The sequence below is a fragment of the Oncorhynchus nerka genome, linkage group LG10 (genome assembly GCF_034236695.1).
Source record: "Oncorhynchus nerka isolate Pitt River linkage group LG10, Oner_Uvic_2.0, whole genome shotgun sequence".
Classification (NCBI taxonomy): domain Eukaryota; kingdom Metazoa; phylum Chordata; class Actinopteri; order Salmoniformes; family Salmonidae; genus Oncorhynchus; species Oncorhynchus nerka.
The window spans coordinates 60826561-60970739 of NC_088405.1; the positions used below are offsets into that span (position 1 = coordinate 60826561).

General features: G+C 41.5%; 1 protein-coding gene across 1 annotated transcript; it reads left to right on the forward strand.

Moving 5' to 3' along the window:
• Positions 1-16334: 16334 nt before the first annotated feature.
• Positions 16335-95006, forward strand: LOC115135740 (ephrin-B1-like). Its single transcript, XM_029670792.2, has 5 exons — positions 16335-17463; positions 55021-55298; positions 84034-84126; positions 87248-87385; positions 90105-95006. The coding sequence occupies exons 1-5, from the start codon at positions 17345-17347 to the stop codon at positions 90485-90487; spliced, it is 1011 nt and encodes a 336-aa protein (XP_029526652.1). The 5' UTR covers positions 16335-17344; the 3' UTR covers positions 90488-95006.
• Positions 95007-144179: the final 49173 nt, after the last annotated feature.

Below are 144179 nucleotides of genomic sequence, written 5' to 3' on the forward strand. Positions count from 1 at the left end.
ATGGCTAGGCTGGCTCGACAACATTCCGCTGAAAGGTAGTGCGCGAAATTCAAAAATATGTTGTAGAAATATGTAACTTTCATACATTCACAAGTGCAATACATCAAATTAAAGCTAAACTTCTTGTTAATCTACCCATCATGTCCGATTTTAAAAAGACTTTACAGCCAAAGCACAACATATGATTATGTTAGGTCAGAGCCTAGTCTCAAAAACACATACATCCATTTTCCAGCTAAAGAGAGGAATCACAAAAAGCAGAAATGGAGATAAAATTAATCACTAACCATTGATGATCTTCATCAGATGACACTCATAGGACTTCATGTTACACAATACATGTATGTTTTGTTCGATAAAGTGCATATTTATATCCAAGAATCTCAGTTTACATTGGCGCGTGACATTCAGTAATGTTTTGCTTCCAAAACATCCAGTGATTTTGCAGAGAGCCACATCAATTTACAGAAATAGTCATCATAAACTTTAATATAAGATACAAGTGTTATGCACAGAATTAGATATATAATTCTCCTTAATGCAACCGCTGTGTCAGATTTCAAAAAACCTTTAAGGAAAAAGCAAACCATGCAATAATCCGAGTACGGCGCTCAGACAACAAATTAAGCCATACAGATATCCGCCATGTTGGAGTCAACAGTAGTCAGAAATAGCGTTATAATTATTCAGTTATCTTTGATGATCTTCATCAGAATGCACTCCCAGGAATCCCTCTAGCCCACTTAGCTCCTGCTTCTTGCTGCTTTTTCACACCACGGTGGAAGAGAGAAAAGAGACTTTTTAGATTTGTTTAGCTGACGTTGCAAGGTAAAACCAATCTAGCACACGCTCGGCACTACGGCCGTGGGTTTTTTTCAGCCTGTGGAGCAACACCACCATAAAGTGCTCTCTTGGTAACAAAGTGCTAACTACAGCTACGCTTTAGCCCACAAGACTGCTACTCGTTAGCTAAGCTGTACAGACCTCACGGTTAGGCTTTGAGTAGCACACATATAACCTGGCTGACAAAACCATCTCTCTCAGAGTTATGGCTACTGCTTTCCCCTTACTAGGCGAACTAAGCCAAGCACTCAAATTCCTGGAATTACTAGCTCCGGCTACTTTGACTGGTTACACCGCATGGTACTAAGGTTAAAAGAGGATCTCAAGAACGAAGAGCACATAATTTACGCTGTTCTCTTCGGCTAACACAGTGCTAGCATTAGCTAGAAAAGTAGCCCACTGGGTGAACACTAGCTAGCTAATGAACACTAGCTAGCCAATTATGAGAAGCTCGCAGCTAAGCGTCATCGCAGCTAAGCGTCATCTAGCATACGCATTACTCGGTTAACATGCTCAGGTAGTCCTGCGAGTATTGTACGGCATTACCGAAAACCAACTGCTAACCTAAGCTAGGCTAAATGGTCCCATGGCTTACCTCAGCTGGCACAAGGCTAGCTTAGCTCTCTTGCATAGTTCACCTGAGCTGAGTTGGTCATCTTGCTTACTTAACAGGTCCCACCTACACGGTACTCCAGTCCAAGAGACTCTAAAAGTCAGCCAGCCATGTCAAGGCTCGTCTTTATAACGAGAAGCTGAAGCTGGGATAAAACACGTTGTGTTCTGTGCACAAGTGCCATCCAAGCTAAAGCTCCCCCTCAGTACTGTTTTTTTTGCCTCCAGAAATAAACCACTCTAACCCCTTGCTGTCTCTGTTCGCTTGCTAACTTAACAGTGAAATGCTTAAAGGCTCTTCCCAACAATGCAGATGGAAAGAAAATAGAGAAATAATAGAAAAGTAAAACGTAAAACTAAACACACAATGAGTAACAATAACCTGGCTATATACAGTTGAAGTCGGAAGTTTACATACACCTTAGCCAAATACATTTAAACTCAGTTTTTCACAATTCCTGACATTTAATCGTTGTAAAAAATTCCCCGTCTTAGGTCAGTTAGGATCACCACTTTGTATTAAGAATGTGAAATGTCAGAATAACAGTAGAGAGAATGATTTATTTCAGCTTTGATTTATTTCATCACATTCCCAGTGGGTCAGAAGTTTACATACACTCAATTAGTATTTGGTAGCATTGCCTTTAAATAGTTTAACTTGGGTCAAACATTTTGGGTAGCCTTCCACAAGCTTCCCACAATAAGTTGGGTGAATTTTGGCCCATTCCTCCTGACAGAGCTGGTGTAACTGAGTCAGGTTTGTAGGCCTCCTTACTCGCACACATTTTATTTCAGTTCTGCCCACAAATGTTCTATAGGTTTGAGGACAGGGCTTTGTGATGGCCACTCCAATACCTTGACTTTGTTGTCCTTAAGCCATTTTGGCACAACTTTGGAAGTATGCTTGGGGTCATTGTCCATTTGGAAGACCCATTTGTGACCAAGCTTTAACTTCCTGACTGATGTCTTGAGCTGTTGCTTCAATATAGCCACGTAATTTTCTTGCCTCATGATGCCATCTATTTTGTGAAGTGCACCAGTCCCTCCTGCAGCAAAGCACCCCCACAACAAGATGCTGCCACCCCTGTGCTTCACGGTTGGGATGGTATTCTTCGGCTTGCAAGCGTCCCCCTTTTTCCACCAAACATAACGATGGTCATTATGGCCAAACAGTTCTATTTTTGTTTCATCAGACCCGAGGACATTTCTCCAAAAAGTACCATCTTTGTCCCCATGTGCAGTTGCAAACCATAGTCTGGCTTTTCTATGGCGGTTTTGGAGCAGTGGCTTCTTCCTTGCTGAGCGGCCTTTCAGGTTATGTCGATATAGGACTTGTTTTACTGTGGATATAGATACTTTTGTACCCGTTTCCTCCAGCATCTTCACAAGGTCCTTTGCTGTTGTTCTGGGATTGACTTGCACTTTTCGCACACCAAAGTACGTTAATCTCTAGGAGACAGAATGCTTCTCCTTCCTGAGCGGTATGACGGCTGCTTGGTCCCATGGCGTTTACACTTGTGTACTATTGTTTGTACAGATGAACGTGGTACCTTCAGGCATTTGGAAATTGCTCCCAATGATGAACCAGACTTGTGGAGGTCTACAATTCTTTAACTGATTTCTTTTGATATTCCTATGATGTCAAGCAAAGAGGCACTGAGTTTGAAGGTGGGCCTTGAAATACATCCACAGGTACACCTCCAATTGACTCAAATGATGTCAATTAGCCCATCAGAAGCTTCTAAAGCCAAGATATAATTTTTCGAAATTTTCCAAACTGCTTCAAGGCCCAGTCAACTTAGTGAATGTAAACTTCTGACCGACTGGAATTGTGACACAGTGAATTATAAGTGAAATAATATGTCTGTAAACAATTGTTGGAAAAATGACTTGTGTCATGCACAAAGTAGATGTCCTAACCGACTTGCCAAAACTATAGTTTGTTAACAAGACATTTGTGGAGTGGTGGAAAAATTAGTTTTAATGACTCCAACCTAAGTGTATGTAAACTTCCGACTTCAACTGTACATGGGTTACCAGTATTGAGTCAATGTGCAGGGATACGATGGAATAGAGGTAGATACAGCGTATTTGGAAAGTATTCAAACCCCTTCACTTTTTAAAACCTTATTCTAAAATAGAGTACACACAAAATGTTCCTCATCAATCTACATGCAATAACCCATAATGATGAAGCGAAAACAGGTTTAAAAAAAACAACAGAAATAACTTATTTACATAAGTATTCAGAACATTTGCTATAACACTCGAAATTGAGCCCAGGTGCATCCTGTTTCCATTGATCATCCTTGAGATGTTCCTACAACTTGATTGAAGTCCAACTGTGGTAAATTCAATTGATTGGACATGGTTAAGAAAAGGCACACACCTGTCTATATAAGGTCTCACAGGTGACAGTGCATGTCAGAGCAAAAACCAAATTCATGAGGTCGAAGGAATTATCCGTAGAGCTCCTAGACAGGATTGTGTAGAGGCACAGATCTGGGGAAGGGTACCAAAACCTTTCTGCAGCATTGAATCTTATAGCTTGGTGTTAGAAGCTGTTCAGGGTCCTGTTGGTTCTAGACTTGGTGCATTGGTATCGCTTGCTGTGCGGTAGCAGAGAGGTCAGTCTATGACTTGGGTGGCTTGAGTCTTTGACCATTTTTAGGGTCTTCCTCTGAAACCGCCTAGTATAGAGGTATTGTATGACATGGAGCTCAGTCACAGTGATGTACTGGGCCATACACATTACCCTCTGTAGTAAAGCCCTGCATGTGTATGAATTTTAAACCCAAGCCCTACCCTTGCTCACGACTCAGGCACTACCCTACCCAGGCCTGATTGATCTCTGCCCGGGCCTGCCAAACCCAAAATCAGAAATAACTTTCTCCGTTAGTATCCATTAGCTGCTCCTCTGTCGGTCCCTTGCTGTCTGCGCTGCTCACGCTGCATGTGCTCTGTGCATGGCTCTGCTTGTGTGAGTATCCATAGCAACGCCTCTGTTTGCTGTTCTGCTCAATAATGACACAGAGAGTAAATAGTTATAAACTAGCTACTTCCGTCACTCTAAACTCAAGGAACATTATTTTCTGCAAAATAATCTCTCCTGTGGTCCCGGATAATGTTCTGGTCTTATATTCGACGATGTTGAAGCACTTTGCTTGTGCTCCGCGCAGCATAGCTTCATAACAGTGATATTATAGGTTCATCCACCAGTAGGCTAGGCTATCAGTTCACATCCGAATGTGGACAACGCAGCAACAGTATTAATCATGACATGTAATTAAGACTTACAATAATCAGTTACTGACACCACCTTCACACAGACGCAGCGTCACACAGAAGGGAAATTAAATGCAACAAAGTACTTACGTGAATTTGAGTGTTGTCTGGTTCAGGTGAGTTTCCATTATGACAGAGTGGTACACAGGGAAAAGGGTCAGTCAGGGGCTTTCGGTCAAAGAAGGCCCTCGTCAGAGCTCAAGCATAGGCTCTCTCAGTTAAGTTCTAATTTTGTTCAGTCCAATGAGAGCTTGTTAAGGCATGTTTAAAGGCTAGGCTGGCTCGACAACATTCCGCTGAAAAGGCAGTGCGCAAAATTCAAAAATATTTTGTAGAAATATGTAACTTTCATACATTCACAAGTGCAATACATCAAATTAAAGCTAAACTTCTTGTTAATCTACCCATCGTGTCCGAATTTTAAAAAGGCTTTACAGCGAAAGCACAACATATGATTATGTTAGGTCAGAGCCTAGTCACAAAAACACATACATCCATTTTCCAGCCAAAGAGAGGAGTCACAAAAAGCAGAAATAGAGATAAAATTAATCACTAACCATTGATGATCTTCATCAGATGACACTCATAGGACTTCATGTTACACAATACATGTATGTTTTGTTCGATAAAGTGCATATTTACATCCAAGAATCTCAGTTTACATTGGCGCGTTACGTTCAGTAATGTTTTGCTTCCAAAACATCCAGTGATTTTGCAGAGAGCCAAATCAATTTACAGAAATAGTCATCATAAACATTAATACAAGATACAAGTGTTATGTACAGAATTAGAGATACACTTCTTCTTAATGCAACCACTGTGTCAGATTTTTTTAAAACTTTACGGAAAAAGCAAACCATGCAATAATCTGAGTACGGCACTCAGACAACAAATCAAGCCATACAGATATCCGCCATATTGGAGTCAACAGAAGTCAGAAATAGCATTATAAATATTCACTTACCTTTGATGATTCTTCATTAGAATGCATTCCCAGTAATCCCCGTTCCACGATAAAGTCCACCATTTATGTCCAATGGCAATGGAACGCAAGCTAATTCTCACGTGAACGCACGTGACCAGCTCATGCCACTCTGGCAGACCACTGACTCATTCAGCTCCCATTCCCCCCTCCTCCATAGTAGAAGCATCAAACAAGGTTCTAAAGACTGTTGACATCTAGTGGAAGCCTTAGGAAATGCAATTTGACCCCATAGACACTGTATATTCAATACATTTCCCACTTCCTGGTTGGCTTTTTCTCAGGTTTTCGCCTGTCATATGAGTTTTGTTATAATCACAGACATCATTCAAACAGTTTTAGAAACTTCAGAGTGTTTTCTATCCACATCTACTAATAATATGCATGAATTAGCAACTGGGCCTGAGTAGCAGGCTGTGAAAATGTGAAAATGCTGCCGCCTATCCCAAACAGGTTAAGGCACTCAGGACTGAATCTTGACCCGGAATGTGGGATCTTGTGAACACCTGTCCTCCATCCCCCACCCTGAGTGACTCCACTCGTGGGCTCACGATACAACAGTGCAGTGTCCATGAATTCTATTTAGCAGCTTTCCATGGGGTAGTGTCTGCGAGGATAGTAGTAAGGACAGACATGTCTCACAGGGTGGAGCGCAGTCCATGAGGGCAGAGCAGTGAACAGCTGTAAATTACCTCGAGTTGCTTACTTTCTGGCCATACGCATTTTTTACCTTTTCTTCAGAATTGTCACATTCTGGTCAGTACTGACAATATGACTGTGGTGGCATACATCAACCGCCAGGGTGGCACCTGATCCGTGTTGGGGAGTAGTGAACTACATTTAGTTCACTACTAGTCATTTACACTACATTTTGCAGTAGCTTGGTGGTAGTTGAACCAAATTCAAATCTAGGTAGTGTTTTCAGTAGTTCATTTGTTTTTTTTGCCATGTAGCTAACTACTGGAACAACACAATACTTTTTGCAAAACAAAACATTTTTTTTATATGAGTGAGGTAGGCAATAATTTATTTTGTTTTTCCACATCAGACCTGCCCAATTTTCACTTTAAACATTTTTTGTATTTAATAGGCTAAATTACACTTACAGTTAACTAACATATGACCCCAATGTGATCTATTCTTGCAATTTGTAGTCAATGGGATTTCAGATTTACATGTGATAATTTTCCACAAAGTAGTTAGGATGGAGGGAACTACTTTTTCATAGTAATTGTTGTTAACTAAACAACTTTTTTCTTAAGGTTAGCGTCAGTGTAGCTTAACTTCTTCCTGTGTGATGTAATTGTTAGCTTGGTAAAACTATATTTTCAGAGTAGCTTCCCCAACACTCCACGTGATCTCTTCAACTGTGCAGACTAGCCCACAAGCTTATTCTCTGGAGCAGCGCACATCTTCTCTCTTTACGTGCAACTCATGTCCCAGACCTAATGAACACAGAAGGAATCCCCTATATAGGGACAGAAGACTCCATCCCCAAGTGGTGGCCAAAGTGTGGGAGAAATACAGACAAGTGTCCATAGATCTCTTCGCATCACGCAAAGACACACACTGTCCACTTTTCTTTGCATTAGCAAGCAGCAATGTGCCACTAGGGGTGGACACGCTGGCACACGTGTGAACGTCATTCTTCATTCTTATAGCACCTCAATGACTAGGACAGCTGTGGCTAGTGGAGATAATTTCATTGCTTTTTATGGCCAGCCCTGTCAGCTGCCGTTGTGCAGGGATCTGTTGACCCAAGCAGACGGAGAGATTTTCCATCCTCATCCGGATATTCTATCTCTTTGGGCCTGGCCCATGAGAGGATGAATCTTAATGCAACAGGCCTACTGCTCAGTTGTTGAGACTATTCAGAGCGAAAAGGCCCTTTCTACATGCTCACTATGACAATAAGTGGCATGTGTTTGAGGGATGGTGTGAGCAGAAAAAGAGAATTCCCTTCCAATGCTCCATTTCAGAGGTGCTATGCTTTTTACATGACCTTTGTAAAGGTGTCCCTGGCTGCCATCTCTGCCTGTCATACAGGCTTCGACAATAATACAGTGTGACCCTCCCCCCATTTCTCTTTGAGGGCTCACATTGCTTACGGCCTGCGTCCAAGCCTTTAGTCCCCTATCTATTTTGCTTGAGGCCATTTCACAGCAGCCGTTCAAGCCACTGGAAAGCGTTGGAATAAAATATCTCTCAATTAAAACTGCTTTACTTATAGCCATTACATCTGCAAAGCGGATGAGTGAGCTGCATGCACTGTCAGTCCACCACATGTGCCTGCAATTTGTCCCTGGGGTTATCCAAGGTTACCTTACAGCCTCACCCTGATTTTGTGCCTAAAGTCAGCAGTGCTCATGTTAGAGCTGTTAGTCTTTCACTCACCGCCCTTTTCCTCTATGATAGAAGAGCATCTCCATCGCTTGTGTCTTGTGTACGCCTTACGTGTCTACATGGACAGGACATAGGGCTCTCGTCTCTTGGACACCTCCCTATACGGACAGGCCCATTTCTCGTCAGTGCCTATCCTACTGGATAGTGGAGGCTATTATAGTGGCTTATAATAGAGAGGGGTTACCACCTCCGGAGGGCTTGAGAGCTCACTCCACCAGAGGTAGGGCTGTGTCATGGGCATTATTCAATGGCATCTCTTTTAGATAGATCTGTAATGCGGTTCTACCGACTGGACTTCGTTGGCGCATACAGTGCTCAGTGTCAAGGCCTTTGGGGGGTGAAGCTCTTGAGACTATTTAGCTTCGGATAGTATATGAGCGCAACGGGAGTTGGCTATATCTCCATAGTGAAATACCAAAATAAGTATTTGAAAACAACTTACGGTTACTTTGAGTACTCTAATATGAGTGAGGTATATAACTATGTTTCCCTTCATGCTATGAATATCAAAGAAAACATATTCTTGATAATGGCTAGAGGGCGTGATCATGGCACCTTATAAGGAGTGGGGTTCCCATGGTGGGAGAAAACAGCATTTTTCAATTCCTCCCCACATCAATTATACAGTGCATTCGAAATCTATTCAGACCCCTTCCTGTTTTCCACATTTTGTTACGTTACAGCCTTACTCTAAAATGTATTACATTAGTTTTTCCTCATCAATCTACACACAATACTGGAAATGGCGCTGGAAGAAATTGCAGCAGTTTTACGGGCGGCCAACCAATTGTGCTATTATGTGATTTTTTTTTGCGTTATTTATAACTTATTTTGTACATAATGTTTCTGCAACCATATCTTACGGCAAAGAAGAGCTTCTGGATATCAGGACAGCGATCACTCACCTCGGATTAGACAAAGATTTTTTTCTATAACAAAGACGACGCACAAGACATTCTCCAAACACCCCACAGGACCGACACCCCTGTTATTTGCAAGAGGAAGCGACGCAGGTACAGAGGACAAAGAGCCGGATGCCTGGTCAGGACCCGGCGAAGGCGACTGGGAAAGCTGCCGTTACCGTCAATACTACTCGCCAACGTGCAATCATTGGACAATAAATTAGACGAGGTACGATCACGAATATCCTACAAACGGGACATCAATAACTGTAATATCCTATGTTTCACCAAATCGTGGCTGAATGATGACATGGATATTCAGCTAGCGGGATATACGCTGCACCGGCAAGAACAGCACACTCCGGTAAGACGAGGGGTGGCGGTCTGTGCATATTTGTAAACAACAGCTGGTGCACGAAATTTAAGGAAGTCCCTAGATTTTGCTCACCTGAAGTAGAGTATATTGTGATAAATTGCAGGCCACACTACTTGCCTAGAGAGTTTTCAGCTATACTTTTCTTGGCTGTTTATTTACCACCACAGACAGATGCTGGCACTAAGACCGCACTCAGTCAGCTGTATAAGGAAATGAGCAAACAGGAAACCACTCACCCAGAGGCGGCGCTCCTAGTGGCCGGAGACTTTAATGCAGGGAAACTTTAATCAGTTCTACCATATTTCAATCAACATGTTAAATGTGCAACTAGAGGGAAAAAATTCTAGATCACCTGTACTCCACACACAGAGACGCGTACAAAGCTCTCCCTCTCCCTCCATTTGGTAAATCCGACCACAACTATATCCTCCTGATTCCTGCTTACAAGCAAAAATTAAAGCAGGAAGCACCAGTGACTCGGTCTATAAAAAGGTGGTCAGATGAAGCAGATGCTAAACTACAGGACTGTTTTGCTAGCAAAGACTGGAACATGTTCTGGGATTCTTCCGATGGCATTGAGGAGTACACCACATCAGTCACTGGCTTTATCAGTAAGTGCATCGAGGACGTCGTCCCCACAGTGACTGTACGTACATACCCCAACTAGAAGCCATGGATTACAGGCAACATTCGCACTGAGCTAAAGGGTAGAGCTGCCGCTTTCAAGGTGCGGGACTCTAACCCGGAAGCTTACAAGAAATCCTGCTATGCCCTGCGACGAACCATCAAACAGGCAAAGCGTCAATACAAGTGCTAAGATTGAATCATACTACACCGGCTCCGACGCTCGTCTTATGTGGCAGGGCTTGCAAACTATTACAGACTACAAAGGGAAGTACAGCTGCGAGCTGCCCAGTGACACGGGCCTACCAGATGAGCTAAATCACTTCTATGCTCGCTTCGAGGCAAAGCAACACTGAGGCATGCATGAGAGCATCAGCTGGTCCGGACGACTGTTTGATCACGCTCTACGTAGCCGACGTGAGTAAGACCTTTAAACAGGTCAACATACACAAGGCTGCGGGGCGAGACAGATTACCAGGACTTGTGCTCCGGGCATGTGCTGACCAACTGGCAGGTGTCTTCACTGACATTTTCAACATGTCCCTGATTGAGTCTGTAATACCAACATGTTTCAAGCAGACCACCATAGACCCTGTGCCCAAGAACAGAAAGGCAACCTGCCTAAATGACTACAGACCCATAGCACTCACGTCCGTAGCCATGAAGTGCTTTGAAAGGTTGGGAATGGCTCACATCAACACCATTATCCCAGAAACCCTAGACCCACTCCAATTAGTATACCGCTCGAACAGATCCACAGATGATGCAATCTCTATTGCACTCCACACTGCCCTTTCCCACTTGGACAAAAGGAACACTTATGTGAGAATGCTATTCATTGACTACAGCTCAGCGTTAAACATCATAGTACCCTCAAAGTTTATCACTAAGCTAAGGATCCTGGGACTAAACACCTCCCTCTGCAACTGGATCCTGGACCTCCTGACGGGCCGCCCACCAGGTGGTGAGGGTAGGTAGCAACACATCTGCCACGCTGATCGTCAACACAGGAGCTCCGCAGGGGTGCGTGCTCAGTCCCCTCCTGTACTCCCTGTTCACCCACGACTGCATGGCCAGGCACGACTCCAACACCATCATTACGTTTGCAGATGACACAACAGTGGTAGGCCTGATCACCGACAAGACAGCCTATAAGGAGGAGGTCAGAGACCTGGCCGTGTGGTGCCAGAATAACAACCTATCCCTCAACATAACCAAGACTAAGGAGATGATTGTGGACTACAGGAAAAGGAGGACCTAGCACACCCCCATTCTCATTGACGGGGCTGTATTGGAGCAGGTTGAGAGCTTCAAGTTCCTTGGTGTCCACATCAACAACAAACTAACATGGTCCAAACACACCAAGACAGTCGTGAAGGGGGCATGACAAAGCCTATTCCCCCTTAGGAAACTAAAATGATTTGACATGGGTCCTGAGATCCTCAAAAGGTTCTACAGCTGCAACATCGAGAGCATCCTGACTGGTTGCATCACTGCCTGGTATGGCAATTGCTCGGCCTCTGACCGCAAGGCACTACAGAGGGTGGTGCGTATGGCCCAGTACATCACTGGGGCTAAGCTGCCTGCAATCCAGGACCTCTACACCAGGCGGTGTCAGAGAAAGGCCCTAAAAATTGTCAAAGACCCCAGCCACCCCAGTCATAGACTGTTCTCTCTACTACCGCATGGCAAGCGGTACCGGAGTGCCAAGTCTAGAATAAAAAGGCCTTCCTCTGGAGGAAACCTGGCACCATCCCTACGGTGAAGCATGGTGGTGCTGTGTTCTCTTCAGTCAAGAGAATGTTGACCAACTGAATAATGAGAGGACTTCGCCAAGCTTCAATGATTGGTTAGGAGGCCAGGGCTATATAATGCTGTGCAATGTTTTTCAGCAGCAGGGAGTGGGAGACTAGTCAGGATCGAGGGAGAGATGAACGGAGCAAAGTACAGAGAGGTCCTTGATGAAAACCTACTCCAGAGCGCTCATGACCTCAGACTGGGGCAAATGTTCACCTTTCAACAGGACAACGACCCTAAGCACACATCCAAGACAACACAGGAGTGGCTTCGGTTCAAGTCTCTGAATGTCCTTGAGTGGCCCAGACAGAGTCTGGACTTGAGCCTAATCAAACATCTCTGGAGAATCATGAAAATAGATGTGTAGCAATGCTCCCCATCGAACCTGACAGCGCTTGAGAGGATCTGCAGAGATAAATGGGAGAAACTCCCCAAATACAGGTGTGCCAAGTTTTTAGCATCATACCCAAGAAGACTCGAAGCTGTAATCGCTGCCAAAGGTGATTCAACAAAGTACTGAGTAAAGGGTCTGAATACTTAAGTAAATTGATATTTCAGTTGGTTTGTTTTTAAAATAAATTTCTGTAGATTGACGAGGGGAAAAAAACAAATAATAAACTAAATGGGTCTGAATACTTTTGGAATGCATTGTATATAGGCAATGAACTTTAGATAGAGAACCCCTTTTAGAGCTAATTAACACACATAATTTCTAACAACAGTAGCACTTCTTTTTCATAGTCTAAATTGGTACAGCGATTCAGCAATGTAAGGGGAATGTAAGAATGTAATTCCGATATCACTGTAATTTTACAGTAAAGGTACAGTATGACATCAGCAGGTACAAGATGGCCAAACAAATGTTAATGTTCAGAAACTATATTTTCTATTAGACCATTTATTATGGTATTGATCTACAGTCGTGGCCAAATGTTTTGAGAATGACACAAATATTAATTTTCACAAAATCTGCTGCCTCAGTTTGTATGATGGCAATTTGCATATACTCCAGAATGTTATGAAGAGTGATCAGATGAATTGCAATTACTTGCAAAGTCCCTCTTTGCCATGTAAATGAACTGAATCCCCAAAAAACATTTTCAATGCATTTCAGCCCTGCCACAAAAGGACCAGCTGACATCATGTCAGTGTTTCTCTCGTTAACACAGGTGTGAGTGTTGACGAGGACAAGGCTGGAGATCACTCTGTCATGCTGATTGAGTTTGAATAACAGACTGGAAGCTTCAAAAGGAGGGTGGTGCTTGGAATCATTGTTCTTCCTCTGTCAACCATGGTTACCTGCAAGTAAACACGTGCTATCATCATTGCTTTGCACAAAAAGGGCTTCACAGCAAGGATATTGCTGCCAGTAAGATTGCACCTAAATCAACCATTTATCGGATCATTAAGAAATTCAAGGAGAGCGGTTCAATTGTTGTGAAGAAGGCTTCAGGGTGCCCAAGAAAGTCCAGCAAGCACCAGGACCATCTCCTAAAGTTGATTCAGCTGTGGGATCGGGGCACCACGAGTACAGAGCTTGCTCAGGAATGGCAGCAGGCAGGTGTGAGTGCATCTGCACGCACAGTGAGGCGAAGACTTTTGGAGGATGGCCTGGTGTCAAGAAGGCAGCAAAGAAGCCACTTCTCTCCAGGAAAAACATCAGGGACAGACTGATATTCTGCAAAAGGTACAGGGATTGGACAGCTGAGGACTGGGGTAAAGTCATTTTCTCTGATGAATTCCCTTTACGATTGTTTGGGGCATCCGGGAAAAAGCTTGTCCGGAGAAGACAAGGTGAGCGCTACCATCAGTCCTGTGTCATGCCAACAGTAAAGCATCCTGAGACCATTCATGTGTGGTGTTGCTTCTAAGCCAAGGGAGTGGGCTCACTCACAATTTTGCCTAAGAACACAGCCATGAATAAAGAATGGTACCAACACATCCTCTGAGAGCAACTTCTCCCAACCATCCAGGAACAGTTTGGTGATGAACAATGCCTTTTCCAGCATGATGGAGCACCTTGCCATAAGGCAAAAGTGATAACTAAGTGGCTCGGGGAACAAAACATCGATATTTTGGGTCCATGGCCAGGAAACTCCCCAGACCTTAATCCCATTGAGAACTTGTGGTCAATCCTCAAGAGGCGGGTGGACAAACAAACACCCACAAATTCTGACAAATTCCAAGCATTGATTATGAAAGAATTGGCTGCCATCAGTCAGGATGTGGCCCAGAAGTTAATTGACAGCATGCCAGGGCGGATTGCAGAGGTCTTGAAAAAGAAGGGTCAACACTGCAAATAGACTCTTTGCATCAACTTCATGTAATTGTCAATAAAAGCCTTTGACACTTATGAAATGCTTGTAATTATACTTCAGTATTCCATAGTAACATCTGACAAAAATATCTACAGACACTAAAGCAGCAAACTTTGTGGAAATTAATATTTGTGTCATTCTCAAAACTTTTGGCCATGACTGTACTATGTCAGACTGTTGTTGAGGTCATCTGTCTAAGTCCATAACCAGTAAAAACACAAGGGGAAATCCATAGCCAAGAATGATCTAAATGAAAATATCTCGCCACAGTGGCTGCCTTTCAATGGATATGTATTTAGAACATCAGTCTAAACAGTCAGCTCTAACATAAAACTGTCCAAACACACTTCTTAGTACTAAAATGTAGTCCATCTTTTATCAATAAACAAATTTTCCCCTGTGGCGCAGCGGTCTAAGGCACTGCATCTCAGCAGAAGAGGCGTCACTACAGTCCCTGGTCCAGGCTGTATCACATCCGACCGTGATTGGAAGTCCCATAGGGCGTCGCACAATTGGCCCAGCGTTGTCCGGGTTTGGCCGGGGTAGGCCGTCATTGTAAATAAGAATTTGTTCTTAACTGACTTGCCTAGTTAAATAAAGGTTAAATAAAAAATATATATAATGATATATATAATGATGACAACTAGCTGCATCCATCTCCCTCTTACTGGGTGGCAAACATGACTTGAAATGCATACAAACAACAATTTATAATATGTGTCTGGTTCATGGCACTTGCAATCTGAGAGTAACTCTGCATTTCATACTTGACAGAGAACTATACAGCTGATTATATTCAGTGAAGCTGTGCCTTTCTCAAGGACAAAACAGTAGTGTCCACATCTGGGAATTAAACCTGGCCACATGCCAATCGTCTGCTACATCATACCGCTGGATTCCTGGAGCATTTCACTACATGCCTGAATGGTATTTTCAATGAGTTCATATTTAAATGAAGACCTATTTGTCTTTTCCTCCCTTATTCCAAAGGTTGAAATAATTGCCTTGTTAAGGAGGTTGGAGAAACTTCTACATAGTCTACTCTCATGCCATGATATCAGGTTATATCAAATAAGCAAACTGCAATGTAAAGTTGCTATAGGTGTCTATCCTAAGTAGGTCACCAATCAAACATCTAGTTTAGAGCAATGAGTTATTTTTAGAGACCTGCCATAGATGAAGTTACAGCAATATGAAAAGGTCTCATATTCCTGACTTTGTAGAGATGCATCTAATGCTAACCATGGCATGAAACACAACTATGAAGACTGTTGTGCTCTAACTTTACATTTTTAGAATGAGTTAGTTTTTTGGTGTATAAGCACAATCTTACTAGGTAGCTTTGGTTAAGGCTTGTGTTGAAATGTGATTTAACAAGAAATAGTTTACATTGGAACCATATCGAGATATTTATTAATCAATAACAAATGTTAAATACACATTATAACTGGTAAAAAAAAGTTGGTTAATACGTTTTGAAAGAGCAAGCCGGACTATAACCAAGTAATGACTTTACAATAGGCTGCCCTAACGTTGATATTAAACATAATTTCACTTCAAAGGCATCAAATATATTACAAGCAGGGAAACGTTTTATTATATAACATAATAGGCCTATAATAGAATAGAAACAGAATAGATCCAGCAAGATCCACTCGTGATAATGCTTTCTGTTTCCCCACAACGTTTCCACCCATTCCAATAGAGGGCAACATTGTCAAATGAGTATTGCAAGCCATCTTAGACCTACAAGAGTCACATAGAATAGACTACCATCTGTAATGGGAGAATCGACGAAATTTTAAAAATATATGTTTTGGATTATATCAAAACATCTTATAAGTAGCCCATGTAGTGAGCAAGATCTGATAATACATTTACCATGCACTGCTACGTTAAAACGTATGTAGGCATACTATATTACCTGTTGATTGTGGAGACAAGTCTAGGCCACCATATCTAATCAATTCATATTTATACAACATAGTCCGTGCATATGTTGAGAAAGATAATTATCTCTTAATTATAATGTATTCACTGTAAAGACCCAGGCTGCACTATGCCTGAATATCTTCAGTCAAGAGAATGTTGACCAACTGAAAAATGAGAGGACTTCGCCAAGCTTCCTTGATTGGTTAGGAGGCCAGGGCTATCTAAGCGTTGCATTACGTACTCAGCAGTGTGTGCGAAAAATGAGTATCGAATGCTAGTTTGGTGTGCACTGTACGCTGGAACCTTCACTGCTAAAATTCATTGCGAGTTCAAGTTAAATAGGCACAATATTTCACTTTATTTACAAACTGTTTTTTTTAGAGAGACTGAACTGGATTACTCACTCGTATCAATGACGTGATGTTTAAGAGACTATTCATGCCCTTTGGAAGAAGCAGTTCAGCGCGGACTTCGAACATGAGTTGGTGTCCACAATATACAGGCAGACTGTAACATTTCAAGTGGATTCTAAGTTCAATGCATCGGAGCCTAATGTCCACCTGAAATAAGGATTTTACGCGTTTTATCGCGACTGTTTTTGAGTCTGCTGCTACACTGATGGAGTAGACTACTTTGGAGGTACGCAAAATATTTTCTGTCAGAGCGTTTTTTTTAATAGTCGCTAAACATTAAATGGATGTATCTATAGACAACGGCTTCACCATACAAAGAAGACACCGTTGCACCAACTGGACAAAACAGATGTTTACTGAAGAAGCAATAACAAAAGGGTCACATTTATTGTAGTCTGCTTGTTAAATGTGCATCAACAACCGCAAAACGCACTCCAGCGTACGGGTTCGTGGGTGAAGACTCCACTTGTTACAGGATTCAACATTATTTTCTGACCAGTAACAAGAAACTTGTTCTATCAATGCGTTTAAACGTGCGCATATCCTACCTTAGAAATATATTCGACACCGGTAAGGTGATGAGATAAAGAATCCAGAACATTGACGCACTCACCTGCAAGATACTCTTGTTCTGCTTGCATAGCCTGCACGAAACGGGAAAATAGGATTTCATATATTATATTCATTGCTGGGTAATATTTTTCTATCGTCAACGTAGATTTACGTATAATCTAGGCTAGGCTACATGCGACACTAGTGAATGGGATCTAGAATTGTGCGAGATTTACACTGTATCCACATTTTCGAATGATTTCATCGTGCCGTTGACTAATTTGCCTGACTGAATAAGCGTGGAAATGGCAGGCTCCGGTTCCAATTGGAAGTACTACCTTTGGATTTTGACAGTCTTGTGCAGGTCGCTGTTGCCCTATGCCAAATCATTGGAATCGGTGATTTGGAACTCGCAAAACCCCAAGTAAGTGTTACATTTGCTAATCTAGTCTATAGAAGACGTAAACTGTATTACCATGCATTGAAAAAAACACTGAATACTTATGTTATTCTATTAGCATGCGTAAAGCTTGCTAATGGAAATAAATATGCATTGACGCCAGGACATGTTTTCGACTACTGTTTGCGCTGAATCACATTCAGGACTCTGTGATGTGCTGGCTCTGAAGACTCACACAGTGTTGAATGAAACAGCATGCTGTAAAACAATATGAAAGAAGGCATCATAGGAAAAAGCCAGACATTGTTTGATAGCATGTATCATATAGGCCATAGTTTAAACAATACAACAATAAGCATTCAGTTCTGCCTAGTGAGTCATTAATAGATTTCTACATGTTGTGGTAAATGTCTTTCATATAGGTTATTTTTGATAGGATTCATTAACTCGTGTTTGCCATTAATCAACTTCCAACCAACATTTATGAGGTGCCAATTTCAGCTAGAATCAACCAGGCCCCATCATTTACGGGTAGCCTGCATCTCTACTGCAGAGTGGTCTCTACAATCAAGGGAGAGGCAGCAACTGCTGTTGGTGTGTGTGTTCTCATATGTGTTTTCAGGTGCTCTCCTCTGGCTGGAATGACACATTTATAAGTGTGTTTTTCAAGTTTAATCAATATCTTTCTGGCTTTGAGGGTAGACACATTGCCTAAGATAACATCCCAACTTAAGTCCTCAGAGAGTAACAGGGACTTTGCTTTTAGAATATGTAGGCCTTTAAATGTTATTTTGTTATTTGATCTAGATTAATATATATCAAATGTCTATATATTTGTATTTCAATCCAAGTTAGTCCTGGAATTATTAATATTACCTCGTCTTCAATAGATTATATTAAGTGTTTCGCTGTTGCGGTCTCTGTCTGTCTACAGTGTAGAAAATAACACACACATATATATACATATATATACACATATATATATACACATATACATATATATATATATATATATATATATATATATATACACACACACATACATACATACATACATACATACATACATACATACATACATACATACATACATACATACATACATACATATATATATAAAACCTTTTGGCAAAATCCCTTCAATTCAACATTTCATTAATATAAGGGGGAAAAGTTGTGGTACCACAAGGTAGCAGAGTTATGTATTGTGCCTATAAGTATACAGTATATGGGCTGATAAGGTGAATCACGCATTTTATAATAATCTCTTCAAAATGTGAAATGTTCAGAACACATCTCTATTATTATTGAAAGGAGTTACCAAGGGACTCAATATTCAGGATTTAAACACCAGCTGTGGATGTAGACAAGTGAAGTGGCCTAGTCCTGGCTTTGTTCACTCATCAGTACACAGTCTAAAAGAAGTCACGACACTGAACAACGTAAAAGACAAGACTTCAATTGCCGCTAACCATTTGTTAAAATAAAGACTATGTTGTTTTAAAACAGTTGGTGGCTGTTTTCTCAAGTAAGTTAATGTTTGTTTACTTACCCCACCAAGGGGTGATGCTTTGCGCTTCCTACCTCTACAATGCTTGTAGTTAGGTCATCGAGAGTGCAGACAGGCACTTAAAAGCTGATTACAGATCTATCTGGACATGAGGGCATGCTCATGTTCATAAAGGCATAACATTTTTTTTGTTGATTTGTTATAAATTGAATTCACACAAACAAATGCAGGACTGCACCACCAGAGAATCCTACCTCAAAACATAAAATATAGATTGTCTTTCCAATGTATGAACTAAAATAATTAATTTTATACAGAGGCACAACGTTTATTTTGCTGAATTGGTGCAGACTAAGTTTTCTCCAACTGCAGCTGTAGTTTTTGAATTGTAATGCAGCAGCCATTTTGTATCAAGATATTGTATGTCAAAGTTGTCAGTAGTTGGGATTAGTTCCAGTGTGGATATAAACTCAAACTTCAGTTCTCAGATAATGAGCAGAGCCCACACATGTTTGTTGAAGAAGACACATTCATGGAAATGCCCCTGGTATAAAATATTGGCTGATAGTATGTTTCAAAAGCACTGGTTATTACTTTAATTATTATATTGTATGATTTTGTGATTTCCAAATTTTTCAAAAAAATAAACACATTCACGCAAATTCCCCTGGTATATAATATTGGCTGTTAGTATGTTTCGAAAGCTATGGTTATTACATTAATTATTATATTGTATGATTTTATGATTTACACTTTTTTCTCAATGGGATACTTCACTTCTCTGTCAATGTTCACTCAAATGGTCTTTTACTTTGGCACTCAGTATTTCTGTTGCTTGTTCAGATTAACAGACTAACAGAAATGTTTTTGGGTTGCCACCATTCCCTTCTCCGGCTCTTTATTATTTTGCCTCATTAAAGTTATGCAGACGGTCTACCACATTGAGTCTTATACACTTCAGCCACACTGTCTGCTGAATTCTCACCAGTACCAGACCTCTGGCTTGGCTAGCCCACACCGTTACAGCTATAAACTTAAGAAGAGCGTTCCTTTCATTTAATCACATGAATCATGAAGTCACACTGAAACATGTAGATAGGCCTACTGAGATGCAGAGACCAAACTTGTACATCATAAAAAGCAGAGATGGTGATTGAGCACATGAGGAAAAGCTTGTGGTAGACAGAATGCTTAAAAGTGTGAACTCTAGACAGAATACAAAGATGAATGCACTTAAAAGCTGTTGTTCTTTGGTCACAAGCCAACATTTTAAGATACGGTTAACATTTTGGACAAGTTGCTTCTTGCAGACTTCTAATTTAAACATTCAAATTAGGGCTGTCAAAGTTAACGCTTGACATGTTTACCACCATCATTTCTTTGCCGCTGTTAATCGCATCTCCATTTCTTCAACACACATAACCATATTACGTGCACATTTCCACACTGACGGTTTTAAGTGCAGAACACAACATGGAACACAGCTAGTCAATGCTTGCTTGCTCCTTTACATAGCTGAAGACTGTGTGCCTCTAACCAAAATCAGGTGAAAGTTATGCCCAATATTAACAGAGTTATGCTTTTTCTTTCTGCCGTTGATTCGTGCGCCTGTCACGGGCAGTTTTAAACTACTCGTGACACTATTTTCTGGTTTGATAACAAACATTTTTTAGCTAGCTAGTCATGTTAGCTATTTAGCTAGCTAGATAGCAACCTGCTGTTTCTTCTGTAAGAAGGATAGATAACTGTATATATTATTTGAGCTTTTTCTCTCTTCTGAGACAGCAGCTAAATGGAGTGTTTGCAAGGGGGAAATAGCTGTAATTGGATTTATTGATATTGAACAAACCTGCTTCTCTCTAATTTCTCAGGATGGAATAAAATGAGGTAATTGAAAATCTCAGAATTGAGCTCACTATTAACTTAATATAGATTTACTTGCATTTACAACAGATCTACCATTCATTTTTTCAAAGCACAATCAAATATATTATGACAAACTTGTATTTATTTTGTTATGCATGTGATAGCCTTAGAAAATATACTTGATATCATATTTGTCATCTTATAATATAGTGTGGTATAGCAATTCCCATGTTGGGCTGGGACTGGTATCTCACAAAAACATTGAGAAAGAATATAGTCATTTGTCACTTAAAGCATCCTACATGTAGTAAGTCTATCAGCTTTTGAGACCCATCACTGCTAAATCTCATACATTCACCCTGCCATCTCTCTCCCTTGTGAGAACAATATGTAATTCTGGCCTTGTAATGTAATTCTGGCCTTGTAATTTCCAAGATTATGAGTTCGGTGTCTGACAGACCCAAGCAGGTGGTGGCCAGTCAGGCCTACTGTATGTCGCCAAGAGACTATATTTGTTGTGTTTAACCATTGGCACATGTGAATTACAGGCAATGGTAAGCTTTTAGACAACTTGCACTTACATGCAAACAGTAATAGTTTTATAATATCTTCGTGAGGGCATTTTCTGAAAGATCTTCTCACAGAGGTTATGATAGGACAACACGAAGATAGCTGTTAAGAAAAAAATACGTTTGAAAGCAGTTTCATTCCATTTGATGGTGCACTTCATACCATAATTATACTGTTGCCAATGATTCAGAAATGATCTTTGCCTGTTAAAGCCAGGGAGTATTATTTTTGTTTGCGCAATCTTGAAATAAGACCCTCCAGCTTTAGGTAATTCAACTAATCCCTGATTTAATTCCTCAAGGAAAAACAAGTGGAGACAAAAAAAGAGAAGGGAGACACCAGTCAGTTAATGTTTTAACCACTCAGCTCATGTGTTATTGAAGTTATCTTTAAGAGGGGTGAAACCTCGGAATTCTCACTCTGTGAAGACCGACACGAGGGACTGTCTGCAGTGACTGGTCTATGGTTATGTCAACAGTTTGACATCACATTGTAAAACGGGAGAGAAAATTGATATTGATTTGTGTTTTAATTGTTCCCACAAAGTCACATGGCCTTCCATACAGACAATTACAGATCTAGCTTGGTCGGAAGATTCAGCAGTGTATGATAAATTGAGCAAATATCGAGTGGCCTGTGTGTTTAATGCATTAGAGCCAAGTGAAGTAGCTCGAGCTTTGCCTGACTGTGCCATCATGATCAATGCTCCTGTGATTAAAAGTGACAGTCTAGAGATGAACTCTGTCACTGTTTAAATAGGCTGTGCCAACCCTCCAGCCTGTAATAAACCCACCCATGCCCCTGCTCCCTAGGTTTCAGCCGTAGTTTACACAAGAAAGAGATTCCTTTGAGAAGTGTCACAGGAGTGGTTTTGTTCTCCTCCTGGCCTCATCCCTTCACGCTGGTTTTGATAACGTTTCACAGAAACCCAGACCCCATCACAAAGAGGAGAGACTTAGAGCCACCTCAGGGCGGCTTAGTTCAAGAATGAAAGGAAAGTAAAAGCAGTCAGTCATTAGCAGTGTCGGGGTTAACGCGTTACAAAGTAACCCGTTACAGAAATAATATACGTTTTTGTGGTAACAAGTAATATAATGGAGTACTGTTCCAATTTGAGTAATAATATTACAGTTACTGATCACAGATAGTTCATTGTTACTTTTGTTATCATTCCCTTCCTATTAGTTATTGATCCAAATAAATATTTTTGAAGATTATTTTTCCCTCTCTGTTGGCGCAATATTTAAAAATCCCCCGCCCCCGATTCTAATTGTTTTCAACCTGAGTTTGATGTCCTCTCACCAAGTTCCTGTTAACACTCACACATTACTACTAACTGCTTTAGTGAGGGAGATTAAACATGGCAGAAGCGTTGGGTTGGGTTACTATAACATCCCAACTTACCATTACTTTGATTTGGTAGGAGGATAAAATGACAAGAATATAACTGTGAAATATAAACTGTGCTCTCCACTGCTAGAAACACATCTTCCAAATCTTTTGAAGCACCTGCAAAAGCAAGACAAAACTTGTAGCGAAAGATCCCTGAGGCCTGACCACTGCTGCTGAAGATGTCTTTAGGCCTACCTCATCCAAACAACCAAGGTTTGATTTGAATAGTTCTGGAGGACAGGCTGTAACCCGGGGGGAGCTGAACAAGCTTGTAACTGGGTATGTTGTAGAGGAAATTCTGCCCTTATCCACGGTAGAATAGTCCTACATAATGTAGAGATGTAGGATCTTAATCACAGGAAATGCAACATTTGAGTGTTTTTGAGTTTTAAAAAGGCTTATAAAGTTCCACTTTGAAATTTCAGACTTGATTTTGCCCTAACAACAAAATCTATCAACCTCACAACACAAATGTCCATAAATTATAATCCACATAATAATTCTATTTTCCTGTTGCTGCAGAATTATATTACTGCTGTAGCAAACTGGCACAAATTAAGATCCTACCTCTAATGTTGTTTACATTGAGCAACCTTTTGGGGTGTAAGGCAAAAGTAATATAAAGAGTATTGTAACTAATCACTTTTCCCATGAAGTGATAAGTAAAGTCATTTGTTACTGTTAAAATAAGTAATGAGTAATAGATAATATGACCTTGTTGGAGTAACAACCCCAACCCTCTTACAGGCCTGGGCAATATCAGTAGTCCTCGGGGGCCCTATCCCTAGCAAACACCTGCTTTTATACTAATTGCATTTTTAACTAAAGATCATGATTAGTTGATTATTGGAGTCAGGTGTGTTAGCTGGGGCTGGAGCAAAAGTGTGACACCAATCAGGCCCCCAAGGACTGGAGTTGCCCAGGCCTGCAACATCAGCTACTTACTAGCCAGCTAGCTAGGTTGCAATGGAGCCTGCTTCGCCTGGAATAGCTAACGAACGTCTCCAGCGCTGTAGCAGCTGTGTTTATTACGCTCTTTTGCGGGACAATATTGACAATCCGGAGTTTCAATGCAGCAGTTGTTTGCTTGCGGAATGAGGTGGCTATCCTTAGCAAGCAAATTTCAATTCTGTGTGAACTTGTGGGGGAAAACACAAATTGGAACTTCTTCTCTCTCAACTCCTGTGGCTGGATGCCACTCGGGCTTAATGGATGTATCCCCACCTTGTCATCTGTCCCTGTCCGAATGGTCTATGCTACCTGTAACTTGCCTGCCAAGGAAGTCGTCTCCATCTGCTTCTCCTCTTCCATTTTGCAGTGGAGTAGACTGAGAACAGCAAGAGGATTGTTCCAATCAGCGCTGGTCCCATGTCACAAGTCGTGGAAAACGAAGGCAGCGGCATGCTGCTAAGCGGACTGGAATGCCTGCGAGAGGTCTGGAGCAGATTGACATGAGGAATAGCTTCGCTGCCCTGGTGCCTGATCTAACTGCGCCTTCATCGCTGGGACTACCTATGTCTGCGACGGCTTCGCTGACTCCAAATAGGCTGAATCCAGCAGCAAGTCCAGCTCCTTTTCTTCTCTCTGGATCTATCAGGGCACTGCCTGCTGTGGGAGGTCTGGACCTATTGCCCGGGAGCTGCGGGCGTATGCTATCCTGCTTCTTGTGGGCCTGTGAAAGGTTCCACGAATTGTGTGAGGTGTAGGAATGAGCAGATTTCTTCAACCCCTTCTCGGTCCGTTGTATTGGGCAGTTCAATGGTGAGAAATGTCTCAGTTCTTGGAGCAAAACGTTGTGCTATCCAGGAGCACGAGTACAGGACATCAGTAAACTGCTCCCAAACAATTTAAACCTGCATCAGGAAATAGACTCTGATTCAATTACATTAAGGACAGCTCAGAACAGCTGAAGATGGATTTTAAATAACTGATTGGATCTCTGCTTGACACCAACAAACTCCCCATAATATATGTCCCTGTGCCCTCCCTAAATTGTAGCATTGAATGTTTCAGCAGACTTTTAGCCCTCCATAACTGGCAGTTATACTGCAGCTCTGTATGTGTAACATTCATTGACAATTTTGATACCGTCTGCAAGCAAAGCTATTTTTATTAGAGGTCGACCGATTATGATTTTTCAATGCCGATACCGATTTATTGGAGGGCCCAAAAAAAGAGCCGATACCGATTAATCGGCCGATTTTTATTTATAATAATGACAATTACAACAATACTGAATGAACACTTATTTTAACTTAATATAATACATCAATAAAATTAATTTATCCTCAAATAAATAATGAAACATGTTCAATTTGGTTTAAATAATGCAAAAACAACGTGTTGGAGAAGAAAGTAAAAGTGCAATGTGCCATGTAAGAAAGCTAATGTTTAAGTTCCTTGCTCAGAACATGAGAACATATGAAAGCTGGTGGTTCCTTTTAACATGAGTCTTCAATATTCCCAGGTAAGAAGTTTTAGGTTGTAGTTATTATAGGAATTATAGGACTATTTCTCTCTATACGATTTGTATTTCATATACCTTTGACTATTGGATGTTCTTATAGGCACTTTAGTATTGCCAGTGTAACATTATAGCTTCCATCCCTCTGCTCACCGCTACCTGGGCTCAAACTAGGAACACATCGACAACAGCCACCCTCGAAGCAGCGTTACCCATGCAGAGCAAGGGGAACAACTACTCCAAGTCTCAGAGCGAGTGACGTTTGAAACGCTATTAGCGCGTACCCCGCTAACTAGCTAGCCATTTCACATCAGTTACACCAGCCTAATCTTGGGAGTTGATAGGCTTGAAGTCATAAGAGCTGCTGGCAAAACGCACGAAAGTGCTTTTTGAATGAATGCTTACGAGCCGGCTGATGCCTACTATTGCTCAGTCAGACTCCTCTATCAAATCATAGACTTAATTATAACATAATAACACACAGAAATACGAGCCTTAGGTCATTAATATGGTCGAATACGGAAACTATCATTTTGAAAACAAAACGTTTATTCTTTCAGTGAAATATGGAACCGTTCCGTATTTTATCTAACGGATGGCATTCCTAAGTCTAAATATTGCTGTTACATTGCACAACCTTCAATATTACGTCACAATTACGTAAAATTCTGGCAACTTAGTTCGCAATGAGCCAGGCGGCCCAAACTGTTGCATATACCCTGACTCTGCGTGCAATGAACGCAAGGGAAGTGACACAATTACACCTGGTTAATATTGCCTGCTAACCTGGATTTCTTTTAGCTAAATATGCAGGTTTAAAAATATATACTTGATTTTAAGAAAGGCATTGATGTTTATGGTTAGGTACACATTGGAGCAACGACAGTCCTTTGTGCGAATGCGCACCGCATCGATTATATGCAACGCAGGACACGCTAGATAAACTAGTAATATCATCAACCATGTGTAGTTATAACTAGTGATTATGATTGATTAATTTTTATAAGATAGGTTTAATGCTAGCTAGCAACTTACCTTGGCTTCTTACTGCATTCGCGTCACAGGCAGGCTCCTCGTGAGGCAGGTGGTTAGAGCGTTGGACTAGTTAACTGTAAGGTTGCAAGATTGAATCCCTGAGCTGACAAGGTAAAAATCCGTCGTTCTGCCCCTGAACAAGGCAGTTAACCCACCGTTCCTAGGCCGTCATTTAAAATAAGAATGTGTTCTTAACGATTTCCGATTGTCGATTTCCGATTGTTATGAAAACTTAATCGGCCAGTCCGATTAATCGGTCGACCTCACATTTTTATAAGGAGTGTAACGGCAGATTTCCTCCTCTTCATCTGAAGAGGAGTAAGGATCGGACCAAGATGCGGCGTGGTAAGTGTTCATGACGATTTTAATAACAAAAGCACTGAACACTATGAAATACAAAAACAATAAACGAATACGTGAAATAACAAAACCGAAACAGTACCGTGTGGTGAAAAACACAGACACTGAAACAAACACCCACAAACCAACAGTGAAACCCAGGCTACCTAAGTATGATTCTCAATCAGAGACAACTAACGACACCTGCCTCTGATTGAGAACCATACTAGGCCGAACACAGAAATAGAAAAACATAGAAACACAAAACAGACTGCCCACCCCAACTCACGCCCTGACCATACTAAATAAAGACAAAACAAAGGAAAATACGCCCACCCAGACCCCCCCCCCCCCCAAGGTGCGGACTCCGGCCGCAAAACCTGAACCTATAGGGGAGGGTCTGGGTGGGCGTCTGTCCGCGGTGGTGGCTCTGGCGCGGGACGTGGACCCCGCTTCACCATAGTTTTGGTGCGCCTCTTAGCCCGCCTCCGTGGCCTCTTTAGAGCGGCGACCCTTGCCGCCGATCTTGGACTGGGGACCCACGCCACGGGTCCCGAAAGGATGATAGACTCCGGCAGCGCCGGACAGCCGGGAGACTCCAGCAGCGCCGGATAGGCGGGAGACTCCGGCAGCGCCCTACAGGCGGGAGACTCCGGCAGCTCCGGAGTGAAAGGGCGGCTCCGGCTGCTCCTGGCTGGCTGACGGCTCTGGCCGCTCCTGGCTGGCTGACGGCTCTGGCAGCTACTGGTTGACGGCTCTGGCAGGTCCTGGCTGACTGACGGCTCTGGCAGGTCCTGGCTGACTGACGGCTCTGGAAGCTCCTGGCTGACTGACGGCTCAGGGCAGATTGGCGGCTCTGAGGGCTCAGGACAGACTGGCGGCTCTAGCAACTCAAGACAGACGGGAGACTCTAGCGGCTCAGGACAGACGGGAGACTCTAGTGGCTCAGGACAGACGGGAGACTCTAGCGGCTCTGGACAGACGGGAGACTGGCGGCTCTGCTGATCCTACAGCTAATGTATGCAGTAATCATGTGCCTATGAACCACTGAGGCAGTGTCCCTAGTAGGAAGTCCACTGTGTGCAGCTCAACCTGAACAAACATAAATAACATGATCATGTCTGCTTCTGCCACACTTTCCAGTAAAGCAATAAAAACAATAAGGCATCCCAAAAAAGTGGTAAAAATAGCTCAGGTTAACATATGTAGCTTAAGAAACAAGGTTCATGAAATCAATAATTTGCTCAGAACAGATGACATTAAAATACTTATTTTCCACCATAATTTGCAAATAAATTCATGAAAAATCCTACAATGTGATTTTCTGGATTTGTTTTCCTCATTTTGTCTGTCATAGTTGAAGTTTACCTATGATGAAAATTACAGGCCTCTCTCATCTTTTTAAGTGGGAGAACTTGCACAATTGGTGGCTGACTAAATACTTTTTTGCCCCACTGTAGTTAATGAGGCAGCGCGTGTTAACTGTCCTTTTTCTTAACAATCACATTTTGGAACAATGAGTGAATTCTGACATCACATGCTTAAATCAACTCATGTTGGGGTGACAGTTAGAGATATTTGACACTCACTTGTGAAAAGATTAAAGTAGTATGCAAATCCATTTGATGTAGTGATCACAATCTACAGGAGTAGCCATATCTAGGAAAGACAAAGTTCCAAAGGCTGGGGGCTAATATAGTATATAAGAGGTTATACAAGAAGTTTTGTAGTGATTCCTATGTTGTTGCAAAAAATATTTGTTGGTCTGTGGTGTGTAATGAGGAGCAACCAGACGCTGCACTTGACACATTTATGAAATTGCTTATTCCAGTTACTAATAAGCATGCACCCGTTAAGAAAATTACTTGAAAAACGGTTAAATCCCTGTGGATTGATGAGGAATTTAAAAAATGTATGGTTGAGAAGGATGAGGCAAAAGGAATGGCAAATAAGTCTGGCTGCACAACCGATTGGCAAATGTACTGCAAATTGAGAAATCATGTGACTAAACTGAATAAAAAGAATAAGAAACTATACAATGAAACAAAGATGTATGATATAAAGAATTATAGTAAAAAAGCTTTGGAGCACCTTACATGAAATGTTGGCCAAAAAGGCAAACTCAGCTCTAACATTAATTGAATCAGATGGCTCATTCATCACAAAACCAACTGATATTACCAATTACTTTAATGCTTTTTTCATTGGCAAGATTAGCAAACTTAGGCATGACATGCCAGCAACAAACGCTGACACTACACATCCAAGTATAACTGATACAATTATGAAAGACAAGCATTGTAATTTTGAATTCTGTAAAGTGAGTGTGGAAGAGGTCATTTTTTGTTGTTCAACAATGACAAGCCACCGGGGTCTGACAACTTGGATGTAAAATTACTGAGGATAATAGCGGACGATATTGCCATTCCTATTTGCCATATCTTCAATTTAAGCCTACTAGAAAGTGTGTGCCCTCAGGCCTGGAGGGAAGCAAAAGTAATTCCTCTACCCAAGAATAGTAAAGTCCCCTTAACTGGCTCAAATAGCCAACCAATCAGCTCGTTACCAACCATTAGTAAACAGTAGGAAAAAATTGTGTTTGACCAGATACAATGCCATTTTACTGTACAAATTGACAAGACTTTCAGCATGCTTACAGGGAAGGACATTCAACAAGCACGGCACTAATGGCCAAATCAAATGGCCACCCAGACTATTTATATTGACCCTCCTTGTTTTTACACTGTTGCTACTCACAGTTTATTATCTATGCATAGTCACTTTACAAATTACCTTGACTAACCTGTACCCCCGCACATTGACTCAGTACTGGTACCACCTGATATATCCTCGTTACTGTTATGTAAATGTATTGTTACTTTTTGATTGATTTTTTAAAAATGTACTTTTACTCTTTCTTGAACTGTATTGTTGGGCTTGTAAGTAAGCATTTCACGGTAAGGTCTAAACCTGTTGTATTCGGGACATGTGACAAATAAAATTGGATTAGATTTTATACACATCAGCTACTACAGTGAGTGAAATCACTGCAACACTTAACAAAGAGCTGCAGTTAGTTTCAGAATAGGAGGCAAGGATTAGGTTAGTCCTAAATATTTCAAAAACTAAAAGCATTGTATTTAGGACAAATCATTCACTAAACCTCAACTAAATATTGTAAATATTGTAAGTTGAGGTAACTAAACGGCTTGGAGTAACCCTGGATTGTAAACTACCATGGTCAAAACTACAATGGTAGCTAGGATGGGGAGAAGTCTGTCCATAGTAAAGCGCTGGTCTGCCTTTTTAACAACACTATCAACAAGGCATGACCTACAGGCTCTTGTTTTGTCGTCCTTGGACTACTGTTCAGTCTTGTGGTCAGGTGCCACAAAAAGGGAAAATTGCAATTGACTCAGAACAGGGCAGCACGGCTGGCACTTAAATGTACACGGAGAGCTGACATTAATAATATGCATGGCTCAAAGCGGAGGAGAGATTGAGTTCATCACTACTTGTTTTTGTAAGAAGTGTTGACATGCTGAATGCAGCGAGGTGGCTGTTTGAACTACTGGCACACAGCTCAGACACCCATGCAAACCCCACAAGACATGCCACCAAAGGTCTCTTGACAATCCCCAAGTCAAGAACAGACTATGTGAGGTGCACAGTACTACATAGAGCCTTGGCTACATGGAACTCTATTCCACATCAGGTATCTGATGCAAGCAGTAGAATCAAGAGAAAAAAATACACCTTATGGAACAGCAGGGATTGTGAAGACACACACACAGGCACAGACACACATACACATGATAAGACATGCACTCTACACACACACATACAAATGGATTTTGTATTGTAGATATGTGGTAGTAGAGTAGTGGTCGGAGGGAACACACTTAATGTGTTGTGAAAAGTGTTATGAAATGTAATGTCATGTAATATTTTAAATTGTATATAACTGCTTTAATGTTGCTGGACCCCAGGGATCCTTAATGGGGATCCTTAATAAATACAAACACTGGTTATTAGGCACTCTAATATTCTACTTTTAGAATGCACTGGAGCTACTGGTCTAGACAGTTGTCTGAGGCTTCCTTTTGCAGCCATCGATGGCTTGATTTTGAGCAACTCAGATCCTGAGTAAAGCCTTTGTTATATATGGTTTTAGACATTTTGAAATGAATACATCCAAAATCCATAAACTGTTCCTACATCTTATGTCTATGAGAACATTGATGCTTCATTCTCATGTGAGCCACATTCTCGTATCTGAGTGCTCTAGTCTAGCTGACCGATCCGGTCGCTCCAAGTGGCCTTTTCCCTTCTCGTTATTTATTTAAATCAATACATGAAAAGGGAATATTCAGGGGAATGTTTTACAGCATGTTTTCTCAGGGCTACACCGGGTTTTCTCAGGGCTACACTGGGGAGTGAGATGTACAGACAAATGAACTGTTAATGGACAACCCAAATCTCTTGCAGTAAATATGTATTTTCTAGCTGTTACAAAAAAAATTTTTCACGTGGCGACTTGTATGTGCAGAATCCTTTTAGGAATCTGTCGACAGTCTGGCTGTAAAGTTCCTTAGCAGTGACTCATGCATACACAGCCCTCTTAATGAAATACTGAGCTCTCCAATGCAACGAAAGATACCCAAATGCTTAAGGGACAACTAATAATTAATGCTGTCTGTTAATGTTCTATAGTTGCACATCCGTCATTAGATTGGACCCTAAAGCAGTTACCATTACATAGGTGCTCATATGTAAACAGCACCTGGACATAATTTAAAAGGCAAATTCAGAAGTGTAGTACATTAGTGGTAGCCATATAAAATGAAAGAAAATAGCCAGAAAGGTTATATTTTTCATTACTGACATTTTGTTTCATGAGAAAATGGATGCATGTGTTTTTCTATCTCTTGACACAGCCGTTACATACAGTTGACTCAAAGCCATTGAGTTTATATTTATTGGCAGAGTAGGCTGAGTCATTGTTGAACACCACAAGCACACTCGATCCATGACCATTCCTAAGTTAACTACAACATTCATGGGACTCTACTAAATAATCAAGGGCTTGGGATTGGGGGGGGGGGGGGGGTCAGCTCTACTTGCCTAGCTCATGCTTGCACCAACAATGGCGGAGAGGTTTCTGTACAGAATGAGGATTGTGTAGCACAAGGAGAGAGGAACAGATGTTAGATATCAGAGGCAGAGGTCACACAAATTCCACCAGACACAATCTCCTTGAAACTCAGTACACATATCGCCCCAACCAACTGTGAGATTTGGATCCAGATATTGCTTTCCATAAATGCATATGGCTCCCCTAACAATGTGCTCTCTGTCTCTGAGGGCTTCAACAATATAATCGTTTTTGCATTCACAGTTTGCAGCAGTATCACAGTTTGCAACAGGTGGTCTGTGTTAATAGTGTACAGAGGTTTTCTTAAAACATGCTTTGAATCGTTTCGTAATAAGGACGACTAAAGGTATGGTAATGTGTAGACATGCTATGTCTCTTCTTGTGTTATCTTTTATCTTAGGATCAACGTTGTTATATCCTCAATACTTCGGAGAGCACACACACACAGACAAAGACTCTGATTGGATCTTTCTCCATTAGTTACACCTATGTGTTGAGCAGGATCCCAAAGAGTGGTTTGATCTCCTTCATGGAGAAGACAACAGTAGGGAAACCCTTGTGTCTCGCTGCATTCCAGATCTAGTCCCTGGCTCTGGAACGGATGGGTGTGACAGCCAGTTCAAAGCCCATTAGAACCGGCGTTTCAAAGCAGATTTAACTAAATGGCTGATGCCATGGGCCTGCTGGGCCTAGTCCTCTGTAAGTGTGTCGCTGCGCCAGATGTACTTTTTTGCTAGAATACATTTTATTATTAATTATGAAACAGGCCCTTTAATTTCCACTGTGTGTAATGAGAGAAATTACACAGCAGAAATTGCGTAACACAGACATAGTGATTATAACCATAGGCCCTGACAGTGACAAATAGCCAAATCGTTCACATTTCATAAACCTGATTTTTCTCCCGCTCTGAGTGTACACATCAGATGGGAGCCATCTTGAGCTACGCTGAGGTTTTCCTCTCTCCTTTGTCTGTCCGTCCAGCTCTACAAAGGCTAGTGATCCAATGTGTCTGTAAGCCAGGGCTTTCTCCATGCCACCTTTAACCCATTCTACTGGGGCTCCTCAAAGCCCTCTCGAGGCGTTGCTATGTGAATGACCAGCATGAAAGGATTCCCTAGTCCACTGCACAGAGTTGGGGGGGGATTAAAAGTCACGCTGTTAACGCCACAGCTCCCTAGGAATGGCGGACCCTCAAACCGCCGAGTGCCCTGGCAGCTGGAGAGGCCAGCTCAATAGCCCCACGCCTGGAAGCATTCTCTCCCACTCTTTATAGGAGGCTGCTAAGGAATCTGCGAATACACAGAGAAAAAACAATCCCCTTTTCTCCCATTTTTGACAAATTTTCGGAAAACTATAGAGGGCCCATAGCAGGTGATTTGTAGTGCATATAACTTTTGACCATGTGGATGTGCAGTACCAGTCAAAAGTGTGGAAACACCTACTCATTCAAGGGTTTTTCTTTGTTGACTATTTTCTACATTTTAGAATGATAGTGAAGATCATCAAAACTATGAAATAACACATATGGAATCATGTAGTAACTAGAAAAAGTGTTAAACAAATCAAAATATATTTTAGATTCTTCTTGATGACAGCTTTACACACTTGATGACAGCTTTGAATTCTCTCAACCAGCTTCACCTGGAAGGCTTTTCCAACAGTCTATGCTGAGCACCTGTTGGCTGCTTTTCCTTCACTCTGTGGTCCAACTCATCCCAAACCATTTCAATTGGGTTAAGATCGGGTGATTGTGGAGTCCAGGTCATCTGATGCAGCACTCCATCACTCTCCGTCTTGGTCAAATTGCCTTTACACAGCCTGGAGGTGTTTTGAGTCATTGTCCTGTTGAAAAACAAATGTTAGTCCCACAAAGCGCAAACCAGATGGGATGGCGTATTGCTGCAGAATGCTGTAGTAGCCATGCTGGTTAATTGTGCCTTGACTTCTAAATAAATCAACAACAGTGTCACCAGCAAAGAACCCCCACAACATCAAACCTCCTCTTCTATGCTTCACGGTGGGAACCACACACAATGACATCATCCGTTCACCAACTCTGCGTCTCACAAAGACATGGCGGTTGGAACCAAAAATCTCAAATTTGGACTCATCAGACCAAAGGACAGATTTCCACCAGTCTAATGCCATTGCTTGTGTTTCTTGGCCCAAGCAAGTCTCTTCTTCTTATTTGTGTCCTTTAGTAGTGGTTTCTTTGCAGCAGTTCAACCATGAAGGCTTGATTCACGCAGTCTCCTCTGAACAGCTGATGTTGAGATGTGTCTGTTACTTGAACTCTGTGAAGCATTTATTTGGGCTGCAATCTGAGGTGCAATTAACTCTAGTGAACTTATCCTCTGCAGCAGAGGTAACTCTGGGTCTTCTTTTCCTGTGGCGTTTCTCATGAGAGCCAGCTTCATGGTTTTTGCGACTGCACTTGAAGAAACTTTCAAAGTTCTTAATGTTCCGGATTGACTGACCTTCATGTATTAAAGTAATGATGGACTGTCATTTCTCTTTGTTTATTTGAGCTGTTCTTGCCATAATTTGGACTTGGTCTTTTACCAAATAGGGCTATCTTCTGTATACCAACCCGACCTTATCACAACTTAACTGATTGGCTCAAAAGCATTAAGAAGGAAAGACATTTCACAAATTAACTTTTCACAAGGCACACATTTGAATTGAAATGCATTCCAGGTGACTACCTCATGAAGCTGGTTGAGAGAATGACAAGAGTGTGCAAAGCTGTCATCAAGGCAAAGGGTGACTACTTTGAAAAATTGAAAATATAACACTTTTTTTGTTACTACATGATTCCACTATTATTCTAAAATGTAGAAAATAGTAAACATGAAGAAAAACCCTTGAATGAGTAGGTGTTTCCAATCTTTTGACCGGTTCGTTACATCCACATGGTCAAAAGTTATATGCACTACAAATCATCTGCTATGGGCGGTCTATAGTTTGCCTAAAATGTGTCAAAAATAGGAGAAACGTGGGTTGTTTTTTCTCTGTGTGTGCACAGGTTCCTTAGCAGCCTCCTAAAATGAGCGCGAGAGAATGCTTCCCGGCGTGGTTACTACATGATTCCATATGTGCTATTTCATTGTTTTGATGTCTTAACTATTATTCTACAATGTAGAAAATAGTAAAAATAAAGAAAACCCTTGAATGAGTAGGTGTGTTATATAAAAATATATATATATATTTTTTTACATTCTGAGAATAGTGGTTTTGAGCTTCATACACATTCTGTTCAGTTATATCCTTAGTGGCTTAAAGCAAGTGGGATTTGAGGTCCATTTAATGAATTATTTTGATTGATGGAAAAAGTCTGATTTTTGGCAAGTTCTCTTTTTATGACTCTGATGTAATTATTTGACCTAACTGCAGTGTTGTGTTAGCTACTCTGAAAATATAGTTTACCAAGCTACCAATTACTTCAGACTGAAAGAAGTTAAGCTACACTGAAGTTATCCTTAAATATATACACTTCAAGGTCAAAGTATGCAAACACATTTTTGATTCTTGGAGATTTGTGAAAAATTATCATTCACTACAAATTGCAAGAACAGGTCACTCTGGTGTCAGATGTTAACAGAATATGTAATTTGGCCTATTAAACACAAAAACAATGATTCAAGTGAGATTTAGGCAGGTCTGATGCCGAAAAAGAAAACATTCTTCCCTACTTTATCCATATTTTCCTTTCTCTTAGCAAAAATATGGTGTGTAGTTCCAGTAGTTAGCTACACCACTACATTGCAAAAAAGTAATGTAAATACTAAAAAACAATACAGAGATTTGAATTTAGTTCAACCACCACCAAGCTACTGCAAAATGTAATTAAATTACTAGTTGAACTACATGTAGTTCACTACTCCCCAACACTGCCTGACAGTCAGGGACATTGGAAAATATTGAAGACAATGCAGGCATACCAATAGAGAATTAATCCTGCAAACAAAAGCATTTGTTTTGAGAAGAGGCGGTGAGCTGTCAGGTTAAAGTTTCAGAAAGAAAAGGGGACAATGATGTCCACACAAAGCCATATTGAAATTCCTCCCAGTGTGGCCTTTCACATTAAAATGAATGACATTGTCTGGAGACCAGGTACTCCTCTGGGGGAATGGGTCATTGTCTGCCTGCAGTGAGGTTACAGTGTGGCTGCAAGTCACCGCGCCAAGGCTCTGACTGATGATGAGGCTGTGACACAAGCCACAGCTTCCTCCCAACAGAATGGCCTTTATGGATCTGGCAGATTAAAAACTTTTGAAGGCACTCTGAAGTGAAATATGACTGAGAAACCCCAGGCTATGCATCTTTGAAGCCTGTTTTGCATAATAGCAGCCACATATATGCACGTTATATCATCTTGCCTCAGTAATACGCACAAACATTAACGTAAACAGTAATACGCACAAACATTTCAATTCCGAGTTTTCAAGCAAGTTGTTTCAATAGAGTGGTCATGGTTAGCCTCTGACTGTATTGGCTGGAACTTGATTGCTTGACAACCATTGTTAGGAGGGACATCGAATGTTATAGTAATGGTGGGAAGCTGATTTACTGATTTGAGATTCTGTGTAAAGAAATGTATGCTCCAGTGACTGATTTAACCTACTTTTTGAGTTAGAATTTTCTCCACACTAAAACTTAGAGCAATTAGTCTTGGTGCATTTGTCATGAGTGCAGGCTGGTGCACATGCGTAGCTGTAGGGGAAATTAAACTTTATTATATAAACTGACAGATGTATTGTAAGTCTAAGGAAAAGGCAAGTAACTCGATGGACTCCTTACACAAAGGAACAATATTTTCACGGTTGACTGCTGTGTTTTTGAAGAGAGGGGAGAGTTTGAGCAGTTGACACCTCAAACAGCTCCGTTAGCTCAACATCTGCCATACCAAAGCAACTAACACACATGCCCAAATCCTAATAGTTATTTGATACAGGGAACAATATCCACGCATCAGAATTCTCTCTGCCATATTAGGGGAGCTGCTGTGCAATGATTCCAATGTTCCCAAATTTAGTCGGACTGAATTGTCTGCTGAAAGAAGAGGGTAGGAAGAAGCTCAGAAAACAGCAGTCCTCTGATACATTGTGCTGGCATTACGATTGCCAGCTGCGTGACAAGTGCTATTATAGTGTGTCAGCATTTACCCCCTCGGAGCGAGGTTTGTAAAATAGCCTGGCTTAGCACACAAAAAGTATTTTCAGGATTTTTAATACATTTCTTGTTCTCTGTGTGTTGAAAGCAGAACCAGGGAAGAATCAAATCTCCAAGAATCAAACATGTAGAAAACATCACATATGAGTTTAATTTCTACATCTTAATAAAGAGGATGAACTAGTATTATGCAATATTTCATTAAGACATTCCTGGGGGGAAGAAGTAGCCAAATAGAACTTGCTTTGTGATCGGACATTATGGCTGTGGTGGTCTTCTGCATTTGGCATTGTCTGCTTAAGCACAGTTATCACTTTGTATCCGTGTTCTGGTCAGGTGCTAGAAGAACAGTGCGTGTCCACAGTCACATTGCAAGGCAAGGTTGCAGCTGTCTCCAAAAAAGGGAAGACTTGTTGGGTAGAGGAAGGCTCCGGTGTCAATGTGGCCGATCTCAGTGAGATTAAGGCCCAGTATCTGTTGCAGATGGTACTAATGGTGATAATATAGCTTCCCTAATAGCGTGTCTTTCCCCCTGCTGTCTTAAGCTATTAGCCAGCTGTTCCTCAAAAACAAAAACTAATTGTTTCTTGAGAAGACTATAATTAAAAAGGGAACAACCCTACTGAAACAACAACGAAAGAACAGGACTGTCAACTTTCTGTCTGTCAGACCAGAGCTGTAATACACACCCCAGGCACCAAAGCAGACCTGTTCCAACCCTATCACAACAGCTTTGTTTAGACTGCTCCTGTTTCTTCTGACTCCTGTCAGCTAATGTTGAAACTCTAGTTTCACAAGAGAGATTTGCCTTTTTCTAATTAGCTATTCAAATGAAATGGTGCATTAGCAAATGTAGTATGTTCCATACACATCTGTCTAGTCTTACTGTTAACCTATATTTTTGTTTACTGGCTGACCTTTCCATTGAGTGTGTTGAGGAGATTGAGATTACATTGTGTCAAATAATATACAATTATCCCCCCCTTATTAACATTGTTCTGTGGTCGGCTGTTTCTGTAAAGTCCCTCCTGTGTATCACTGTTAATAGGCAGATAGACAGCAAATGTATGTCATTGCTTTGGGGTCTAACTTGTTCACAACCAGTGTGACAAAGAATCACACAAAGTGCTGAAAAGGTCAATAAGTTGTTTTAACGTTTTAACCTTGTTTCCTCTTGACAGTGAACAGAATGTTCCCACGTGTTGGGTGGAGATCCTATTTGCATTTATATAGATGTCACCTGGTTATACAAGACAGACCAGCATTGTGATACAGAGAGGGTCCACTTTAGATGTTGATATGATCACAAGCTATGCCCTCTAATCAAAAATACATACGTAAATTGACTTTGATCCCCCACAGTGGAATTGTTACATTGTGTTACTCTCAAGTAGCCAATATGAGATTGAGTTGTCTTTCCCAATGACAGGCTGGGCTCCTTTTTGTTCCCTTGTGTACAATTACCCCCATGTTCTTTTCTCATCCCTGGCTTGACTCTGAAAGGAGTCTCTTTGGTTTGGTAGTTAATACGGGGACGAGAGGGCCATCAGACACAAATCTGGTCAGGCCAAGACATGTACTTACTTTGATGTTATGTGTGCTTTTGGTGGGTTTTGGTTAAACACATTAGATATTACTTTTCAGTTGTGCAGGGCTCAACATGTAAAGTGGTGTAATGCTCCTATAGAAAATGATCTGTGCTTTATATGGTTTTATTGCAGTCTTTCCATGTTCCTGAGACAGGCCTTGACAATCAAATGGCTGTTGTGTCATAGATGTTTCAACTTGCACTGAACCAGGTGTTTTGTGAGCCTACCAAGTTTTTTTTTTTCCTGGAAGAGGTGTTAGCTAGGCAGACTAGTCACAGTCGGCAGCTTCAATATCAGCTATTACTGCCAAATGATTTAGTTCTGGCTTCTCTAATGGTGAATTAGTGCTACAGATGCCTCTTATAGGATAGAAGACATCATTCATGCCAATGCAGCTCATTGAGCAAATCAATTGATCACATTACCCGTCTGTCTTAAATCCAAGGCTAGGGACTTTTTTTTTAAATTCACCTTAATGGAATTTATATTATAATCATTGACATGGGTCTCTCAGGCTACTCAGGTTATCCATTCTTCTAGTTTGCCAAGTAAAACCTGTTTATTTGCTGGTTTTTGGGCAGAGGGTAATCAGTTCTGTGTGTAACCTGATCAGCAACACCAACACGGTGCCAGATCCTCATTAAGTCCAAGTGGTGGGAAAAGTACCTAATTTTCATACTTGAGTAATTTCCTTACTTGAAAATGACTAAAGTAAAAGTGACAGTCACCCAGTAAAATACTAGTAAAAGTCTAAGTATTTGGTTTGAAGTATACTTACGTATCAAAAGTAAATATACTTACAGTGGGGCAAAAAAGTATTTAGTCAGCCTCCAATTCATAAAAATTCCTACAATGTGATTTTCTGGATTTTTTTTCTCATTTTGTCTGTCATAGTTGAAGTGTACCTATGATGAAAATTACAGGCCTCTCATCTTTCTAAGTGGGAGAACTTGCACAATTGGTGGCTGACTAAATACTTTTTCGCCCCACTGTAAGTACAAATAAAGTAGAAATAATTCCACATTCCTTATCAAACCAGACGGCACAAACAAAGCATTTGTGTTTAGTGAGTCCACCAGATCAGCGACAGTATGGATGACCAGGGATGTGTTCTTGATAAGTGCGAGAATTGGACCATTTTCCTGTCCTGCTAAGCACTCGAAATGTAACAAGTACTTTTGGGTGTCAGGGAAACTGTATGTGGGTAAAAAGTACATATCGCTTCTTTAGGAATCTAGCGGTGTAAAAGTTAGTTGTAAAAAATATAAATAGTATATTTACAGTTCATATAAGGAAATCAGTCAATTGAAATAAATTCATTAGGCCCTACTCTATGGATTTCACATGACTGGGAATACAGATATGCATCTGTTGGATACAGATATCTTGAAAAATATGTAGGGGCGTGGATCAGATAACCACTCAATATCTGGTGTGACCATCATTTCCTTATGTAGTGCGACATCTCCTTCACATGGGGTTGATCAGGCTGTTGGTTGTGGCCAATGGAATGTTGTCCCACTCATCTTCAATGGCTGTGTAAAGTTGCTGGATATTGGTGGGAACCTGATCATGCTGTCATACACGTTGATCCAGAGCATCCCAAACATGCTCAATGCGTGACATGTCTGGTGTGTATGCAAGCCATGGAAGAACTGGGGACACTGTCAGCTTCCAATAATTGTGTACAGATCCCTGCGACATGTGGCTGTGCATTATCATACTGAAACATGAGGTGATGGTGGCAGATGAATGGCACGACAATGGACCTCAGGATCTCGTTGTCACGGTATCTCTGTGCATATAAAATGCCATCTATGAAATTAAATTGTGTTCATTGTACGTAGCTTATGTCTGCCCATACCATAAACCCACCACCACCGTGGGGCACTCTGTTCACAACTTTGACATCAGCAAACCGCTCAACCACACAACGCCATACACGTTATCTGCCATCTGCCCAGTTGTGAGGCTGGTTGGACGTTCTGCCAAATTCTCTAAAATGACTTTGGATGTGGCTTATGGTAGAGAAATAAAAATTAAATTCTCTGGCAACACCTCGGGTGGACATGCAGTCAGCATGCCAATTGCACAAAACTTGAGACATCTGTTGCATTGTGTGACAAACTGCACATTTTAGAGTGGACTTTTATTGTCCCCAGCACAAGGTGCACCTGTGTAATGATACTGCTGTTTAATTAGTTTCTTAATATGCCACACTTGTCAGGTGGATGGATTATCTTGGAAAAGGATAAATGCTCACTAACAAGTTTGTAAACAAATGTATTTTTTAAAATAAGCTTTTTGTGAGTATGAAACATTTCTGGGATCTGTTATTTCAGCTCATTGAACATGGGACCAACACTTTACATGTTGCATTTACATTTTTGCTCAGTATACTTAAGTAGTACTTTAAAGTATTTTTACTGAAGTACTTAAAACCACTGATTTAAGTCCTTCCTGTAACAGTACAGTTATGAAAATTCCCGCTGAATTCAGATCACCCTCACTCACATCAAATGCTGCCTGGGAATGTCAGTGAGCAATATTCTACATCCACTGAAAGGTTTGTTTTCGCCTCAAGCAAGACTGCAGTCTCTCAGATAAGAAATGTAGTGAGGGTAACATTTGGAAATACTATGAATCATATTTGTTGACAAATACATCTTAAAGCTGTATGTACATTGCTAATGTATTACCTCAATTTGGAGAAAGTTCTTATTTAGAATCATATGTACTTGTTGCCAGTGGACTGGTCGGAGTCAGATTGTATTATTGAGATATTTTTCTGACTGGGGGAAGGTAAAGAGAGCTGCCAATCACGTATTCCATGTCAAACCTGAAGGGGGAAGAAAGGAGTCGGCCTCATCGTCTCATTCCTCTGACCTGTGGCATTCTCTCCTCCTAACCAAAGCGATGGGAATGTGGGCAAAAGTCATGAACGTATCTGGGGAACCTGCCCCAGGAATGCTTTGCTTGTCCAATTGAGGCTTGAACAATAGTTGTGATGGTCCATTTCCTAGCAAAGAAAGATAAATATTGAACACTGTTACAAATGTTTAAAAAAACATTATACCCCTTATAGTTTGTTCAGTTGCATTATGAATCTTGCCTGCCTGTCAGGTTTTGTCCTGAGCTACTGTTGCCATGCTTTTGCATATGGGAACAGTCCTAAGGTCAAATGCGTTCTTCAGACTTATTATCAGCAATGACTTGCTTCTGTGCTGCCGGGCGTGAGCAAGACAAATTATGCTGCCTTGCTGGACTCAAAGTAGCTAATTACCTTCCCCAAACCAAGGCAAAACTGAGAAAAAAGCAGAGAACACGAGTTGTGTAAGCAGTGTTGAGGCAACTTTTAAAAATAAGTTTCAAAAGTTGTGCTTTTTATATGCCCCATTGATTTGTATAGATTTCTTTCTATACGCTTTTCCTAGTACCCTTGAAGGGATGCAACAACAGAAGAGGCACTATCTGAACATCTTTATGGTGGTTTTAGTTTTGCATTGGTCTGTGTTGGAGGATATTGAAATTAGGTTGTCTTTTGTTTTTCCTTCTTTGCTATCACAGAAAGATACATAAACCCAAACAATAAAAACACTGAGTGGTTGACCATTTCGTATACTGGAAATACCTCTGATTCAAATGTATGTCCATAGCTAGTGCTAGCTAGTAGTCTCCTGTGGTAAATGTGTGATATATTTATTTCCATGTGCCATGCAGCCAAATATATTCCTGGTACGTTATCCAGGGCACCTGCCTCAGAAACACATCACAGAGAAATGTTGTCAAAGCCCTTTTGATACAGAACATAAAATCTCCCCCTCTTATCGAGTAGCAGGGTATGGATGTCACCTTCCTCTCCGATCCCAGGTAATAGTCTGTTTACCCCTGCATATTATAACACAGCATGTCTCATCATGTCATCCCTGTCTCCATGAGGCCACCCGGATATATCCTCATTAGAAGCACATATCACAGTCAGAGGCAGACGCCTAAAAAAAAACGAATTTAAGGAGCATCCTGAGGACCTTGTGGTATGGAGCGCTCTTCTATCACTCAGTGTGTTTTGGCCACCGTTCAGATCAGGCCTGGTCTGCTGGGCTGCCACTAGGCCCCCTGGGTCTACAGCCTGTAGCCGGTTTCCTCAGCAGATCAGAGTCCCATCTGGGGTTGGGCTTCCTCCAGGACTGAAAACGTGTCTCTCAGGACCACAGTGACCCTGGACTGCCTCTGTCTCCAACCTGCTTAGAAAGGACCTAGATTTTATTTACTGTACTCATTTTTGTATCTAGATTTAAGATTGTAGATAAGTCAGTATTTCCACATCTCAGAATTTGTTTTATTTAAACAAAGTTTTTGGTACGAGGCCCTTGTGGTCAGAGTGGCATAGCTGTTTAAAAGAGTTACCACCCCTCAGATGTAGGCTTTAAAAGTCCAGTTGATGTTCATGCTTGCCTCAGTTGCCGAGTTGTATTTTTATGGTGGTGAATTTTATGTGGTGAATCCCACTCTCATTTCTAGGTGGAATTGATCATTTAGAAATCTTGTTTGTATTTTACAGCATAAGCTGGGACACATTTACTCATACGACAAGAAGGAGGTGTGGAAAGATTTTCAGTTGAAAAGGAAATGTCTAAATTAGTCATGCAGCAGGCACTTTTCTGCTTCTGTGTCTGATATCAAGTGTTTATAGCGTGGATATGTATGCGTGTTTTATACACGTTTATATGTGTTTAAGCACTGTGTAGTAGACAGATATGATTTCTCTGCATTCAACTTGTCTGCTGTGCACTTCTATGATGTGACTGATAATTGTCCAGTGAGTTATTAGGTTTAGCCATTGGTCACTGTTCAATGTGTAGGAGGGTGTTACTACACTGAATCAAACCCCAGTCACAGTGACAACTCTTCATACTGCCACTGGCCTTTTGCAGAATCCTTAGCCTGCTTGAAGGTAATTGGGATCATTCGATAATTCACACAGCCGCCCTTGGGCGTCAGTCTTCAGCCCACGAGAACTTATATACTCCAAACTGGGCTTTTGATCTGGAAAAGTCACAGCCATGTTGCCAATTACTGTATCACTGTAATCTCAGGCAGCTCCATGCACTGGAGACCAGAATAGACGTAAAAGCAAATTTAGTAAGGAGGGTGATTATCTCTCTCCGCCTGTTGGGGGCATCTGTTGCCCCAGGGTTTACCCTTCCTTCTTCGATATGTATTTGAACATTTCAGTGAGGGTATGGCAACTTTATGATAACACATTACCAGCCCTCTAGCTGTTTAACTGTGCCTGATCAGGGGCATCGTGCACCCCAAAAATCTGAGGGGGCACAAAATACGTGAGGATGGCTGGGGTGTGATCCGAAACAGCCTTTTCCTGCAATCTAGAGCCTTAATAATTATGCATAAATCTATGTAAAAAAGAATATATGTCTATATCCTCCTGACTGGTGGTTCTTGTTTAAAGAAACTAAATATGCTTCTCTGCTTCTCTGCTAAAATCTGGGTAAAAGATTGAAAGGAATGTGACACTTCACAGTCAGTTAATGCTTGCTTACATGTAGTACATTTAGTCTACCAACCTTGTCAGCTAAGATAGTTGGCTACTCTAACTTGATTGATAGCCTGAAATGGCTTCTTGACAGCTAGTTATGAGGTTGGTAGATTGGGAACCTATCTGGGATAGCTAAAGCCAACTTCATACAATTGCTAAGTGGCAATGTTTCTTTTGCAGGACAAGTCTGAGAGGACATGTGCACCTATTCTTTTTATTTAACTAGGCAAGTCAGTTAAGAAGAAATTATATTTACAATGACAGCCTACCCCAGACAACACTGGGTCAATTGTGCTCCACCCTATGGGACTCCCAATCACAGCTAGATGTGATGCAGCCTGGATTCGAACCAGGGACGGCAGTGACGCCTCTTGCTCTAAGATGCAGTTTCACCGCTGTGCCACTCGGGAGAACATAAGGAGCCCTGTGCCCCCTATGGGCATGACACCTCTGTGCCTGATCCTCTGTAACTAAGTCAAAATAGTTTGAAGTAGTACTTAAGTCATTTTTGGGGGGTATCTGTATTTAACTATTTATATTTCTGACTACTTTTACTCCATGACATTCCTAAAGGAAATATGTACTTTTTACTCCCATACATTTTCCCTGACTCCCAAAAGTGCTCGTTACATTTCAAATGTTCAGGCAGGACAGCAATATGGTCCAATTCACGCACCGACTCACTAAACACAAATACTGCGTTTGTAAATGATGGCTGAGGGTTGGAGTGTGCCCCTGGCTATCTGGGGAAAAATATATAAAAAATAACCTTTGTGCCATCTGGTTTGCTTAATATAATGAATTTGATGTATAGCTTTTACTTTTTACTCAAGTATGACAATTCAGTACCTTTTCCACCACTGTACTTACATACATTCAAACCCAAGATACTTTTAGACTTTTACCGAAGTAGTATTTTTCTGGGTGACTTTCACTTTTGCTTGTTATTTTCTATATATTTTACCAGGCAAGTCAGTTAAGAACAAATTCTTATTTACAATGATGGCCTACCCCGGCCAAACCCGGACGACGCTGGGCCAATTATGTGCCGCCCTATGAAACTCTAAACTAGGGACTGTAGTGACGCCTCTTGCTCTGAGAAGCAGTGCCTTAGACCGCTGCGCCACTCGGGAGCCCCTATTAATGTACCCTTTTACTTTTACTCAAGTATGACAATTGGGTACCTTTTCCACCACTGGACACGAACTGGCCATCTGCTTTACAAATCCTTGTTGAGGGCAAAATGTCTTGGTTCGTTGAAATTGCTGTGATACTTTAGTGATGCACGTGGCACGAGGGCCTCTGTAAACCACAGTATAGTCAATTAACACAAAAGCCATTATTCCACACTGAACTCTAAACAATGACCAGTCTGTATTTGAGCAACCTTAACCATGGAATTGGTTTAGGGGTGAATGGTATCACAGGCCTTTTTATACTGTACCCCATGAATGGCTGTACATTTCTGTTTACATGATATGTTCCGCTTGGCAATTATATATTTACATTTACATTTAAGTCATTTAGCAGACGCTCTTATCCAGAGCGACTTACAAATTGGTGCGTTCACCTTAAGACATCCAGTGGAACAGCCACTTTACAATAGTGCATCTAAATATTTTAAGGGGGGGAGGGTGAGAAGGATTACTTTATCCTATCCTAGGTATTCCTGAAAGAGGTGGGGTTTCAGGTGTCTCCGGAAGGTGGTGATTGACTCCGCTGTCCTGGCGTCGTGAGGGAGTTTGTTCCACCATTGGGGGGCCAGAGCAGCGAACAGTTTTGACTGGGCTGCGCGGGAACTGTACTTCCTCAGTGGTAGGGAGGCGAGCAGGCCAGAGGTGGATGAACGCAGTGCCCTTGTTTGGGTGTAGGGCCTGATCAGAGCCTGGAGGTACTGAGGTGCCGTTCCCCTCACAGCTCCGTAGGCAAGCACCATGGTCTTGTAGCGGATGCGAGCTTCAACTGGAAGCCAGTGGGAGAGCGGAGGAGCGGGGTGACGTGAGAGAACTTGGGAAGGTTGAACACCAGACGGGCTGCGGCGTTCTGGATGAGTTGTAGGGGTTTAATGGCACAGGCAGGGAGCCCAGCCAACAGCGAGTTGCAGTAATCCAGACGGGAGATGACAAGTGCCTGGATTAGGACCTGCGCTGCTTCCTGTGTGAGGCAGGGTCGTACTCTGCGGATGTTGTAGAGCATGAACCTACAAGAACGGGCCACCGCCTTGATGTTAGTTGAGAACGACAGGGTGTTGTCCAGGATCACGCCAAGGTTCTTAGCGCTCTGGGAGGAGGACACAATGGAGTTGTCAACCGTGATGGCGAGATCATGGAACGGGCAGTCCTTCCCCGGGAGGAAGAGCAGCTCCGTCTTACCGAGGTTCAGCTTGAGGTGGTGATCCGTCATCCACACTGATATGTCTGCCAGACATGCAGAGATGCGATTCGCCACCTGGTCATCAGAAGGGGGAAAGGAGAAGATTAATTGTGTGTCGTCTGCATAGCAATGATAGGAGAGACCATGTGAGGTTATGACAGAGCCAAGTGACTTGGTGTATAGCGAGAATAGGAGAGGGCCTAGAACAGAGCCCTGGGGGACGCCAGTGGTGAGAGCGCGTGGTGAGGAGACAGATTCTCGCCACGCCACCTGGTAGGAGCGACCTGTCAGGTAGGACGCAATCCAAGCGTGGGCCGCGCCGGAGATGCCCAACTCGGAGAGGGTGGAGAGGAGGAGCTGATGGTTCACAGTATCGAAGGCAGCCAATAGGTCTAGAAGGATGAGAGCAGAGGAGAGAGAGTTAGCTTTAGCAGTGCGGAGGGCCTCCGTGATACAGAGAAGAGCAGTCTCAGTTGAATGACTAGTCTTGAAACCTGACTGATTTGGATCAAGAAGGTCATTCTGAGAGAGATAGCGGGAGAGCTGGCCAAGGACGGCACGTTCAAGAGTTTTGGAGAGAAAAGAAAGAAGGGATACTGGTCTGTAGTTGTTGACATCGGAGGGATCGAGTGTAGGTTTTTTCAGAAGGGGTGCAACTCTCGCTCTCTTGAAGACAGAAGGGACGTAGCCAGCGGTCAGGGATGAGTTGATGAGCGAGGTGAGGTAAGGGAGAAGGTCTCCGGAAATGGTCTGGAGAAGAGAGGAGGGAATAGGGTCAAGCGGGCAGGTTGTTGGGCAGCCGGCCGTCACTTGTGACGGCCCGGCTGCCCAACAACCTGCCCGCTTGATTTCATCTGGAGAGAGAGGGGAGAAAGAGGTCAGAGCACAGGGTAGGGCAGTGTGAGCAGAACCAGCGGTGTCGTTTGACTTAGCAAACGAGGATCGGATGTCGTCGACCTTCTTTTCAAAATGGTTGACGAAGTCATCAGTATCAGTATCATATATGAAGTACAAACAGAATCAACCTGAAGCAAAACAAACAGAAAATGTGTACAATATGGCAATCGTTTTTATAACGCTACAGTAATCATTTATTGACCGGTACTAACTGTTTCAGATGCAGGCTTTTGAACAGGAAAGCAACATCCATATCTGAAATATATACCAAACAAAAATATAAACGCAACATGCAACAATTTCAACCATTTTACTGAGTTACAGTTCATTGAAGGAAATCAGTCAATTTAAATAAATAAATTAGGCTCTAATCTATGGATTTCATGTGACTGGGCAGGGGCGCAGCCATGGGTGGGCCTTGGAGGACATAGGCCCGCCAACTTAGGAGCCAGGCCCACCCACTGGGGAGCCAGGCCCAGCCAATCAGAATGAGTTTTTCCCCACAAAAGGGCTTTATTACAGACAAAAATACTCCTCAGTTTAATCAGCTGTCCGGGTGGCTGGTCTCAGACGATCCCGCAGGTGAAGAAGCCGGATGTGGAGGTCCTGGGCTGGCGTGGTTACACGTGGTCTGCGGTTGTGAAGCCGGTTGGATGTACTGCCAAATTCTCTAAAACGACAGAGGCTGCATATGGTAGAGAAATGAACATTCAATTATCTGGCAACAGCTCTGGTGGACATTCCTACAGTCAGCATGCCGTTTGCATGCTCCTTCAAAACTAGACATCTGTGGCATTGTTTTGTGTTACAAAACTGCACATTTTAGAGTGGCCTTTTATTGTCCCCAGCACAAGGTGAACCTGTGTAATTATTGTGCTGTTTATTCAGCTTCTTGAAATGCCACACCTGTCATGTAGATGGATTACTTGGCAAAGGAGAAATGCTCACTAACAGGGATGTATATAAATTTGTTCACAACATTTGAGAGAAATAAGCTTTTTGGAAAATTGCTCATGGAACATAGGACTAACACTTTACATGTTGTGTTTATATTTTTGTTCAGTATTTTAACACAATCACAGACTTGCAGGAAATGTTTTTAAGATTTGATGTATGTTGATTTTCTTTTTTGAGGCATTTGTTTTTCTTCCCTCTCTGCATAACAGCTCATTTGGTCTGTGGTTCCCTTACCCTCAAATTACTGTCAGAGCAAGAAGATGTTTTTCTGTTAGTTAATGATTTGCAGGCATGAAGGAAAACTATACCTGCCAATCTCCATTTTTAGCCAACATTGAAAATAGGACTAGGGGAAAACTACTTATGGTGAAATAAAGAAATGTTTCTTTCAGAGAGCCCAACATCCTTCAACTGCAAAAGAAAAGTAGAGTCAATAGCAAGTTTGCATAGTCAATTTTGTCTTCAACTCAAATGTACTGATCATTATATCTATATATTAAATAACTAAGTATGCAAAGTGCATGTTTGAATGTAGAGTGTATCCTGTCTTCTAGCTAGCCCGAGGCCTATTGAGAGTGTTGTATGAATGGTGACTGCTTTAGAGTGTCAGACTAGTTGCACTGCTCTCTGATATTCCATTGGATAGCCTAAATCCTCCAGCAGAGAGGCATTGTGGGATGGAGGGGTCTGCCAAGTCATGTGCTTGAATTCCCCCTTGGAATGTATGAAGGGGGGAGGAGAGTGTGGCGATGCCACTTATGAGAGCTCCTTTTCCCCCTTGGCTGTGAGAAGAGCTCAGTAGCATTGTGAGAGCATGTGAATGAATAAACTTCATTTGCATGGACTACGAATTGTAGCTCTTTAATTGGTAAAGAGAGAGAGAGAGAGAGAACCTGGGTGCTTCATGTTAAAATGAGAAAAGCAGAACGCTGTGATAATGATGTCCTATGAAGTTTATCATTTGTCACTCTGTGGGTGGGGTTGTATCGCATACAATGTAACTTCAAACCTACATTTTATATGATTTTCCTGGCTTTGAATAAATTGACTTCACATTTTAGTCACAGACGAAAGTACATGTAAGTCTTTACCTTAATTTTGAATAAGATAACATATTTTCCCTCCCTACAGCTGTATACTGTTTAATCATTTTCAATCAGAGAGGAAGGAGGGAGAGGAAAAGGGACAGATTGTGCAAAAACCATAATGTTTCCATGGCAACTTGTTTATGCCCTAATGGTGCATCTTGTAAATCCGATTGGCGAGAGAATGAGGCCTTGTCTCCTCCAAAGCCTGAATGGAACTGCCTAGGCTCTAAGTGTGTAGGAGGCCCAAATGAGTGAAGAACAAAGGAGGGCTATTTTTCAGTCTTTCCACAGTTTGATAATGAGCAGCGCAGACAATGGAGATCAGTTTGCTTCTTCAACTTTGCCCATATTGCTTGAGTTTGTCCCCTTGCACCTGGTATATTTGACACGTATTTGATTAAGTAGTTTTGCTAGCAGTGGGAAAGATACTGGGACATTTGTGTTTTTATTTGATTAGATGTCTGCTTGGTTTGTTCAACCAGAGGCATGCATCAGTGATGGTTCACAGAAGTTGACATCTTCATTGACAGGCTGATTGAATGTCTGTGATTCAGTGTTTGACCATAATGGAGCCAAATGTCTGCCTGAGGTTGTAGCCTTGGGAAGTATATTTTAATGCAAATATGTTGACTCCTAAAACATCAATTTAACATTCAAACAAAATATTGACTTAATTTTTATGCTTTGATTTCAGAGCAAGGAGAACAATCAAAGTTTGTCTTAAAGGAGTGTTAATTTAGCTTGTCACTCACTCAATGTTTTTAGAATGATCAAACATTAAGATAACTATGCCGTAAATTGTTAACAGAAGCTGGCTTAATCTAGCAGCCGCTTATCTATAAGCAATAATTCCCCCACGGTTTAAACTGGGTGTTTTTCTAATGTTTATTAGATTATTGACTTTGAGGGGCTGTGTCTTGAGATTGAGAGCAGCAGTCACCATATTGTGTCTCTGCTGGACCCCAGTTAATTTTATTTTGCATGTGAGGCTGTGATAAGGGGTTGACCTGGTACCTAATTATGTTAAACAGGATCTCAGGGGCCTCGAAGCGGAGGCAGCATCAGGCCTAGGGTGGCAACGTACAGCAGGAGGAGAGGCAACCTGGTCATGGAGGATTAGCTCAATATTGAAATCAAATCCAATCTTTTTTTAATCTGTTTTCACAAATGCACTCAGTGCAACATTGCTATTTTTCCCTGCCCTGGAAGACCTTGACAATTGAATTTCAAGTCAATAGTTGCAGATGTTATTATGCTGATAGCTATTTTGCTTATTGTCATTGTATCACTATCCAGAATGAGACTGACCATTCATTGTTTTCCCCCCACTATTGTCTGTGATCGTTTATGTAAATGTAAGTTACTTGTTTGATTCTGCCTTTTTTAAGACCTTGAGTAAAACATCTCTTAAGTTGTAACAATGAATTATGGTGATTTGAACATGCATGTACCCATATTCTATATAATGCATTTTATTTGAGGATCACCATGCATCCTAAACTGAAAAGGATCCTGGTGTGCTCGCTGCACGTGCAGATAACAGCACTTTAAAACCCCACTGACTGTGGAGAGCTGTAATAATACCTGTCTTCTTCTGATGAAAAATGACCATTGAAAAGACATGAAAGGATTTGTATGACGGGCAAACTGAATTAAATGGCAACCATTGAGCACTCCTGATGAATATGCCAATCAATCTCATTCATATTCATTCCACTTTAAAACACACATAACACCCCACGGTCTCTGCTGATATCTGTCCCTGAAAATAATAGTGATGAATAAAAATATAAACTCTGGCCTGCCATGTTAAATTGTCACTCTTTAAACCACATTTCCTATGGAAACTAGAGTTGTGGGAGGATATTCAGAGCTTAAAGCCTTAATCGTGAAGATGACCTGTAATTTCCAGTGTTCAGTCTTGAATCTGAACAGTCTTTTGCTCGGCCTCTTAGCTCTTCTGAGCAGCAGTCCTGTTGGATCAGTACAAAGGGAATGGAGACATTCTACTTGTAAAATGGTTAATAATAGTAATAATAGGCAGGAAAAGAAGAGTCACAAAACCTGAGACATCCTAATCAGCACAGAGCAGCAGCAGACATGGTATTATGTGGTTTTAAAGTTATCCTTGAGTTATATCCTCCTCTGCCATCTACACTCTGTTGTTCATTTAGTCAGGTTTGGGGCATTTATTGTTGGTGTTTTTGTACATGTACTATTCTCTATTTTTGTTGGCCCACGCAGAATCGGCCAACTATCAACAGCAATTGCTCTGCCAGTGTATAGAGAGATATCTAACATGGTTTTTGTCATATTTTTCTGTTGAAGTACTCCATTTTGAGATGCTTGTGTGAAGCCATAAAAGTGAACTGAAGAAGGGGATACTGCTGAGAGACTACAGAATGAGAGAATCAGTGTCGGTTTTGTAGACAGCTATGAATTATGTGTTGGTCACTTTAGTTTGAAATACAGTTGGTTTGGTTTCTTTTTTTATACAGTATGTTGCTAGTTGACGGTTACCGCAAATGCAGTGAACCCTTTGTTAGCCGCATTACATTGTGCTGGCCCGTGGCCGTTTACCTTATCCTCTCAGGGTCCCATGATCGTAAATACGGAGGATTATAGCAGAGAGAGCATATCTGCTTTGTGGAGGTTTGAATGTTAAGGCATCTGCATGCTTCCCATCCGAAACAGTTCAGAACAGTTTTTGTTAGTTTTGGTCTCCGGTGATTGGTCAATAGTAGGGATTCTATAATGACGTGTTTGCTGACATTCAATAAGAGATTAATCGTTTCCATGAAGAAACGAAAATCACTTGAGAAATACTGCACCAAACATCTTAGTTAGGAGTAAAATTGCACGACTAAGATCTCCTTGAAAAAAAAAAACGTAAACATTAATGACAGATTTCTTGAGTTATTTTAGACTTTTGAGGAAGTGTATACTGGCTACGGAGTCTCAAGATGGACAAACGGTACTATTGACGCTTTGTTTTTGTTGCTCAAGCAAAGGTCTTTTAAAGGAGTATGCGAGCACACTCGTTGGGTTCTCGGCTAGGTGCCAACCGAACCGAAGCATGCGAAAGTCTTTAGTTTGAGAAAGTTAGCTAACAGAGCTGCATTATGTAGCCTACACATGTTGAAGAATGCATTTCCTTTGGCTCAGAAACACATTGTAGACAATATGAAAACTAAAGCCAGACATTTGATCAGTCTCTGAAGAAGCCTGAGGATAAGGGCAAATCAAACGAGTTTGAGAAGCCAAACAGAGGACCCACTGTTTGAGAAACAAAGACAACACCAAGCTAACCGCAGGGCCAGGCAAACTGTGCTGACTCCAGACTGTGCACTCTGCTTGGTCTTTATGTACAGTATGGTAATAGTATGCCAGTTCTGCTTCAGTATATTTTTTATTACCTTTATTTAACTAGGCAAATCAGTTAAGAACAAATTCTTATTTTCAATGACGGCCTAGGAACAGTAGGTTAGCTGCCTGTTCAGGGGCAGAAAGACAGATTTGTCCAACACTCCAACACTCTAACCACTAGGCTACCCTGCCACACCATATGGGGAATAATAAGGCATCATCATCACTCCTAAACTGTTAGCGAGCACACGGCACCCTTTTTATTTCACAAATCATGAGTCCCATCATGCATGGCAAAGAGCTGTAATCCCACATAGAACCAGAGAACGAAGAATTGAGAGCGGGAGAGATCCTAATTACAGCATGTAGAGAAACAGGGTCGGTGCAGACAAGATACTAAAGGAGCCGTGGTGGATTGACATAGTGGAACCAGGGCACATACTTTTGTCTAAGATACCATAGCAAACCATAACTAATGTTTCTCACAGACAGATAAAAGCAGGCAGACAGACAATGCTGACTGTTGATTAATTGTATGTGTGTTGAGTATTAGTCAGCCTCCTAACCACCAGGGCCTTAAGATGAGTCATGAAAGCTGTTTTCTTGTCAATTTAACCATGTTTAAACTGGTCTGGAAGAGTGTATATGCAAATCAAATGTAAATAAGGATCAGATTGTCCCTTTCCGTCTCCACCGTAACCGAATACGTCATTATCAAATTGAGCAACGTCACTCTGGTAACTAGGACAAGGTTGTTTAGACTTTAAGCGGAACAAAAATACATTCAACACAGATTTGTTTGACTTCTTACAGTACCAGATCAAATATTCGCTACATCAGCTCTTCTTTTATAATGAATTGTGCGGATTAAGCATGTCGGCAGACCTAAGGGTTCTTATCAAGAAGGAAAAAAGGAAATGAAACCACTCAAAGTATCACACACCAAAGGCAATCAGCGGGTCCAAATCCTCAAATAGAATTCAGCAGTGTCTGTCTCTTTGAGAGAAGATATCAAAATGAATGTGAAAGATAAGGCGTGGAGCATCTCGATAAGGCATGCATGCCATCTGACCATCACAGTGCTATGTGTTTATCTATACTCTCCCTCGCCGGGCGCAGATTAAGCTCAGTCAGGACCCCTGCAGCCCTCTGTCATACTGATTTCCTATTGACATCTACCCTGGCAATGTGCTGCATGTTTGCTTTGTTTACAGTGTTTTAAATCAAAGGGAATTAATGTAAATTAATGCATGTGTTTACCGTATAACTGCTTGGGCTCTCTGTTGTTATCTGTGTGTTTGATGTTGTAAATACCCGCCCCTGCTTCCCTTAACCTGTTCCTTGCAACGAATTCACTCATGATTTATTTTGCACCGGCTTTAAGTGAAGTGAAATAACAAACCATCTACTCTATATTTGGGCGTTTTCACACAGTTTTGCGCTATAGTTCAAATCGGTTAGAATAGTTTGATTATTTGAATTTCTTTCACTTGGCCCGGTTGGTTTCACATTTCCAAATGTCAAACAAACAAAAATTCCTAAACAAAACCACGTGCCCATGCAAGTCATTCATTTTTTGGACAAAAATGTTCATGTTAAATCCATCCATGATTATTATAAAGCATCACTTTTGTTTCCCAATCTTCATAATGCTTTGGTTTTCCAACAACATGCGGGAGGAAACAGCGCAATTGCCGCTCTAACTGCGAAGTGAATATGCTATATTCAGTAGCCTATATTCCCGGTATAGCCCCCGTCTGCATTGGATGTGCTCCTAAATGCATCAACTCTCACAATGTTTCAAAGATATCAAATTATGCTCGCACTTAACAAACTAATATGACTACGCAACTCTGGTTCTTTTTTCCTGTGTTTGGTCTGGACTGCGTTCTCACCTGCAAAGAACCACACCACCACTATATGAATTGAATCAGACCGAGACCACCCTTTTTGAACGAACCACAGTGCTTTGTTTAGTGCGTAGACCAGTCCAAATGAACCGAACTAGGGGGATTAATGCACCAGAGTTCGGAAAAAACACTCCAAACCAATTTGGTGTGAATACCCCCTTAGTCGCTGTTCAGCCAGACACAGAAGAAAAAAAACTTGTGTGAAGAGACTAATGGCATTTTACAGTGTTATTACACACTTACGCAATTAATGTGATGTATGCCCAAACGTTGCATGTATGGTTATTAGAATATTTGAAATATTCTAATATTTCTCTGTCTTATTTTGTCTGTTTCAGATTTCACTATGGGAAGGGCTTGGTGATCTACCCAGAGATAGGGGACAAGCTGGACATTATCTGCCCAAAGGCAGACATGGGGCGGCCATATGAGTTTTACAAACTGTACCTGGTGAAGAAGGACCAGGCAGACCAGTGCAGCACGGTCATGGACCCCAATGTGTTGGTTAACTGCAATAAACCTGAGAAGGACATCAAATTCACCATCAAGTTTCAGGAGTTCAGTCCAAACTACATGGGCCTGGAGTTCAAAAAGAACATCAACTACTTCATCACATGTGAGTATCTGCCATTTTACCTTACTGTATCTTATTTTACACCATCTATAAACATTTTATTTATGCTTACAAATTACAACATAATTGTTCATTTATTGTTCATAGTTTAAAGGGATAATTTGGGATTTTTTATCTACTTCCCCAGAGTCCGATGAACTTGTGGATACCATTTTTTATGACTGAGTGCAGTTTGAACTAAGTACTAGAGTTGACTGGATGACTGGATGTCTATGGGTATCCATGTTAGCAGATACCCCATACACTTCCAGTCATTGCGCTAACGCTAGCTAGCATTGGCTCACAAAACTATCTCTAACTTCCTTCATAGTAAATACATAAAACTCTGACACTGGGGAAGAAGATAAGGGCCATCCTTGCCAAAATCCCAAAGTATCCCTTTAATACAGTCCTGACATGGAATACAAAGGATTCACAAGGCACTTAAATGCAATGAGGCTTTTCCTAAATCTACAATTTAGAAATGGGTATTGCAATGCTGCGATAAAATCAAACAATTGTAATTTCCATGGGCTTAACGTTCCATAGTATGCAACATATAGAAGAGGTACTGTACTTACTTGTGCCTTTTACTTGGAATTAAAGCTTATATAAAATATTTGCTGTGGAGCATGTAACTTTCAGAAAGAGACCTGTCTAGTACCACTGAATTGATTATCCTGCTGAGCCTGAAATCATTACAGCTCACATTAACCTCCCATGGCCCCCCATAAACATTTTCTTAAGGTCGTCGGAATATAATGTGTGTTGAATAAAAGCCTTATCAAGTAGTCCTTGGTCAGGAATGCCTCAGCAGCCTTGATATCTTTTTGACCCATTGTGTTTAAGTGCAGCCATTACTAGCCTAGCTCTCCCTGCTCAGCGCGACTCTAAACGCAGTGGCGTTTCTGAATTTTCTGAGGCAAAATCGTTTCTGTCAGATCCGGTCAGTTGCAATAACACTAAAACTCAGTGGCAGAGGGGTCAGCTCCAGTCAAGCAGGCCTGATTTGTTCTGTTACACATCGCTGAGCCGGGCCCATTGGCTCTGACATCCTAACACCAGCACATAATCGACTTCAACTGACTCCACAGGCCCACGGCTGCTTTTCTTTAACCCTCTAATCCACATGGTATGTCTTTAGACAATCACTGGTGGCTGGCTGGGGAAGGTACTCTGCTATTGTCCTATCCTCTCAGAGATCTAGCATTAGAACATCAATGACACCATAATGTCCAGTCTCACTAATGTCTATCCAACCCAACGTGAATGACCCATGAAAAAAAAAAGGCTTGCAGTTTTGATACTTCCCTGTGAGGAAAGCAAACATATTGCATATTTGCCGATTACATTTTCGACTATCCTTGAAAGTAGTCAGTATATTTTTCTCATGTTCTTTAGTCTTGTTCCAAAAGAACGATTTATGTGGTTTCACGAGTAAATGGGCCACATTTATCAAAACGTGTGCACACTGAATGTGTAAGAGGTGTCCCAGCCACACATGTGCAGTATGTTGGATCAGGTATCCAGTATCCTTTTGACATCCATTTGATAAACAGTGCCTCTTTTTTTTGTTTAAACACCCTTGATATAGGGGAAATGAGCTCAAGTGCTTGTTTAATTAGTGAACTCTGTAGCTTTCTGAGTCGTGATGGATTAGTGATGAAGACGAGAGGCAGGGGCAGAGTGCACTCTACACTGCTGATTCAATTGTTTCCTCGTAAATCAAAGTATGGTTTAATACAACGCAGGATGTCTATTGCCAAGAGTGCTGCTGTCAGTGTGAGTCTCTCTGAGATCTTACTGACTTTCAGATCTTTGATGATCTGATCAATAGTGGTCAACTTCTATATTTCAATACATTAAGAACACCTTCCTAATATTTAGTTGCTCACCCCCTTGGGTGGTGGACCATTCTTGATATACAAGAGAAACTGTTGAGCGTGAAAATCCCAGCAGCGTTGCAGTTCTTGACACAAACCTCCTACTTCCATACCACATTCAAATGCACTTAAATATTTTGTTTTACCCACTCACCATCTGAATGGCACACATACACAATCCAAGTCTCAATTGTCTCAAGCCTTAACAATCATTCTTTAACCAGTCTCCTCCCCTTAATCTACACTGATTGAAGTGGATTTTTACAAGTGATATCATTAAGGAATCATAGCTTTCACCTGGATTCACCTGGTCAGTCTATATCATGGAAAGAGCAGGTGTCCTTAATGTTTTGTACACTCAGTGTATGTCAGACACAGACAGGAAATAAAATATATATGTTCGTAAACCATTGACAATATAATCTGTTGTACAATATGTCCATATTAGAACATATGTAATTAGTTTACTTGTTGGTGTATTGAAACCTCATTTTCAGAAAATTGGCAGAGATCCTAGGGGTTACATTTAGAGTGTACTAAGGGCGTATAAAAGTTGTTTTATGGGTCCAAGTAGTTTTTATGACATTAGGGAAAATAAAGTGCCTCGAAGAGTTTCCCTGTTGAGGTCAGATCTTTGTTTCCTTTGACTCAAAACAACTGACCATGAACATTCCTCAGACAGTACAGATTAATCATACACTTTTTCCAATTGGTATGCCAAATTGTCTCAATCTAACTCTGTGATAACAATTTTTCTATTAGGTATCACTCGATTGATAAGATTAAACTTCCCTGGCACTTTAATATTGTCTCGAGGCAATGGGACACAGCTGGTCCAGCTTTGTGTGCACTTTAACTCTCTCTCTCAGAATAACTGTGGCTTTATGACAAACTGTGCTTGTTTTACTGATCTGTGGCAAAGTAGCCGTAAGGCTTCATCAAAGACTTGTATACTGCTCTGTAAACATCATCTGACCAGAGATAATGCCTCTAATTAGCTCCAGTGATTGGTGGATAATACAGTACACAGAGAAGGCTAGCATTAACTTTGAACTCCCTCTCTCTTCTAAGAATAAAAATATATGCTCTGGCATACAGGGCTGGCATTATGGGCGGGCCTTAGGGGGCTTGGCCCACCCTACCTTACCTCCTTGCCCATCCAAGTAAAATATAGAAATATTTATAATTTATTTGACAGAGACGCATGCCGACAGACAGACGCATCAATCTCAGATAAAGCATCCGAGCGAGCGAAACATTTGCCCCTCTGTCTCTGTATGTGTAGCCCATGTATCTGATGCCATACTCTTTTTGACCAGACAGCATCAGATACATGGGCTACATATAGTAAGACAGAGTGGCGCTGTTTCACTCGCTCCAATGTTTTCTCCGGTGAGAGAGTTTAAGCAGAGAGGAAGAGACGAAGCGAAAGAGGCTCACTCTTGCCAAAATCTGTCCAGAATAACCTCTGTACGTTTCTATGGGCTTAATATGCAGACCTGAGCTTGTCAACTGCATTCTCGCCTTTGGGACAACGACTCCCATTGTTAGGGCGGAGACATGAGCATCTCTTCATTATATACAGTTCTCTGGTTTCAAGCAGTCTCTTGCGAATTGGAAAGGAAAGATCTAAGCTTGTCAACTGCACAGTGCACTGTTCAGATGCTGGCTTTACCTAAAATAAATGTATGTTTTGCCAGTATTATATCATTACTCCTAAATAAAAAAAATTCAAAGCACTTCACCAGAGAGAATGACTTAGCCACAGAGGATCACTAGCTTCTTTAAATAATTTGCTGTGGATTGTTTCAAATATCAAACGCATAGAGATACAGTGCCTTCAGAAAGTATTCACGCCCCTTGACTTTTTCAACATTTTGTTGTTAGACTGAATTTAAAATGAATTTAAGTGAGATTTTTCAGCCATTCCCAAACCTGCGACCAAAAACAAGTTACACACAGTATGGGCAGTACCAAAACAAGTAATCTAATATATTTAACATTCTATTGGTTGCAAGAATTCTGTATAATAATTTACATTTTAAAACATTTTGTGTATCAGTACATCAGAAATCTCCTCCAAACTATTTTGCAACCTGCATGGTGCAGCTATACATTTTTTGGTCCTCAAATGAAACTGGTATACTTTTATTTATCACAATTTTAATGCAGGGCCGACAGACAAGTTCCTCACCTTCTCCCCTTTCCACTAGCCTCCTCCATTTTTGCAGTAATGATGCAATCAGTTGGTTATAATTTTGGATAGAGCAGACATTTCTATATATATTTGTTAACTGCATGTGTGGCATACCAGTCCTATTTTTTTATATAATCTTTTTTTTTTTTATACATTTTTATCAATTAGTATATTTCCGTTTATATAACGGAAATATATCTTTTTTTTAATATTTGTTCTGTCTTTTCTGGTGGATTAAATTGAAATTGCAACCAGCTTTCTATGGCTTGTTTTAAAAATAGCAATATTTTGGAGATTTCATTTTGAAATAACCGAAAGTGAGAGGTTGTACTAATCTGCTAGAGAACCAGTTTGGATTTAAATCTAGTTTATGTATGACTGAAGCCTTTAGTGAGAGGTCCAATGCTTTAATATTTAATCATTTCTGCCTTCTGAATTCATATTAAAGTGATAATGCCAGAGAAGTTAGTGTTTGAAGGATACGTCTCGGGCCGGCAAATCGTGCCAATATATCCTCCATTATCAGTCTTATACAACAGCTTACCGTTGATTGACATAATGATTGACATATTTTCATTTTAAAAATGTATTCATACTATTTCATCCTTCCACAAGATATAGTTCCTACCCAAATAGGCACATACATTTTTAAAAAGCAAGTCATTAGGTGTAGGCAGGGCAATAAGTAAATAGGTAAACAGGAATATGACTAAAGAATTAATCAGGGTGATTTTTCCACAAATGGACTGGTGTTGTCCTTTCTTTCCAAGGTAGCAACATCTTGTCTAATTTTCTATAAAAATGTATTGTAGTGAGATAATTTCTTTCTTTCAGGATATGGATACAGAGAATGTCCACTTCACCGTCTTGACTATTTTATTGGTAAAATACACGGCAATGTAAAATTTGTATATCATTTCTTCATTGTCTTTTGTTTGGAGTGCTCCATGTGAACAATGAGCATGAATCTGGTGTATCTGTTCTGATAATGTTGAGGGAGAACTGCGTGTGAGCATGCATAGAAGTACCTGACCTGCTGCGCGCAAATGTAGGAAAATGCCCATCTGGGGATGTCTGATTTTTGTTTGTCTTAACTCACCACATCCACCACTTATAACCTGAGCTACTCAGTCATTTTTCTTCACCTCACACAGTAGCCTAAGTCAGTGGAGTATGTTTTTTAACATCCGTTGCGAATTATAATAGTTCCTCACCGGCCTTGATAATCACCAAGCCTCAGTGTGAAAGAGCAAAACATCATGATCTGATGATCCGATATATCCAGTGGAAATGCCTTAAAATAAAGTACCTGATGTTTTTTTCCCTTACTCAAAAATAGCTTTCTGTCCTGAGCTCACTGGCGCTGGAAACTGAGGGCCAGGAATAGGCTAGTTACAATGTTACAAGTTCGCTAGCTACAGCTTTGGGCCACACCCAGTTGATTGATTTGATACAATGTTGCACTTTACTAGTGATAGCTCAAATCAAGACAGATTAAAAGGGAGGCAGAGAAGAGAGATGAATGTGATTGAAAGTACATGACTGTATCAGGATATTTTCTGTTTTTAATTGTTGGCTTTAGACCTACAGTGCATTCGGAAAGTATTCAGACCCCAGTCTTATTTATATAATTTTTCAGACCCTTTGCTATGAGACTCAAAATTGAGCTCAGGTGCATCCTGTTTCCATTAATCATCCTTTATGTTTATACAACTTGATTGGAATCCACCTGTGGTAAATTAAATTGATTGGACATGATTTGGAAAAGCACACACCTGTCTATATAAGGTCCCACAGTTGACAGTGCATGCAACAACAACAAAAAACAAGCCATGAGGTCAAAGGAATTGTCTGTAGAGCTCAGAGACAGGATTTTGTCAGGGCACAGATCTGGGTCAGGGTACCAAAACATTTATGCAGCATTGAAGGACCCCGAGAACACAGTGGCCTCCATTCTTAAATGGAAGAAGTTTGGAACAACCAAGACTCATCCTAGAGCTGGCCGCCCGGCCACACTGAGCAACCAAGGGAGAAGGGCTTTGGTCAGGGAGGTGACCAAGAACCCTGACAGAGCTCCAGAGTTCCTCTGTGGAGATGGGAGAAGCTTCCAGAAGGACAGCCATCTCTGCAGCACTCCACCAATCAGGCCTTTATGGTAGTGGCCAGATGGAAGCCACAGTAAAATTCACATGACACCACGCTTGGAGTTTGCCAAAAGGCACCTAAGGTTCTCTGACCATGAGAAACAAAGTTCTCTGGTCTGATGAAACCAAGATTGAACTCTTTGGCCTGAATGCCAAGGTCACGTCTGGAGGAAACCTGGCACCATCCCTACGGTGAAGCAGAATCTTGCTGTGGGGATGTTTTTCAGCAGCAAGGACTTGGAGACTAGTCAGGCTCTAGGGAGAGATAAACAGGGCAAAGTACAGAGAGTTCCTCGATGAAAACCTGCTCCAGAGCATACAGGACCTCAGACTGGGGCAAATGTTCACCTTCCCACAGGACAACAACCCTAAGCACACAGCCAAGACAACGCAGAAGTGGCTTCAGGATAAGACTCTGAATGTCCTTGAGTGGCCAGAACCCATCCAACTAGACAGAGCTTGAGAGGATCTTTTTTTTTTTAACCTTTATTTATTTAGAACAAATTCTTATTTTCAGTGAGAGCCTATGAACAGCCTTGTTCAGAGGCAGAATGACAGATTGTTTTTACCTTGTCAGCACGGGGATTCGATCTTGCGACCTTTCGGTTACAAGTCCAACACTCTAACCACTAGGCTACCTGCTCTTCTATCTGCAGAGAAGAATGGGAGAAATTCCCCAAATACAGGTGTGTCAAGCTTGTAGCGTCATACCCAAGAAGACTCGAGGCTGTAATCGCTGCCAAAGGTCATTCAACAAAGTACTGAGTAAAGGGTCTGAATACTTTTGTAAACGTGATATTTCCGTTTTTATTATGAATAAAAAAACTGTTTTTGCGCTTTGTCATTATGGGTTATTGTGTGTAGATTGAACAGGGGGGGGAAACAATGTAATTACTTTAGAATAAGGCTGTAACCTAACAAAATTTGTAAAAGGTCTGAATACTTTCCGAATGTACTGTATGTATTTTACTTAGCTGATGATGCATTGGCCTATATATCTCGGAGTTCCATGCGCTCATTTCTTTAGCCGCCAACGGATCACAGTTTATCAGTGTCCATAAGGCAGAGGCTGGTGCTCTCCTTTAGTTTAATTTTTACTTTTAGAATTGTATCATTTTAGTTCAGATTTTTATGATTAAACACCTGACAATGATTTTGAAAAACAAAAAAACTTTATTCATGAAATGACAGTTCCACAAAAATGCACATATGGAACTCTTACCTGGCATTCAGATCAGTATAAATGTATGTAAGCTTGTAAGCTTCCCCAAACTTGAAACTCAGATGCCGCTTATGGTCTTTACTGTAACATCCTTTTAAAAAATGTCCCGTGTAGAAAAATAAAAAACGTCCAACGTCCAAAATGCCCATCCAACTGATTCGTTGGCATAGTTCCCTTGTGTTTACACTGACATGGAGAGGATTATCTTTGTTGACTGTATGCACACTGGTATAGTTCGTACACATGTTGTGTGTTGGGAGTCAGTTCTTGCGCTGGCTGCACTGCATAGTTCAGCCCCATAGTAAACAGAGTGACTGTGGTGGCCTGTGGTGGTCACCGACACCCTCCCCCTGTGGTGTGGGTCTTTTCCCATGTGCCCCTGTACAGAGGGTCATCGAGTCTCAGCGGGAGGGGTGTCAGTAATAACCCACTGATGTCAACTCCAACCTGACCACCATTTGGCAGCAAGGCCACAGAACTGCAGGAGAAAGAAACAGACATACTGGAGTGATTATACTCCCAGAGAAGAAAACAATCCTTCAAACAAAAATCCATCTTAGCATGGAGTTCTTCCATGCAATTTATCTTGTTCTCTTTTCAGAAGACAACACATCCCCTGCTATGAACGATGTGTATGTCTATGTACAGTAGGTTATTTATTGGGAGAGGGATATTTTTTTTAGCCTGCATTAAACCAGTCTGGCTGTGTTGTCAGCTACACACTGATTCCCTGTAACCCGCCATGCCTGATGGTGACGCATTTTGACAGCTGCCACTCCAATTGGGATGGGTGTCTGTGTGGGGAGGGGGGGCTTGATCACATACAGTATGTAAGTCTGCATGCGTATGTGTTTTTTTTTGTCCGTGTGTGTGTGTGTGTGTGTGTGTGTGTGTGTGTGTGTGTGTGTGTGTTGGGTGGGCTGTTGGCAGGAAATGGACATAATCAACTAAATGTCTCTGGAAACTGATCTGATTGGCACCACAGCCTGAATTTCCATCCAGTGTATTGCAGGGGCAGACGAGGACATTTGTGCAAGAAAAGCTGAGTAAGGAGATGCTACAAGATAATATAAACAATACCTTTTTTAACTGTACTGCCCTACAAAGGCTAAACACAGTAACTATGTAATTATTGTTACTGCAAAATCTGAATTCGAAGTATTTTTCCATCTAGACATAGTCATTTCTGATATTCCATGATATGTTCTGATCAACTGGCTCATTCTTGTCTCAGGAAACTAAATACCACACTAATCAGATTACAACAGATCAAAGTTTTTCCTTTGTAGGGCAGTGTAGTATACATACATTTTACATTACATTAGAGTAATTTAGCAAACGTTCTAATCCAGAGCAATTTAAAGTGCATTCATCTTAAAATAGTTAAGTGAAACAATCAAACATCAGTCATAGTAATAAGTACATTTATTCTCAAAGTAGCTATCAACAAAGTTAGTGCTGGTAAGAAAAGATAACTGTGAGTGTAAGTTCAATAAAGGCAAATATTTTTCATGAGAGGTATTGTGGAAGAAATACATGAAGATTTTCAAAGAATGATAGATTTGAACAAATGACATGAAATAATGAGTACCATTTCAAGCTAACAAACTGTTTTAATGTTTTTCCGCATTCAAATGTGACTAGTTATCCCATTATGTCTCCCAAGTCATTTGATCTGGCCCATGCTGTTACAGCAAAACACAACAAAGCCTTTGCAGGCAGCGTCTTTCAGGAGGTGTTGCTTCCATGACTCTCCCACACCATGTGTAGTGCATTTGCTTCTCCCATAATCTCCCTCTGCTCGATTCAGCTCATAAAGCACTGCGTCTGCAGAATTCACTGTAGCTTTGAAAATCTTCAATCCCGGGCCCGATAACAATTAAACTCTTTCATCGTGTTCCGCTAGCACCGTCTCTCACTGACATAACTTCTCTAAAATGTTACAGTGGGAACCTTGATTATAGGACTCGCAACTTTGGAATGCATTGCACAAAAATTACACCGCAAGCGGAACATCACTGATGCATGGTCATTGGTTCAACACGCTGACTAGTCAAATCTTACTTGTGTATCCAGTTAACTGGTCTCTGTTACTGGTCAAGGTCGCTAACTGAGCTTGACTCAAAAGCCTTCCTCTAGTAATTCAAAAGGATGTGAAACACAAACACAGCCAAACAGCTGCTCAGGCATTACTCCATCTTTATGACCGACCGCACCGATCTGTCCGATCGTATATTCCCCATGTTGCCTCTCTTCTATTGTCCTGATTCCTCTTGATTTTTCTCTGCTACCTTCCATGCCCGGGCGTTAACCCCCTCTGGAGGTCTCCTTCATATCAGGTTAATCAGGAAGCAGGCAGAGAGCTGCAGGAGCCTTGTCACCGAGGAGGATGGAATCACAGTGTAATTGGGCCAGATATAGCAACGTTCCCCCCTGAGCACAGGGGATGCAGGAGGGGAATGGGGAGATTTGTCATGGAGGCTCCCTCGGACAGCTGACTCTCTAATCTTCAGCACAGCCCCAGGAACGATGTCATCTGCTGCGCTCCATCTTACCTTTTGACACACCACGACATCTCCATCGTCTACGAGTCGGTTTAAGACCTTCCAATTAGTCTCTCATTGCACACGAGTCGAGATGCACCGAGAGAGAAACAACTGGGCCAGTATTCATATGCGTACAGTGCGGACTGAAGGCCATGGAAGAATATGCAGAATATGTTTATTTTGTGAAACTTGTGGTTATGTGTCAGGTCACATACAGTGTAGTAACTGTGAGTTGGCTCATAATGAATCTGGCGTCAAATGAATTGGCTTTGCTTTAAAAAAAAAATAAGCATAAATCTGGAAAGAAACATGCCTGAGTATAAATACAAATAAAAAAGGACCTGGTATTGTCTCAGAGAAGATAATGTGAAAAACATGATCCTGGAAACTAGTGTCATCCTCTCTAGAGAAGTATTACAAATCTGGAACAGACTGAAAAACGAAGATCAGGAAATGTACAGTTGAAAGGTTCTCTTTTTATCACTAGTTCAACTGGTCCCTGGATACCCCTAATGGTTTGTTTCATCAGGAATAGATACACATTTTCAATTGAGAAGGCATAATGAAAAATGTAAGGCCTATCAAGTGTATTGTGTTGCACATATCACAACAATGGCACTGGAGTGTAGAACCTTTGCTCATGGCTTAGTTATCTAGGGCAGCATTTCCGCTGCACTACACAGCTGATTCAAATAATCAAAGCTTGATGATGAGTTTATTATTTAAATCAGCTGTGTAGTTTGGGAAATGCTAATCTAGGGCCTGGTTTATTCTAAAAGAGCCTCTGATTATTTATTGATAGTCGTCGCTGGCCTAGACTGCACCTTGAGGGTGAGATCGGAGCCGGAGCTGACTAGAATGCATAAGGAAGTTGAATAGCCGGTCACTTTGGAATAAAGAACATATGATTCTGATTTTGAGGACATATCCCTGGCTTTGATGTACCGCAGTGCAGCCACAGCTTTTGGAGCCGGCCTGAGCAAACATTTTTCATATGCCACGGATGAAAAATTATAATTACCAGGTTAATTTTTTGTTTCGTAGTGGCTGCCATGTCAGAAGGGTCACGTTTCCCTGAGGTGGGGACCAAGGGGCTTTCCACAGTGGTCGCTAGTATAGTGTGAAGAACATCCTATTCAGAGGTTTATTCAAATGGTGTGAGGTGGTGACTAAACTCCTAAATCTCTGTGTGACCCACAGTGTCAAAAGCTTGATTTATTGACAGAAGCAGTGTGTGGTGAATAAACTGAAAATAGAAATCAGTCGTAGAGGAGTCTGTGACATGAAACACCTTAATTTAAAGGAGTCAGTTGTCTCATAAAAGATAGTGTGAAAAGTTTAAAAGTGTGTTACATAGTAATGTATTTATCTGTTATTTTACCAGGTAAGTTGACTGAGAACACGTTCTCATTTGCAGCAACAACCTGGGGAATAGTTACAGGGGAAAGGAGGGATATGAATGAGCCAATTGTAAACTGGGGATTATTAGGTGACTGTGATGGTTTGAGGTCCAGATTGGGAATTTAGCCAGGACACCGGGGTTAACACCCCTACTCTTACAATAAGTGCCATGGGATCTTTAATGACCTCAGAGAGTCAGGACACCCATTTAACATCCCATCTGAAAGTCAACACCCTACACCGGGCAGTGTCCCCAATCACTGCCATGGGGAATTGGGACATATTTTTTAGAACAGAGGAGAGAGTGCCTCCCACTGGCCCTCCAACACCACTTCCAGCAACATCTGGTCTCCCATCCAAGAACTGACCAGGACCAACCCTGCTTAGCTTCAGAAGCAAGCCAGCAGTGGTATGCAGGGTGGTATGCTGCATACCAGAGTTCAGTAATGTACTGTATATCTACTGTATCTGCATTTTCTTGTAGACTTGTTTACTGCCTTGATGTGAATGTAATGAGCGCTTAGGCTTAGAAGCATATTAATTGTTCGCTCTGCAGACAACACATTTAATCGCAGGCTTTGGAGTTCCAACAAAGCATATGCTTTAGATTTTTTTATCTTATTTAACTAGGTTCTGTCGAGATCGTAGGCAAAGCTTTCCTTTTGTTTCTTGGTAAATATCCAATCTTAGCTCGTTTTATTTTAAGTTTTTATTAACTTCTTACAAAGTGCCCAATCAGTAAACTACTTTCAATATGACTTACTAGTCTTTATATCAGTTTTCAGAGGATTAAATACTGTTTTAGATAAATACTTTTCATCTCTTCTCACCTTTCTCTTTTGTAGAGTGGAGATGAGAATGAACTTGTGTAACTTTTTTATGAGATTCCTGTGGGGAGCTGTGGAGATGATTAAAGTTGACCTTTGCCTTCTCAGAGTGTAGCTGTTTTTTCAGTCATTGGTCAGCCTCTGCTTATTCAAACACTGAACCATCTGAGCCCCCACATGGATCAGATCCCCCACCTGTTGCCATAGCAATATCCCTAAGGTAGTCACCTTGACCTTTGGGGGCCATAGAGTGAGGCATGATGGGATGTAGTGATGTGTGTTATGTAGGGTAATGAGTACGCTCCCTGTGCGTACAGCAGAAACTAACACCAATTTTACACCAATTAATGCTTTCAGGGACTTTCTCACATCCCTGTAGTTAAGTTTCAGAAATCTTGCAGTGTCAGATCAAGCTTGCAGTTCCAACGAACTGTCCTACAATCCTGGATCATGATTTTTTTCCCATTTAAATAAAATTGCTTGGACAGGTCTTAGAACACGCTCCGCCATTGTAAATAGTAGGTTACACTGCACTATTTTGGAATAATCTAATTTTGAATAATAGTGGACTTTTTAAATCAGACATTTGAAAATGACTGCAGAGGTTGTGTTCACTTATACACTGAGTGTACAAAACATGAATGACATAGACTGACCAGGTGAAGCGACAGTATGATCCTTTATTGATGTCACTTGTTAAATCCACTTCAATCAGTGTAGATGAAGGGGAAGAGACAGGTTAAAGAAGGATTTTTAGGCCTTGAGACAATTGAGACATGGATTGTGTATGTGTACCTTTCAGAGGGTGAATGGGTAAGACAAAATATTTACGTGCCTTTTGAATGGGGTATAGTAGTAGATGCCAGGCGCCCCGGTTTGTGTCAAGAACTGCAACGCTGCTGGGTTTTTCACGCTCAACAGTTTCCCGTGTGTATCAACAATGGTCCATCACCCAAAGGACGTCCAGCCAACTTGACACAACTGTGTGAAGCATTGGAGTCAACATGGGCCAGAATCCCTGTGGAACGCTTTCGACACCTTGTAGAGACCATGCCACTATGAATTGATGCTGTTCTGAGAGCGAAAGGGTGGGGTGCAACTCAATATTAGGAAGTTGTTTTTAATATTTTGTGCACTCAGTGTACATCATTAAAATAAATGAGAGCAATCATAATCAGACCAGAGAAAAGTGTTGCTGCCAATGGGATTTCAAGCTGGATGTGAAATCCCTCTTTTGTAAACCATCCATCTCAGTCCTGGCCAAAGGATCGGTAGTTGTGGAAATTATTTCTTGTGGTAGGGTTTCATAAGTCACTGTTGACTTTAACCATGCCTCAATCGATGAAATCAGAAGGGCACTATGAAAAGGTCGGTGTTGGTACTGTCAGATCCATCATAGACAGGGAGTACAGTGAGGAAAACAGGGCACGCCCCAATCTACTGCCATTTGTCTTGGCTGAGACATCAAAGACCGGGAGGAAGGTTCGTTGGGAGGATGTTTTTCCTCCACAATATTGTTGCTCATAAACAAACTATTGTTGCTCTATAATAAATAAATGTGTTAATATGGATATTGCTAGTCGCTCTGAATTTTTTTATTTCCAACTCCTCTCCACGGGCCCTTACAAATATTCCTGTTGTCTACCTTTCTCATTATGTCTGAGATAAAGCTGTAAGCAAACACAGTGGGCATTCTGCCTTTCATCCTATTAAGCTGTTTCTAGGAATTGTTTAAGATTAGAAAAATGTTGCTGAAATATGACAAACGACATGCTTCTAGGAGCCATGATTTGGTTTCTATGTCAATGATATGAGTTTAAAAAAAATGTATGTTGATATCATATGAGTCCCTTTTGGAACAATAATTCAAAGTGTTTAATATCCCTGTAGAGTAGATGATAGCATGTCCTTGGACAATAGATTTGTGAGAAACAGTGCCCGTCAGAAGTTTGGACACACCTACTCATTCAAGGGTTTTTCTTTATTTTTTAAAACTATTTTCTACATTGTAGAATAATAGTGAAGAAATAAACTGAAATAGCACATATGGAATCATGTTATAACCAAAAAAGTGTTAAGCAATTTTAGATTTTTCAAAGTAGCCACATTCTCTCAACCAGCTTTACCTGGAATGCTTTTCCAACAGTCTTGAAGGAGTTCCCACATGCTAAGCACTTGTTGGCTGCTTTTCCTTCACTCTGCGGTCCAACTCATCTCAAACCATCTCAATTGGCTTGAGGTCAGGTGATTGTGGAGGCCAGATCATCTGATGCAGCACTCCATCACTCTCCGTCTTGGTCAAATAGCCCTTACACAGCCTGGAGGTGTGTTTTGGGTCATTGTCCTGTTGAAAAACAAATGATAGTTCCACTAAGCGCAAACCAGATGGGATGGCGTATCGCTGCAGAATGCTGTGGTAGCCATGCTAGTTAAGTGCGCCTTGACTTCTAAATAAATCAACAACAGTGTCAACAGCAAAGTACCCCCACTCCGTCACACCTCCTCCATGCTTCACGGTGGGAACCACAAATGCAGAGATCATCCATTCACATACTCTGCATCTAACAAAAAATCCCCAAATCTCACATTTGGACTCATCAGACCAAAGGACAGATTTCCACCGGTCTAATGCCCATTGCTCGTGTTTCTTGGCCCAAGCAAGCCTCTTATTCGTAATGGTGACATTTAGTAGTGGTTTCTTTGCAGCAATTTGACCATGAATGCTTGATTCACGCAGTCTCCTCTGAAGAGTTGATGTTGAGATGTGTCTGTTACTTGAACTCTGAAGCAGTTATTTGGGCTGTAATCTGAGGTGCAATTAACTCTAAAGAAGTTATCCTCTGCAGCAGAGATAACTCTTCCTTTCCTGGAAGACCCAGAGGGCTATCTTCTGTATACCACCGCTACCATGTCACAACATAAGTGATTGGCTCAAACGCATTAAGAAGTAAAGAAATTCCACAAATGAGCATTTAACCTTTTCACACATACCAACACACGGGTGTGATCGTTCTACAGTGGTCCCTGTAGTGTACGATCAAACTGTTGTGATTAGAACACTTATTTAGAACAGCCAGTTTCGAATGACGCAACAATCAGCATTTGAGCTGGCCACACATTTTTCAGAAACATTTTGCACAAACACAGTCCTTACAAAGTTATGTCCAAAATGTGAGCAGTTTATTTTTGGATGCAATGTTCAGACATTCACAAAAGTATCTACAGTATAACACAATCATCCAAACCGGAAAAATGTAGGCTACATTTGTCCTAGCGCTAACTGAGGAAAGATTGACGTAACACAAGCGGTCATGTTTGTATAACTCTCGCTGACAAACTACAATATGAATTAGCTAATAGAAATTACTGTTTATAATTAATCACATCACAGGTGAGCTCACCATGGATCAAAATAATTGAGTTAAACACTCTCTAGAAATTGAAAGTAATTAGAAGATGGGTCGTTTCTGCGCGCTGCCATGCTTTTTTTCCCCTCACAGAAACCAGAGATAATAAGAGGAGACTATGTTTTTGGTCTGTTTATAGTTTGCATGTTCAAGGGAGGGTGTCGTCCACCATCGTTCACATCCCACCATTCATTTCCGGAAGTTTACTCAAAAAATGAGTGAACCCTTACTCACCTCATTTTGTTATAACATATTTGGTCCAACAGACGATTACGTGAAACCCAGAATGCATTGTTTGTCAACAAACATGGCTACACACAGCTGGAATTAGCTTAGATCATCATAATCAGTACAACCTTCAAAAAAGTATTTTACACACATAATTTGTGCCCATTACAATCTATGCAAGAATCGGAATGCATGCAAACAATTGGGAAGTGCCTGGGGAATTTTGTCTGGGTCAGAAATGTCCCAAAACATAATTGTCCGCAAAAGTGAAAAGGACTATTTTTATGTCAATGAATGAGGAGGCGGAACACACCTCAATTCAAACTGTTCTTAGAAAAGAAAAACTTGTTAGAAAATCATTTGAAATTGAAGTTGAAACAGTCTATAAATAAAAACAAGCTAAGTGCCTTGGTTTGAGGGCAGCGCGGATTAACTGTACTGTTGTACTGTTGCGTAACAATCACATTCTGAGATGGAGAGAACGTTCTAACATCATGTGCATTAAAAAAAATAACGCTGGGGCAACCGTTAGAGATATTTGGAACTCACACATGAAAGGGTTAACAAGGCACACCTGTTAATTGAAATGCATTCCAGGTGACTACTTCATGAAGCTGGTTGAGAGAATGTCAAGAGTGTGCAAATCTATCATCAAGGCAAAGGGTGGCTACTTTGAAGAATCTCACAAATATCAAATATATTTTGATTTGTTTAACACTTTTTTGGTTAATACATGATTCCATATGTGTTATTTCATAGTTTTGATGTCTTAACTATTATTCTACAATGTAGAAAATGGTAATAAAAAAAAATAAAAAAACCTGAATGAGTAGGTGTGTCCAAACCTTTGACTGGTACTGTTTTTATATTTTTTGCTACTGCTCGACTAAGGCTGTTGGTCGGCCAACATTTCTTATCGCCCAAACAATCGACCAGTCTACTAAATGGGATCAGCCCTAGCAGCTACTTTATCCTTTCAAATCCACTGTTTTATTAGAAATAGAAAACATGGGGAAAATGAGAAACAAATGTGAAACATATCTATCACGCCCACCCAACACGCACAACCAAGTACAGATGTACATACACACACCTCCAAACCATGTAATGTAGGTTATACACACCATGTAATAATTCCCTATACCAGTTTGGGAGCAGCTCCATCTTGTCCAGTGTATAAGGGCCTGATAAGGTTTGCAATATCTGCCTCTGTGTCCCACTGCTATCTCATTGCACCGATGCATAAATTATCCAGGCATCTACTGGATTTTAGGAGGCTGTTTAGTCCCAGTGCTGTCAATCCTGTACATAATGGATTGTGAGACTTTAGAGAGCAAGTTAAGATGCCGTTTTTCTCCTTTAAGCATCCATTAATTAACATAAATAAAATATAAGGAGATAGTCAGGACCACTCTGCTGGGAGGCTGTTAAATAGTATTGGTCGCGTAGACATATTTAGCAAATGTTCTAGTGGGTGTAGCGAAATGCTTATGTTCCTAGCACTGAGAGTGCAGTAATACCTGTCAAAACAATCCATGCGAAGCCAAAACATTTCAAGAAAATTATTAAGAAATATAGAAATATTTGAACGAGCAATGTCAGAGTTCAGAAAATAAATATAAACACTGAATGTACAAAACATTACGAACACCTTCCTAATATTAATAATCAGATTCTTGATACACACGGGAAACTGTTGAGTGTGAAAAACCCAAAAGCGTTGCAGTTGTTGACACTCAAACCAGTGCACTTGGCACGTACTACCATACCCCATTCAAAGGCATTTAAATATTTTGTCTTGCCCACTCACCCACTGAATTGCACACTTGCGCAATTAATGTCTCAAGGCTTAAAAATCCTTCTTTAACCAGTCTCCTCCCCTTAATCTACACTGATTTTGAAGTGGATTTAACAAGTGGCGTCAATAAGGAATAATAGCTTTCACCTGGATTCACCTGGTCAGTCTGTCTCGGAAAGACACTCATTGTATGAATGGTTAAAGTCGGAAGTTTACGTACATCTTAGCCAAATATATTTAAACTCAGTTTTTCACAATTCCTGACAGTTAGGATCACCACTTTATTTTAAGAATGTGAAATGTCAGAATAATAGTAGAGAGAATGATTTATTTCAGCTTTTATTTCTTTCATCACATACCCAGTGGGTCAGAAGTTTACATACACTCAAATAGTATTTGGTAGCATTGCCTTTAAATAGTTTAACTTGGGTCAAACCTTTCGGTTAGCCTTCCACAAGCTTCCCACAAAGCTTCCCATAAATTGGGTGAATTTTGGCCTAATCCTCCTGACAGAGCTGGTATAACTGAGTCAGGTTTGTAGGCCTCCTTTTTCGCACACGCTTTTTCAGTTATGCCCACAAATCTTCTATAGGATTGAGGTCAGGGCTTTGAGATGGCCATTCTAATACCTTGACTTTGTTGTCCTTAGGTCATTTTGCCACAACTTTGGAAGTATGCTTGGGGTCATTATCCATTTGGAAGACCCATTTGCGACCAAGCTTTAACTTTCTGATGTCTTGAGCTGTTGTTTCAATATATCCACATAATTTTCCTCCTCATGATGCCATCTATTTTGTGAAGTGCACCAGTCCTTCCTGCGGCAAGCACCCCCACAACATGATGCTGCTACCCCCGTGCTTCACAGTTGGGATGGTGTTCTTCGGCTTGCAAGCATCCCCCTTTTTCCTTCAAACATAACGATGGTCATTATGGCCAAACAGTTCTATTTTTGTTTCATCAGACCAGAGGACATTTCTCCAAAAAGTACCATCTTTGTCCCCATGTGCAGTTGCAAACCATAGTCTGGCTTTTCTATGGCGGTTTTGGAGCAGTGGCTTCTTCCTTGCTGAGCGGCCTTTCAGGTTATGTCGATATAGGACTTGTTTTACTGTGGATATAGATACTTTTGTACCTGTTTCCTCCAGCATTTTCACAAGGTCCTTTGCTGTTGTTCTGTGATTGATTTTCACTTTTTGCACCAAAGTACGTTAATCTCTAGGAGACAGAACGAGTCTCCTTCCTGAGTGGCATGGCGGCTGCAAGGTCCCATGGTGTTTATACTTGCGTACTATTGTTTGTACAGATGAACGTGGTACCTTCAGGCATTTGGAAATTGCTCCCAAGGATGAACCAGACTTGTGGAGGTCTACCATTTTTTTTCTGAGGTCTTGGCTGATTTCTTTTGATTTTCCCATGATGTCAAGCAAAGAGGCACTGATTTTGAAGGTAGGTCTTGAAATACATCCACAGGTACAACTCCAATTGAATCAAATTATATCAATTAGCCTATCAGAAGCTTCTAAAGCCATGACATCATTTTCTGTAATTTTCCAAGCTCAGTCAACTTAGTGTGTGTGTGTGAACAATTGTTGGGAAAATTACGTAGATGTCCTAAACGACTTGCCAAAACAATAGTTTGTTAACAAGACATTTGTGGAGTGGTTGAAAAACAAGTTTTAATGACTCCAACAGAAGTGTATGTAAACTTCTGATTTCAACTGTATATGATGGTGTGTATAGACATTTATGGACAGTGTATGAATAGAAAAGGTGAGAACAGCAGTAGTTATATAGGGTGAGCCTTGACCAGAATACATAATGTATACATACATTGTGTAAAACGGTATGTAAACATTGTCAAAGTGACCAGTGTTCAATAACTATGTACAAAGGGCAGCAGTCTCTAAGGTGCAGGGTTGAGTACAGGGTGGTAGGTGGCTTGTGAGAGTGACTCAATTTCAGGGCAGGGTACTGGGCAGAGGCCGGCTAGTGGTGACTATTTAACAGTCTGATGGCCTGGAGATTGAAGCTGTTTTTCAGTCTCGCGGTCCCAGCTTTGATACACCTGTACTGCCCCCCTCCCCCGCCTGCTGTCTTTGAAAATTAGTGGAGTATATTGGTTCAATGAACCTCCTACCGCATTACTGTTTTTGTGTTTCCCATCAAACAATTTGCCAGAGTTCAAATCGAATTACAAACACTCTGCAGCACAGTAGCTGGAGACAAGGAGGGAGGACTCAAACGTTTGAAGAACCCATATATCGGTGGATAATGTGTGTGTGTGTGTGTGTGTGTGTGTGTGTGTGTGTGTGTCTGTGTGTGTGTGTGTGTGTGTGTGTGATTGTGATGAAGTACTGTAGGGGTTTGAGTTAGTACCAAGCAATATAGGTCTATGATAAAGCTACAATAATCTGGATCCTTTTTATGTTTGTATCACCTCTTATGGTACTAAAGATGAACTGCTGTATGATCACAGGATGGCGCTACCATCATGCTGTATATAGGATGGGGAGTGAAAAATGTCAGTTGTCCCCATGAAAAAAAGAGTTTAGAGAGTATAAAATTCAACTGGCAGTATACTAAATATCACATCTGCCTATGGGAGGGAGAATGGATGGACATTAAAGCAGGTCAGTTCCAGTGTTGGAATGCTGGCAAGCTTCTCTTCTGGAAGAAAAGCGATATGTGAGGCTACACCATTCTCGTAATGTGCAATTTCCACCTTTACACCAAGATTTCTACAGGAAAATAAATAAAATCAAGTAAATCAAGGATAGTTGAAATCAGTGTTAAAAAAATGTTGGTTAAATTGACTCTACTGTGAATCATCTTAACCCTCAAGGGAGTGATACACTCCCTAATGTTGATAAATTATGGTTAATTGGGACAGAGTACATTTAACTCCATTAAGAGTAACCAGAGACAGTTAAATCTATTGAGTTATCCACATATGTGGGAGGGGCCTTGTCATATTTCAAATGTTTTTTTTCAATATCTGTGTTTTTGCATTTACATTTGATTGTTTTTATCTATTGCTACACAAAGATAAGAAACACACATCTTTCTAAACTAATCCAATCTGTAAGTGGTTGGATTAATTGCAACTGTTAGTTAGTGAGATAGTTGTTCCAGTTTACATGGTGTTGGTTAGGGGTACTCAACTCTTATCCTACAAGGTCTGGAGCATGCTGGTTTTCTGTTCTACCTGATAATGAATTTCACACACCTGATGTCCCAGGTCTAAATCAGTCCCCGATTAGAGGCAAACGATAAAATATTTTTTTAAATTCTGTGGAACTCGCTTCGAGGTCCAGAGTTGAGTTTGAAGGGTGTAGGTAGTCTTCATGTATGATATTTTATTTCCTACCCTGATAGGGATTTTAATTGCAAGTTGTGAGTGATGTAAAAGGGATGGATTTCTTCCAGCAAGTTGGCTTCCAACAGAGATTGGATATCACTTTGCAAACCACCATAATGTGACACATACATTTTTTTCTCTCAAAATTACACGCTTATACACCCTTTACACCCTTAAAGGAGGTAAACTGAAAGAAAAATGTACTATGCTGTAGTTGATTGTTAACACAGGCAAATGTAACATAGCAAGGGAGTTGATTAAAAATAATACTGAGAAGAGTAAAATTGTCATTTAAGTTCATTTTGAGCAACTCTCTGAGAGTTGAATATTTACTCCATTTAGTGTCGTTAAAAATAAGAAAAAAAGATCAACACCATGACCAGAGGGGATTTAGCAAAATGGGGGTGGGACAATATAAACCCCAAAATACTGTTACATTTGAATCCATAGGAGTTGAATTAACTCTTATGATTTGACTGTGTAGGGGGGTACCTGTGCATACCTAAATTCTGCCCCCTTAAAAAAAATCTGAAAACCGGGTGTTTCATTTTTAATTTGAGGGATTTCTTTGAAAGTATGTAGCATAAAGAAAAATATGTGCACAGAAAATAATAGTTTAAATAAACATGTCACCATTACGTCCTCTTCAAGTCAAGCTTTCTGTTTGAATTGCTTTCTGAAACTCTTTTGATCCTATTCTATTTGATCCCACTCTACGTGAATCAGTTTGAACAAGAATAAAAAATGACATCCCCTCTCAACTATTGTATTCTTCGTTAATCCCTCTTTTAGCATGACCTTGAGAATAAAGAATCTTTGAAAGTGGTATTCAGCATATCAAATGTTTGTTTCCTGAGCTCAGTAGTTTCCCAATAAAACCCTTCTGGTGTCTATTGAAGGATTGTATATTATCTCTGTAGTTTCCTTCGAGTGAAATCAGATACTCCCAGCTTGCAGGAAGATCCCGGCAGAGCCTTCCAGACATTGTCTCCTCTGTCACTCTGCGGCACCAGAGTTTAGGTTTCTGTGAACAGTGGTAGGGAGTGACCCAGAACGAGTCGACTGGGGTCTTTTCAACTAACTATTTCTGTCAGAAACTCCGCTTCCCCAAAGACAAACAATTACTGTGCCTGTGCATCATCTTTAAACATGGGTTACAGCTTTGATCTGTGCTCTGTGTATAATTACAGTTATGCCCATTAAACTGGGGATTTGGGTAAAACTAGTCATTTACTGGTCCCTGTCAAGCTCAGGCAACCAACCCAATACATTAATGAAGTCATATGGAACGGAATTAAATGTTGACTTTTCAATTTACATTTGACTGCTGTGAAAATGTAAAAACACACATCTGAGGGCTTTTCATTATTGCTACACCCTGGAGTGTTTACAGAATCTTGTTGTAGAAATACAGAACCCTGTTTTGTAAATATTGAGCACGTGTCTCCACTCATAACCCACATTTAATTGTCTGTTCAACCACAGGCAACCTCTCAGGTGCCCACTGGACCGTTTATTAGGTACACCCATATAGTACTGGGTCGGACCACCCTCTTTGCCTCCAGAACATCCTGAATTATTTGGGGCATTCTACAAGGTGTCAGAAATGTTCCACAGGGATATTAGTCCATGCTGACGCAATGGCATCATGCAGTTGCTGCAGATTAGACGGCGGTACATTCATTTTGCGAACAGCCTGTTCCATCTCATCCCAAAGATGCTCTATTTGGTTGAGGTCTGGGGACTGTGGAGGCCACTCAAGTAAACTGAACTCACTGTTATGTTCCAGACAATGTTTTTCCACTCCTCTATTGTCCAGTGTTGGTGATTGCGTGCCCACTGAAGCCTCTTCTTTTAGCTGATAGGAGTGGAACCGTCTGCTGTGATAGCCCATCCGTGACAAGGATCGAGGAGTTGTGCGTTGCGAGGTGCTGTTCTGCACACCACTGTTGTACAGCACCATTATTTGTCAGTTTGTGGCACGCCTTTTAGCTTGTACGATTCTTGCCGTTCTCCTTCGACCTCTCATCAATGAGCTTTTATCACCCACAGGACTGCCGCTGACTGGAATGCCGCTTTTTTGTTTGTCGCACCATTCTCGGTAAACCCTAGACACTGTTGTGCGTGAAAAGTCCAGGAGGCCGGCCATTTCTGAAATAGTGGATCCGGCGTGCCTGGTACAGACGGTCATACCACTCTCAAAGACTTGGGTTACTCGTTTTGCCCATTCTAATGTTCAATCGAACAGTAACGGAATGCCTCGATGCCTGCTTTATATATCAAGCCACGGCCACATGACTCACTGACTGTAGGAGCAATCCATTTTCGTAATCGCAATGTTGTGAGTTGGCATCCACCCTAGCATCCACAGAGACACTCACAGAGCTGACAGGTTCAGTGGGAGAAAAATAAAAAATGTGTTTCCCTTCATTTTCGTCAAAGCCCTGCTTTGGTTCTGATGTCGTGTAGTGAGCCTGTGGTCTCATTCTGATGTGAGGTGGGTAGGTGGGAGACAGTGGTGGCGGCTGGGCTGAGTTCCCCCTCCCTCCTGTTCTGGGACTCTTAGCTCCCATGGTGCAGCTGGCCCCCGGGATTTAAAGGTTGTTCTTAATATCATTGGCGGAGCTGAGTGTGCTGTAATCTTGCAGCAGCGCTGAAATATCCACTCCAGACCCTCAGCTTAATTTGTCAGCAGGCAGGTCAACTGTGCCTGATCTGATGGGGCAGCCTTGGGACTTAGCCACTCTCCCTTGAATCCCTAAAACAACTGCTTCTATTCCTAACCCAAATATTTTGCATCTTATTATCTTACTGACCATAAACACAGACCAAACCCAGTTTCTCGCTAAAGATAGTGAGTCCAAAATGTTCTCTATTTCACAAGTGATTGACATTGTCAAAATATAATTTTAAACTGTCTAACATACCACAGTTTCTTACTTTTCAAGACTTTTATAATTTCCTTCTATTATGGACAGAATAGCTAGCTGCAATGTTTCCAGTGTCCCCTGTGTGTCTAAATGATGTGTGTTCAGAGAGTAGCTGTGGCCTTGTCTCAGAATGCTGAATCCCACTCCAGTTTCTGTCAGGGTGGCTACCTGGCATAGTCCTTGGAACACAGTTATCAGTGCTCATCTGGGAGTTGAGTTTACAACAACCCTTTCTATCCCGCTAAGCCTATCACTCATCAAGGCCTTTTAAAGGTGCTTTGCGTGGTTTTCTCTGTGCCTTTTTCTTACCATTTGTCCCAAGGTTTTAAAGTGGCGCGTCAGTGAAGGTTCTGTCTCCACTGAAACAGATTACATGAGTTTTTGTCAGACGGGGCAAAGCTCAGACATGTCAGATGGTGTTTGGGGCAAAGATGCCACTAAGAGTTACAGTGAGTTACAGGGAAAGAATACAGAAGCCGTGGCATTAACATTATGGGCCTGATGTAGTGTACACTGGCAAGTTCTGTAATACTGCTAAATCAATATGTAATCAAATATAATTGAAAAATGAATAATGAGTATACAGTATAGATTTTGCTCATGTTTAATTACAGTACAGAGGGTCCTTGTATGTCAGATGTTGAGTCATGCATGCATAAGTACATGCTATTGCTCAGTGAACACATGCACAGGACTGTGTACAAGGTATTGTCTACGCGTTCTACAGAAGCATGCTGCAGAGCACATTCATTCAAATTGAATGCGCTTGGTCTTTTGTTTTTGGAGAATGTCTTTGTCATTTCATCTAAGTACAGAGAAGAATTTTTTGGACAAATCGTGTTTGCTTCTAAACATGGTGTGCATTGGGTGAGTATGTGGGGATGTGGTATTGGCTGCACTCAGAGGAACATCCATAGCGTCCTACAAACTGAAATGACAGTTAAGTTTGGAAATACTTGTCTGCATTTTGTTTGTCAGCTAAATGAGGACAAACCACAGAGAATGTCAATTGTAAAACAAACTGTTTTGCTTCATATCCTCACCCACAATGTCTTACAATGAGTGAATAAGACTCCCTTCAGATTCTCTTATGTTTAAACAAGCAGCACAGTATCTGTGCTGTTGCAGTTGCATACAGGTATGATGGCCTGCGAGACCATGCTATTTGTCCTTGGAGCAAAGAAAGAAACCATAATCAAGAGGAAACATGTTGGAGTTAATTAGAGGTGCTAAAGGAAGAAACCTAGAATGGCACAAGATTTATTTTAGTCATGAAGCCTCCCTCAGAGAAGCCTCCCTCAGAGCCACACACTATAGCATATAGAGCTTATTCTTGCCAAATGAATTATGTGCTAATGTCTGTTGGCTCCCTACCCCCAGTGGTAAAGGCTCCAAACAACCATGCTATGATTCAAACAGAAAGGCTCCACTTTCTCAAGGGGATTTTTTATAATTGGTAGCTATACAGTCATTTATATTTTGAGCACCGTATATTAACAAAGGGTCCCATCTCAGTCTTATAAACATACCTAGGAACGAGTTAGAATTCTCAGACCTGAACTATGCACTATATGGTCCACATTCTTTAGAAATAAAACAAACATTTGCCCTGATAATTTGAGGTGGTAATCTTACATATAACACCTCTCTGATTCAGAGGGGTTGGGTTAAATGCAGTATACACATTTCAGTTGAAGGCATTCAGTTGTACAAATGACTAGGTATCCCCCTTTCCCGAAAGGTGTTTTTTTATCAACATAAATCATTGATCTATTGGGTAAGAAGGTAACTTTTTGTCGATACAGGCTGTCATGCAAAAAGAATCCCCAGTCCCTAAACTAATCTGCTGTGTTCAAATCTCAAGATGTCCTCCAGATGTTTTTGGTACCCTACAGTACAGTTGGGGACAAAAAAAAGACCATTTCCTAGTACCCCCCAGACGGAATAGTTTGAGTATTGTCCTTGAATTTTTCTAGAGTTGACTATTATTTCAGACTTTTACATTGGAATACCTATTTTCCAGACTCCGTTTCATGGAACGAGTGCAGTAGCTTTGTTGAAGTTGAATGATAGAGACCAGTGTTGTTGCAAGGTAAAGATATCTTTCCAACATCTCAGAGCCCCATGAGTTGTGAAACGTGACCCCCAGTTCCCTTGAAAACAGAAGTCAGTTTCAGCAGCTGTGGAAGAGATGGGACTGCTGATGACCCTGCTTCATATCCTGTGTTAAATTATGTTTTCCCAGTTCAAAGGTTGGCCTTGACAGTCCTGGAACCAACTATGAGTTTACTCATTGCAGTGACAAACAATTACACAATAATTGTTATTACAATAATAACAGACAACTGCAATGCATGTTATAAAATTCCCTTATCCTTTCTCAGTGATGCCGTGATTTCCTGTCCTGGAATCTAAGTGTTTCTCTGATGGGCAACATAGTGGCCTATAATTAGAGGCCTTGTTGGACAGTTGTCTGTATCTCTGCCCTGCTTCTCGCGGGCACGGTGGCATGCTCACATTGTGCATGACGACTCGGTCGGAGCCTGGCACCTCTCCCAGGCCCATGCATCTTAATAGTTGTGACATCATTCACGGCAGCGGGGCTTTCTCCCACTCACTGCCTCAACTTTCCACTAACAGAGCGTTAAGGATCCGTTCAATTTTTTTTGTAACGCAATTTGTTCTTGGGGTTAAGTGCTGTAAGCTATCGATTGCTCATGTTTTTCTCACATCCGTTCTCATTTCATGAGTGCTCAAAACCTAATAAGACAAGCCCACTTTTTCAACGACAACGTTTAAAAAGGCATCTGTCAAATGAGGGGTTCTATTTGTGGAATACTGGACAGATATAGGATGTATGAGACAGTTGGTTTTTGAGAAACATGGTAAGTCTATTTGGTGGTTAATGCAATCAGAAAATACTAATGAATTGTGTCTAGGGTTTTGCTTCTCTTGCTCCATCAAACTGTTCAAGGTTAGCTTGTCACTTTTATTTAAACCCAACAATAGTTTGCTGGAGCCTCTCTCGACTGACAAAGAAGTCTCATTTGGTGGTAGTAGTAGTAGTAAAAGAGTTACAGAAAGTGCCCTGCATGATATAGCATGCAATGTGAATGAGACAGTCAGGTAATGTAATCAGCTACGGTCGCGGCTTGTAGGTAGACGAGGCTAGGTTCCACGTTTATTCCCTGCATTGGCCAATAGTCAATGAGATTGTCTTTTCGCTGTACTTCTCAAGCTCCTTAACTTAATGAATCCCTTTCCATTATAATGTCTCTTGATTGGCCATACTGTACGGCTGTCAGTATATGCAGCGTGTCATTAGTGAAATATATAAGCTCCTTTAAGCTTTGCCTGTAAAACAAAATAATTCAAATTCTCATGTTATTCTATCTGGCTGCTCCATAAGAAGACATTGCTAATCCAAAATGTTTGTCATGAGCCCAATTTTGTGTGTCCTCTGTCTTCTAATTGCATCCTTGAAGAATGAAAAAACTAAATGTGGGAAAGAAAGAGTGAAATCAGGTTCACAGGCCTCCCATTCTGTGTTGTTGAGCGGTTGGTGATTTGAGCCAGTGGTGTGGTGGGATACCTCTGCTGGACCAGCGCCACATGCCCCATTCTCACCGGCCCACCGCCATTGTGCCTGGGCTCCACTGAGAGGGGCTTTGATTCTCCTGGAGAGGGACCTTATTAGTCAAACACTCTCCTACATGGCAACTCATTCATGACTCTTAATGAGAGAGGAATCTGGACCAGCTAATAAGGTGGCCGTCCCTTTAGTGCCATGTGAGGGGGAGAATGGAGCAGATGGAGAAAAAAAGCGGAGGTTTCTGGAGGTAAAAATACCCACGGAGCAGGTCTGAAAAGAATCACACAGGGCAGGGCGGGCCCCAGCTTTCACTGGCATGGAAACCACCTCCTCGTATATATGGGCTGAAAGCATTATTGAGAACCCGATCCATATTCACACTCCTTGGTCTTTTCTGTCCCAACTTAGAATAGAGAGTGCCAATTGCGCCCCGTTTCTGTGACTTAAGTCCTTGGGAAGCGAAGCTGACAGAAGCAACACAGGGCGACAGAGATCCTATTGGCCTCCCCTGTCCCCCGGCCTCCTCAGCTCCCCTCAGTGGATATTGATTTGAAGGAAAGCCCCTCAGAGATAAGGGCTGCAGGCCATTGTGCCACCCAGTCTCTAATTACAGGACATGCCGAAAGAGAAAGCTAAGCCCCTGGCATTTGCAGCTTGCGATAATTGCTTCTGGCATAACATGCCTTGCCAAATGTTTGGTACAAAACCTGTTTTAAAGAGGAGGGGGAGAGATAGGAGGAGGTGGGTAAAAGTGATTACCACATATACATTATTGGACTGTGCACTGTGCACACCTCCCTCTCTCCACATGTATGATTTCAGCAGTGTTTTGAAGGCCACCACATTCCCTTGGGATCAGATTACTATCACAGCCATGTCTTAGTAGGAGGAGACACCACTTTTCATCATCCATTTCCTTCCCTATGTACGGATATAAGCAGCACCTTCAAAAATAATAGAGCCTTGTTTTTATATGGTGCCACAGCCTGAGCGGACATTACCAGTGTGCGGTTTAGAAAATGAACCCGTTGTAAGCAATATATACAGCTTGATGTTAAAAAGTATTTTCTCAGCGCAAGTGGTTAGATTGTATCTTATGAAGCAAATATATTTTCTCATCATGAATGAACAATCAAGCCATACATTAATTCTGAGTGGCTGTAATTATTATTTATGTTCCAACACTGTTTCCTGTCTCATCACAGCCACGTCGAATGGGACCCTGGAGGGTCTAGAGAACAGGGAAGGAGGGGTCTGCAACACCCTCTCCATGAAGATCGTCATGAAAGTGGGCCAGGGTAAGTAAGCATCTCGATGCGGGCTGGCAGGAATGCCAGAAAAGCAGTAAAAGGCAGTCACAATAGAGCCAGGCAGGATATAAGTATGGATGAGTGATAATGAAAGCTTAGTATGGGGACTGTCATGACTGCAGTGCAAGAGGAGCGTTTCATGAGCTATTGTTCATAAAGCCAGACACCCCGGGCGTGGGTTTTACAGTGGGATACTCCGCTGCTCACAGTGTGTGGAGAGTCGCCCAGTGACTTCATCTCTCATAAAATAAGGGCCTTAGACATCACATTTCACTCCATTCTTTACTTTTCTTTTTTGAGAAGGGAAAGATGAAACAAAGAAAAGCTATTGTGCAAATACAGATGGACACACTGAAACACTTTCTCACACATACCAAAAGACCTCACTCACACAATTACAAATTAAAGCTGTGGAAAACATAGAGGACATTCCATAGAGCATGTTATGGACTACCTGTTGTCCTATAACTTAGACCGTCTGTTGGTCTAACATGAATGAGATTGCTTTGCCTGAAGAGCCCAGGTTTCTCACACACTGTCACTCTTAAATTTGAACTTTGTCTCTCACAGTGTCACAAACTCAAATAAGTGTTAACATTGTTTTCCAAATGAGGCAGCAGCCTTAACATAATGTCAATGTATTGAGATAAGTGGGGCAAGAGTTTCCAGGCATTCTACACTGGTGTGGTGTGGGCTGTCTAATCTGCCATGGCATGTCCCCACTAGCTTTTAGAAATAACACTGTGCAACATGTATACGCATTTGTCTCAATACATAATCATGCTGACAGTGGATTACGAGGCCAACACAAACCAATTCAACACAAATCAATGTGATGAAGGAATAAAGACGCACCATCAGCCGTGTGGAACAGATGAGACCACTGGAAAAACCCAGGTTCTCCATATATATGCATCAGTCAGCACATGCACTCTCCCTCTCCTTAAATCCTCACTGATATATTGGCCCACTCATCCACACAGGGCTCCAAAAGGGTTCTTGGGCTGTCCCCATAGGAGAACCTCTGTGGAAAGGGTTCTTCATGGAACCCAAAATAGTTCAACTTGGAAAGGGTTCTTTAAAAGGGTTCTGCTATGGGGACAGCCGAAGAACCCTTTTAGGTTCTTTGGAAGAGTGTAGCTAGGTCTCTAAAGAGACCTTTGCTTGGCCTGCCGTCATGCTAGGAGTGGCAGGGTCAGTCTTAATCACTGCCCTAGTCAGCGTCCACACATCCAAAACAAACAAACCACAAAGGGAGGGTCTGCCGATAAGACTCTTATTCTACAGATAGGGATTATTTGTATAGCTGACCTTAGATAATAATTATCATAGTTGGCTTGACATTCCTTTTGTCTTTCTCAAGACTTGTTTGCGTAAATCTGTGTTTAATGCACAATATGCCCATTATGTTAGAAGCTAGGAAACAGTAAAAAGATTATAGATGTCATTAACTGTGCTGTCTTGTGCAGGTAGTTACGATTGGAATGCAACGGTTTATTTCTTTAGGATTTGGAGCAATGACGTTACCGACCCTAGGTCATAGTACATTCATCTGCGTGTTTGCTGAAGGATTGGGTCCTATTTTCAGCCACTGAGTCATAGCAACTCTGTTGCCACAAATATTGTAGACACAGAGAAACGGTTTACATACAATAAAGTAAGGAAGAAACGGTATCGTCTCTTTGCTTTTATTACACTGACTCATCCAGGGCAACGGTCACTAAAGTATGATTGTTAACAACACACAAAGCAACATGAACAAATGTTATATTATCAGAAGAGGATATATACAGTAAGCTATAAACCCTTTTGTAAAAAAAATAATAAATAAATAAAGAAAAGTAATTCCTATATTTTTCATGGAGAGAACTTTATCTCTAACAAAATGCCTTTGTTAACATAAATGGCAATGATTGGAGACGATTATATGACCAATATCTGGATATATAGCAGACTGTTAATCTGCTGATACACTTCCTCATACTGAGTCACTCTTGTATTACTGCACACTATGAGATTTAATTTATTGATTTGTATATGAACATTGAATTTTATGCAATTATAAGATGACTATTCACCCATGAAATGAGATTGTATGGCACCGTATGCTGGGTAGTTTAAAGGGAGGCTGATGGCTTTGATGGACTCTCTCTTATCTGCAGACAAAGCTTTCAAAATGTTAGTATAATGAGAAAGAGCCAGGCCTGTCGATGTTTGAAACTCAGGTGAATTGGTCACATTTATATTAGTATGGGGTGTGTAATGTCTTTATAGAACAAGCTGTCATGTTCAAATGTGTGATATTGTCTTTGTGATGGAGATTCTTTAGTGGTTGTTGACATATCCATTTGTTGTGTTGCACATTAGAAACTAGCACTCAGCAGTAGCAGAGAGCACACCACCAAAGCGCCTGGAACAGTAGTTCTCTTAACTGTAATCAAACAGACAAACTGAGGGTGCAGTTTAGGTTATACATAGCACACTGTAGCAGCAATATGAGCTGGTTTAAAATAATCAATATCTGTAGCTATACCTTTATAAATACTGTGTTAATAACCAAAGAGACACATCTCCATTAGGGCTCTTAAAATGCAATTCTAAAAATAGAACAATTGGACATTTAGAATATTTTCTATAAACTATTACAGTAAAATAATTCCAAGATCTCTAAGTTATCTTGGAAGGAGGGGCAGTACAACTCATATGCACACTTCAATAATATTCCAGTCAATGAAATCTCCCTTAATGCCAGTGTATCCCCGTAGACTTCTGCATGGCATCGATGAGACTCAGGGGAACCATGAAAAAAGTGACAAATGCATTTTGGTCAGGAGACAAGTTACATCATTTCTTATAGCTTAATTTGGCAAGGTATAGCAGATACTGTCATGTATGTCTCAAAATATGACATCATGACTTGTCCGTTTTTAAATTGAAAAGTGTGCCATCGACTACTTTGAAGAAATTGAGTTCAAAGGAACTGATAAATATGGCTCCCATTCCAAACTCCATTTTCAAACCTTTAATGGAAAATTATAAAAAGAGCAACAGAATTTACAATATTCACATTAGAATTTAACTTTGTTGACTTTCTTCATCTAAATTGCAGACCCAAACACAGTTGTACCGGACCCAGTTATAACAGACAAGCCAAGCCAAGACCAGGACAACACTGTGAAGGAGACAACCACCAGCCCATATAAGAAAAAGGGGGGCAGTGGTGGGGCTGTGGAGCCAGGCAACAAAGGTGAGGATGCTCAAACTTGTGAGAAAAGGAATATTTGTCTCAGTATGAGCCCTGTTTCCCTGTTTTGTGTTCTAGTCCTCATTATCAGTGGATTGGACTGTAACCTTCAATGCCGAAAGGTCATGGTTTTGCTTCCAATACTGTGTCCCACATTGTGAAACCATTTGTAACTGCATTTTCTAAGTACAATGCTTCCCCACGTCTGCCACACACATATTCTCTCAGTCCAGGGGAGGCTGGTGGGAGGAGCTATAGGAGGATTGGCTCATTGTAAAGACTGGAAACTAATAAAGGAACACTAACAAACACATCAAACGTATGGGAACCACATGTGTGACTCCGCTCCATTTATTCCATTCAAGCTATTACAATAAGCCTGTCCTGCTATAGCTCCACCCACCAGCATCCTCTGTTTCGCACGCATGCACAAACACAGGCACAAAAGTATTATATTTTTCCATTTTGGTTTGAGAAAGCTACACTAATCTACCTTTTTAATTATGCTGAGTAGTAATGTGAATAGATAGACACAGTGTTCAAGTGTGGTAATGAAAAATTAAAACCATATCTGCTCGGCTGAGATCTAGCGGCAGATGATACAATTATCAGAGACTATTAAATCCATCAGCAGGGTTTCTGCACATTAGATATAGCAATTTGTGTTTGTTTTGCTTGGGTTTCAGTCACCAGAATGGTATTTTTTCACAGGGAGGCAGAAAATGCTAAAGTTTACATAGGTTTAGAAAGTCATTTGGGCCCTAGAGTTCTGGCTCTGCAGCAGGACAAACAAAATGGCCTTCCCTCTCATCCTGGAGAGCTGCCAAGTCTCCCACAGTGGGGTTTTCTTTCAATGTGAAGGTTTGACAGTCATCTTTCTTGGTGTGTTACTTTGAACTTTTGTTTCTGTCCTATTCCTTTACCTGCACATGAGAGCTCCGCCTAACAACCTTTTGCGTCTGACTTCTCTCATACCACAGGTGAAGAGGAATGTAATACAGGTGCACAGTTTATCATGCCTGTCTGCACAGCTGAACGCTGAACGGCGGCTAAATGGGCACAACTGATCCAAAGCCAATCAGAACAACAGACAAAATAAATGCATGGGATTATCGTCAGAGCTGCCAGCAGGAGCAAAATGATACGTTTCAATTTGCAAATACTTCAGCATTTAAACAGTCAGAGATACTGTTGGGAGGTTTATCCCTCTGCACTAAAGTGAAAATATACTGAGATATCCGGTACAATGCTTTGCCTTTGTGGTGTTGAAGCTTTGACAGAGGAGCACAGGTACTATCTGTATCTGCTTATTATGGCAGAAAAAGGCTTTTATCAAGCTGCTTCCTTCTGCCTATCATTCATTCAGTGGAAAGATCAAATGTTGTTTTGCCTCTGTAATACAAAGAGGTAATACCTCGTTTTAATTTGTATGCACATTTTTTTCCTGAGCCATTAAGGTCTTTGGAAGCAGAAAAGGTCTCAGCAGAGTGTGAGGAAAGCACATTATAATAACACTCACAGTCATTCATGCTCAGCATCTAAATTAAACTGGGTAGAGAGATGGCCAGAATAGATTTCTATAAATTATTCAGAACATTCTGAAGTGTTGGCATGGGTCTACAGTTAGGTGCAAATGTGAAAATTAGTTCACCCAGAAGTCATTTGAATAATTCTAGTGTCTTAGAATCGTTCAGACGATCTTGAGGAAAGCTAATGTTCCATGTCACGATAACGTCCTCATGCTCATTAACCGGCAGGTGGTCTTGACTTCATTAATATGAGCGAGAACGAACTAGTCTTTTGTTCACAAACTAGTCTTCTGTTCACTCGACATGCTGGAAAATAAAAGCAGTGGGGGCTGACAGACACTGATCAGCTCCATTGCCTTCAACATTTGGCTCTATGGTCTCGTGTAAAGATCAATAGTCGACTGTTTTCCATCTGTCAACTTTGAAATGGGATTTTCTTCCCCTTTCATCAGGGCCGTCTTACCCTGCAAAATGAAAGAACATAATAAGAGCTGGGAATAATTCTAGTGGTGATTTGGTTATGTTTGGGATCACTGTGGAATCCATTCCTCTACCCCCAGTGTAAATGCAGCTAGCAGCCTCTGATTTGACAGTGCAGCAGCAGCGTTGGGCAGGCAGGCAGACAGCGGCGGAAGCTGTGCTCCCAGGCAGGCAGCGCTGGGAGGCAGTGAAGTATACATAGTGAAGGGAGGGAGGGATAGGGAGGGAGGGAGGCTTCAGGACCACACAGGAAATAGGCATGCCACTCTAATTGGACTCAATCCTCATCCTCTGTGTCTAATAGAGGGACTGGTGTTGTTTTCTTTTCCCTCGCAGCCGGTTATATACGTTTAAACAGTTTCTCTTCCTTTACCCCCTCATGTGGAGTTATAACATATGGCTAAACATACACAGTTTAATCCTCCACTCGCTCTCAGGATGCATGCCAAGAAGAAATGAGCTATCATCTGTGGAAAATGGACACCCCCACACGCTCACAAAGGCCACACAGTCAGGAAGCCCCTAGCTACTCAGTCAATTCAGAGAAATAATGGAAGAAGCCTTTTTCTCATTGAGAACCCATTTGCACCCTCGCAGGGTTCCACCTCTATCCTGATCAGCAACAGTACAGCTTTGTCTGACTTGGCTGCCAAGCAGACCACCACTTGTTCATTCCCTGCTGCTAACTGATTCCTTTATTTTTCCATCCACAGACACCATGAACCAGGACAACAAGTCCAACTCAGCAGAGGGTATTTTTGCCTCCAAGCCAGCGCTGTTTGCTGCCATCGGAGCGGGATGCGTCATCTTCCTGCTGATCATCATCATCCTCATCGTCCTGCTGATCAAGCTGAGGAAGAGGAACCGCAAGCACACCCAGCAGCGGACCACCGCTCTGTCACTCAGCACGCTGGCCAGCCCCAAGTGCTCTGGGAACGCTGGCTCAGAACCCAGTGACATCATCATCCCTCTACGGACTACAGAAAACAACTACTGCCCCCATTACGAGAAGGTGAGCGGGGACTACGGCCATCCGGTTTATATAGTCCAGGAGATGCCCCCGCAGAGCCCAGCCAACATCTACTACAAGGTCTGAGCAAAGACTATCTTTAGGATGTTTGCTTGTAGGGGAGAATTCTGGTCTACCTTTTACTACCTTGTCCATCTGATGTTCAAAATAGCATCACAAGAACAGAAATAAAAAACAGGTCGTCATGGACACGGTAGTTGAATAATTGTTTGTTTCCAGATAGGCCAAAGGGCAGGTTTTGGAGGGTTTGTGTCGTCTTCTCTTCCTGCTTCTTGCTAGAAATTGAATTCACCCAAGTTTCGCTATTCTGTGTGTCTGAGAGGACTGTAAAGATGGTCAAGCTTATGGAGTAGAAAAGCCTTTGCTCTGACAATGGAGACAAGTTGCAAACAGGGTATACTACACAAACAAAGGACCCGTGATAGGGCTGTCACTCATGGGCTCCATTCCTGTAATGAAGCCTCCATGGTCTGCTCAGAGACAGAAAAAGGCACAGTGTGATGATATAGCATAACACACTTCCCTTTAATATGTTTTACCTGCACTATTCTTTTTTATCAGTCACCTACAGTAGCTCCCTCTTCACCAATGTCTGCTCCTTCAACGTTGTTTATTTTCTACTGTATATCTAGTTAATACATACAATATTATGGTAAATATTAATATTTTTCATGTGTCCTTTAGTGATACTTTGCCACCCTTTCTCTTATATATATATATATATATATACATATATGTGTATATATATATATATATATATATACACATACACACACACACACACACATTACCAGTCCAAAGTTTGGACACACCTACGCATCCCAGGGTTTTTCTTAATTTTTACTATTTTCAACATTGTAGGATAATAGTGAAGACATCAAAACTATGAAATAACACATATGGAATCATGTAGTAACCAAGAAAGTGTTAAACAAATACAAATATATTTTCTTCAAAGTAGCTACGCTTTGCCTTGATGACAGTTTTGCACACTCTTGGCATTCTCTCATCCAGCTACACCTGGAATGCTTTTCCAACAGTATTGAAGGAGTTCCCACATATGCTGAGCACTTGTTGGCTGCTTTTCCTTCACTCTGCAGTCCAACTCATCCCAAACCATCTCACTTGGGTTGAGGTTGGGTGGTTGTGCAGGACAGGTAATCTAATACAGCACTCCATCACTCTCCTTCTTGGTCAAATGGCCCTTACACAGCCTGGAGGTGTTTTTGTTCATTGTCCTGTTGGTTACTACATGATTCCATATGTGTTATTTCATAGTTTTGATGTCTTCTACAATATAGAACATTTTAAAAAATTATGAAAAACCCTTGAATGAGTGGTTGTGTCCAGACTTTTGACTGGTACTGTAAAAAAAAAAAAACACACATCTAGGTGACATACTTGTGTGAAATAAGTGTCTCCTCTTCTACTTCTCTAAGCTTGTCTGAACAGGCAAAGTCAGTTATGCAACTGTGGCGGGAAAAAACGAGCAACGAAGTTGCCTCACCCTGGATATAAATGAATAAAAAACAAATAGCTCATACTCAATCATGGTGAGAGGCCATCATGACTGAAATAAAAGAAAACAAAGGTTGTTTCAAATTGACAAGTCACTTCTGTATCTGAAGCCTCAAGGGGTTTTGCTCCTCTTAAATTAGGCCTGAGTTTTCCCTTCAGTGAAAAATAATAACAAGATCTGATTTGTATGAGCAGAAAAAGTGTGGGCACAATTAAGATGTTATCAAACCTTTCACTCCCACCTAAAGGTCGTGCTCTCAGAAGAATTGGATGGCTTTGGAGGGAATGAGTGGTGTTCACCGAATGGTATGACATTTGTAGTGTTAGTTCTGCACCCGGAGACAATGGAATGGATAGGGATGTTGCTAAGGATGGTTTTATTGTTTTCCACATTCTCTTTTGGGTCTGAATTCATTCATAGTCACATACTGTAGACATGGTGCCTGGATCAGTCATGTGCTCAGAATGAGAAGTGGGTGCAGGTAATGTCAATCATGTGTGTTGTGCATCTCAATAAAAGCTAGTTTCAGGAGAATAAATGATAATAGAAAGAGTTTGGCAACCAGCTCCAGTCCCTATTCTCCTCAGCTGTGCGATGGTGGGAAAACCAAACCTTTCAAAATCACTTAGCGCAGATGAGGCACAGAGTAGACACTTAAAGTAAATAATGATTCTACATTACAAATTGTTGTACAAACGTAATTGCAATCCAGAACATTTTTATCTTAAACTATTCCTGCTCATGAAAAGGCTTTTTTAATTCCTAAAGAGTTATTACCACCGCAACAGGGTGTCGCTTAAACATCTCTGGTGTCAACAGGAGGACAACTAATGACTTACAATTCCTATCACATGGCAACCTCAAAGACCAGGGAAGATTACACTGGTACCAAATAGTTTTCAACACAAATCATTACACGTACAGTATTTTCTGTGTCAATATCTTATCCCCATGTTCTGAAGTTGGTCCCGTTGTTTAGTTGTCTGTGTTTATTGTGAAAGAAGATAGATACTGTCCTGTATTTACAGTAGAGGTTATTCTGGCATATTTTTAATGCTGATAACATTGACATTATTTAAAGTTATTAAGAAGTATAGCAGCAAGAGCAGGACATGTGCGACCAGTTTGTTGGCATTGTTTCAGATTCTTAAGGTGCCACCAACCTCCTCTGCTGTACACAGACATATTTGTTTGCTTTGAGGGCTATAGCAGACTGCCTGTTCTTTTATAACAAAACATTTCTTTTATTTTTTCCCAGTCTGGATTTATGTTGATACATTGCCATTTGTTTGGCTTAAAAAGGGCCTAGAATAAATGTACTATTGCCTTCCTAGTGTCTTGTACATTGACACCTACATTGAAAAAATACATTGTTTACAACATATGTAAAATGACTGTAATCATGATTTGGCATTACATTTTTTTAAACATATTTTGTTCAATACTGTAACTAAGTTTTATCGAGGGCACAACTCAATAAGTGATTAAAAAAAACTCAGATGAAGTCAATGACAAACTGGTGACCAACAGAATCCAAATTCTTCAGATATTGAACAAACATTGTGTGGTTATTGTGTGTGGTTTGTCATTGGGTAAAGGTATAGTTGAATACAATGATAATCGTCAAAATGTTGGAAGGATAATGTCTACACCACTGTATGGTCTTCAATTAACACTACCACAAACACCATGTGGTCCTAGAAGTGACATCCATTTACTGCTTGTTTATTATTGTTTGGTTAGTTCAGTGGCCTAAAATAATGTAAATATGTGAAAAAATTCAATTTAAAAGTTACATTTAATAGAGCCCCATTTATGAACATATTTGTTTTTTTTTGTATGCAGAATTTTGTAAATAGATGTCTTTTTGAGAATACATTTCATATAAATCCTGATTTTTTTTTTAGAGACCGATAATAGATGACACATCTCTTAGAGACAGTGTTTAAGTGTCAGGCATTGCAAGGAGAGAAGAACATCGTATCATGGTTCACCACATACATTCAGCATGAGAGATTCCCCCTTAGTTTCATTCTAGCTGTCCCAGATTGTTTGTTTGTGGGTGCTGGATTGGGAACCTAGAGAAGGGCTAGACACTCTACTATACATGTAATCCATTTTCTCTGTGACAGTCACCCCTTGAAATCAATGGAACTGTTAGTGAACGTAAAACAGGGGAGGGTCAGCAACCAGTTAAATATCTAATGCCTTGATGAAGATTCATCTGAGTATAATAACATACTCCATAGGTAAATAAATAAACCCATGCTGATTTCAAATATTCAGATGAACAGAACATTATTCCGGGCATCTCTTTGGCAGTATATTATTCTGGGCAAGTTTCCCTAAATATAGTCATTCCATCTCTAGTTGTGAGAGTCCAAGGGGGAGCTGCGTGCTTGGAGCTCTGCTGAGCTTGCGACTTTAGGAAATAAATAATGCCAGCATACATGGCTCGATCTCACTCCTTTGTCAGCCCTCAAGGTGAAATGGAGATGCTCTCTTGACCTTTGCAGATTATCACAATATTATCTCTGGCTCTCTTTAATGATAAAGCAGCTCAAGCCCCAGACATTTCTTCAGCTATCAGCCGCCACACAGCCAAGTTCAGCCAGACTCTGCTGTGCTGTGTGTGGAGGCCAGGCCGCTCACAAAGGAAAATATTAGAGCAGTGATTAGCGACATGATAGTGGAAGTACAGTACATGAACTTATACAGCTCCATGTTATTAGAGTAGTAATACAGTGTTTTGGTTTTCCTGCTCATCACAGTTTAAACAGTACTGGCTTGTTCAGTTTGACTGGTTGCTCACTTTCCCTGCTCTGTGTCATTATTGTCATTGTTTTATTTCTGTTCATGATACAGTATTATTTTCAATGTACATGTATGCAATCCCAGTGCATTTGTGTTTTTTGTATCTGCTCCGCGTTCATATTTCGCCTTTCATTCACACGCAGCTTCAACCCATGTTCAACATAACCAGTTACTATGGAATGGAAATTCCATGAGCCAAGTTTGAAATCCTGATATTGCATATTGATAAATAAATTTTTCCTATGGAATTTATCTGGTGTCTTTTATTTCAAAATGTATAGCAAGCAGATGGTGCATTGAACCATGCACGGTAGAATGTGTCTTACGCAAGGCAGCACTGATATGGGTTTTATTGAAAAGCAATTCAGAGTGTATATCTTGACTGCCACATTTCTTAGCTGAACAAAATAAATGTGGTGGTATAGCTACACTACATGACCAAAAGTATGTGGACACTGCTCGTCGAACATCTCATTCCAAAATCATGGACATTAATATGGAGTTGGTCCCCCTTTGCTGCTATAAACAGCTTCTTCTGGGAAAGCTTTTCACTAGATGTTGGAACAGTGCTGCGGGGACTTGCTTCCATTCAGCCACAAGAGCATTAATGAGGTCAGGCACTGAGGTTGGGTGATTAGGCCTGGCTCGCAGTTGGTGTTCCAATTCATCCTAAAGGTGTTCGATGGGGTTGAGGTCAGGGCTCTGTGCAGGCCAGTCAAGTTCTTCCACACCGATCTCGACAAACCATTTCTATATGGACCTCGCTATATGCACGGGGTCATTGCCATTCTGAAACAGGAAAGAGCCTTCCCCCAAACTGTTGCCACAAAGTTAGAAGTACATAACTGTCTAGAATGTCATTGTCTGCTGTAGCATTAAGATTTCCCTTCACTGGAACTAAGGGGCCTAGCCCGAACCATGATCAACCATGGTGATCTTAGGCTGCTCGGCCATGGAAACCCATTTTATGAAGCTCCCAACAAACAGTTCTTGTGCTGATGTTGCTTCCAGAGGCAGTTTGGAACTTCGTAGTTTGATTTAGAGAGAGAGAGAGAAAAAAACAGGGTGCTTTAGTGTACAGTCATGGCCAAAAGTTTTGAGAATGACACAAATATTAATTTTCACAAAGTTTGTTGCTTCAGTGTCTTTAGATATTTTTGTCAGATGTTACTATGGAATACTGAAGTATAATTACAAGCATTTCATACGTGTCAAAGGCTTTTATTGACAATTACATGAAGTTGATGCAAAGAGTCAATATTTGCGGTGTTGACCCTTCTTTTTCAAGACCTCTGCAATCCGCCCTGGCATGCTGTCAATTAACTTCTGGGCCACATCCTGACTGATGGCAGCCCATTCTTGCATAATCAATGCTTGGAGTTTGTCACAATTTGTGGGGTTTTGTTTGTCCACCCGCCTCTTGAGGATTGACCACAAGTTCTCAATGGGATTAAGGTCTGGGGAGTTTCCTGGTCATCTATGTTTTGTTCCCCGAGCCACTAAGTTATCACTTTTGCCTTATGGCAAGGTGATCCATCATGCTGGAAAAGGCATTGTTCGTCACCAAACTGTTCCTGGATGGTTGGGAGAAGTTGCTCTCGGAGGATGTGTTGGTACCATTTTTTATTCATGGCTGTGTTCTTAGGCAGAATTGTGAGTGAGCCCACTCCCTTGGCTGAGAAGCAACACCACACATGAATGGTATCAGGATGCTTTATTGTTGGCATGACACAGGACTGATGGTAGCGCTCACCTTGTCTTCTCCAGACAAGCTTTTTTCCGGATGCCCCAAACAATCGGAAAGGGGATTCATCAGAGAAAATTATTTTACCCCAGTCCAATCCCTGTACCTTTTGCAGAATATCAGTCTGTCCCTGATGTTTTTCCTGGAGAGAAGTGGCTTCTTTGCTGCCCTTCTTGACACCAGGCCATCCTCCAAAAGTCTTCGCCTCACTGTGCGTGCAGATGCACTCACACCTGCCTGCTGCCATTCCTGAGCAAGCTCTGTACTGGTGGTGCCCCGATCCCGCAGCTGAATCAAGTTTAGGAGACGGTCCAGACGCTTGCTGGACTTTCTTGGGCGCCCTGAAGCCTTCTTCACAACAATTGAACCGCTCTCGTTGAAGTTCTTGATGATCCGATAAATGGTTGATTTAGGTGCAATCTTACTGGTAGCAATATCCTTGCTATGAAGCCCTTTTCGTGCAAAGCAATGATGATGGCACGTGTTTCCTTGCAGGTAACCATGGATGACAGAGGAAGAACAATGATTCCAAGCACCACCCTCCTTTTGAAGCTTCCAGTCTGTTATTCAATCTCAATCAGCATGACAGAGTGATCTCCAGCCTTGTCCTCGTCAACACTCACACCTGTGTTAACGAGAGAATCACTGACATGATGTCAGCTGGTCCTTTTGTGGTAGGGCTCAAATGCCGTGGAAATGTTTTTTGGGGGGGGATTTAGTTCATTTGCATGGCAGAGGGACTTTGCAATTAATTGCATTTCATCTGATCACTCTTCATAACATTCTGGAGTATATGCAAATTGCTATCATACAAACTGAGGCAGCAGACTTTGTGAACATTTATATTTGTGTCATTCTTAAAACTTTTGGCCACGACTGTACATTTCTTCTCCATTGACTTTTTCGTTGATGCTATCCATTTGTTCCGAGCCTCAGCTCCCAGCACACATCTAATGAGCAAATGTTGCTCTCATGGCTGGAGTTAGTGCAGGAGGTCTTGTAATAAATTTGTATTTGCAGGTTGAGCTCTAACTGTGGATATCTCTGCTGCGGAGTCATCCTGGTGTTTGACATCCTGGCTTTTTGACATCCAAACTGGTGATTGATCCAAATGAACAAATGTGTTGTTGCAGTGATCCCTATTAGCTCCCTGAAGTCCTCCAGAATTTATAGAAATTCAACTCTTCAAAGCGATCATTTATTTAGATATTGCTGGTCATTTTAATCTCAAACACAACCACAGCAAGCTCTTAGGTGTCGTCACTTCAAACAGAATTTCAGTCAAACACATGTATTTGGTGGTATTAATTGGAAGTATCCTGTCTCTCACACGGTTTGCTAAATGTTTGTATAAGGCATTGAATCGGTTCTTAAACAGATGTTCCAGGCACTCCCCAATACATGTTTCATCCTCAACTCTTTCAGACACTCAGTTTGTGAAAGAAAATTCAGCACATATTTTTTTGACTTCTCAAAAAGTTTCATAAGTGCCACTGTCAGCAAATATCTTGTCATGAATATAAAAAAATAAACTTCCATATTTGCTTCATGGAGTGAAAGAAAACTGTCTGGAGGGAAAAAATCATTACATGCACCGCCTTCAAGAGAAAAGTGAATGCTAACGCTGCTAACTTTGGAAACTTTCCTCTCCCCCATGCAACTTTAATTTGTTCCTCTTGGAACAGAACAGCAGAGCTTCCCATTAGATAAAGGGTTCCACCTATCCCAACCCATCACTTAAATGTGAGAGTTATAATATAGAGATCTATGTGTTCATAAAAATCGAACCAAGGCTGTTCACCCTCAGGAGGGCCACGCATTCTCTTGCATTCGTGAGATCAAGGTATGATTTTACTGTTAAAATGTTTTTTGTTTTTTTAATTCACAGGAAGACCAACGTGGTATTCCATTCTGAACATAGTAGGGAAAAAAGTACAAACGTTTATATGGCACAATCAATAAGCAACGTTAAGCAGTAAGCAACCCATCTAACATAAAGAAGATGGTAGAAGTTGATTATTTTGATTAATTAAATAATTGATTATTTAAATAAAAGGGTGCCGAAGAAGATGGCCAAAGCTTTACATGGCCGTAATCAATTGTGCAATTTGTTAATTTTTTAGCTTATCCTACCAACGGGACATTAAGAACTGTAATATCCTATGTTTCACAGAGTTGTGGCTGAACGACGAAATGGACAATATAGAGCTCGAGGGAGTTTCAAATCATCTGCAGAACAGAGAAGCTACGACCAGGGGTGGGGTGTGTGTCTTTTTGTCAATAACAGCTAGTGCGCAACGTCTAATATTAAAGAAGTCTCAAGGTATTGCTCGCCTGTGGGTAGAGTACCTTATGATAAGCTGTAGACCACACTATCTACAAAGAGAGTTCTCATCTACGTATACTACTCGCAGCTGTCTATTTACCACCACAGACAGGCTGGCACTAAGATCACACTCAACCAACTCTATAAGGCCATAAGCAAACAAGAAAATGCTCACCCAGAAGTGCCTCTCCTAGTGGCCGGGGACTTTAATGCAGGCAAACTTAAATCAGTTTTACCAAAGATTTACCAGCATGTCACATGTGCAACCAGAGGAAAAGAAAACTCAAGACCACCTTTACTCCACACACAGAGATGCATACACGCTGTGCCCCGCCTTCCATTTGGCAAATCTGACCATAATTCTATCCTCCTGATTCCTGCTTACAAGCAGGAGCAGGAAGTACCAGAGGAGTATACCACCTCAGTCATCGGCTTCATCAATAAGTGCATCGACGACGTCGTCCCCACAGTAACCGTACGTACATATCCCAACCAGAAGCCATGGATTACAGACAAAATCCACATCAAACTAATGGCTAGAGCTGCTGCTTTCAAGGAGCGGGACACTAATCCGGACGCGTATAAGAAATCCCTCTATGCCCTCAAATTAACCATCAAACAAGCAAAGTGTCAATGCAAGATTAGGATTGAATCCTACTACACGGGCTCTGATACTCGTCGGATATGTCAGGGCATGAATTCTATTACAGACTACAAAGGGAAACCTAGACGCGAGCTGCCCAGTGATGCGAGCCTACCAGACTAGCTAAATGCCTTTTATGCTTGCTTCGAGGCAAGAAACACTGAAGCATGCATGAGAGCACCAGCTGTTCTACATGACTGTGTGATTAACGCTCTCTTTAGCCGGTGTGAGCGAGACCTTTGAACAGGTCAACATTCACAAAACTGTGGGGACAGATCGATTACCAGGACGTGTACTCAAAGAATTCGCAGACCAACTGGCAAGTGTCTTCACTGACATTTTCAACCTCTCCCTGAATGAGTCTGTAACAGACACCTCACTGGCAGCTTCATTTAATATTACCCGCAAAACACCAGTCTCAATATTCAACAGTGAAGAGGCGACTCCGGGATGCTGGCCTAGCCTGTAATCGAACCCACAAATGCTGATGCTCCAGATACTCAACTAGTCTAAAGAAGGCCAGTTTTATTGCTTCTTTAATCTGAACAACAGTTTGCAGCTGTGCTAACATGTTTGCAAAATGATTTTCTAATGATCAATTAGCCTTTTAAAATTATAAACTTGGATTAGCTAACACAACGTGCCATTGGAACACAGGAGTGATGGTTTCTGATAATGGGCCTCTGTATGCCTATGTAGATATTCCATTAAAAATCTGCCGTTTCCAGCTACAATAGTCATTTACAACATTAACAATGTCTACACTGTATTTCTGATCAATTTGATGTTATTTTAATGGACAATTTTTTTGTGCTTTTCTTTCAAAAACAAGGACATTTCTAAGTGACCCTAAACTTTTGAACAGTAGTGTACATGTTTCAAGCAGGCCACCATAGTCCCTGTGCCCAAGGAAGCGAAGGTAACATGCCTAAACGCCCCGTAGCACTCACGTTGGTAGCCATGAAGTGCTTTGAAAGGCTGGTCATGGCTCACATCAACAACATCCTCCCGGATACCCTACACCCACTCCAATTCGCATACCGCAACAACAGATCCACAGATGACGCAATCTCAATCTCAATCGCACTCCACACTTCCCTTTCCCATCTGGACAAAAAAATCACATATGTGAGAATGCTGTTCATTGACTACAGCTCAGTGGTCAACACCATAGTGCCCACGATGCTCATCACTAAGCTAAGGACCCGGGGACTAAACACCTCCCTCTGCAACTGGATTCTGGAGTTCCTGACGGGCCGCCCCCAGGTGGTAAGAGTAGGCAACAACACGTCTGCCACACTGATCCTCAACACTGGAGCACCTAAGGGGTGTGTACTTAGTCCCCTCCTGTCCTCCCTGTTCACCCACGACTGTGTTGCCAAACACGACTCCAACACCACCATTAAGTTTGCTGACGACACAACAATGGTAGGCCTAATCACAGACAATGATGAGACAGCCTGTAGGGAGCAGGTCAGAGAACTGGCAGTGTGGTGCCAGGACAACAACCTCTCTCAATGTGAGCAAGACAAAGGAGCTGATCGTGGACTACAGGAAAAGACGGGCCAAACAGGCCCCCATTATCATCAACGGGACTGTAGTGGAGCGGGTCGAAAGTTTCAAGTTCTTTGGTGTCCACATCACCAACGATCTATCATGGTCCAAACATACCAAGACGGTCGTGAAGAGGGCACAAAACCTTTTCCCCTTCTGGAGATTGAAAAGATTTGGCATGGGTCCCCAGATCCTCAAAAGGTTCTACAGCTGCACCATCCTGACAGGTTGCATCACCGCCTGGTATGGCAACTGCTCAGCATCTGACCGTAAGGCACTACAGAGGGTAGGGCGTACTGCCCAGTACATCACTGGGGCCAAGGAAAGCCCATACAATTGTCAGAGACTCCAGTCACCCAAGTCATAGACTGTTTTCTCTGCTACCACATGGCAAGAGGTACCAGAGCGCCAAGTCTAGGACCAAAAAGGCTCTTTAACAGCTTCTGCCCCCAATTAAACAATTAATCAAATGACCACCGGACTATTACATTGACCCCTCTCCATTTGTTTTGTACACTGTTGCTACTCACTGTTTATTATCGATGCATAGTCACTTCACCCCTACCTACATGTACAAATGACCTCTAACCTGTACTAGAGTTCGACAGATTATGATTTTTCAACGCCGGTACCGATTATTGGAGGACCAAAAAAAGCCAAAACCAATTAATCGGACGATTTTTTAAATGTATTTGTAATAATGACAATTACAACAATACAGAATGAACACTTATTTTAACTTAATATAATACATCAATAAAATCAATTTAGCATCAAATAAATAATGAAACATGTTCAATTTGGTTAAATAATGCAAAAACAAAGTGTTGGAGAAGAAAGTAAAAGTGCAATGTGCCATGTAAGAAAGCTAATGTTTAAGTTCCTTGCTCAGAACATGAGAACATATGAAAGCTGGTGGTTCCTTTTAACATGAGTCTTCAATATTCCCAGGTAAGATTTGGTTGTAGTTATTATAGGAATTATAGGACTATTTCTCTCTATACCATTTGTATTTCATATACCTTTGACTATTGGATGTTCTTATAGGCACTTTAGTATTGCCAGTGTAACATTATAGCTTCCATCCCTCTCCTCGCCCCTACCTGGGCTCGAACCAGGAACACATCGACAACAGCCACCCTCGAAGCAGCGTTACCCATCGCTCCACGAAAGCCGCGGGCCCTTGCAGAGGAAGGGGAACAACTACTCCAAGTCTCAGAGTGAGTGACGTTTGAAACACTATTAGCGCGCAACCCGCTAACTAGCTAGCCATTTCACATCGGTTACACCAGCCTAATCTCGGGAGTTGATAGGCTTGAAGTCATAAACAGCTCAATGCTTGAAGCATTGCGAAGAGCTGCTGGCAAAACGCACGAAAGTGCTGTTTAAATGAATGCTTATGAGCCTGCTGGTGCCTATCATCATTCAGTCAGACTGCTCTATCAAATCATAGACTTAATTATAACATAATAACACACAGAAATACGAGCCTTAGGTGATTAATATGGTCGAATCCGGAAACTATCATTTCGAAAACAAAACGTTTATTATTTCAGTAAAATACGGAACCGTTCCGTATTTTATCTAACGGATGGCATCCCTAACTCTAAACATTGCTGTTACATTGCACAACCTTCAATGTTATGTCATAATTACGTAAAATTCTGGCAAATTAGTTCGCAATGAGCCAGGCGGCCCAAACTGTTGCATATACCCTGACTCTGCGTGCAATGAACGCAAGAGAAGTGACACAATTTCACCTGGTTAATATTTCCTGCTAACCTTTCTTTTAGCTAAAAGTGCAGGTTTAAAAATATTTTTTTCTGTATTGATTTTAAGAAAGGCATTGATGTTTATGGTTAGGTACACATTGGAGCAACGACAGTCCTTTTTCACAAATGCGCACCGCATCGATTATATGCAATGCAGGACACGCTAGATAAACTAGTAATATCATCAACCATGTGTAGTTATAACTAGTGATTATGATTGATTGATTGTTTTTTATAAAATAAGTTTAATGCTAGCTAGCAACTTACCTTGGCTTCTTACTGCATTCGCGTAGCAGGCAGGTTTCTCGTGATGCAGGTGGTTAGAGCGTTGGACTAGTTAACCGTAAGGTTACAAGATTGAATCCCTGAGCTGACAAGGTAAAAATCTGCCATTCTGCCTCTGAACAAGGCAGTTAACCCACCGTCATTGAAAATAAGAATGTGTTCTTAACTGACCTGCCTAGTTAAATAAAGGTGTAAAAAATAAAATAATAATAATAATAATCTGCTAAATTGGCTTCCAAAAATACAGATTTCCCGATTGTTATGAAATCAGCCCTAATTAATCGGCCATTCCGATTAATCGGTCGACCTCTAACCTGTACCCCTGAACACTGACTCGGTACCCCATGTATATAACCTCGTTATTGTTATGTTATTGTGTTAATTTTGATTATTTTTTCTTTAGTTTATTTGGTAAATATTATCTTAACTCTTCTTGAACTGCACTGTTGATTAAGGGCTTAAGTAAGCATTTCACTGTATTCGGCGCATGTGACAAATAATGTTTGATTTGATTTGATTTTAACATTAGAGTTTTAATAATGAAAACTAAACATTATTAGTATTGTTTAAACATTATTACTTTCATATACAGTTCACCTTGAACTTTTCACCTTGGAAGCTATGCATGCATGATTTTGTATCATGTCTGTAATATATAGTGTAAATGACATTTCTCTTCATCTTTGATGAGAGCATCAAGCCAAAGTGGAGAGACAGAGATCTGGTCAGTGAGGTGGGAGAAACACTCTTTTAGGAATGACCGTAAGCAACAAATGGATTACCGCTGAACGTTTTCAGCAGTAAATTTCCTGACACTGCCTGCAGAGATAACACTCTGCCCACAAATTCTGGTTATCTGGCTTGTGCTGTCAGACCGGTGCTCAAATTCAGAGTGAAATTACTTTTCTGGGCCATGTTTATGTTGCAGACACTCTGCAGTGCATCATACTGTCATGAGGAAAAGTAGTTTCCCCCTCTCTCCTTCACGACGGACTGTTTGATCTCCCCATCGCTGTGAATTCGCATGCATATCATGAATGTTTGTGCTGCGACTGGAACGAAAAATAAACCACTTTCTGTGACATGAAAAGGGCCGACTCTCGACCTTCACCCTCTCTTGACATCACTCAGCAATCTGTATGCTAGGGGTGATCTTAAAACACGCTCATACACAGCAAACCGAAGTGTCATTAAATAAAGAGATGCAGTCATGATTAGTCATTCCTGGTTTAATAAATGCATTTCATTTACTGATGGTGATGCCGTTAGGAAATTAGTCTCGTTGACCCCCGTTACATTGTACTTTGAGATTCCTAAACACTTATATATTGGCATTACTGCCCTTTTATGTCAGTTAAACCAACATTTCAGCAACTGAATACATCAATTGCAATATAAACTTTCCATGTGCTGGATACTTGTGATACACAGATATCCAAGATACACAGGACAGGATGTTGTAATGAGTGCAGTTACTGTAATTTCCTGACAAGTAATGTGTCTCCAGTAACATCACAGGTGAGAACCAATTGGAGGCAAGTCTGAGGCTCCACTGCTCCGGATGAGCTAATTTCCCCTGGAAACAGCCTCAACAGACCAATCCACATTTAGGGCAATGCACCGGACCGGATCCTAACACACACTGTCACTGCATAGGCTGAAGACCAACCAACACAGGATATGCTCATGTTAAAGATTCATATTGGGGTGCAGATTAAACTGCTAAATATGTAAAGCAGGGGCAGCTCATTTTCCTACAACCTGGGAAATTACCAGGCATGTATTCAGGTGCATGGCTGAGAGCATTACATTTTTCTGCCAGTTTCAAATCTTTGCTGGCTACGTGTACCTCCTCCGGCCATCTGATAACTGGGTACAAGACAGGCTGGCTGAAATACGTGTTTGGAACAGCCACAGGATTGTTTTTATGAGTGCGGAGACGAAGACGGGTTGTGGTTTGTTTTACACTATTACCTTAATTATGGGATGCCTGGAATTCCTCCCGCATATCAATACAAGCCAAAACACACCCGATACTGAAATCAAACATCCTGAATACTCCAATAAAATAAAACATTTAATTGTGATGGAATAGTTTCGCCTATTAGATGACTATCACGGTACAGGATTAAAGATGTATTCAAAAAATACATATTCAATATATTTTGAGGACAACAAGGACAAACATGTGCTCTAATCCCTGTCCCTTGATCTCAAATTGCACTTGATAAATTATTATAATAATTCCAATGATTACATGATTCTCCATGTTTCACTGTAGGCCTACTTACAGCATTATTTTTGTCATTGTTAGTCAGACATTGGGTAACACTTAAGTGCAGTGGTCCGATATAAAAGATGCCCATCATTTTTAAAAGCAATGCATATACATTTGTGTTTATATGCTATGTCAATAACTAATTCAATATTTTATCTGTTGTAAAGTTTGAAAGAAAACATTGCCAAACTCATAAAAAGCCTTTGATGGGGTCTTGTTACGCTTCATAGACTGAGCAGTGCATAACTGTTCCCGAAATCCACTCACCCTCGTACATAGTGTACAGTTCAGTTCACTCACTATCAATTGTGTCATGTGAAAAGTGCAGAGCGGCAGCCCCTCCATCTGAGACATGACCTAAATCTAGGAGCCATGTGCAGACAGTGGGGCGGTAGGGGCAGGGGCGAAGTAGACTGTAATACCATCTAAACACTAACAACCTCAGCAGTCCCACTCACTGCCACAAAGGCAGCATTACCCATATCTGACGGCCATCACACAAGATCTAGATGGAAAAGGTAAACTATTTAGTCTATTGTGACACCTTCATTTGCATTTATAAATATGTAGTAAAGTGGAAACATTGGTACAGTATGTTGGACAATGAGTGAAAACCAGAGATTGTCCATCCTTCTTCAGAGGTTTATTTTCCTGTGGTTAGAATCATTGCTTCTAATTTAAGTGTCTCTGTGCAGAAAGAGAAAGAATCCATTCTCTGGTTTTAATATGTTATTATTTACATTTTGGATCTACCTTTGGGATGTTTTCTACAGTAAGACTGGAATCATTTAGTCAGGGATTTTGTACATGTGCTTTTTTGTCAAGGGGGGCTAGTTGATTTGGTTAAGGCCAAGCAATGCTATCCTACAATCTTAAGAGAGAGCAGAGGGAACTGGTAATTTGAATATCAGGCACAGTCATGGCTTTAGGACCTGGAAAGATGCCCATTCAACGGTGCCTCTACCCCAGAGCCAGAGCAAGGGGCCTCTGACTCTTAATATAGCTGTATTAGTCATACACAAAATGTCACGGTCTGATCAAAGAACATAGCAATGTGAAAAGCATACATCATGTTTTTATGACCTGTTCCCCCTACAGTGTATTTTTTGTACAACAAGGTGTACAGTATATTGTTGTTAAAAAGGAATATAGAGAATTCAGATTTTTTTCATGTGTCTTGCTTGGCATTGAGGGAGAGAGTAAAGATGGAGTTGATATACTATAATATTTGAGAAACAATTTCTTTCCTATCAAGCAACTTCTCCTTCAACATCAGCAAAACAAAGGAGTTGATTGCAGACTTCAGGAAGCAGAGAAGGGAACAAACACTTATCCACATCAACGGAACAGCATTGGAGAGTCACATGTTTTAAGTTCCTCTGTGTCCACATCACTGAGGACTTGTCATGGACCAACAACACCACAACTCTTGGCAAGAGGGCTAAACGGCGTCTCTACATCCTAAGGCGGCTAAAGAAATTCAGCATGCCGCCACGACTCCTCTTCAAATACTACTCCTGCACCATCGAGAGCGTCCTGACCTGTTGAATCATAGTCTGGTACAGGAATTGCTTCGATCCCGACCGCAAGGCCCTTTAACGGGTGGTAAAGACAGCCCAGAACATCACTGGGACCGTGTTCCCACCCATCCAGGACATCTACTCGAAATGGTGCCTGAGGAAGGCATGTTAATACCAAAAGGCTCAGAGACCGTTTCTATCTATAAGCCATCAGACTGCTGAACACTTGAACTGACTACCTGCTCTGATTCTCCATACCTTGCATGCATACACTCACTCTTGACTACGGGATTGGTGTCCCTATACCGGGACGGTTGAGCTAACGTGTACTAATGTGATTAGCATGACGTTGTAAGTAACAGCAAACTTTCCAGGACATAGACATGTCTCATATGGGCAGAAAGCTTAAATTCTTGTTAATCTAACTGCATTGTCCAATTTTCAGTAGCTATTACAGTGAAAAACTGTCCATGCTATTGTTTGAGGAGAGTGCACACCAACAACACACTTATCACAGCAACTGGTTTGATACATTCACCTCTGAAGGTAAATAATGTACTGATATTCAGTAATCTTGCTCTGATTTGTCATCCTGAGGGTCCCAGATATAAAATGTAGCATAGTTTTTTGGGGGATAAAATCCATTTTTATATTCAAATGTAGGAACTGGGTTCTACAGTTTGAACACCTGCTGTCTCTGGCTCCACACCTACCCTGCCCGGTTAGTGTATAAGCTAATGATCCATCATGTATGACATTCCTGGGAGTGAGTAAACTTAAATTTTGTATTACCATAGTTATGTACTTGAAAATTGATCAATTCAGCACATTTGGGCAGACTTGACACTAAATATTGTCCAGTATTGCAATGCTTCACAGGATCAATCTGAGACATTGCCCATACACTGCTGTCATCTAGTGGACAAAATCTAAATTGCATCTAAATTGCAATATTATATAATGGCCTTTATCTTGCATTTCAAAGATGATGGAACATCATTTTGTTGTATTATCTTTGAACAGATCTAATGTGTTATATTATCCTACATTAATTTCACATTTCCACAAACTTCAGTGTTTCCATTCAAATGGTCCAGAGCTACAGGCAGTTAGATTTGGGTGTCATTTTAGGATAACATTTTTTAAGTGTCCTTAATAACACACCCACACACCACAACTGCTGCTACAAGGGGAGAGCTCGGTTTGTTGTTTTGGAACGTTTGATGTTTTGAAAGTGTATTGGTAAGTTATTTAGTAGCTAGCTAACCTTTGAGTTTGGATCCCGTGACGCAGTTGGCATCAGTTGCTGGGACAGCTACTCTCTGTCTAGTGATCCTGCTGACCAAGGGCGGGTCTGAGGAGCTATTTGGTGTAGCCTATCAAGCTAGTAGGGTTGAGGGCTTGAACACAGCCCGCGATGTGGTTAGCCATTGTGGCTGGGACTGCAGATTGTCCCGAGTTTGTGACTGTCTAGATCCCTGCTGTTTGTTGTTGTTTTCAATCTTCCCTGTGACCTGCCCTGTCTGGAACTGTGAGGAGTAACAGCATAACCTAGGTTGCAGGCGACCATTACAAAGACTAAAGCTGGCGGCAGTACCGTACAGTGGTGTCACTATCACATGTGAGGGATCTTTTATTTTTTTCATTTTTTTTCTCCCCAATTTCGTGGTATCCAATTGTTAGTAGCTACTATCTTGTCTTATCGCTACAACTCCCGTATGGGCTCGGGAGAGACGAAGGTTGAAAATCATGCGTCCTCCGATACACAACCCAACCAAGCCGCACTGCTTCTTAACACAGCGCGCATCCAACCCAGAAGCCAGCCGCACCAATGTGTCGGAGGAAACAATGTGCGTCGCCCCACGGACCTCCCGGTCGCAGCCGGTTACGACAGAGCCTAGGCGCGAACCCAGACTCTCTGGTGGCACTGCAGTACAGCGCCCTTAACCACTGTGCCACCCGGGAGGCCCTGAGGGATCTTTTAAACAAACAACAAGTTCTACAAGTTGTTACAACCACAAGAAAATGGTGGAATGGACAACCTGACTAGAGAGGTCCAGGACCTGAAGAACAGTTTGTAGTTCTCCCAGGGTAAGCTCGATGAGTTGAAATAGGAGAACGGCAAGATGACAGCAATCTAAGTCATTGAGAGAGGACATCAGTTCTGTGTGTGAATCCATGATAACAATTACGGAGAAATCAGACTCTCCAGGGACAATAAAGGCGGAACAACATGGTTGTGGACGGAATTGCAGAATCTCCACATGAGACCTGGAAGGAGTCTGAGGACAAAGTGATGGAAATGATCTCTGAGATTGAAGATGGACCACAGGAATATTGAGGTGGAGCATGCTCACAGGTCTGGAAAACCCACCACCGGCCCAAGTGACAGGCACAGGCCGATAGTGGTCAAGTTCCTGAGGCTCAAGGACAAGGTAGCTGTGCTGAAAATAGCCAAGAACATGAGAGGGACATATATCTTCCTCAAATGAGGACTATCCTGAAGATGTGCACCAGAAGTGGAAAGAACTTATCCCAGCCATGAAAGCCCAGAGCGCGTGAGGATATTGCTTACATCAGCTATGACAGGCTCATTGTCCATCCTCCCTACCAGAAGTAATACTTAGAGAAGATCTTATGTCAAGTGTTACTCAACTGTGGTTCCAGGTTAACCTGGCACTGCTGAAGTATTTTCTTTTGGGGTGTTGCTATATGCCACCAAGTGCTAACGGTCAGTATCTAAATAACTTGTGTGAAATGCTTGATAGTGTACAGTATGTGATGTAATCAGAGATGACTACTTTCTTGGGGACCTGAATATTTACTGCTTTTCATCAAGCTGTCTGCTCAAGAGGAAGCTTCTCACTAACCAATACCTGTAATCTGGTTCAGGTTATTAATCAACCTACCGGAGTGTTTACAAACACTACAGGAACAAGATCATCCACATGTATTGATCACATTTTTACTAATACTGAATAACTTTGTTCTAAAGCTGTATCCGTACCCATTGGATGCAGTGATCACAATATAGTGGTGATATCCAGGAAAGCCAAGGTTCCAAAAGCTGGGCCTAAAATAGTGTTTAAGAAATCATACAAACGATTTTGCATGTGACTAAGACACAGAATTTAAATTTAAGAAAATGCTTCTTCCAATTATTGATAATGCACCTGTTAAGAAACTGACTGTTAGAATTGTTAAGGCTCCAAGGATTAATGAGGAAATAAAAAAACTATGGTTGAAAGATGGGGGAAAGGAATGGCTAATAAGTCTGGTTACACAGCTGGCTTACCGCAAATTGAGAAATGTGACTAAACTCAACAAAAAGAATAGACTGTATTGTAAAGCCAAGATCAATGAGATAAAGAATTATGAAAAAAACAAGTACTTTTATATAACCTTTATTTAACCAGGTAAGCTAGTTAAGAACAAGTTCTCATTTGCAACTGCGACCTGGCCAGGATAAAGCAAAGCAGTGTGACAGAGTTACACATGGAATAAACAAGCGTACAGTCAATAACACAATAGAAAACAAAATAAAGTCTATACAGTGTGTGCAAATGGCGTGAGGTGGTAAGGCAATAAATAGGCCATAGTAGCAAAGTAATTACAATTTAGCAAATTAACACCAGAGGGATAGATGAGCAGATGGTGATGTGCAAGTAAAAATGTGTGTGCAAAAGAGCAGAAAGGTGTTGGCTTTGGGGATGACCAATGAGATATACCTACTGGAGCGTGTGCTACGGGTGGGTGTTGTTATCGTGACCAGTGAGCTGAGATGAGGAGGAGCTTTACCTAGCAAAGACTTATAGATGACCTGGAGCCAGTGGGTCTGGTGACGAATATGTAGCAAGGGCCAGCCGACTAGAGCATACAGGTCGCAGTAGTGGGTGCGATAAGGGGCTTTGTTGACAAAACAGATGGCACTGTGATAGACTGCATCCAGTTTGCTGAGTTGCTGAGTAGAGTATTGGAAGCTATTTTGCAAATGACATTGCCGAAGTCGAGGATCGGTAGGATAGTCAGTTTTACAAGGGTATGTTTGGGGGCGAGATTGAAGGAGGTTTTGTTCCGAAATAGGAAGCCGATTCTATATTTAAATTTTGGATTAGAGAAGGAACTACCTAATTGTCATCATCTGACACTAATTAGCATAACGCAACAGACAAAAACTATTACTAGAAAATATTCATATTCATGAAATCACAAGTGAAATATATTGAAACACAGCTTAGCCTTTTGCTAATCACCCTGTCATCTCAGATTTTGAAATTATGCTTTACAGCCAAAGCAAGACAAGCATTTGTGTAAGTTTATCGATAGCCTAGTATAGCATTATGCCTAGCTAGCAGCAGGCAACCTGGTCATGAAAATCAGAAAAGCAAGCAAATCGTTTACCTTTGATGAGCTTCGGATGTTTTCACACACGAGACTCCCAGTTAGATAGCAAATGTTCCTTTTTTCCATAAAGATACTTTTTGTAGCCGAAATAGCTCCGTAAATTCTTCACGTTTGGCTGAGACATAGACGTGACACTACATCAAAATGCTGTAGACACCTTGGGGAATACGTAGAAAAAGGAATCTGGTTAATATCCTATTCACTGCTCAATAGGGACGCATCGGAACGCAGAGCTTTCAAAACATGAGTCACTTCCTGATTGGATTTCTCAGGCTTTCGCCTGCAATATCAGTTCTGTTATACTCACAGACAATATTTTTACAGTTTTGGAAACTTGAGTGTTTTCTATCCTAAGCTGTCAATTATATGCATATTCTAGCTTCTTGTCCTGACAAAATAGCCCGTTTACTTTGGGAACATTATTTTTCCAAAAATGAAAATAGTGAGTCTGGAAGGAGAGTTTGCAGTCTAACCAGACACCTAGGTATTTGTAGTTGTCCACATATTCTAAGTCAGAACCATCCAGAGTAGTGATGCTAGGCGGGCGGGTGCGGGCAGCGAACGGTTGAAGAGCATGTGTTACGCACGCCTCTGTGAAGAGGGAACGCAAAACCCTGCTACAACTCAACTCAACGTGACGTGAAAGAGGTATGGGACTGTAGGTGCGAGTAAGGATGACAAAGGCAGAGAGAGTGGTACCGTTTACAAGGAATTTATTCCGTCACAGGGTAATATGGGGAAAATGGGCTGGACAGAACCAAAGCAAAGAAAGTAAATATCAAAGCCCCCTCCCCTACCTGCCTACCCACAACTTACCTAATTTAGCACCACCTGGTGCCCTAACCAAAATACAGGGGGTGGTTCGCCCAGGTCTTACCTAGAGTGCCTAGACAGTGAATATACTATGGGTATATGTATGCCCGCGGGCCTCTTGCCTAAGCACTTACTAGGTGCCTTCCCCTTCCCCTTGGGAACAAATGAAACAGAATAACACAAACAATTTCAATAATCAAAACACTGCGTCCTATTGACACACAACAGACATAACCAATCAGCTCTCTCACTCAACCAATACAGGACACACTAATCATCTCCCTCTGAGAACAACCAACACAGTATATCACCCATAGCCATCAGCCTCCTCTCTCAGCAATGATCTTTCTCTCAGCAATGACCTCCCAGCAATGATCTCTCTTCTGAACAGAACACTGGCCTTTATATAGTTTCAGAAGGAATTGGTAATTGGAGACAGCTGCATCTTGACGAGGGGGCGGGGTCAGCTCCAATCATCAACGGGGCTGACCAATCAGCTGCTTGGGGAGAATTCACAAAGCCATATCCTGAAATACATACATGCAAATACACAAACTACAACACATAAACTGGGGAACGTAACAGCATGCATTTGGTTTTACTAGCGTTTAAGAGCAGTTGGAGGAGTGTTGTATGGCATTGAAGCTCATTTGGAGGTTAGTTAACACAGTGTCCAAAGAAGGGCCAGATGTATACAGAATAGTGTCGTCTGAGTAGAGGTGGATCAGGGAATCACCAGCAGCACAAGCGACATCGTTGATATATACAGAGAAAAGAGTCGGCCCGAGAATTGAAGCCTGTGTAACCCCCATAGAGACTGCCAGAGGTCTGGACAACAGGCCCTCCGATTTGATACACTGAACTCTGTCTGAGAAGTAGTTGGTGAACCATGCGAGGCAGTCATTAGAGAAACCAAGGTTGTTGAGTCTGCCGATAAGAATACGGTGATTGACAGAGTCGAAAGCCTTGGCCAGGCCGATAAAGACGGCAGCACAGTACTGTCTTTTATTGATGGCGGTTATGATATTGTTTAGTACCTTGAGCGTGGCTGAGGTGCACCCGTGACCAACTCGGAAACCGGATTGCACAGTGGAGAAGGTGCGGTGGGATTCGAAATGGTCAGTGATCTGTTTATTAACCTGTTAGTACACTAGGGGCAGTATTTCATTTTTGGATAAAAAGACGTGCCCGTTTTAAGCGCAATATTTTGTCACGAAAAGATGCTCGAATATGCTTGGAATTGATAGTTTTGGAAAGAAGACAGTCTTACGTTTCCAGAACTGCAAAGATTTTCACTGTGAGTCCCTTAGAACAAATGCTTCGGGCAAAACCAAGATGTATGACCGACCAGGAAATGCACAGGATTTCTGAGGCTACGTTTTCCATGATCGCCTTATATGGCTGTGAATGCGACAGGAATGAACGGACTCTTTATCTTGTTTCCCCAAGGTCTCTGCAGCATTGTGACGTATTTGTAGGCATATCATTGGAAGATTGACCATAAGAGACTACAATTGCCAAGTTTCCCTCTTGGTGTCTGCGTGGCATTTGGTGCGCAAAACTCAGCTCCCAGTATTTTTCCATTCGAATCTCAGAACAAACCAGGCTACAAGGACGGTGCTTTCAATGGAGAGATATATGACAAACCACCTTCAGGATTGATTCAAACAACGTTTTCCATGTTTCAGTCGATATTATGGAGTTAATTCGGAAAAAAGTTCGACATGTAGGTGACTGAATTTTCGGTTAGTTTCGGTAGCCAAATGCATAGTAACAAAAGGGAACGATGTGTCCTACACAAGAATCTTTCAGGAAAAACTGGACATCTGCTATGTAACTGAGAGTCTCCTCATTGAAACATCTGAAGTTCTTCAAAGGTAAATTATTTTATTTGATTCCTTGGCTGGTTTTTGTGAATATGTTGCGTCCTAAATGCTAACGCTAAATGCTAAGCTAGCTATCACCACTCTTACACAAATTATTGCTTTTCTCTGGTTCTAAAGCATATTTTGAAAATCTGAGACGACAGGATTGTTAAGAAAAGGATAAGCTTGAGAGCAGGCATATTTATTTCATTTCATTTGCGATTTTTAGAAATCGCTAACATTGCGTTATGGTAATGAGCTTGAGGCTGTAGTTAAGCAACCGCATACGGGTTTGGGCGGACTATGAGGTTAACTTGGCTTTCGAAGACTTTAGAAAGGCAGGGCAGTCTAGAGCGATTTTCTAGGTTAGCTAGCCAGCTATTGTCGTTCTTTTAACGCAACGTAACGTAATCAACACTGCTAGCTAGCCAGCTAGCCCCCGAATAGCAGCACTGTTGAAACTATCACACTCAACGGAACGACTTGATTAGTGTAGTGCCAACAACGCAGCCACTGCCAGCTAGCCTACAAAGTCAACAACGCAGCCACTGCCAGCTAGCCTACTTCAGCAGTACTGTATCATTTTAATCATTTTAGTCAATAAGATTCTCGCTACGTAAGCTTAACTTTCTGAACATTCGAGACGTGTAGTCCACTTGTCATTCCAATCTCCTTTGCATTAGCGTAGCCTCTTCTGTAGCCTGTCAACTATTTGTCTGTCAATCCCTGTTCTCTCCTCTCTGCACAGACCATACAAACGCTCCACACCGCGTGGCCGCGGCCACCCTAATCTGGTGGTCCCAGCGCGCACGACCCACGTGGAGTTCCAGGTCTCCGGTAGCCTCTGGAACTGCCGATCTGCGGCCAACAAGGCAGAGTTCATCTCAGCCTATGCCTCCCTCCAGTCCCTCGACTTCTTGGCACTGACGGAAACATGGATCACCACAGATAACACTGCTACCCCTACTGCTCTCTCTTCGTCCGCCCACGTGTTCTCGCACACCCCGAGAGCTTCTGGTCAGCGGGGTGGTGGCACCGGGATCCTCATCTCTCCCAAGTGGTCATTCTCTCTTTCTCCCCTTACCCATCTGTCTATCGCCTCCTTTGAATTCCATGCTGTCACAGTTACCAGCCCTTTCAAGCTTAACATCCTTATCATTTATCGCCCTCCAGGTTCCCTCGGAGAGTTCATCAATGAGCTTGATGCCTTGATAAGCTCCTTTCCTGAGGACGGCTCACCTCTCACAGTTCTGGGCGACTTTAACCTCCCCACGTCTACCTTTGACTCATTCCTCTCTGCCTCCTTCTTTCCACTCCTCTCCTCTTTTGACCTCACCCTCTCACGTTCCCCCCCTACTCACAAGGCAGGCAATACGCTCGACCTCATCTTTACTAGATGCTGTTCTTCCACTAACCTCACTGCAACTCCCCTCCAAGTCTCCGACCACTACCTTTTATCCTTTTCCCTCTCGCTCTCATCCAACACTTCCCACACTGCCCCTACTCGGATGGTATCGCGCCGTCCCAACCTTCGCTCTCTCTCCCCCGCTACTCTCTCCTCTTCCATCCTATCATCTCTTCCCTCTGCTCAAACCTTCTCCAACCTATCTCCTGATTCTGCCTCCTCAACCCTCCTCTCCTCCCTTTCTGCATCCTTTGACTCTCTATGTCCCCTATCCTCCAGGCCGGCTCGGTCCTCCCCTCCCGCTCCGTGGCTCGACGACTCATTGCGAGCTCACAGAACAGGGCTCCGGGCAGCCGAGCGGAAATGGAGGAAAACTCGCCTCCCTGCGGACCTGGCATCCTTTCACTCCCTCCTCTCTACATTTTCCTCTTCTGTCTCTGCTGCTAAAGCCACTTTCTACCACTCTAAATTCCAAGCATCTGCCTCTAACCCTAGGAAGCTCTTTGCCACCTTCTCCTCCCTCCTGAATCCTCCTCCCCCTCCCCCTCCTCCCTCTCTGCAGATGACTTCGTCAACCATTTTGAAAAGAAGGTCGACGACATCCAATCCTCGTTTGCTAAGTCAAACGACACCGCTGGTTCTGCTCACACTGCCCTACCCTGTGCTCTGACCTCTTTCTCCCCTCTCTCTCCAGATGAAATCTCGCGTCTTGTGACGGCCGGCCGCCCAACAACCTGCCCGCTTGACCCTATCCCCTCCTCTCTTCTCCAGACCATTTCCGGAGACCTTCTCCCTTACCTCACCTCGCTCATAAACTCATCCCTGACCGCTGGCTATGTCCCTTCCGTCTTCAAGAGAGCGAGAGTTGCACCCCTTCTGAAAAAACCTACACTCGATCCCTCCGATGTCAACAACTACAGACCAGTATCCCTTCTTTCTTTTCTCTCCAAAACTCTTGAACGTGCCGTCCTTGGCCAGCTCTCCCGCTATCTCTCTCAGAATGACCTTCTTGATCCAAATCAGTCAGGTTTCAAGACTAGTCATTCAACTGAGACTGCTCTTCTCTGTATCACGGAGGCGCTCCGCACTGCTAAAGCTAACTCTCTCTCCTCTGCTCTCATCCTTCTAGACCTATCGGCTGCCTTCGATACTGTGAACCATCAGATCCTCCTCTCCACCCTCTCCGAGTTTGGCATCTCCGGCGCGGCCCACGCTTGGATTGCGTCCTACCTGACAGGTCGCTCCTACCAGGTGGCGTGGCGAGAATCCGTCTCCACACCACGTGCTCTCACCACTGGTGTCCCCCAGGGCTCTGTTCTAGGCCCTCTCCTATTTTCGCTATACACCAAGTCACTTGGCTCTGTCATAACCTCACATGGTCTCTCCTATCATTGCTATGCAGACGACACACAATTCATCTTCTCCTTTCCCCCTTCTGATGACCAGGTGGCGAATCGCATCTCTGCATGTCTGGCAGACATATCAGTGTGGATGACGGATCACCACCTCAAGCTGAACCTCGGCAAGACGGAGCTGCTCTTCCTCCCGGGGAAGGACTGCCCGTTCCATGATCTCGCCATCACGGTTGACAACTCCATTGTGTCCTCCTCCCAGAGCGCTAAGAACCTTGGCGTGATCCTGGACAACACCCTGTCGTTCTCAACTAACATCAAGGCGGTGGCCCGTTCCTGTAGGTTCATGCTCTACAACATCCGCAGAGTACGATCCTGCCTCACACAGGAAGCGGCGCAGGTCCTAATCCAGGCACTTGTCATCTCCCGTCTGGATTACTGCAACTCGCTGTTGGCTGGGCTCCCTGCCTGTGCCATTAAACCCCTACAACTCATCCAGAACGCCGCAGCCCGTCTGGTGTTCAACCTTCCCAAGTTCTCTCACGTCACCCCGCTCCTCCGCTCTCTCCACTGGCTTCCAGTTGAAGCTCGCATCCGCTACAAGACCATGGTGCTTGCCTACGGAGCTGTGAGGGGAACGGCACCGCAGTACCTCCAGGCTCTGATCAGGCCCTACACCCAAACAAGGGCACTGCGTTCATCCACCTCTGGCCTGCTCGCCTCCCTACCACTGAGGAAGTACAGTTCCCGCGCAGCCCAGTCAAAACTGTTCGCTGCTCTGGCCCCCCAATGGTGGAACAAACTCCCTCACGACGCCAGGACAGCAGAGTCAATCACCACCTTCCGGAGACACCTGAAACCCCACCTCTTTCAGGAATACCTAGGATAGGATAAAGTAATCCTTCTCACCCCCCTTAAAAGATTTAGATGCACTATTGTAAAGTGGCTGTTCCACTGGATGTCTTAAGGTGAACGCACCAATTTGTAAGTCGCTCTGGATAAGAGCGTCTGCTAAATGACTTAAATGTAATGTAAATGTAGGATGGATATAGGTCTTTAACAGTTTGGGTCTAGAGTGTCACCCCCTTTGAAGAGGGGGATAACCGCGGCAGCTTTCCAATCTTTAGGGATCTCGGATGATATGAAAGAGAGTTTGAACAGACATATTTTAAATGAAATGATGGGCACAAAGACAAATTCAACTCCATCTTTCATCAAATCAGATGGCTTATTCATCATAAAACCATTTGATGTTACCAATTATTTTAATGATTACTTCATTGGCAAAGTGGGCAAACTTAGGCAGGAAATGCCAAAAACAAACAGTGAGCCATCGTGTTCATGCATAAAAAAACTAATAATGAAAGAAATGCTTTGGAGGTTTGAATTTTGTAAAGTTCGTGTGGGAGATGTGGAAACATTATTGTTATCGATCAATAATGACAAACCTCCTGGCATTGACAACTTAGATGGAAAGCTACTAAGGATGATAGTTGACTCTGTCATATCTTTAATCTGAGCCTAGAAGAAAAATGAACAACAGACTGTCAGCAGGGCACTCAACATGTACTGCACAGACTCAAATGACTGATGATTGGTTGAAAGAAATTGATAATAGGAAGATTGTGGGAGCTGTACTGTTAGATTTCAGTGCAGCCTTTGATACTATTGACCATAACCTGATGTTGAAATAACATATGTTATGGCTTTACAACATCTGCCATATTGTGGATTCTGAGCTATTTATCTAATACAACTCAAAGGGTTTTCTTTAATGGAAGCCTCTCTTTGGCAAACATTTAAAGTGTGGTGTACCGCAGGGCAGCTCTCTAGGCCCTCTACTATTTTCTCTTTTTACCAAGGACCTGCCACGTGCATTAAACAAAGCATGTGTGTCCATGTAAGCTGATGATTCAACCATATATGCATTAGGAACCACAGCTAATGAAGTCACAGAAACGCTTAACAAACAGTTTCAGTCTGTAACAAACAGTTTCAGTCCAGTAATAAACTGGTCTTGAACATCTCTAAAACTATTTGGTACAAATCATTCCCTAAGTTCTAGACCTCAGCTAAATCTGGTAATGAATGGTGTGGCTGTTGAACAAGTTGAGGTAACTAAATTACTGACTGCATCACTTCTTCTTTTCATAAGAAATGTTAATGTGTTGGAAATCCCATATTGTTTGCATAGTCAACTTACACACATCTCTGACACACACACATATCCCACCAGACATGCCACCAGGGGTCTTTTCACAGTCCCCAAATCCAGAACAAATTCAAGAAAGAGTACAGTATTATATAGAGTCATTATTGCATGGAACTCCATTCCCTCACATATTGCTCAAATGAACAGAAACCTGGTTTCACAAAGCAGATAAAGCAACAACTCACGACACAACACCTTTCCCTTATTTACCTTGATCGTTTGTGTGTATGTATTGATATGTATGCCACTTGTGATTTTAATTTTTGTTATGTAGTTCTGTCCTTGAGCTGTTCTTGTCTATTAATGTTCTGTATTATGTCATGTTTCATGTGGACCCCAGGAAGAGTAGCTGCTGCTTTTGCAACAGCTAATAAGGATCCTAATAAATACCCAAAATACCAGTCTCTTATTATACTGCTCAATGTATACACTTGCCCACCATCCCCAACTTCCCCAATACACATGTACAATTGTTATTTTGTATGAATGTTTATTTTTGTAGTATTTTTAGGTTACATTTTTTGTCATTTTTTGCCTAAAATTGTTTTAATATATTTTTTTATATTATAACATTTTGTTTAACCCCCTTTTTCTCCCCAATTTCGTGGTATCAAATTGGTATCAAGTACAGTCTTGTCTCATCGCTGCAACTCCCATACGGCTCGGGAGAGGCGAAGGTCGAGAGCCGTGCGTGTTCTGAAACATGACCAAACCAAGACACACTGCTTCTTGACACAATGCCCGCTTAACCCAGAAGCCAGCCCCACCAACGTGTCGGAGGAAACACAGTACACCTGGCAACCGTGCATGCGTGCATGCGCCCGGCCTGCCGCAGGAGTTACGAGAGCCAAATGGGACAAGAACATCCCTGCCGGCCAAACCCTCCCCTAACCCGGACGACGCTGGGCCAATTGTGCACCGCCCCATGGGTCTCCCAGTCGCGGCCGGCTATGACAGAGCCTGGACTCTAACCAGGATCTCTAGTGGCACAGCTTAGACCACTGTGCCATTCGGGAGGCCCCACATGTACAATTTTGGACTATAAATTGTGCCTTCCTGTATTATGCTTATGCTAAAATGTATTATTCTATTCCACTGAGCCATTTACTTTATGTTCATATTCTTATATTTTATTATTTATTATTTTTGCCGCATTGTCAAGAAGGAGCCTGCAAGTAAACATTTTGTTGGACAATCTATACCATGCGTATCCCGTATATACGGCTAATACAATTTGAAAGTTGAAAGTAACAATAGCCATATGCAGCCCTGTCAGGATAGCATCAGTATCATCTCCACTCTGCCTGAAAATGAAGATAAAGTAAATATTCATGTTGGAAAGAGAAAGCAAGTCTGTCCCACGTCCCATTAATCTCTGCTCTGAGTAATCTCCATGTACTGTATTCATAACTTAAATACTAGTGTTAAAGTTACTTGCAGATGGGAGGTCCTTTGCAGACGACAGTGGAACGGCAGTGTTTATGGTACAATATAAATCCCCTGACAATAAAGTACACATCCTGAGAAATCAAATCAACGCTGCCAAGAGAGCGGACTGTCATGTTATTCAGAATATTTAAACAAATGGCAATTTACTCCGAACGGTATGCTTTTTCTGTGAGTCAACCAGACATTGAGAAATACAAGTAGTGTTTACTCAAGCCTTTAGCTAAGGTGTGGTCTTACATTATACAGTCCTAAAGGCTGAATGTGTGAGCGTTTGAGAAGATAATAAACCTTGAATGACCCTAAATAAACCACAAATGTTTCCCTCTAGGGTTCACATATAAACAACTAACACTGCAGTTTCTCTCTCTCTATCTCTCTCTCTGCAGTGTTAGATTATTTGGAATGCAACTAAAAAGCAAGGGCATTTAGTTGGTTTTTGAAGCCTGCATCAAGAATACATCTGCAGACAATTAGACTTGACCTCTGACATTCCCAGGCCACAGAGCCAAGCAGCTCAATAAACCTCACAATTTCAATCAATTCCTTTCTACACACAAACATTTGGTATCAATTAAAAGGCTTCTCACTGGTTTGGGAGGAATTATGTACAGTAGCTAAATATCCCATACTTATTCTGTGCAGTAAAACAAACCTCAAAAAGCTTATTCATGGGAGTTTTCCCCCGCAGAGAGCCTGAGGCTATAGGAAACACATACTCAACCCTCCAGCACCTGTTACGATTAAGCAAGCTTTGACACTTTTAAAGAACAAATACAAGTGTATGATCTTAATTTGATCACTCTGTTGCTTCTGAGAATTTTACTGCGTTGCAGGAAATGCAAATGGACTTTGTGATTTACATAAATTCCCTGAAAACCTGCACTAACACGCAATTATATTAACAGTATTGCACTTTTCATGTAGCCTAATTTTAGTCAGCGAATAGCCTATCTACTGGTCAAGCAAGTAAAAAAAAAATGAAAAAATCCTGATGCTGGAGAATGATTTTTGCTATCGCAATACTGGTCAAATTAAGATCATACAACTGTACACACATCATTAAAAGTCCCAGTGTGTGAAAACGTTCCCATTAGTTATCTTAGTCTCCTGGTCTTCCTGCTTAACAGCCTTCTCCCCAATGCATTATGAGGTTTGTCGGTGTCATTTTCTTTCTCTCTCTCTCTCTGTCGCACACACGCGCATACACAGACACACACACACACAGTGAGGAGGGAGGATGTTTGGAAATGTCAGATTTAATATTGCCTTCCTACTCACGACAGGAGCCAAAGAGCCTTGGCTTAAGACAAATATGTCTGTCAGGGAGCTTTGGAGAAACGATGGGCAGAGAAGAAAGAGCAAAAAATGACCAAGAACAAATTGCAATTTTTTTCAGCCACAATTGAGGGGATGGAAAACAAGCTTTCCTGTTCAGTAGGCCTGTTTGTGCGTGTACGTGCATGTGTATGAATATGTCAGGGTGTGTAATAAGTGTGAAATTCTCTCACAGTTTTTCACAGCTTTCTTTCTCATAGTATATTTTATTCACCTACAGTACATCCTTTTACAATGCATATCAGATTGAACAGGATCCATAAACATTCTCGTCTGTACCTTGCCTGCTTGAATCAACAGTCAGCAGCTTATCTGGGACATTCACATAATGTGTGAAATACTGTGACACAGCCCACAAATTGCTGCACTGTATCACACAATAATTTCCAGAGGTCCCTGTCTGCACATATTTTAATGTAATCTGTACTTTATCCTGGTTAGTGAGCTACAGCACACCGGCTGGTGATGCATTGGCAGGATTATAGACATCCACATGCCACCACATGATTTAGCCAAATTGCTTCACCTTCCAATTTGTACATATGACATTAAAACACAGATTACCACGCAGGATCAGAATGACACTTAATTAAGCTGTTCTCAGACGTGCTGGGACACTAGCATCGTTCTCTCTTTTCATCTCTCTCTCCCTCTCTCTCTCTCTCCCTCTCTCTGAGTGCACATGTGTGCATTTTTGTGTCTGTGTGTAAGAGAGAAGTAGGGGTTGTAATTTATGCCCTTTCTGGTTTGTCAGGGTGCTGGCCATATGGGGCTTCGAAACGTTTGGGGGTCCCCTGCTGCTACTGCATCTTTCCTGATCTTTCACAAGCAGAGGCAGAGGATGACATCCCAACCCCAGCGGTTAAAAGCGTTGGGCCAGTAACTGAAAGGTCACTGGTTCAAATCCCAGAGCTGATTAGGTGAACTATCTGCCAATGTGCCCTTGAGCAAGGCCCCACCCTAATTTCTCCTGTCGCTCTTTGTCTGTCCTTGTTTCTTAGCAGAAGACAATAGTAGTGTTTAGGTAAACAAAATACCATAATGTAGAATATAATTCACACATCCTCCAAGATGGATGCTTTTGCTCCCCTTCTGTCACCATGTGTTCTAAATTATCTATATACATCAGCCGGAAATAGATTCCCGCTTTTTATACACCAGCAGGAGAGACCAGAGTATAGCCTTCCAAGAACACACACCAGATCTTTATTTTACTTTGGAGAGATAAAAAGGAGCACAAGTATTATAGATTATTAGGGGTGATAGGCTTAAAGCATGTGAAATGTATTATCATTTTAAAATGTTTTTATACCATATCACAATTGAGAGGTAACGTATGAAAATCAACTTAGAGATGATATTACTGTAAGTAGTGTATTTTTATTAGTGAAAATATTCAAAAAATGTATGCCACCCGTTTGTCATTTCAAACAGATAGTACATAGAGAGTATAAAGTGACACTTTGGTTTTAAAGTTCACAGACAGTTTTACATGGACACGAAATGCCTATTCAAAGCGAACTAGTACTATGTTAACTATGACCTTATTAAACAAAATGGGTGGAATTCAAGAGTCAACCACCACAATAAATAAATATATGCCCAAAAAGAGTTATAGCTCCCAGTTAAACTCAAGTAAGTGTTACTTTCCACTGTGTCAAGCCTTGGCATGATCCATGATCAGTTCCAAATACAGCGGAGAGCACCATCTTTTCTCAAAGCCATTCTAATGTTCTGCTGCCCAGCAAAATCAAAACAGAATAGTTTGAATTGTTGGCCATGAGGCTTCCTGAGACTTAGTTGAAAGCTACAGAATTATTCCTGGAGACGGTCTATCAGGCATGCAATCCCCCTAAAACGTGGTATTTCCTTAGTCATTTAGTCACCAGATAAACCTGATAAATATTTTCTGTACCATGTACAGTATTATCTGTTCAAAACTGTTCTCTATGTAGCTGCTAAATTAAACAGTGCCATTAAAAGTGTGTAAATTACTTAACCTTTCGTTCGTCCTCAGATCACTGTAGTGGGCAAATCTGAAGATATGAGATTTATTTAAACTCCCAACCTCTTCTCAGAGTGCTTTCTGTAAGATAAATGAGTTACTTACTGTAAGATAAATGTATTAACGTATGTTATCAGAATGACTGTGGCATGCGACATTGCTCTGCTATCCAACAGTGCAAGTTTTCATATCAGGGGTTTCTGGCACTCATAGAACAGTGCTCACACATCAATCCCAGAGCACTCAGGCCCTGGATGCAGAGTAGGGGGTGGAATTTAAAAAACATGTGGCTGAGATTAAGTGATATCATATCACACATGATGACTTTAGCAGCCCTCCCATTAGAAGTTGCAGTGCACAACCCAGCAGATAACATCTGAACTGGTGCAGAGCTCAGTAGGGAGCCATAAGAGTGAATATAAGTAAATGTGAGATAATATGAGTGGCTCATTCTCATATGAACACAAATGATGTGAGTAAAATCACAAGCACCTCACTCAACTGAATGAATGAATGAGCCTTGACTTTGTGTATCTGAATGAGCGAATTCCTTATACAGTAGTTTGACTTTGGGATAAATTAAAGAGTGAGCTTTAACTCATATAATATTGATGAATATGAACAGATTTCATTCTCATCCCTGGAAGGCATTTTAAGACTGCCACCTTTGAAACAACAGATGGGATTTTTTTTTTCACATAAAGTAGGCTGTTAATAAATCTCTGTGGATGAAAGTGCCAAGAGCATTTATTATGAGTCTCTCCACAAACTTCATGTGGCACACACATATTATGACCACAGACGTAATTCACCACCACAGTCATTATTTTCATTAGGATCATTTTTGAGGCAAGACCAAAGGCTTCTGTGGAATTGTTTTCCACAATTACTTCAATTTGATAATTAACACCTCACCTTCATGAAAATGTATCATTGGATTACCTACAAACCTGCATCGGGTTGATACGTTGTTTGCATACAGTATTTGTTCATCTGTGCATACAATATGTAGCTATATTTACAGTGCACACATACTGTACACAATCACGCACATGTGAGCACATGTTTGCAGTCTAAATTGTGTCAACTGTACATATGCTGGTCATATTTAAACTCCTGATACCATAATACAACACCTGAAGACCTATGGCCATATGCATTATGCACTCTGTACACTTTGCACGTACAGCACTATGTAATGTCAACATACAAGGGCAGTGTCGTTTCTAGGCATAAGCGACATAGGTGCGTCCGCTAGGGGTCTCCCAAAAATTTTTTTAGGAAGTCAGTCGTGGTCTCAACTTAATGTTAGTTAGGATAGTAGAATACACAATTTTACTCTTGTTATGTCAGTCACTGACAGTGACAATTAGCCCATATATTAGCTAACATTTCATATATTGCTAGGTAAGTTAGTCCAGCCAGCTATCTAAACATTGTAGTAATAAAGGCCAAATTACTGACTGGGCATACAAGGCACGTGCCCAGGGGCCCTGCCCTCCAGGGAGCCCGCATTGATTTTGTTAGTCACTCTCACTCAGGTGTCATATAAACATGGCATAAGTCATTGCAAAATGTGTAGAATTGCAGGAAATTCGCTTTAAAACTGCAAAAGGTTCTCTCCATCCCAAGGCTAAATATTCTCTCCATCCCAAGGCTAAATGTGAAGAACTGCAAAATATTTGCTTCAAAAAGGGATTTACATTTTTTAACCCTGTCGCAAAATGTGTAGAATTGCACGAAATTTGCTTTAAAATTGCAGTTCTCTCTCTTGCCCATGGCAAAATGAGTAGAATCGCATGTAATTCATTTTAAAACTGCAAAATCTTATTTCTGCCCCATAGAAAAATGCGTAGAATTGCAGGACATGAACTTTAAAGCTGCATATTATTCTCTCCGACGCCAAGAGGGGGCCATTAAAATGTTTTGCCGACGAGGAGGGGTGGAGGGGGTTGGGGGAGGGTGGCAACCAAATATCACTTAGGGCCACCAAAATGCTAGAAATGGCCATGTCAACATCATAATGTCCTAAAGGCTACAGTACAGACACAGTATTCATGGTCTTTCATGGTTACAACAACACAAATTCATAAGAAACCAATTTGTGTTTATTTGCCCCACAGAAATGGACACTCCCTATCTCCCACATTACAGGGGCGATTCACTAATTAAAAATAAGCGTATGTAGCTCTGCAGCTCCTGCAGGCACCGCCACTGTGATAAATAATGTTCTAGTCTGGAGGAGGCCAGAGGCAAGCCAAGTCTGCAAAGTCTCCAAAAGCTCTGGCTGCACAGTGGGGGAGAAAATCAGCAAAAAAGTCTTCATGTTTGAACTTGAATGGTAAGAGAAGAGTAGACATGCTTAAACTGGGGTAGCTTGGAAATACAGTAGTATATGATGACACAACAGTCATATGTTAACATGATTTACTATATAGAGTTACAGCCATATGAAGTGGACATCTTCACACCAAACCCTCCAGTGGAGGAGAGGATAACGATCCTTGTCTCCAGATCAAGATGTGGATCTAAAGTGAGCTATGGCCACAAGAACAAGCGGAAGGACGGGTAGAAACATCCTTGGCAAAGAAGGTTTCAGGAATCCATAAGATGAAGTGCGTGTAGGAATGGTCGGAGACAATGGCTTAGAGACGGTGTGTCTCAGGACGAGAACACAAGAAAGTCATCAGAGTCATGGAGAGAGACGTGACTGTTAGAGGAGCACGTATAGGGAGGAAGTGTGGGTTTTTATGGTGCGGAAGAGAAGGACCAGGACAGCTTTGTTGCATTTAGCTGTAAGCTCTACCGACTCTCATGCATGGGACACAAATGACTATCCCATATGTATGGATCTTATTGAACCTACAGTGATACATTCTTTCCTAATAGCCTGCTAAGAAATATAACAGAGCATGTGCATGAATAACATTCCCTGATGGAATGGGCCTAGAAGCAATTGTGTTGGCTCTCCCTCTCCGTGTTGGTATGGAAAGGTCATAATAAGAGAGCATAGAAAACCAGTGATGCAACCTCATGCATTTACAACATGGATATAGCAGAGCAATAAAAATGCATCCATTCAGCCTTATTGGAAAATCGAATCTGACCACGTGTGTTCCAAGATGGCGTAGCAGTCGGAAATCTGTTTTGTCTTGTCTCGTCCGATCCCGTGTATATATCGTTTTCTTCATTCTATATTTCGTATATATTTTTGATATTTTTGATCTCAATTTCCATCTAAGGACTGAACATACTCTCCTGCAACCCACCTCACCCAATGTGGTGCGGATCTGCTACCGGAACCCCCATCAGGAGCTAGCCAGCTAACTAGCTACTAGCTAGTAGTCAGTTAGCCACTGCTAGCGGTCATCACTGTTAACTCGGACATCAGCCAGCCAGCCTCAGCCCGGTCAATTCCTGCTAGCCCGCACAGCGCGATATCAACCCAGAGCATATAGGACTGCTTTTTCTCTACCACATCTCCAGATTCCTACCGCAAGCTCTGAACCTTTACACCGGATCATTGCAGCTAGCTGCTATCCGGTTGGCTTCTCCTGGCTAACGTCTCTGTCCCGAAGCAAGCACCAGTTAGCCTGTAGCTAGTCTCGAGCTAGGCACATCTCCCGACTAGCCGAAGAGGTCCATACGCCAATTCTTGGGCTACAATACCTATTTTGCCAATTGCCGACAAGGAGCCCAGCCCATCCATCACGACTGGTCTGCCGACGTAACCATCCGAGGGGGTTTCAACAGGCTCTTCCGTTGCGACGTCCCCCGTCCATCTGCTAGCCTGATAGCCCGGCCCTCTAGCTGTCTGAATCGCCTCCAGCTCACCTAGCTACTCACTGGACTCTATGATCACTCGGCTATACATTTCTCTCCCTAATGTCAATATGCCTTCTCTATTGCTGTTCTGGTTAGTGATTATTGTCTTATTTCACTGTAGAGCCTCCAGCCCTGCTCCATATGCCTTAGCTAGCCTTTTTGTTCCATCCCCCTCCCCACCCACACATGCGGTGACCTCACCTGGCTTAAATGGTGCCTCTAGAGACAAAACCTCTCTCATCGTCACTCAATGACTAGGTTTATCTCCACTGTACTCACATCCTACCATACACTTGTCTGTACATTATGCCTTGAATCTATTCTTCGCGCCCAGAAATCTGCTCCTTTTACTATCTGTTCTGAACTCACTAGACGACCAGTTCTTATTGCCTTTAGCCATACCGTTATCCTACTCCTCCTCTGTTCCTCTGGTGATGTAGAGGTTAACCCAGGCCCTGCAGCCCCTAGCACCACTCCCATTCCTCAGGTGCTCTCATTTGTTGACTTCTGTAACCGTAAAAGCCTTGGTTTCATGCATGTTAACATTAGAAGTCTCCTCCCTAAGTTTGTTTTATTCACTGCTTTAGCACACTCCGCCAACCCAGACGTACTAGCTGAGTCTGAATCCGGGCATAGGAAGGCCACCAAAAATTCTAAAATTTCCATCCCTAACTATAACAATCTACTGCAATCTACTGCAGAAATAACCTGCAGAGTTCTGTCATACTATCCAGGTCTGTGCCCAAACAATTCGAGCATCTACTTTTACAAATCCACCTTTCCAGAAACAAGTCTCTCACCGTTGCCGCTTGTTATAGACCCACTTCAGCCCCCTGCTGTGCCTTGGACACCATATGTGAACTGAATGCCCCTCATCTATCCTCAGAGTTTGTACTGTTAGGTGACCTAAACTGGGACATGCCCCGGCCGTCCTACAATCTAAGCTAGATGCCCTCAATTTGACACAAATTATTAAGGACGCTACCAGGTACAACCCTAAATCCGTAATCATGGGCACCCTCTTAGATATCATCCTGGCCAACTTAAATACACCTCTGCTATCTTCAACTAGCATCTCAGTGATCACTGCCTCATTGCCTATGTGTGTAATGGGTCTGCGGTCAAACGACCACCACTCATCACTGTCAAACGCTCCCTAAAACACTTATGCGAGCAGGCCTTTCTAATCGACCTGGCCCGGGTATCCTGGAAGGATATTGACCTCACCCCCTCAGCAGAGGATGCCTGGTTGCTCTTTAAAAGTGCCTTCCTCACCATCTTAAGTAAGTATAAGAACTAAGAACAGATATAGCCCTTGGTTCACCCCAGACTTGACTGCCCTTGACCAGCACAAAAAAATCCTGTGGCGTTCTGCATTATCATCAAAAAGTCCCCGCGTTATGCAACTTTTCAGGGAAGTCAGGGACCAATATACTCAGTCAGTTAGGAAAGCTAAGGCCAGCTTTTTCAAACAGAAGTTTGCATCCAGTAGTACTAATTCCAAAAAGTTTTGGGACACTGTGAAGTCCATGGAGAATAAGAGCACCTCCTCCCAGCTGCCCACTGCACTGAGGATAGGAAACACTGTCATCACCGATTATTCCACGATAATCAATCATTTCAATAAGCATTTTTCAATGGCTGGCAATGCTTTCCACCTGGCTACCCCTACTCCAGGCAACATCTCAGCACCGCCTGCAGCAACTTGCCCAAGCCCCCTCCCCTTCTTCTCCTTCTTCTTCATCCAAATCCAGACAGCTGATGTTCTGAAAGAGCTGTAAAATCTGGATCTCTGCAAATGAGCTGGGCTTGACAATCTGGACACCCTCTTCCTAAAATTATCCGCTGAAATTGTTTTAACCTCTACTAGCCTATTCAACTTCTCTTTCGTATCGTCTCAGATCCCCAAAGACTGGAAAGCTGCCGCGGTCATCCCCCTCTTCAAAGGGGGAGACACTAGACCCAAACTGTTATAGACCTACAGTTTAAGTCTGAAGATTACATACACCTTAGCCAAATACATTTAAACTCAGTTTTTCACAATTCCTGACATTTAATGAGTTAAAATTCCCTGTCTTAGATCGGTTAGGATCACCACTTAATTTTAAGAATGTGAAATGTCAGAATATTAGCAGAGGGAATTAGTTTTTTCAGCTTTTATTTCATTCATCACATTCCCAGTGGGTCAGAAGTTTACATGCACTCAATTAGTATTTGGTAGCATTGTATTCAAATTGTTTAACTTGGGTCAAACATTTCGGATAGCCTTCCCACAAAAAGTTGGGTGAATTTTGGCCCATCCCTCCTGACCGAGCTGGTGTAAGTCAGGTTTGTAGGCCTCATTGCTCGTAAGTGATTTTTCAGTTCTGCCCACTTTTTTTCTATAGGATTGAGGTCAGGGCTTTGTGTTGGCTACTCCAACACATTGACTTTGTTATCCTTAAGCCATTTTGCCAAAACTTTAGAAGTATACTTGGGGTCCTTGTCCATTAGGAATACCCCTTTGCAACCAAGCTTGAACTTCCTGACTGATGTCTTGAGATGTTGCTTTAATATATCCACATAATTTCCCTGCTTCATGATGCCATCTATTTTGTGAAGTGAACCAGTCCTTCCTGCAGCGAAGCACCACACACATGATGCTGCCACCCCCGTGCTTCACAGTTCGGATGGTGTTCTTCGGCTTGCAAGGATCCACCTTTTTCCTCCAAACATAACGATGGTAATTATGACCAAACAGTTCTATTTTTTTTTCATCAGACCAGAGGACATTTCTCCAAAAAGTACGATATTTGTACCCATGTGCAGTTGCAAACCATAGTCTGGATTTTTTATGGTGGTTTTGGAGCAATGGTTTATTCCTTGCTGAGCGGCCTTTCAGGTTATGTCAATATAGGACTCGTTTTACTGTGGATATAATGGTTTTGTACCTGTTTCCTCCAGCATCTTCACAAGGTCCTTTGCTGTTGTTCTGGGATTGGTTTGCACTTTTCGCACCAAAGTACGTTCATCTCTAGGAAACAGAACCCGTCTCCTTCCTGAGCAGTATGACAGCTGCGTGGTCCCATGGTGTTTGTAGTTGCAGACTATTGTTTGTACAGATGAACGTGATACCTTCAAGAGTTTGGAAATTGCTCCCAAGGATGAACCAGATTTGTGGAGGTCTACAATTTATTTTCTGGGGTCTTGCCTGATTTCTTGCGATTTCCCCATGATGTCAAGCAAAAAGACACTGAGTTTGAAGGTAGGCCTTGAAATACATCCACAAGGTTCGCCTCCAATTGACTCAAATGATGTCAATTAGCCTATCAGAAGCTTCTAAAGCCATGACATAATTTTCTGGAATTTTCCGAGCTGTTTAAAGGCACAGTCATCTTAGTGTATGTATTCCTCCGACCCACTGGAATTGTGATACAGTGAATTATAAGTGAAATAATCTGTCTGTAAACAATTGTTGGAAAGATGACTTATGTCATGCACAAAGTAGATGTCCTAACCGACTTGCCAATACTATAGTTTGTTAACAAGAAATTTGTGGAGTGGTTGAAATGCAAGTTTTAATTAGGGATAGGCGTCCCGCTGGAGGGACACAAGCCGACATTTTCCGGTAAAATTGGAGGCCGCGCAATTCAAATAAATAATTGTGAACATACAAGTGTCTTGTATCATTTAAAAGCTTAAATTCTTATTAATCTAACTGCATTGTCCAATTTCGAATAGGCTTTACGGCGAAAGCATACCATGCAATTGTCTGAGGGCGGCACCCCACTTCAACATGTTTTTCAACCAGCACAGGCTTCATAAAATCACAAATAGCGATTAAACAAATCACTTACTTTTGAAGATCTTCCTCTGTTTGCAATCCCAAGGGTCCCAGCTACAACATGAATGGTCGTTTGGTCGTTTTGTTGTTTTGTTTCCGAAAGACTGATATTGTTTCCTGTGCTCCAAATACTTGTTCGTTTTCAAAAAACAAGCCTGAAACCTTGAATAAAGACGGTTGATATCTAGTGGAAGCCATAGGAATTGCAATCTTGGAGACGGATTTACATAGAAACAGTAGACTCCCATTATAAGAGCCTGGGTGCTAAAAAAAAACAAAAAACATTTTGGTTGGATTTTTTCTGAGTTTTGTCTGCCATATCAATTCTGTTATAGTCTCAGATATTATTTTAACAGTTTTCTATCCAATGCTAACAGTTATATGCATATCCTCACTTCTGGGCCTGAGTAACAGGCGGAATATCAGGAAACTAGACCCTATCCCTAAAAAGTTTTAATGATTCCAACCTAAGTGTATGTAAACTTCTGACTTCATCTGTATATCCATCCTGCCCTGCCTTTCTAAAATCTTCGAAAGCCCAGTTAAAAACCTGGCCAAGGCCTGGCCAAGGCTTTCGACTCTGTCAATCAGTGCATTGTTATTGGCAGACTCAATAGCCTTGGCTTCTCAAATGACTCCCTCGCCTGGTTCACCAACTACTTCTCAGACAGAGTTCAGTGTGTCAAATCGGAGGGCCTGTTGTCCGGACCTCTGGCAGTCTCTATGGGGGTGCCACAGGGTTCAATTCTCGGGCTGACTCTTTTCTCTGTATATAAAAATGATGTCGCTCATGCTGCTGGTGATTCTCTGATCCACCTCTACGCAAACAACACCATTCTGTATACATCTGGCCCTTCTTTGGACACTGTGCCAACAAACCTCCAAACAAGCTTCAATGCCATACAACACCCTTTTTGTGGCCTCCAACTGCTTTTAAATGCTAGTAAAACTAAGTGTATGCTCTTCAACCGATTGCTGCCCGCACCCCCCACTGGCTCCAGGTCGCACCCCAAACCCACTGGCTCCAGGTCATCTACAAGTCTTTGCTAGGTAAAGCCCCGCCTTATCTCAGCACACTGGTCACCATAGCAACTCCCACCCTTAGCACGCGTTCCAGCAGGTATATTTCACTGGTCATCCCCAAAGCCATCACTTCCTTTGGCTGCCTTTCCTTCCATTTCTCTGCTGCCAATGAATGAAGCTGCAGACTTATATCTCCCTCTCTAACTTTAAGCATCAGCTATCAGAGCAGCTTACCGGTCACTGTACCTGTACACAGCTAATCTGTAAATAGCACACCCAACTACCTCATCCCCATATTGTTACTTATCCTCCTGCTCTTTTGCACCCCAGTATCTCTACTTGCACATCATCATCTGCACATCGATCACTCCAGTGTTAATGCTAAATTGTAATTATTTTGCCACTAAGGCCTATTTATTGCCTTACCTTCCGACTCTTCTACATTTGCACACACTGTACATACATTTTTGACTGTACATTTGTTTTTGTGTAACTCTGTGTTTTTGTCACACTGCTTTGCTTTATCTTGGCCAGGTCGCAGTTGTAAATGAGAACTCGTTCTCAACTGGCCTACCTGGTTAAATAAAGGTGAAATAAAATAAAAAATAAAATAACTAGAGAGGAACCTTGAGAGGCTCCATGTTCTCATGAATGGCTCTGGTTCTGTCATTATTTTGTGAGGACTGGACTTCCACACTTAGGGGAATATGCAGTGTTCTAAGCGTCGCTCTGGCAAAAAAAAACATAATCAGGTTACTCCTGCAGGCACCTTTAACGAAAGGCTCCAATATTTAATTGCACCCATTCCATACAACAGGATCATGATTGGTTACACTTGGGAGTCTGCAGTAACAGGTCTTGTATATTAATGAAGGATTTTAAACTGTATAACAGTCAAACACTTTTCTCTGTATAAGAAATGGCCTCTCCCTAGATATAAGGGGTATGGTAGTATGAACTAAAGAGGAAAGAACAGGTTAGGGCAACCAAAGTCCGTAAGAACACATTTATTGAATTATGCCAGTTGATTGATGCTCATAGCAGTTCTGTCAGTCGTTAGGTACAATACGCTTCAGGTTGTAGGCTAAATGCTATCTAACATTGCAACGCTTTTCACTTTGTAAGAAAGGATGAAGATGAATTTTTTCCTAGTTCCTGGTGGCCTTATTTCAATCTCCACTTTAACAACACCACTTTGAATGAAAGGTTATCTTGGTTGATTTTCTTTTGCATATAAACTAAATTATTCCCGAAGTGCACAACTGTTTTAAATTACTGCCACTATTGTTAGTTAATTTCAGGCTGCAACATGCCAATTCATGTTCTCTGATAAGGGCCTCCTCCTCTAATTGTGGGGTTAGTTCACATCCGAGTTGTTTGGCACAGCTTATGTACTCTGTTACAGGGCATCTGATGGCTTGACTGGTGACAGCTTTTTTGGCACACTGCTCGTTTTCTTTGAGAGAGAGAGAGAGAGAGAGAGAGAGAGAGAGAGAGAGAGAGAGAGAGAGAGAGAGAGAGAGAGATGGAACGAGTCTGTGCACTTTTAAATCACTGATGACTTGGTGGCAGCTTTCCTAGATTGGTTTGGCTCACAAAACCGCTTATATGCGTAGGTGGACTCAATCTAACACACAGAGATTAAAGTGTTGTTTCAAATTTTATTTTTTATAAGCCTCAGCCTGCATGTGCAGTACTGCATTTTAGCATTTCTAATGTGAGTGTGGCTGCTTATTTTATGGAAACAAGTACAACTTGCGACAATACGAGAATTACCATTCATGGAATGAGAGCGCTTATTATATTTGCCTCATTTCTTGATTATTTTCTGGACGTCTAAACTGAAATACAGCAGAGAAAACAATGACGCGTTGTTGAAAGTTTAAAATGTTGAATTTTAATTTGATAACTTTTGTTGCTGAGAATTTTCCTGAAATGAAATTTAAAAAATATATTATAATAATATTTGAAAACCTGCACTAACACACGGTTATATTAACATATTGCACTTTTCATGCAGCCTAATTTTGGCTTGCTTATAGCTTGACCACCGATCAACTCGACATTATGGGCTAAATGTTCAAATCGTGTTGCTGTAGTATTACTTTGCTTTGACAATATTGGTCATATTAAGATCCTACATCTGTATGTACAAGTAGAGAAGATATTGCAATTTGCTATTTGTATAATAGGAAAAATATTTCTATGAGTGTTTAATAAGACAATATTACAAAATTCTCTACATCTTTGTGAGGCCATTGAGTACAAGAATACTTGCATTTACAGGTGACATTTCCCTGGATATAGAAGATAAAAGGCCTTTGCTCACTGATGGTATTATGGAATAGAATTTCATCATAACACTATCCTTCATAATATCCTGTCCCCCCTCAGGCATAAAGTAGCACAACAATACAAGTCTGACGTGATAATCATAGGCTTATGAACAGTGATATATAGGTTTGCAAATGTCCAACACCGCCTAGATGATCATTATAGTATTCATGGTGGATGCTCAAATGACATGAGATTAAAGAATCAATTATGCAAGTCTTTGATATCCATATTGGAAAGTACCAATAAATACAAATTAGATTATGTAGATCAAAGAATGTGAGATGAGTTTCTGGAATACAAGTCAACTAACCACTCAGACTCCTGGTCTGATCATTGTCAGCCTGTTGTTTCAGGTGGTCTATGTTGATGCTACACTGGCATGAAAGATGCTGTATTGGATCTGAATAATGCTGCACAAAATAATCAAAAGTACCCAAAAGTGAAGGTTAATCGATAGTTTCTCATACTCCACTTACATAATCTTACATTAAAGTAATGAATGATTCAGTTCATTTGTAATAAACTAGTGGCAGTCCATTCTCTTTCCATCTAACCTGATGTGTTCCATAATGCAGATGCCTCACTGGGAGGGTATTCAAGCAACTCAAGCTCATTAAAGTGTCGAAGTTGCTAATTGTATGCTCAGTGCTAAAATGAGCTGTCAATTATTAAAGCTCCAGTGCTCTTGCTCCGGTTAACTTTAAGTTCACTGACTCAATTCCACAAAAACGTGTTTTTCCCCCCATAGACTTGTCATTGTCATCTGAAATATACTGTATGTTGGTAATCTCTCCTAATGTCAATGAATGAGGAGATGAGTGGACAGCTGTCACTGCTCAGCATGACAGCGTACCTTACTTCAGAGATGACAGCACCCTGCTGTACCCAGCCATATGGGGAAGATTTACTTTTGCAAGTCACACGGAGGACCAATAAAATATGATTTGCATTCAATGACTTTAGCGTTCACGTCATTCGATATGCTATAAGGAGAGAACCAGTGGTGGCCTGTTTTGCATGTTATTTTGGCATTAATACGTGTCATATATCAGTTTGCAAACAATGTAAAAAAAACATTGGGTTAATAAAGCTGCATACAAACATGGTCTCTGTTTTGCTTTCTTGAGTAGGGCATCTCCAAAATGCAGGTGTTTCAGCCTAGCTCAGTGCTTCCAGGTGTTTCAAGCCCCTTGGGTGCTGCCATAGAGTACAGAAGAAGTGCAGAAGAAGTGCCCATCCAAGAAGGCTCAAGGTGTTAAAACAAGTCAGCCATATCAGATACGTTTTTTTTAAAGCCAGTAAATGAGGCTGAATTAACTGTTTCACTGCCAGACAAGGCTCCTCTGATAGCTATGTGTAGCGCTGGTAAGGTGTTGGGACTACTGTTGGGACTCTGCAGTTGGGACAGATTTATGTAGGCCCTAACAGTTTGTGGGCACCGTTTGTCACCGTTATAGTCCAGTTAGTGTATTGTGTTCTGTAGTGGCTTTGCTGGCATGCATCTAAAACATTTTTTTATTTCCTCACCAACATTTTCATGCTAAAATCACCACTGAAGCCAAAAAACAAAAAGTCCTGTTTTCTCATTTTCTCAATCTGGGAATGATTCATGAATTTCTGATTGAAAGTGGGATACAGATGTAGGATCTTAAATTGAGCCAGTTTGCTACTAAATGTGAACCATTATGTGGATTATAGTTCATGGACATTTTTGTAGGGGTTGATACATTTTTCCAGAGGGGAAAAAAAGGCTAAAATGTAAAAGTGGACATGTCAAACTTCATTGCATCCTGTTTCCATTGATCATCTTTGAGATGTTTCAACAACTTGATTGGAGTCCACCTGTGGTAGATTCAATTGATTGGACATGACGTGGAAAGGCACATACCTGTCTATATAAGGTTCCATAGCTGACCGAGCATGACGGAGCAAAAACCAAGAAGGGAGAAGGGCCATGATCACGGAGGTGACCAAGAACCCGATGGTCACTCTGACAGAGCTCCAGAGTTCCTCTGTGGAGATGGGAGAAACTTCCAGATGGACAACCATCTCTGCAGCACTCCACCAATCAAGCCTTTATGGTACAGTGGCCAGACAGATGCCACTCATCTGTCATGTGAAGGCACATGACAGCCCACTTGGAGTTTGCCAATAGGCACCTAAAGGACTCACAAACCATGAGAAACAAGATTCTCTGGTTATTATGAAACCAAGATTGAACTCTTTGGACTGAATGCCAAGCATCACGTCTGGAGGAAACCTGGCAACATCCCAACAGCATCACACTGTGGTGATGTTTTTATCGGCAGGGACTGGGAGACTACAAAAGTCAGGATCGAGGGAAAGATGAACGGAGCAAAGTACAGAGAGATCCTTGATGAAAACCTGCTCCAGAGCACTCAGGACCTCAGACTTGGGTGAATGTGCACCTTCCAACAGTACAACGACCCTAGCACACAGCCAAGAGAACACAGGAGTTGCTTTGGGACTAGTCTCTAAATGTCCTTGAGTGGAAACAGATGCATCTGAGCTCAATTTCACGTCTCATAACAAATTGTATTAATTTTATTTAACTAGGCAAGTCAGTTAAGAAGAAATTCTTATTTTCAAAGACAGCCTAGGAACAGTGGGTTAACTGCATTTTTCAGCGGCAGAACAACAGACTTTTACATTGTCAGCTCGGGGATTCGACTTTGCAACCTTTTGGTTACTAGTCCAACGCTCTAACCACTAGGCTACCTGCCACCCTGGTCTAAAATACTTATGTAAATAAGGTATTTATATATATACACTGCTCAAAAAAATTAAGGGAACACTTAAACAACACAAAGTCAATCACACTTCTATGAAATCAAACTGTCCACTTAGGAAGCAACACTGATTGACAATACATTTCACATGCTGTTGTGCAAATGGAATAGACAACAGGTGGAAATTATAGGCAATTAGCAAGACACCCCCAATAAAGGAGTGGTTCTGCAGGTGGTGACCACAGACCACTTCTCAGTTCCTATGCTTCCTGGCTGATGTTTTGGTCACTTTTGAATGCTGGCGGTGCTTTCACTCTAGTGGTAGCATGAGACGGAGTCTACAACCCACACAAGTGGCTCAGGTAGTGCAGCTCATCCAGGATGGCACATCAATGCGAGCTGTGGCAAGAAGGTTTGCTGTGTCTGCCAGCGTAGTGTTCAGAGCATGGAGGCGGTACCAGGAGACAGGCCAGTACATCAGGAGACGTGGAGGAGGCCGTAGGAGGGCAACAACCCAGCAGCAGGACCACTACCTCCGCCTTTGTGCAAGGAGGAGCAGGAGGAGCACTGCCAGAGCCCTGCAAAATGACCTCCAGCAGGCCACAAATGTGCGTGTGTCTGCTCAAACGGTCAGAAACAGACTCCATGAGGGTGTTATGAGGGCCCGACGTCCACAGGTGGGGGTTGTGCTTACAGCCCAACACCGTGCAGGACGTTTGGCATTTGCCAGAAAACACCAAGATTGGCAAATTCGCCACTGGCGCCCTGTGCTCTTCACAGATGAAAGCAGGTCCACACTGAGCACATGTGACAGACGTGACAGTCTGGAGACGCCGTGGAGAACGTTCTGCTGCCTGCAACATCCTCCAGCATGACTGGTTTGGCGGTGGGTCAGTCATGGTGTGTGGTGGCATTTCTTTGGGGGGCCGCACAGCCCTCCATGTGCTCGCCATAGGTAGCCTGACTGCCATTAGGTACCGAGATGAGATCCTCAGACCCCTTGTGAGACCATATGCTGGTGCGGTTGGCCCTGGGTTCCTCCTAATGCAAGACAATGCTAGACCTCATGTGGCTGGAGTGTGTCAGCAGTTCCTGCAATAGACAGGCATTGATGCTATGGACTGGCCCGCCCGTTCCCCAGACCGGAATCCAATTGAGCACATCTGGGACATCATGTCTCACTCCATCCACCAACGCCACATTGCACCACAGACTGTCCAGGAGTTGGCGGATGCTTTAGTCCAGGTCTGGGAAGAGATCCCTCAGGAGACTATCCGCCACCTCATCAGGAGCATGCCCAGGCGTTGTAGGGAGGTCATACAGGCATGTGGAGGCCACACACACTACTGAGCCTCATTTTGACTTGTTTTAAGGACATTACATCAAAGTTGGATCAGCCTGTAGTGTGGTTTTCCACTTTAATTTTGAGTGTGACTCCAAATCCAGACCTCCATGGGTTGATATATTTGATTTCCATTGATCATTTTTGTGTGATTTTGTTGTCAGCACATTCAACTATGTAAAGAAAAAAGTATTTAATAAGAATATTTCATTCATTTAGATCTAGGATGTGTTATTTTAGTGTTCCCTTCATATTTTGAGCAGTGCATTTTTTTTAAACAATGTTTTTTTACTTTGTCATTGTGGGGTATTGTGTGTAACTTTTTAAAAATTGAATCCATTTTAGAATAAGGTTGTGACGTAACAAATGTGGAAAAATGGAAGGGATCTGAATACTTTCCGAATGCGCTGTACATGTATATAACATTCAGTTGGTGGCAATCATTTTTTATTATAATTTAAATTGAAAAACAGGAAATGTTGAAAAAAGTGTTGTTTTGTATATCATTTGATTCACCATGTGCAATGGAATCGGTACTTCGAAAATCTCTTCCCAGCTATTTTGCAACCTGTATGGCATAGCTGTCAAAATTGTTGTGCTCAAACTGGTATATTTGTCTATTTATTCCAATATTTTTTAAACAATTTTGGTCTTTAATATATAACAGACAATCGCATTCCCTACCTTCTCCCTCATCCCCTTGCCTCCTCCATTTTTGCAGTAATGCTGCATTCAAATGGTTTTAACTTTGGATTCAGCCAACATTCCCATACATTTTTAATTGCTGCATGTGTGACATAACCATTCCTATTCATAATATTATTAATAAATATACTCTTTTTTTAATCCATAGAGAATGTTTTTTTATTAATCAGTATATTTGAGTTTAACTATAATATTTGATTTAATGTTTGTTCTGTCTTTTCTGGAGGATAACATATTAATTGCAACTAGCTTTGTATGGCATGTTAAAGGAACAATTATTCATTTTCAATGAACCAAAAATGAGAAGTTGTAATCTGTGTAAAGGCTAAAATAAAATTTTGAAAAAAGGGTGGACATTTTTTAAAAATCTACTGGAGAACAAGTTTGGGTTTATGCATAACTGATGTATTAGTGAAGCTTTTAGTGAGATGCTTAATGCTTTAATATTTAATAAATTCAGCCCACCAAACTCATATTCATTATATAAATAGGCACATTTAATTTTGTCTGGCTTAGCTTTCCAAATTAAGTGAAATATGTTTTTCTCGTTTGATTTAAAAAATGAGTCATCTGGAGTAGGCAGCACCATAAGTAAATAAGTAAACTGTGATATGACTGAACAGTTCATCAGTACGATTTTTCCATATAATTATATTCACTTCTCCATGGGATCTTGTCTATTTTTGTTAACTTTCTATTTTCTAAGTCAATCCCCCCCCCCCGACATTGCTAGTCCTAATATTTATATTTCTTAACTCCAATAACATTTGATTTGATTTCATTTGCTGTGGTAAGTTAAGTTATATATTTAGATTTATATATTTAGGAATATGAATACCATGAATGTCCACTTCACCACCAGCCCATTTCATTGTTAATAAACTACAGGGTAATGAAAAGGTTGTGTATTTTAACGGACCAATATGTAATATGGTACACTTATCATAATTGGGTTTTAGTACAGAGAGGCTAGAGAAGTGATCTAAATCCTCAATGAGACCGTGCTGGAATCCAGACTGCAGATTTAAGAGAAAAGTTGAGTCATCGGCATACATTGAAACTTAAGGTTTTTAATTAAGACCTAGATTTCTAACCCCTTGATGTTCTTGTTGGATCTGATTTTAATAGCTAGCATTTTGATGGACATAACTAATAGATATGGAGACAGTGGACAGCCTTGTTTTACTCCTCTTAACATTTAAATACTTTCTAAAAAGTAACCATTATTTACTATTTTACACCTGAGGATGTTATAAATAACTTCCTCTCATTGTATAAGAGATTTGCCAAAATAAAAATAGTCCTGGCATTTATATATAAATTCTAGTCGTACTTTATCGAAAACTTTTCAACATCTGCTATGAAGACCAGGCCTGGTTTCTTTGATGTTTCATATTGTTCCATTGTTTCATATAATTGTCGTATATTATATGTATGTATCGTCCATGTAAAAAAACTGTCTGATCAGAATGGACAATATCTGATAAAAACCCTTTAAATTCTGTGCTATGCATTTCAGCTTGATTTTTGCATCACAATATTGAAGTGTAAGAGGCTTTACAGCTAACATCATTCAGTGGCGATAGAGGAGACTGAAAATAAAATGTATGCTTAAAATATTTTGCTTCCTCTTTCAAAATAATTTGGAGAATCATACATGACTCCGTCAAGATAAGAAATAAAAAATAATTGCATTTTTCACCTTTTTCCATGCAGTTTGGTTTATTATCTTTTCATAGATTACACTTGATCGTAATTGAGTACTTTCCTCTGGTTCTTTTGGTTTTTCCCTCTAACTTATTCTGTGCATCTATAGTACAGTTTATTTTGCTACTGTATCTACCTGTGCTGTTAGTTCCACTATTTCCATTGTTAGTCTATTCTCTTTTGTTTAAAGATGAGTATTGAATTGAATGGCCTCTAATAAGGTTAGTTTGATAGTGTCCCATACAATAAGGGGATCTGCTGTGTTGTGCTGGAAAAAGTTAATTATAAATTATTTTGTCTTAGTTAAGAACAAATTGTTATCCAGTAGGCTTTGATTACATTTCCAATGTCCCAGTCCACATGGGATTCTGTCAGTTATGTGGAGGCCAGGTTGGTTTGCCAGTCTTTCCACACATCATTTAATTTTATTTACATTAGATCCATAAAAGTGAAAGATCAAAATGAATGAACCTCCAGATCTGTGGCATACATAATATCCTTTTTAATGTGCCTTCCCCCTAAACCAAGTGCAATTAAATTGACAATTTAATTGAATCAAGCGTTTATGAGACTAAAAATAATGAGAGCTGCAAGGGTTGCATGTCCAGCAGCATGGCCCATACGCTGCCCTGTCCTATAAATCTGTATCTTTGTGAAAGTATCTAGGTGGCCCCAGTGATGTTTATTGCAGCATCTGTTCTGCATGGAGAAAAGGGACGACTTCCCCAGCTGTGAAGCAAAAAGACTGTGGACGTTACAGCACTAATCCAAGGGGAAATCTGTAATCTTTTGACTCACGCATTTGTATTATGGTACATGTATGTATGGTAAAATGTTGTTAGACACTTTCATGTTGAAGTCAAATGTTGCAGGGGTGAATTGTTAACCTCTAAAACTATAACATTGCACTCCTAAATGATCACAAGAGTATAGTAATTAATATAGTTGAAATCGGAAGTTTACATACACTTAGGTTGGAGTCATTAAAACTAGTTTTTCAATCAATCCACAAATTTCTTGTTAACAAACTATAGTTTTGACAGGTAGGTTAGGACATGACACAAGTCATTTTCCAACAATTGTTTACAGACAGATTATTTGACTTAAAATTCACTGTATCACAATTCCAGTAGGTCAGACGTTTACACTAAGTTGACTGTGCCTTTAAACAGCTTGTAAAATTCCAGAAAATGATGTCATGGCTTTAGAAGCTTCTAATAGGCTAATTGACATAATTTGAGTCAATTGGAGGTGTACCTGTGGATGTATTTCAAGGCCTACCTTCAAGCTCAGTGCCTCTTTGCTTGACATCATGGGAAAATTCAAAAGAAACCAGCCCAGACTTCAGAAAGAAATTGTAGACCTCCACAAGTATGGTTCATCCTTGGGAGCAATTTCCAAAAGCCTGAAGATACCACGTGCATCTGTACAAACAATAGTACGCAAGCATAAACACCATGGGGCCACGCAGCCGCCATACCGCTCAGGAAGGAGCGTACGTTCGTCTCTGCCGTATGTTGGTGCGAAAAGTGCAAATCAATCCCAGAACAACAGCAAAGGACCTTGTGAAGATGGTGGGAAAAACATGTACAAAAGTATCTATATCCCCAGTGAAACGAGTCCTATATCTACATAACCTGAAAGGCCGTTCAGCAAAGAAGAAGCCACTGCTCCAAAACTGCCATAAAAAAGCCAGACTATGGTTTGCAACTGCACATGCGGACAAAGATCATACTTTTTGGAGAAATGTCCTCTGGTCTGATGAAACAAAAATAGAACTGCTTGGCCATACTGACCATTGTTTTGTTTGGAGGAAAAAGAGGGACACTTGCAAGGCGAAGAACACCGTGAAGAACGGGGGTGGCAGCATCATGTTGTGGGGGTGCTTTGCTGTAGGAGGGGCTGGTGCACTTCACAAAATAGATGGCGTCATGAGGATGGAAAATGATGTGGATATATTGAAGCAACATCTCAAGACATCAGTCAGGAAGTTAAAGCAAATGGGTCTTCCAAATGGACAATGACCCCAAGCATACATCCAAAGTTGTGGCAAAACGGCTTAAGGACAACAATGTCAAGGTATTGGAATGGCCAACACAAAGCCCTGACCTCAATCCTATAGAAAATGTGTGGGCAGAAGTGAAAAAGCATGTTAGAGCAAGGAGGCCTACAAACCTGACTCAGTTACACCAGCTCTGTCAGGAGGAATGGGCCAAAATTCACCCAACTTATTCTGGGAAGCTTGTGGAAGGCTACCTGAAACGTTTGACTCAAGTTAAACCATTTAAAGGCAATGCTACAAAATACTAATTGAGTGTATGTAAACTTCTGACCCACTGGAAATGTGATGAAAGAAATAAAAGCTGAAATAAATAAATCCCTCTACTATTATTCTGACATTTCACATTCTTAAAATAATGTGGTGAGCCTAACTGACCTAAGACAAGGAATTTTTAATAGGATTAAATGTCAGGAATTGCAAAAAACTGAGTTTAAATGTATTTGGCTAAGGTGTATGTCAACTTCCGATAGTGAGCTGAGATAAGGCGGGGCTTTACCTAGCAAAGACATAGATGACCTGAGCCAGTGGGTTTGGTGACGAATATGTCGTGAGGGCCAACCAACGAGAGCATACAGATCGCAGTGGTTGGTAGTATATGGGGCTTTGGTTACAAAACGCATGGCACTGTGATAGACTGCATCTAATTTGCTGAGTAGAGTGTTGGAGGCTATTTTGTAAATGACATTACCGAAGTAATGTCTTGGGCCAGGTGCTGTGGGGGGTGCAGAGCTGTTGGCCGGGGTTGGGGTTGCCAGGTGGAAAGCACGGCCAGCCGTAGAGAAATGCTTCTTGAAATTCTTGATTATCGGGGATTTATTGGTGGTGACAGTGTTTCCTAGCCTCCTAGAGGGGGTGTTCTTATTCTCCATGGACTTTATAGTGTCCCAAA

Bases quoted from the DNA above. Each gene is read 5' to 3' on its own strand.
- LOC115135740 (XM_029670792.2), top strand. From the start codon at position 17,345: ATGGCAGGCTCCGGTTCCAATTGGAAGTACTACCTTTGGATTTTGACA. The intron at 55,299-84,033 runs GTGAGTATCTGC...GTCTCATCACAG, and splicing joins CATCAACTACTTCATCACAT to CCACGTCGAATGGGACCCTG. The intron at 84,127-87,247 runs GTAAGTAAGCAT...TCTAAATTGCAG, and splicing joins CGTCATGAAAGTGGGCCAGG to ACCCAAACACAGTTGTACCG.